At 39.5% G+C, this 144,179-nt stretch overlaps 3 protein-coding genes and 1 pseudogene across 4 annotated transcripts; 1 reads left to right on the top strand and 3 right to left on the bottom strand.

Annotated features, from left to right (window-relative positions):
• Window positions 1-56,229: 56,229 nt before the first annotated feature.
• LOC132267245 (short-chain dehydrogenase RED1-like) lies at window positions 56,230-105,607 on the top strand. The gene is made up of 3 exons (XM_059768348.1): window positions 56,230-56,710; window positions 62,878-63,037; window positions 104,166-105,607. The coding sequence occupies exons 1-3, from the start codon at window positions 56,374-56,376 to the stop codon at window positions 104,500-104,502; spliced, it is 834 nt and encodes a 277-aa protein (XP_059624331.1). The 5' UTR covers window positions 56,230-56,373; the 3' UTR covers window positions 104,503-105,607.
• Window positions 105,608-105,789: 182 nt separating this feature from the next.
• On the bottom strand, window positions 105,790-113,110 carry LOC132267244 (uncharacterized). Its single transcript, XM_059768347.1, has 7 exons — window positions 112,465-113,110; window positions 110,751-110,998; window positions 109,286-109,441; window positions 108,996-109,152; window positions 108,682-108,824; window positions 108,512-108,547; window positions 105,790-107,011 (listed from the first exon to the last, which is right to left on the bottom strand). The coding sequence occupies exons 1-7, from the start codon at window positions 112,538-112,540 to the stop codon at window positions 106,208-106,210; spliced, it is 1,620 nt and encodes a 539-aa protein (XP_059624330.1). The 5' UTR covers window positions 112,541-113,110; the 3' UTR covers window positions 105,790-106,207.
• A 2,238-nt stretch (window positions 113,111-115,348) lies between these two features.
• On the bottom strand, window positions 115,349-122,344 carry LOC132267243 (uncharacterized). Of its 2 annotated transcripts, none has more exons than XM_059768344.1 (5): window positions 121,852-122,344; window positions 118,397-119,998; window positions 116,705-116,902; window positions 116,453-116,604; window positions 115,349-116,272 (listed from the first exon to the last, which is right to left on the bottom strand). In XM_059768344.1, exons 2-5 carry the CDS (start codon window positions 119,979-119,981, stop codon window positions 115,805-115,807), a joined length of 2,403 nt encoding a protein of 800 aa, XP_059624327.1. In that variant the 5' UTR covers window positions 119,982-119,998; window positions 121,852-122,344; the 3' UTR covers window positions 115,349-115,804. The 2 variants fall into 2 exon arrangements, with proteins under 2 accessions (XP_059624327.1, XP_059624328.1); XM_059768345.1 differs by having other exon boundaries at window positions 118,397-119,982.
• Window positions 122,345-142,192: 19,848 nt separating this feature from the next.
• On the bottom strand, window positions 142,193-142,291 carry LOC132267765 (small nucleolar RNA R71; annotated as a pseudogene).
• Between the last annotated feature and the right edge of the window lie 1,888 nt (window positions 142,292-144,179).

The following is a 144,179-nucleotide window of genomic DNA, read 5'->3' as shown; positions in this document are numbered from 1 at the left end:
AACTGTAGACTACCTGCAACTCTCCTACTGTTCCAGTTCTGTTCCACCATCAACCTCTTCCTTCCTCTATGGTACACCTTCAGTCCATAGCTAGAAGCTTAATCGATTCTCCCAGTTTACTCCCAAAACCATTCCAGACTCTCTGTTTTCCCCTCTCCAGATAATACGTGAATAGGGTTTTCTCCAAAACCCTTGCAACATATGTCATTCTATATATATAGACTCCTCTGAAACCCTAATCCTAAGTCCAACCTAACTACAAGTTGGCTACCCTAATCATACAGAACAAACAAACCCTACGACACAAATAACTGTATAAGCTACCAAATACAAGCTACCAAAAACGTCAATTAAATAATTAATCTAAAAACAAATAAAATTTAAATTAAAACAATATCAATTAACAATTAAACTAAAACAATTTCTAATTACAATTAAGTTAAATACACCAAAATAGTCAATTAAGCAAATACACATACAATGTCACCATTCATCAATTAAGAGACTAAAACACAAAATTCACATTATTTAAATAAAAATTCCATAAAATCAAAATTAAATTCTTATTGTACCCTTTTGAAAACTAGGGGTATTACATTGCCCCCCGTTTCGGAGGATTGCTTGTCAAACCACCAGAACGTTAATTCCCAAATATTACATAATAACAGATAGTTAGAATTGTAGAACCGTTCACCCCGTATTTCTACAATAAATTGGTTTGATTATGAGGTAGTAGAGCCTTGTCCATTAACCTGACTTAAATTGCCACTTCGCGAATACAGTCGGTCAACTCACGGGGGTCTAGGGGGCAGCGCCCCCGGGAAATATATATATATATTTTTTTAGGACCGTAGTTGCCTTTGAAATATTTGTCGTAGTGCCATATTGGCAGGACCGTAGATGTCTTGGAAATATTTGTCGTAATGCCACATTGGCAGCTCGTATATATGGCAAGCTGCATACTGGTAGCCTACCTTTCGGCACATAAGTAACTCATGTGGGGCTACCAGTGTGGTTGTCCTATTCGAGGATTGACTCCTAATCCTATTCTACCTTGTAAAAGTAAATTCCTATGCAAAATAGCCCATTGGGAGCTGCTTGTCCCTCACGAAGCAGATTTCTGTTAGAATTCCACCATAATTATTTTCCATATCTGTTTACGTTCTTCTACTATAAATCGAGATGGTTTGAGTAGAATTCATTCAAATTACTTCCATCTTCCAGAAAGCCCAGTAGTACCAGTCGTAGTGATGTGGTAAGTTCCATGCCCTTGTTTTCTTCCTTCTTCTATTTAATTCTTTGTTACTTCTTCCTCCAACTCAGTATACCAAGACCAAAGTTAGAAAATTTTATAGGTCACTATGAAGTTAGGCTCTTACATATAGTAGTGTGTGTTACTGCCAGCATGTTTTGTGATACCCCTCGGATCCGAGACACGGGTTGATCAGGGCCAGGCCCAAACCCGAGGGATATCAAACAATTAAGGTATTTTAAATCAAACACGGAATACAAAGTGAAATACGAAATAATATAATAAGCTGAAAGAAACTAAAAGAAAATCCTTGTATCATAATTAATCAAATCCGATAATCCAAAACTCCATAAGTTTACAACTCGGGAATCCATCCATTGGACCCCTTATTAAAATTCTCAAACCAAAACTGAAATAATAGAAATAAAATCCAAAGCTAACATAGAGAAGATTCCTACATAATCGGAGGAATGAATATCTGTATCTGCTCTGCATGTCCAAGCTCTAACCCTGGAACTGACGAACACCTAAAAAATAAAGGAGTGGGTCAGGCCCACATACAAGTCCTGATCTACTACAATCCAAACAGTACTCTGATACGCAGATACATCCTAGGAAGACTCAACAATATCTAGAGTAGTCCATACATGTATATAGTGCACACTATAATACGCTCGCTAGTCCAGTAGGTCTGTCTCCGCCTGAATAGAAGGCAACATGCAAATACGCACCCTTAATAAGCGCCAAATATTACATATTCAAGCGCCCTTTCTTGCATTAGTTAAGTCCATTATTAGAGGATAATGTACAGTTTAATTCAGCTGTGTATTTCTTTCTGATTTCAGGTATTTTTCCCGAGAATGATCAAAGAAGCGGTTTTGACATCATTTGTGTTGAAACACGTGTGTCGTGCCAGGGAGTCATCTTTTCGACTGAACCTCTTATGTTGCAGTTTTTGTGAAGCCATGGCTTAGTGTTCGTTGTGCTTCTGAGATGGAAGCATGTCTAGGATCCGGTTTGATGAAGCTTGCAAGAAGCATGGTCAAAGCTGTAGTGGCAAGCTCCTGCGGGCGCCCGCCAAACCCCTCGACTCTCTGCCAGGTTTCGTGGGCCCTTGCTCAGCTCCTGCAGAAGCCCCCACGAGCCACTGTGGGCGCCTGCCGCGCCATCGCGAGCACCCGCCAAACACACCAGTATAGCCTTCGCGAAGCCAAGCCCCCGCCGACGCCTGCCGGAGCCTTGCGGGCGCCCGCGGAACTGCAGAAGGCAATTCAACGGCCCCTAATTTTCAGCTTTTTGGTCCCCTTATCTTTCTTTGTGTGGTCTAGCTTCATACAGAGGGGGGAGCTAGGGATAATGAGTATGGGGAGTAGGTTTTGGATAGATAAAAGGGGGAAGGTGATCTCATATGGGATATCTAACATTTTTGAGATCTAGAGAGGGAAAAGAAGTGTTCTTGGAGCAAAGGTGCAGAAATGGAGGGATATTCTTCTTCCTCTTCATTCCTTGTAGCATTAATGGGTAACTAAACCTCCATCTAGGGAGGTGATGAAACCATTCCTTGTAAGCATGTATAATTTTTTTTATTTATTTTGGGGAATGAAATGTATGTATGGCCAGGTTCCATAATCTAGAGCATATTACAATTTGTAATGAATGTTTTTAATTATAAATGATCATATTGAATCAAATATTCTTGTCTTAGATTATTTATTCTCATGGTTGTATGGCTAATATTTTCATAGTGACAATGGAAACAAGATTATGGAATGGTTCTAATGGCATGGTTTTTGAGAAACTTGTTAATCCATAACTTAAGACTTTCTTTTTATGGGTTAATCTTGCATCTTGATTCCATGTGCTTTCACCATTTAATTAAGGGTTTGATAATCTCTAGCTTAGCAAGCATGTCTAAGGTTACACCATAGTCTAGGTAGCTCAAGCATGTGAAGTTTTGATAGGTTATTCTTACCTTGTGATTAAATGAATTTCTTGAAGATATTGTAGTAACTATGTGTTGTTATGTATCATGGTCATGTATGTACATTAATTCCCCAAATTAATCATTTATTTAGCATGTGTAAAGGGTAGGAGTGGATTCACTTCCCTAGACCTCTCTATCTAGATTTCTTCTTTCTAAACTCATTGTAATTTACTATTTTATGCATTTCTTAATTCATAGCTTAAGTGACAAACCAACAAATCCTCATTACCCCTTCATCATTCTAAAAATGATTCTAGACACCTAAGTTGCCATAAACTAGCAGTCCCAGTGGTTCGACTTACCCAACCAATAGCCCTATTTTACAATAATTTGTGCTATTGCAAAAGGGTTGAATTATAATTGATAGTCCAGCCTTCGATCAATTTTTGGCGCCGTTGCCGGGGACGGCACACGGTTTAGCAACCGAAGTTCTAGGGTTAATTTTGGTTTGATTGTCAATATTGTGATTTGTGAATATTTCTTGTGCGGTTTTGACCATCTTGGTGTTGAAAGTTGTTTGTGAGACTTTAGGGACTTGATGCTCGCCGAGGGAACGCTAGCAAATTTGTAAGTCTAGAGGACTCCAGGTAAGTCTCTTGGCCTTCTAGTTTCGAAATTGTTAATACTGTGCATGTGTTAAATTTGGTAATAGTTAAGTTGTGAAGCCCTTGTCGAGGTTATTGTCTTGTTTATTTTCAATTGCAAAACATTGGTCCTTGTTGTGGCCATTTAATTTTTGTCTTGATAATTAAGGAGAAAGGGAACATCGTATGTGGAGTTGATGGTGATGAATTTTTGTATTAATTATGGGGTGTGTTGTTGATGTTTGGCCTTAGATCACTCTCCCTACCAACTCTAGAATCGCCAGTTGATATAAATTCTCTTGAAAGAACTCTTAGACGAACCCTTAGGGAATCTTCTCATATAAGAGAGCTTGAAACTGAATTTAACACAATGGATGAAAATGTAGGAAATGCCAAAAATGAGGGGATTAATAATGATAGGGTCGAAATTCCAAATGTGGTTCCCATGACTCTTAGGGACCACTTCATCCCTACCACTTATGCTTCTCCCTCTTGCATAGTGATGCCAAATATTGAGGCCGCTCAATATGAAATCAAATCTAGCACCATCCAAATGCTTCCATCTTTTCATCGCTTTAAAAATGAGTACCCTTATAAGCACCTTGATGAATTCCTTGAAATATGCTCTACCATCAAGCTGAGGGGCTTTCCTGATAATGCTCTCCAATTGCATCTCTTCCCATTCTCATTAAAAGAACGGGTAAAGTATTGGTTGAACTCCCTTACTGCAAATTCCATCACCACATGGGCTCAACTGCAGCAAGAATTCTTAAAGAAATATTATCCAGTGAGTAAAACCAATTTAATGAGGCGTTCCATTCTTAGCTTTTCACAAAGCGAGGGGGAACAACTCCATGAGACTTGGGAGAGATTTCAAGACCTCTTAAGGAAATGTCTACACCACTTAATTCCAAAATGGCAATTGGTGCAAGCCTTCTATGCTGGGTTAACCGACCCACATAGATTCATGGTTGACTCATCTTGTGGAGGGATGTGCATGTCTAAAAGTGCGGATGAGGCATGGACCTTACTTGAGAATTTGAGTGAAAACTTGTTGTAGCATAATTCTCGTAGTGGTCCAACCTTAACCAATACAATGAACAATAACCCTTGTTAACCAAAAACATTAAGGGAAGAATCCTCCCAGGTGGATGCCATAGCTCATAACTTCTATCAATTGATGGCACCACATCTCTCCCCCTCTTTGTCTCAAAATTCAGCAAGTGCGGTTTGTGCATCATGTACTAGTCCATTCCATCTCTCGGAAGATTGTCCTACACCAAAACAATTTTCTAATTCCAATCAAGAGCAAGCAAATGCAATGTTCTCAAGGCCCGGAAATAATCCATATTGTAATACTTACAATCCGGGATGGAGAGATCATCCGAATTTTTCGTAGAGGCAACAAGCCCCACAAAATTTGAGTTTTCAAAATCAAGGGCAACAAAATCAGCCCTCTTCTCAATTTCAAAATAGGCAATTTCAGGCCTCATCAAGCTACCGTCCTCCATATAATCCAAATGTCTCCAATCAACCCCATGTGTTCCTAACTGATGAAATCGTGGCTGCAAACAAGCAAATGATAGAATCATTGAATAAGCAAATGATGGATTCCAACAAGCAACTCTTGACATCTTTGTAACCCACTCTCCAAATGGTTCATTCTCATACTCAATCCATAGCTAAGCTTGAGAATCAAGTGGGTCAAATAGCTAACTCCATGAACCAATTGCTCCAAAAGGACAAGGGTAAGCTTCCCGCTCAACCATTTGAAAATCCTAGAGGGATGTATGTGATTGATGAAACCCCTCCTCCGAGTGGGCAAATCCATGAACAAGTCTAAGCAATCACCACCCTTAGGAGTGGTCGTGTTGTTGACAACAAGGTTGATGGAAACAAGGATGAGAAAAATTCTCCTTCAAAAAATCCAAATCCAAGTACCAGCTCTTCTAATCCAAATCCTACTCATGAAAATCCCAAGCTTGTCACCCTAAATGTGGAAACTTCTTATGAGCCTAAAGCTCCGTTTCCTCAACGTCTCCAAGAGTCGACACATATTAGGAACAAGAATTGCAAAATTCACGACATATGGGAAGTTTTCAAGCAAGTAAAGATCAACTTGCCTCTCTTGGATGCTATAAAGCAAATCCCTCCCTATGCAAAATTTCTCAAGGATTTGTGCACTCAAAAGCGCACTTCCAAAAATCATTTGCCAAAGAAGGTGAGATTAACTGAAAATGTGAGTGCAATCATTCAACACAGTGCTCCTCTAAAGTATAAGGATCCGGGCGCCGCAACTATCTCGTGTATCATTGGCGACAACAAGATAGAAAGGGCCCTCCTTGACTTAGGAGCTAGTGTAAATTTGATTCCATATTCAGTTTATGTACAGCTTGGGTTGGGAGATCTAAAGCCAACCTCCGTGGTCTTGCAGCTTGCCGATAGATCGATCAAGCACCCATGAGGCATTCTTGAGGATGTCATTATCAAAGTGGACAAATTCTACTTCCCGGTAGACTTTTTGGTTCTTGAGACGGAACCGGTTCATGACCCAAAGAAGCATATTTTTGTGATCCTCGGTAGGCCATATTTAGGTACGGCTAATGCTTCAATTAATTGCCGAACCGGGGTGATGGATATCGCCTTTAGAAAAATGCAAGTCAAACTCCACATCTTCCATACAACTCAACATCCTTTCGATGAGGATGATTGTTTCCTTATCGATATGGTAAATGAAGTGGTCGAAGAATCTCTCCCCTTCATTCTAAGCAAAGATCCTTTGGAAACTTGCATGTCTCATTTTGACTTCTCAAACTTTGATATTGACCAATCAATCCAAGAAGTAAACTCCTTGCTTGACATTAATGCTGTCATGGATACTCCTCCTTGGAAAATTCCAAAAGAACTGCTTCCTCAACTTTCTTCTACTCCTCCGGTCCCTTCCTTGAAGTCTCCTCCACAACTTGAGCTAAAGCCGCTCCCAGCTCACCTCAAGTATGTGTTTCTTGGTACAAATCAAACTCTTCCAGTCACCATTGCTTCTGACCTTTTAAAGGATCAAGAAACTAGCCTTTTAGCGGTGCTACAAGAGCATAAAGAAGCTATTGGCTAGACAGTGGCTGATTTGAAAGGAATCAACCCTTCTATTTGTATGCATCGCATCCATATGGAGGAGGACGATAAACCTTCTAGAGAGGTGCAGCGCCGGTTGAATCCCAACATGAAGGAAATGGTTATGAAAGAAGTGATCAAGCTATTGGATGCAGGAATCATCTACCCCATCTCCGATAGCAAGTGGGTGAGTCCCACTCAAGTTGTTCCTAAGAAATCCAGCCTCACCGTCGTTGAAAATTCCGCAGGAAAGCTCGTGCCACAACGCACCACCATCGGGTGGCGTGTGTGCATTGACTACCGGAAACTTAACTCTACCACTAGGAAAGATCATTTTCCACTCCCATTCATTGATCAAATCCTAGAGAGGTTAGCCGGCCAAAGCTTCTATTGCTTCCTTGATGGTTATTCCGGCTATAACCAAGTGGCAATTGATCCACAAGATCAAGAGAAAACCACATTCACATGCCCCTTCGGAACCTTTGCTTATAGATGCATGCCTTTTGGGCTATGCAATGCACCGGCCACGTTCCAAAGATGTATGATGTCCATATTTTCGGATATGGTTGAAAAATTCTTAGAGGTATTCATGGACGATTTTTCGGTCTTTGGATCCTCATTTGACTCATGTCTCCAAAATCTATCTCTTGTACTTCAAACATGCAAGGAAATAAATCCCATTCTAAGTTGGGAGAAAAGTCACTTTATGGTCCAATAAGGCATCGTTTTAGGACATGTCATTTCAAAAAGGGGAATTGAGGTTGACAAAGCCAAAGTGGAGTTAATCCCTAATCTCCCTCCTCCAAATTCGATCAATCAAATCCGTTCCTTCCTTGGACATGCCGGTTTCTATCGTCGCTTCATCAAAGATTTTAGCAAAATCTCTCGGCCCTTGTGTAATCTTCTTGCCAAGGACGCTCCATTCAATTTTGATGAAGCTTGTATGGAAGCTTTCATGAAACTACGCACTCTTCTCTTATCCGCCCCAATCATGAAATCGCCTAATTGGTCTCTTCCATTTGAGATCATGTGTGATGCATCCGATTATGCATTAGGTGCGGTTTTGGGCCAACGAGTGGAAAAACTTCCATACATCATCTATTATGCTAGCAAGACTCTCTCCGATGCTCAGTTAAATTATACCACCACTGAAAAAGAATTGCTAGCTGTGGTGTATGCCTTAGATAAATTCCATTTCTATCTTCTTGGATCCAAGGTCATTGTCTTCTCGGATCATGCCGCTCTTAGGCATTTGCTCGCTAAAAAAGAGACCAAACCTCGTCTAATTCGATGAATACTCCTACTTCAAGAGTTTAACATTGAAATCCGGGACAAAAAAGGGACCGACAATATTGTCGCAGACCATCTCTCTCGTTTACTCATTGAAAAATCTTCTGAATTTGCTGCAGTCCATGATTCCTTTCCGGATCAGCAACTTTTTTAGATTTCCCACTCCAGTCTCACTTGGTATACGGATATTGTCAATTACCTAGCGATAGGAAAAATTCCATCCAATTGGTCCAAACAAGAGAAAGACCGGTTCTTCTCCCAAGTTAAGCATTTCTTTTGGGAAGATCCGGAGTTGTTCAAATATTGCCCGGATCAAATCATCCGGAGATGCATTCCCGACAATAAAACCACAAGTGTCCTAAATTTCTGCTACACTCTTGCTTATGGGGGACACTTTAGTGCCAAAAAGAGCGCCGACAAAGTCTTTCAAAGCGGATTTTATTGGCCATCCTTGTTTCGGGATGCATACAATTTCTGTAAATCTTGTGAGCGATGTCAACAGCTCGGATCCATATCCCGGAGGGACATGATGCCCCTCACTCCCATCTTAATCATAGAAATTTTTTATGTGTGGGGGATCGACTTTGTGGGACCATTTTCATCTTTTTATAGCTATGAGTACATCCTTGTAGCGGTGGATTATGTTTCCAAGTGTGTTAAAGCCGAAGCTACCAAAACCAGTGATCATAAAGTAGTGATCAACTTCATTCAGTCCAACATTTTTAGTCGTTTTGGTACGCCCCGAGCAATCATTAGTGACGGTGGATCTCATTTCCGAAATCGTTACCTTAATTCCATCCTCTCTAAGTACTCCGTCCTTCACAAGGTTACCACACCTTACCATCCTTAAACGAGTGGTCAAGTGGAAGTATCTAATCGGGAGATTAAGCACATCTTGGAAAAAACTGTTCGACTGGACCGCAAAGATTGGTCATTAAGACTAAACGATGTGCTTTGGACTTACCGGATAGCTTATAAGACACCCATTGGCATGTCGCCATATCGACTTGTCTTTAGCAAGGCGTGTCATCTCCCTGTTGAACTAGAGCACTGTGCTTATTGGGCCATAAAAAGGCTCAACTTTGATCTCAAACAAGCCGGCTCTACTCATAAATTGTAACCCAATGAACTTGAGGAACTTCGAAATGATGCGTATGAAAGTGCCAAAATCTATAAGGCAAAGACTAAAGCTTTTCATGACAAGCACATTGTCAAAAAGTATTTTGCCCCTGGACAAAAAGTTTGGCTTTTCAATTCTAGATTGAGACTCTTTCCCGGTAAACTCCGTTCGCGGTGGGATGGTCCATATGTCATCACCGCCGTCTTTCCTCATGGTGCAGTCGAACTCCAAGATCCTACCAATAGATCTCTCTTCAAGGTTAATGGCCAACGGCTTAAGCCTTACATCGATGGCATAGTCCCTATTCGAAAAGTTGAAAAAGTCCTATTGACGGACCAAATTTACGAGGATTGATGCGCCATGCAACGCCCGGTTCGTCTAGCTATCAATATTAAATTTAACATTCATGGGAAGCAATTCTTCCATCTTCCGAGCTTCCTTCTTCCCAAATCCTAGTTCCATGAATTTTCTGGAAGATCATTAAGTTTGACCAAAAATGTGCATTATTCCGGACTTGTCTCATTGAGTATTCCGGCAGTTACATTTGGTTTAGTTCCTCATTTTCAGGTCCTTGTACCATTTCTAGAACAATTTAAGGTCAATTAAGCATTTGTTCTGCCTAATCCAAAGTTAATTTGACAAGCGGATTTCGTGCTTTTCTCTAGGGCCATTAAGTGCCAAAGTTTGATTTGTAGTCACAACCCCGGGCATTATAAGCTGAGTCTGGCTGCCAAGACAGCTTTGCAAGAGGTCCTGCGGGCGCCCGACGCGCCACCGTAGGCGCCTGCCAATCTGTCCAGTAGCCCTCGTTGCGCCACGAGCGCCCGTGGATGCCCTCCATTAGTTGTTTAATAGGCTTCCAAGCCCATTTCCCCCATTTTGTTTCACTTAAAAGCCTTTCTCTCCCTCTAATCTCTCAAACCCCTCCCCATCACCCTCCAACCTCTCTTTAACCTCCTCCTTCATTCCCCCTCCCCATCACCCTCCAACCTCTCTCTAACCTCCTCCTTCATTCCTCCTCACTCATCATCTTCCATCCTCACTCATCATCTTCCACCATCATCAAGCATAAAGCAACTTTGATTCTCCAACTTTGGGTAAGTTATTCTCCTTTCCATTTTCTTTTAATTTGTGCATCAAGGAGGATGGGATTGTTGTTGTTGAAGTTTGGTGATTGTTGGATGGTGATTTTCTGTTGATTGCAGGTTAGAATTTTGGGGTTTTCGCATTTCTAACCTTATTTTTGCTCTCTTCCCAATTCTGCTGCACACTAGGTGTTTGATAGAAGTCCTGAACCAAATTTCTTCCTTCCAATGGCTCCTAGGGTTGTTTCCAAGCGTGCTCGTTCATCTGAGGGCCCTTCTGATGTGCCTCCGACCCCAAATTGGGCTAAATGGCCAATTGAAACCGAAGCCAGATTCGACATTGCAAATACTTTCGAGAACAATTCAGAGACCGTATGGTCCGTCCGCGAATTGAGGGCCCGTGGCCTCACCTCTCTTTTCAAACTGCGCGCTCATTCTTACTACACGCGTGTGGTCCGTCTGTTCTACGCCAACATGTTCCACTCATGTGCGGAACCGGACAAATTCAAAACCACCATTGATGGCTATGATTATGAATTCGACCTGGATGACTTTGCTATGGCTATGGATTGCCCCTTGGTTTTGCCAGTGGATAAGGCGGGCCTCCCCCTTTATGTTGAAGGTCCTGATCAGCTTACCTTGGCGGACATTGTGGGAGAAATTTGTCATGGTCTATTCACCGACAACAGTATCACAAGCACCAATAAATCTTTCTTACCATACCGGCTGTGGTTTCTCGATTCGGTCTTGTCTAAAAACGTCCTACCCGTGCCAGGCCATTCTAAGCGTAAAGGGGATTTTCTGAAAACCCTCTACTATGCTGAAAAGGAGTGTTGGTTTTGTGTCCCATAGCTTATCTGGGACCAATTGCTAAAAATCTATAATGAATTAATCTTGGTTTAGTCGCACACCACTACCACCTGGGCATTCCCATTTCCATACCTTATTACAAGGTTGCTCAAAAATGCGGGGTTTCGAGCTCCCCTTAGTAAGCAGAAAGAGAAAGATGTGTTGAACTTCAACCTTGGGGTCTGGAAGTCCAGCACAGCTCAGCTTCAGACGTCCCGTCAGGCCCGCATTGGTGGCGAGTTGGATTGGGGTGCCTCGGCTCCCCCTGTGGCTTCTGCCCCTCCTGCTCATAATGCTCTCGCTGCTCCAACTACCCCTTTTGTACCACCGCCGGATGTCATGACTCACGCTGACTATCTTGCCTTGAATACTCGTCTCAATGCCTTTTCCTTGCGCCTTGACGCCATAGAGGGTGCCGTCCAAAAAACTCAGAAGAATCAAGAGATTCTGTAAGCTATGCTCCAGTCATTGATTGACCGTGCACCTGGCCCACCTGGTGCTTCCTCCTCTACTCCAATGGTGGAGTGATTTCATGTTTTTCGCTTTATTTCCCTTTTCAGTAGTACTTTTTAGACTTATTTTGGGCCGTGTTTGGCATTTTTCTTTTCAGTTTTTCTTTTGCACTTATAACTACATCACTTTTGCTACTTTGCATGGATTATAGTTTTTAATCAAATAAATTGCAGTTATTTTCATTGAATTTGGATTCATATGATTCTTGCTTTGTATAGATATCTTTTGACAGGTTGTTGAAACCAAGTTTGGGGGCATGCTCATGCAATTCACGAGCTGGCCTATTTTTGCACCGCCACTCCAATCCTCTCAACTTGGTACTATTGTTCCTTTCCCCCTTTGTTCATTCTCTTTTCTTGTCCCTTGTCTTCTCACACTGGGGACAATGTGACATTCAAGTTTGGGGGTGCATGTGTATGCTATTACATTTTTGGTGCATGTGCATGTTATTGCAGTTTTAATGATTTTTGCTCATTTTTTATGCTCGTAAGTTAATAAAATCATATTGTTTAAAGCAATGATAGTGTAATCGTGGAACTTTTTGAATGTTGAAGCATGTGCTTAATACTTTGTGTATAGAAGCCAAGACAATTTTTGAAAATAAAAAAACTTTTGAAATAAGCATGTGATTCATAATCGGTTTGTATAAAGACTTCAATTAAATTTTCGTCGGATTTCATACTCTGTTATGTTTCACATTGCACATTTGCACACCGGAAACCTAATTGTGAGGCATGCAACCCAAATTGACCTTGATCGGGACTCAGTGATCTAAATTAATGACCCTAATGAATGGATATCCTTGGCATTTGTTTCATAAAAATAAAAATAAAAAATAAAAATAAATAAATAAATCAAATCAATGACCAGTTGAAGTTCGTAGCCTTTCCAACTCGAGTTATTAAGCCCTAGGAGTGTTTCTACACTTAGCACCCTAAAGCCATCTGGCTTGGGAGTTATTGGCCTAACACTTGTTACATGGGTTGGTTAGAAAGCTTAAAGAACTTAGACATTGCACGGTTGTTCAAAAATAAATAAAGATGGTTCGTCGGAATTCATAGCCTTTCCAATTCGAGTTACTAAGCCCTAGGAGTATCTTTACACTTAGCGCCCTAAAGCCATCTGGCTTGGGAGTTGTTGGCCCAACACTTGCTACATAGGTTAATTAGAAAGCTTAATGGATTTCCGACATTGCACGTTATAGTAAGTGATCTTTTGCGTTAATCAATAAAATTGTCAATAAGCAACAAAAGTTGTTCAGTGAATAAAGTTATGCCTTGGAGACCTCATTCAGAAGGAGATTTAAGTATTTGAAAATGTGTTCTTGAGATTGGAAAAAAAGGGTAAAAGCCACATATTGGGAATCCAGCTCACTTTCACTGAAGTTAGAGTTCATGTTATTCAAGAGATGACAATTGAAGTGTTTATATAGACCTTGATGATTGATGCATTTAAGTTGAACTTGTTTTGCCATTTTCTGTGTTAAGGTTTCATATATACAAGGTAGTCTGCTCAATGTCTATCTTCGAATTTTCTGTGTTCCAAATCATAGTTGAGCTTCGTCGATACTTTTGTTTGATGATTGATGCATGTGTCAGCATTTCATTGGTCGTCAATTTCATTAAATTCTTTATCTTGTTTTGCTAAGGGACTAGCAAAATGTAAGTTTGGGGGTGTGATAAGCGCCGAATATTACATATTCAAGCGCCCTTTCTTGCATTAGTTAAGTCCATTATTAGAGGATAATGTAAAGTTTAATTCGGTTGTGTATTTCTTTCTGATTTCAGGTATTTTTCCTGAGAATGATCAAAGAAGCGGTTTTGACATCATTTGTGTTGAAACACGTGCGTCATGCCGGGGAGTCATCTTTTGGACCGAACCTCTTATGTTGCAGTTTTTGTGAAGCCATGGCTTAGTGTTCATTGTGCTTCTGAGATGGAAGCATGTCCACGATCCGGTTTGATGAAGCTTACAAGAAGCATGGTCAAAGCTGCAGTGGCAAGCTCCCGCAGGCGCTCGCCACGCCACTGCGGGCGCCCGCCAAACCCCTCTACTCTTTGCCAGGTTTCGCGGGCCCTTGCTCAGCTCCCGCAGAAGCCCCCGCGAGCCACCGCAGGCGCCCACCAAACACACCAGCATAGCCCTCGCGAAGCCAAGCCCCTGCGGGCGCCCGCGGAACTACAGAAGGCAGTTCAACTACCCCTGATTTTCAGCTTTTTGGTCCCCTTATCCTTCTTTTGTGTGGTCTAGCTTCATGCAGAGGGGGGAGCTCAGGATGGTGAGTATGAGGAGTAGGTTTTGGATGGATAAAAGGGGGGAAGGTGATCTCATATGGGATGTCTAACATTTTTGGGATCTAGAGAGGGAAAAGAAGTGTTCTTGGTGCAAGGGTGCAGAAATGGAGGGATATTCTTCTTCCTCTTCATTCCTTGTAGCATTAATGGGTAACTAAACGTCCATCTAGGGAGGTGATGAAACCCTTCCTTGTAAGCATGTTTAATTTTTGATTTATTTTGGGGAATGAAATGTATGTATGGCCAAGTTCCATAATCTAGAGCATATTACAATTTGTAATGAATGTTTTTAATTATAAATGATCATGTTGAATCAAATGTTCTTGTCTTAAATTATTTATTTTCATGATTGTATGGCTAGTATTTTCATAGTGACAATGGAAACAAGATTATGGAGTGGTTCTAATAGCATGGTTTTTGAGAAACTTGTTAATCCATAGCTTAAGACTTTCTTTTGATGGGTTAATCTTGCATCTTGATTCCATGTGCTTTCACCATTTAATTAAGGGTTTGATAATCTCTAGCTTAGCAAGCATGTCTAAGGTTACACCATAGTCTAGGTAGCTCAAGCATGTGAAGTTTTGATAGGTTATTCTTACTTTGTGATTAAATGAATTTCTTGAAGATATTGTAGTAACTATGTGTTGCTATGTATCATGGTCATGTATGTACATTAATTCCCCAAATCAATCATTTATTTAGCATGTGTAAAGGGTAGGAGTGGATTCACTTCCCTAAACTTCTCTATCTAGATTTCTTCTTTCTAAACTCCTTGCAATTTACTGTTTTATGCATTTCTTAATTCATAGCTTAAGTGATAAACCAACAAATCCTCATTACCCCTTCATCATTCTAAAAATGATTCTAGACACCTAAGTTGCCATAAACTAGCAGTCCCAGTGGTTCGACTTACCCGACCAATAGCCCTATTTTACAATTATTTGTGCTATTGCAAAAAGGTTGAGTTATAATTGATAGTCCAGCCTTCGATCAACCCTAAGGTGGGCATGAGTACCTAGACCTACCAGGGAACAACACCTATGTCCAATTATCCATCCTAGGCGATATACGCGCCCTAACCATGGTCTTGAGACTCAGGCTCATACTATGGCACATATAATATATATATAAAGTCTATACTCCTCCTAATACAAAATATCATCCAACTTTGTAGTGGTTTGATATAATGTATAACGCATCCATCCTGAAACCAAAAGTAGGTCACTCAATTCATAATTGATATGACACATGTAGGTGAAGGACTTAACCTTTATGATTAATCCATACCTTAATCCAAATTAGGTAGAACTTAGTGTTTTAACTAGTCCATACATAGTATGTCACTGTCCTATACCGGTACTTACAATCCAATCCATCCAACATAATTATTAAGATAATTACTATTATTTATCAACCATTATCCAAAATATGCATAAATACAATTTAATACATATCACATGACTTTAGGAAAATTATTACAGAACCTAAACATCACATTCCATTCATTAAAATTGCTAATATGAGTCATAGCATTCAAGTCCTCCATAAAATCCATAAATTGATAGAATTTACAAAATATACTTATCAATTTATTCCATATCAAGAATAGATGATTTCAAGTATTTACTATTCTTATACTTCTATTTAAATATAACCAAACAGTAATAAATTATATATGCTAGAAAAATTCCAAGTTCCAATACATGGTTTAAATGTTCAAAACAGTTAGCAACTCCCAATATTTCTTAAATTTAATTTGCTCCAATCCTTAACCCAATCATGGATTAATATTTTCCATTATATAACAGGTTTATTCCAGACCCATCAACAATTTAAAACAGCTTAAACAAAGTTCCAATACCCTATACAGACCAAACAGTGCACAAAACCCAAATTGAGTGCGTTCGTTTGAGAGCAGGCTCATTCAAAATAAAGAGCCTGCTCTTTTTTTCAAAAGAGCCTGCTCAATTGTCCTAGGAGCTGGCTCCTAGCATGCTAAAGCCGGCTCCACATTCCTTTGGAGCCGGCTCTAAGGTAGAAAGAGCTGGCTCCTCCTCTTTTTGGAGCCTGCTCTTCTCCCCTTAGTTGCCGTCGTCTGTTCTGCTGCATCTTCTTCGACTCTGGTGTTTTCCAAACCTCTGTAAGGTTCTTAATGGATGTTCTAGGGTTCAATCTTAGTTCTAGGGTATTCTTAACCCATTGTTAACCAATCCTAACTTGTGTAGAGCACAACCCTTTTTGAAGCAAACAATTACAGAATTCTTAGTTCTAAACTTATTCGATTCAAAACAGATTTCTTCGGTGAAATTTGAATACTGTTTTTACTACTTGATTCAGAGTTTAATCTTAGACCCAAATTAATTACCAGTCATCAATACATATTCATGATCTCAATTTAATCAAAACTTAACCATAAACACCGAGAAGAACAAATAACAGAAAACATCAAGGTTTATGCAAATCACTTATTTCAATGAGATCAATATAATTCATACATGCATACAAGACTTGATATTGTGTTTTTTTAATCCGTTTATTAGCCTTTAATTAATCCCTGGAGTCTAACCAGGCATGCACAGAACACGAATTAAAGGGAAAGAGAAGAACAAGACTTGCCTTTAAGTTTCAGAGTTGAAACACTAAATCCACGTCTTTGAGTTTTCCCTTGCTCTGCCTTCCAATGCCCCTACTCTCACGCTCTGTTTCTTAGCAGTCCCTTGTGATACAGACATAACTTATGGTTTATTTTTCTAAAACCCTAACCCCAGTAAGCTTATGTATATATAGGCTTCAATTTACCAAACCCTACTCCAACTCTAATTATAAGTCGGCCAACGTTAAATCCTAAAACCTTAAATTCAGATAAATAAAATAACTACACCGTGAATTAACTAAATAACCTAAGTAACCAATTAAGGTAACTAAAACAAATTACATATAATAAGCAATTAATTTAATTTAAATCAGTGAAAGAATTCAAATAAGTAATCACATCAAATAGAAACAATTAAACCCATCAATTAAATTCAAGTAACAGCACAATTAAACCAATTAAATAAATTAAATCAATTAAAACAAACCAATTAAATAATTAAATGCACTAAAACAATTTAAAACAATTAAATCACACCAAAGCAATAAACAAATGCAATTTAAACAACAAAATAAATACCAGGACTATCCTTTTGAAATTAGGGATATTACATGTTTCACCCAGAATCCAACACTATGTCAGACGAGGAACACCACTAGTCTGATTCGGCTTTGTCAGAGACACATCTGGTACAGGATATAGCAGGCTCCCTTACCTCACAGGATCTGGATCAGATCAGGCAAACTTATTCAATTCCAAACAGTGTTGCTCTCAGACTTCCTTCACTTGATGATAGAGCGTCCTCCTTTTACCCAACTCAGATTTATTTTTATGAGTCTGCTTTCATTGCCAGATTTCGTTTTCCAATCCCTCTTTTTATTAGGGAACTGTTGCGCCACCTTAATCTTGCTCCAACTCAACTCTTCCCGAATGCCTGGAGAACAATAATGGGTTGTTTAGTTCTGTGGCAAACTTGTTGTAATACCTCGCTCACTATCTAGGAGTTTTTTCATTGCTACATTCCCAAAAGGGGTGACTGGTTGTACTTCTCCCCACGGGATAGAATTCTTATCTCTGGAAATTTCCTTAAGCACAAACCATGAAAAAGCCGTTTCTTTTTTGTTTCTGGTGATGGCTGGGAGTTCTTTCCTGATGAAAGTGCTTTCCTACAAATAGGGACTTCCATTCCTCGTGCGTGGTGTAATCAGAATTCCACCAGTGAGTTGTCCATAATGATACCCTCTTATGTTTTAAAACTTAAAATAAATTTTGTTTGAGTTATTAACAGAGTTGTTGTCCTTTCAAGCGTTAAAGAGATTGTCATTTCATCTGATGATCTCCAGCGAATAAAGGAAGCCTTTAACCACTCAGTGAGGGACTGGTCTTCACTCGTGACACCTCAGACTTTGTTTACCCATGGGATTGGTCCTCAGCCAGTTGGCAAGTCCTCTGTAACTATATCCCAAAAACTTAATAAGAGGCTTCTAGCTCAGTTTAAAGTAGGCTCAAGTAACTTCCCACCTACTTCCCCCGCCAAGAAGAAAAAAGAGAAGCCTACTATTACAGCACAAAGAGTCTTACCTATTTCAGTTGTTTCTCCACATGTATCCGACTCGCAATTCCCTCATCAGTTTGTGGATGAGACCAGGCCATTCCTTACTGAAGCAGGGGTACTCCCCTCAGATCCCTACTCTTCAGTAGCATCTGTTCTAGGCAATGCTCAACTTGCTTTTAAGAAGATAGGCGAGTCTTTATTGAAGGAGGATATGATGTATCTGAATTCTCGCCCTCCAATTGAGATTGTAAACCGGCTCATGCATGATTTCGCACGGGTTAACTCTCACACCATCCTCTATTTTTATTTAACTTTTCTTTTCCTCTTCATTGTAACTTTTTGTTCCCACGTGCGTACAGGTGAATACACACGCGTATTACTTGTCGTGTCTAGCTGAAAAAGGAGGAGAGCATTACACCAATATGTTGGCTTCTACTCGCTCCTAACACTAAGCCGATTTACAATTGGAGCGTGATAAACATGAGGCCGCTCTATAAGCAATGCGTGCTGAGTTAGAAACAAAACGAGCTTGTCATGCATCTTATGTGCAAAAGCTTGACAAGGAGATGTCCTAGAAACTGATGGTGGAAAAATCCAATGCAGTGGACGAGTTTAAAGCCTCACCAACCTTCAAAGAGATTATGTCAAAGGCCTACTTTGATGGCTTCAAAGATTTTCGGAATCGTGCTGCTTCTGAATTTGCTGACCAAGACTTCTCTGTCATTCAACTGGATGAAGCAAATGACTTCGAATAGGTTAAATGTGTAGCCATTCATTTATTTGCTCCCATGTTTCTCTTTGTGCTTGAAACTTTTCTTTCTTTGCAATCAGTTTCCATTTATATTTGTAGGGTTGATAAGTAGGATAGACAGTTATGTTTTGCCATTGCGATTGTCGCATTATGTTATTTTTTGACATCTTTGGTTGGCTCATCTCTTTAATTAGGAAAGTAGATTAAGACGAGTTTTACTCAGCTCGTCTATGTAATAAGGTAAGTAGATGAATACGAGTTTCACTCAGCTCACCCTTTAACAGGGGAAGTAGATGAATACGAGCTTCACTCAGCTCACCCTTTAACAAGGGAAGTAGATTACTATGAGCTTCACTCAGCTCACCCTTTAACAAGGGAAGTATATTACTATGAGCTTCATCCAGCTCACCCTTTAACAAGGGAAGTAGATTACTATGAGCTTCACCCAGCTCACCCTTTAAAAAGGGAAGTAGATTACTATGAGCTTCACCCAGCTCACCCAATTGACATGAATATCTTAACATATCAAAATGATAATGACTTATTTGAAACAACTGATCCAAGTAGGGAATACTTTATTAAAGCTCAAGTTGATAACAAGGCTATTAAAGATATTCATTCGTAGAGAATGAAACAATTATTGAAACTAGAAGTATTAGTAAAAACAAATAATAAATTAAGATTAAACTGAAATTATTTACTGATAATATTTCTTTAGATGCTCAACATTCCATGGGGTGTGGTTTTCTTTTTAAGTCCTCCAACCAATATGTTCCTGGTCGCTGACATCGCGTAACTTTGTAAGGCCCTTCCTATTTGGGACCCAGTTTCCCTATGGTTGAATCCTTAGTTGCTTGAGTAACTTTGCGGAGTACTAAATCTCCTACTGAGAACCTCATAGGCTTGACCCGAGCATTGTAATACTTGGAAACCTTCTGTTGATAGGAAGGCATCCTAATCTGGGCTTGGTCTCTCCTTTCTGTGATTAGGTCCAAGCTTGCTTCCAACTCCTTTTTATTCTACTTGGGCTCGTAGTGCTCCCAATCTCTACAGGTACTACTACCTCACTTCCAAACGCTAAAAGAAAAGGGGTTTCCCTTGTAGGAGTCCTTGCAGTAGTACGATAAGCCCACAGTACACTCGGCAGTTGCTCAGGCCACAGTCCCTTTGCAGCGTCAAGTCGAGTCTTGATCATCTGAAGGATTGTTCTGTTAGTGACTTCGGCCTATCCATTTGCCTAGGGATGTCCTGGCGATGAGAAATGAATTTGAATCTTGAGCTCGGAACAAAAAAATTTGAAGTTAGAGTTATCGAATTATTTTGCATTGTCTATGATAATCACTCTAGGAATCCCAAATCTGCAAACTATTGATTTCCACACGAACTTCCTTATATTGTTCTCTGTGATCTTGGCCAAAGGCTTAGCTTCTACCCATTTAGTGAAATAATCAACCATAACAATGGCATACTTAGTCTGCCCTTTGCCCTTGATAAGAGGGCCAATCAAGTCCATTCCCCATTGAGCAAATGGCCATGGTCCTAACATGGGAGTCATCTCCTCTGACGGTTGTCTCGGGATATTGGCAAATCATTGACACTTATCACACTTTTTAACAAAGTCAAGTGCATCTTTCTGCATGGTGGGCCAATAGTATCCTTGTCAGATGGCCTTGTTAGCAAGTGACCTACCCCCAGCATGGTTTCCACAAACTCCTAGGTGGATCTCCCTCAAAATGTAGTCAGTTTCTTCGCTAGAAACGCATCGTAAATACGGCACAGAGAAGATTCTCTTATAGAGTGATAAGCGCCGAATATTGCATATTCAAGCGCCCCTTCTTGCATTAATTAAGTCCATTATTAGAGGATAATGTAAAGTTTTAATCCAATTATGTTTTTCTTTCGGATTTCAGGTTTTGTGCCCGAGAGTGATCAAAGAAACGGTTTTGACACCATTTGTGTTGAATTGCATGCACCGTGTCGGGAAATCATCTTTTTGATCAAGCCTCTTATATTACCATTTTTGTGGCAACATGGCTTAGTGTTTCATAAGGGACGTGTGTCATCATTCCAGCCCGAAGAAGATTGCAAAAAATTAAGAGTTGAAGTGCAGGTGCAGCCTCCGCGGGCTCCCGCGGAGCTCCCGCGATGCGCCCGCCAACCCCAAACTCTCTGGCCTCTTTCGCGGCACCTTGCATAGCAGCCGCAGGAGCCCCTGCGGCCTCCCGCGGGCGCCCGCCGCGCCACCACGAGTGCCCACCAAACACTCCAGAGACATCCTCGGGAGCCGCAGCATCCGCGGGCGCCGGCCGGCGCCTCGCGAGCGCCCACTAACCCTCTGCAGGCAGTTCACCTGCCTCTCTTTTTCAGCATTTTTGTTCCCTTATCTTCATTTTATGTGGTGGAGAATGAACCAGAGGGGGGAGGTCAAGATTTTCAGCATAGGGAGTAGGTTTTGAGTGTATATAGGAGGATATCTCATGATAGATTGGGATATATCTCATTTTGGAGGGTGTAAGGGAAAAAAAAAAGGGAGTTCTTGAGTTCTTGGCTTATGGGTATCCTATAGGTGCGAAAATGGAGGGGTTCTTCATCCCTTCTCCTTCTTCTCTTGTATCCATGAGCAACTAACTCCCTACCTAGGGAGGTGATGAAGCTCCATTTTGTAAGCATTACTTGTTTTGATTCATTTTTGGGGAGTAATGTATGTATGTAACTTTTTCATGAACTAGAGCACTTCATTTGATGTAATGAGCTTCAATATCTATACATGATCATTTTGAGTTAAATCTTTTGTCTTAGATTGTTTTTCTCTTATGATTATCTTGCTACATTTTCATAGTGACAATGGAGATGAGTTCATGGAAGTGTTGTCATTGGCATGATATTTAGGAGAATTGATAATCTATTGCTTAGGATCTCCCTTTGATAGATTATTCTTAGATTCTATTTCATGTGCTTACATTATGAGGTTAAGGGCTTGATAATCTTTGGTTTAGTAAGCATATCTAAGGTTGCATTCTAGTTTAGGTAACCCAAGCATGTAATGCTTTGATAGGTTATTCTTGCCTATTGACTTCATATATTTCTTGAGGGGAATGTAATAATTTTGTGTTGTTACATCCCATGGTTGTATATATAAGTTATTCCCCTAAGTAAATCATGTCCTAGCATGCTTATTGATGGTTGTGGAGTCACTTCCCTAGTCTCTTCTTTATTATCCCTATCTCTTTACTTTATTGTTTTATGCAATTCAAATTCATAGCTTAAGTGACAACCAACAAATCCTCTATGAACACCCCGTATCATTCTAAAAAGACTCTAGACACTTAGGTTGCTATAGATTAGCATAGTCCCAGTGGTTCGACTTACCCGACCAATAGTCCTATTTTACAATGATTCGTGCTATTACGAAGGTTGATTTATTATAGATCGAATTCTCAACCGATCAATTTTTGGCGCCGTTGCCGGGGACTATAAACGGTTTAGCAACCGAAGTGCTAGGGTTAATTTTGGTTTGATTGTCAATATTGTGAATTGTGAATATTTCTTGTGTAGTTTGACCATCTTGTGTTGTAAGTGAGATTCTAGGGACTCGAAACTCGCCGAGGGAAAGCTAGCTGATTTGTAAGTCTAGAGGACCCCAGGTAAATCTCTTGACTTTCTAGTTTCGACATTGTGAATATTGTGCATGTGTTAAACTTAGTGATAATTTAGTTTTAAAGCCCTTGTTGGGGCTATTATCTTGTTTAAATTTCGTGCACAAGCATCGGTCCTTGTCGTGGCCATTTAAATTCTGTCTTGATAATTGAAGAGAATGGAAACATCGTATGTGGAGTTGTGAATGATGAACAGTTGCGTAGATAGCATTATGTATTGTTGATGTTTGGCCGTAGATCACTCTCCCTACCAACTCTTGACTCGCCAGTTGACATAAATTCACTTGAAAGAACTCTTAGATGAAACCTTAGGGAATCTTCTAGCGTAAGAGAACTTGAAACTAAATTTAACACAATGGCTGAAAATGTAGGAGATGGCAGAAATGAGGGAATTAATAATGATAGGGCCGAAATTCCAAATGTAGAGCCAATGACTCTCAGGGACCATTTCATCCCTACTACCTATGTTTCACCTTCATGCATAGTGATGCTAAATATCGATGCGGCTCAATATGAGATCAAATCAAGTACCATTCAAATGCTTCCATCTTTCCATGGCCTTAATAATGAAGATCCGTATAAGCATCTTGATGAATTCCTTGAGATCTGTTCGACCATCCAGTTGAGAGGTTTCCCTGAGAATGCACTCCATCTACATCTTTTCCCATTTTCTTTAAAAGATAGGGCAAAGTATTGGTTGAACTCACTCACTCCAAATTCCATCACTTCTTGGGCTCAATTATAGCAAGAATTCCTTAAGAAGTATTATCCGGTGAGTAAAACCAACCAAATAAGGCGTTCCATTCTTAGCTTTTCTCAAACGGATGGAGAACAACTCTACGAGACTTGGGAAAGGCTACAAGATCTTCTTAGAAAATGTCCGCATCATTTGATTCCAAAATGACAATTAGTGCAAGCTTTCTATGCTGGCTTGACTGAACCCCATAGATTCATGGTTGACTCTTCTTGTGGTGGGATGTTCATGTCCAAGAATGCGGATGAGGCTTGGACCCTACTAGAGAATTTAAGCGAAAATTCACTTCAACATAATTCTCGTAGGGCTCCGACCTCAACCAATGCAAAGAACACCAACCCTTGTCAACCAAAATCAATAAGGAAGGAATCATCTCAAGTGGATACCATAGCTCATAAATTCTATTAATTGATAGCACCATATCTCTCTCCTTTATTATCTCAAAATTCGGCAAGTTCGGTATGCTCATCATGTACTAGTCCATTCCATCTCACGAAAGATTGCCCCACACCAGAGTAATTTTCCAATCTAAATCAAGAGCACGCTAATGCCATGTTCTCAAGATCCGGGAATAATCCCTATTCCAATACCTACAATCCGGGATGGCGCGATCACCCGAATTTCTCATGGAGGCAACAAGCCCCACAGAATTCGCAATTTCATAATCCGGGGCATCAAAATCAGCCCCCTCCTTAATTTCAAAATAGGCAATTTCCAGCCTTTTCAAGCTACCGTTCTCCGTACAATCTAAATGTCTCCAATCAACCTCCAGTGTACCCAACTGATGAAATTGTGGCTGCAAACAAGCAAATGATGGAATCATTAAACAAGCAAATTATGGATTCCAATAAGCAACTCTTGACATCTTTGCAGCCTACTCTTCAAATGGTTCACTCTCATACTCAATTTATAGCTAAGCTCGAAAATCAAGTGGGCCAAATAGCTAACTCTGTGAACCAATTGCTTCAAAAGGACAAAGGTAAGCTTCCCGCTCAACCATTTGAAAATCCTAGAGGGATGCATGCGATTGATGAAACCCCTCCATCGAATGGGCTGAGTCATGAGCATGTTCAAGTAATCACCACCCTTAGGAATGGTAGAATGGTTGACAACAAGGTTGATGGAGACAAAAATGAAAAAGAACCTCCTTTGAAAAATCAAATTTCAAGCTCTTCTCGTCCAAATACCATTCACGGAAATCCCACATATGTTAACCCAAATGTGGAAACTACTTATGAGCTAAAAGCTCCGTTTCCTCAACGTCTTCAAGAGTCAACACATATTGGGAACAAGAATTGTAAAATTCAAGACATATGGGAAGTTTTCAAGAAAGTGAAGATCAACTTGCCCCTCTTGGATGCTATCAAGCAAATCCCTCCCTATGCAAAATTTCTTAAAGACTTGTGCACTTAAAAGCGCACTTCTAAAAATCATTTGCCAAAGAAAGTGAGGTTAACTGAAAATGTTAATACTATCATTCAGCACAGCACTACTCCAAAGTATAAGGATCCGGGTGCCCCCACAATCTCTTATGTCATTGGTGACAACAAAATCGAGAGGGCCCTCATTGACTTAGGAGCTATTGTGAATTTAATTCCATACTCAGTTTACTTACAGCTTGGCCTGGGAGATTTAAAGCCGACTTCCGTGTTTTTGCAACTTGCCGATAGATCCGTCAAGCATCCACGAGGCATTCTTGAGGATGTTATCATCCAAGTGGACAAATTCTACTTCCCGGTAGACTTTGTGGTTCTTGACACGGAACCGGTCCACGATCCAAAAAAGCACATTCCTGTGATCCTTGGTAAGCCTGATGAGCGCCGAATAATGTATATTCAAGCGCCCTAAATTACATTAACAAAGTCCAGTTATTAATTATTTTATGTAGATTAACTCCAATTCTATGTTTTTATGCATTTTCAGGTTCATTGGCCAAAATGGAACAAGAATAAGGCCTTGTGGAGTCTTGAGCAACAAAAGGGTGCCAATGCTGAATTCTGGCAGCAGTAGAGCCTGGTCTTTGCTTGCCATTTTGACCTTCCAAAATCGAGAACTGGACTTCCCTCATAACATGAAAGATTTAGAGCTCTGAATCAGCTTTCCAAATCTTCAAGTGGTTCATCATTCGGAGTTCGGAGCAGAGAGTTATGATCTTCACAACAGAGGTGCGCAGAACTGCCTGGCAGCACTGATGTACTGCCTTTCTCCCCATTTTCGACCAACCAGACTTGAGATTTGGGTCTTCATCAAAACATGAAGTTTTTAAAGCACTGAATCAGCTCTCCAAAGCTTCAAACAGATCGTCATTCGGAGTTCGGGGCACAAAGTTATAGCAGTTTTCCCAAAATAGGTCAGCACTGAGCAAGAGGAGCATGTTACACATTGCACTAAGTTAGAGTGCTCGAAGTCACCAAGCGTGCGCTCGAAAATCAGGCAGAATGCCCTTCGGAAATGGCTCATTTCAGCCCACTTGCACATTGGATTCCTCAATGCCATCTTCCCTCTTTATGAAGTGGTTGGAGGTGTCCCTTGGAGGAGAGAGGGTATGGTTGGAGCATAAAAGGCTACCCAAAGGCCACATTTATCATTAAGCTTTATCTTGAGCAAGAGAAAGGAGAAAGAAGAGAGCAAGGAGAGGGTGTTCTTGAGTGCTACAGTAGGAGCTCGAAAATTGGAGATGAGGATGATGCTTCTTCCTTCTTCTAGCTCACCAATGGGTAACTAAACCTCATCTAGGGAGGTGATGAAACCCCTCCCTTGTAAGCATGTGTTAGTATAGTTTATTTTTGGGGATTACAATGTATTTTTGATAGTCTTTCCATGGTCAAGAGCCTCACTTTTGTTGTAATGAATGTTGAATGTTTTAAATGATTATTGTGAGTTACTCATCTTGTCTTGGATGGTTGCCTTTCTTAATCATATTGCTTGCACTTCCATGGTGACAATGGAAGTTAGATCATGGAATGGTTTTAATGGCATGGAGTTGGAGAACCTAGATAGTTCATGGCTTAGGGTTTCCCTTTGATGGGCTATACTTGATTCTTAGCTTTATGTGCATTCACCATTTAAATTAGGGCTTGATAATCCTTGGCTTAGTAAGCATGTTCTAAGCTACATTTTAGTTTAGGTAGTTGATCATGTGAACCTTTGATGGTTTATTCTTGCCTTTCTAATTAAATGAACTTCTTAAGGATATTATAGCAACCTAGTTTTGTTATGTATCATGACTATCATATATGTTGTTTTCCCCTTAAATTAATCTTAACCTAGCATGTGTATAGGGATGGAGGTGGATTCATTTCCCTAGCCTCCTTTTCTAGACTTCTTCATCTTAAATTCCTTACATTTATTTCTTTAAGCACATTTCAATTCTAGTGACTAAGTGACAAACCAACAAAACTCTATATACCCCCTCATCATTCTAAAAGTAATCTAGACTCTTAGGTTGTATTAGACTAGCGTAGTCCCTGTGGTTCGACTTACCCGACCAATAGCCCTATTTTACAATGATTCGTGCTATTGCGAAGGTTGATGTATGATTGACCAACCGATCAATTTTTGGCGCCGTTGCCGGGGACTGCAAACGGTTTAGCAACCAAAGTTTAGGGTTAAATTTAGTTTGATTGTGAATACTGTGTCTTGTGAATATTCCTTGTGTGTTTTGACCACCTTTGTGTTTTAAGTGTTGTAAGATTCTAGGGACTCGAAGCTCGCCATGGGAATGCTAGCAAATTGTAAGTCTAGAGGACCCCAGGTAAGTCTCGTGACTTCTAGTTTCGAGTTGTGAATATTGTGCATGTGTTAAATTTAGTTTTAGTTTAGTTGTGAAGCCCTTGTTGAGGCTCTTATCCTGTTTAAATTTTGTGTTAAAGCATCGGTCCTTGTCGTGGCCATTTACATTTTCCGTCTTGATAATTGAGGAGAAAGGGAACATCGTATGTGGAGTTGTGGTTGATGAATTGCTTTGATTGAGTATATGCTCTATTGTTGATGTTCGGTCGTAGGTCACTTTCCTTACCCACAATCGATTCGCCCATTGATATCAATTCTCTTGAAAGAACTCTTAGACGGAACCTTAGGGAACCCACTCTTACAAGGGACCTTGAAACTGAATTCAATATAATGGGGGATAACGTAGGAAATCCGGGGAATGAAAGGGCTGAAATTCCTAATATCGAGCCAATGACTCTTAGAGATCATTTCATCCCTACCACCTATGCTTCTCCATCTTGCATAGTGATACCAAACATCGATGCAGCTCAATATGAGATCAAGTCTAGTACCATTCAAATGCTTCCATCATTTCATGGCTTTGATAATGAAGATCCATACAAGCATCTTGATGAGTTCCTTGAAATCTGTTCAACCATCCGGTTGAGAGGTTTTCCGGACAATGCACTTCATCTCCATCTCTTCCCATTCTCCCTAAAAGATAGGGCAAAATATTGGTTGAACTCCCTCGCTCCCAACTCTATTACTTCTTGGGCTCAATTGCAACAAGAATTTCTTAAGAAGTATTATCCGGTGAGTAAAACCAACCAAATGAGGCGTTCCATTCTAAGCTTTTCTCAAGTTGATGGAGAACAACTCCACGAGACTTGGGAAAGGTTACAAGATCTTCTTCGGAAGTGTCCTCATCATTTGATCCCAAAATGGCAATTAGTGCAAGCTTTCTATGCCGGCTTGACCGAAACCCATAGATTCATGGTTGATTCTTCTTGTGGTGGGATGTTCATGTCCAAGAATGCGGATGAGGCTTGGACCTTACTTGAGAATTTGAGTGAAAATTCACTTCAACACAATTCTCGTAGGGCTCCGACCGCAATCACTCCAAGCAACACCAACCCTTGTCAACCAAAGTCAATAAGGGAGGAGTCATCTCAAGTGGATGCCATCGCTCATAAATTCTATCAATTGATGGCACCACATCTTCCTCCTTCATTGTCTCAAAATTCGGCAAGTTCAGTTTGTGCTTCATGTACTAGTCCATTCCATCTCTCGGAAGATTGCCCCACAACGGAGCAATTTCCTAGTCCCAACCAAGAGCAAGCTAATGCCATGTTCTCACGGCCCGGGAACAATCCATATTCCAACACCTACAATCCGGGTTGGCGTGATCATCCGAATTTCTCATGGCGGCAACAAGCCCCACAGAATTCCCAATTCCAAAACCAAGGGCGGCAAAATCAGCCCTCTTCTCAATATCAAGGTAGACCTTTCCAAGCCTCTTCAAGCTACCGTCCTCCTTACAATCCAAATGTCTCCAATCAACCTCCTGTGTGTCCAACTGACGAGATAGTAGCTGCAAACAAGCAAATGATGGAATCATTAAATAAGCAAATAATGGATGCCAACAAGCAACTCTTGACATCCTTGCAGCCTACTCTCCAAATGGTCCACTCTCATACTCAATCCATAGCTAATCTCGAAAATCAAGTGGGCCAAATAGCTAACTCGGTGAATCAATTGCTTCAAAAGGACAAGGGCAAGCTTCCCTCTCAACCTTTTGAAAATCCTAGAGGAATGCATGTGATTGACGAAACCCCTCCTCCGAGTGGGCCGACTCATGAACAAGTTCAAGCTATCACCACCCTTCGGAGTGGTAGAGTGGTGGACAACAAGGTCGATGGAGACAAAAGTGAAGAAGTTTCGCCGTTGAAAAATCCAAATTCAAGCTCTTCTAATCCAAATTCTTGTCCCAATACCATTCACGGATATCCCACACATGTCTCCCCAAATGTGGAAACTACTTATGAGCCAAAAGCTCCGTTTCCTCAACGTCTTCAAGAGTCGACACACTTTGGGAACAAGAATTGTAAAATTCAAGACATGTGGGAAGTCTTCAAGCAAGTGAAGATTAACTTGCCCCTGTTGGATGCTATCAAGCAAATCCCTCCCTATGCAAAATTTCTCAAAGATTTGTGCACTCAAAAGCGCACTTCTAAAAATCATTTGCCAAAAAAAGTGAGGTTGACTGAAAATGTTAGTGCTATTATTCAGCACAGCACTCCCCCGAAGTATAAGGATCCGGGTGCCCCCACAATCTCGTGCGTCATTGGTGACAGCAAAATCGAGAGGGCCCTCCTTGACTTAGGAGCTAGTGTGAATTTAATTCCATACTCGGTCTACCTACAACTTGGTCTGGGCGATCTTAAGCCGACTTCCGTGGTTTTGCAACTTGCCGATAGATCGGTCAAGCATCCACGAGGTATTCTTGAGGACGTCATCATCAAAGTGGACAAATTCTACTTCCCAGTAGATTTTGTGGTTCTTGATACGGAACCAGTCCATGACCCAAAAAAGCACATTCCCGTGATCCTTGGTAGACCATTTTTGGCTACGGCTAATGCATCAATTAATTGCAGAACCGGGGTGATGGACATTGCTTTTGGAAACATGCAAGTCAAACTCCACATCTTTCATGCAACTCAACATCCCTCCAATGAGGATGATTGTTTTCTTGTGGATGTCATTGATGAAGTGGTCGAAGAATCTCTCCCCTTCATCCTAAGCAAAGATCCCCTTGAAACTTGCATGTCTCATTTTGACTTCTCAAACTTTGATGTTGATCAAGCCATTCAAGAAGTCAATTCCTTGCTTGATATTAATGCTATCATGGATGTACCTCCTTGGAAAATTCCAAAAGAACCACTTCCCCAACTTTCCACCACTCCTCCGGTCCCATCATTGTTATCTCCGCCACAACTTGAGCTTAAGCCGCCCCCGGCCCATCTCAAGTATGTGTTCCTTGGTCCAAAGCAAACCCTTCCGGTCATTATTGCCTCGGACCTTCAAAAAGACCAAGAGACCAACCTTTTAGCAGTGCTCCAAGAGCATAAAGAAGCTATTGGTTGGACAGTGGCAGATTTGAAAGGAATTGACCCCTCCATTTGTATGCACCGCATTCATATGGAGGATGACGCAAAGCCTACTAGAGAGGTCCAGCGCCGGTTAAATCCAAACATGAAGGAAGTAGTCATGAAAGAGGTGATCAAATTGCTAGATGCGGGAATCATCTATCCTATCTCTGATAGCAAGTGGGTGAGCCCCACACAAGTTGTCCCCAAGAAATCCGGGCTCACCGTTGTTGAAAATTCAGCGGGCGAGCTCGTGCCACAACGAACCACCACCGGGTGGCGTGTGTGCATTGACTATCGTAAACTCAACTCATCAACTAGGAAGGATCATTTCCCGCTCCCATTTATTGATCAAATCCTAGAAAGGTTAGCCGGCCAAAGCTTCTATTGTTTTCTTGATGGTTATTCCGGCTATAACCAAGTGGCCATCGCCCCCCAAGATCAAGAGAAAACAACATTCACATGTCCCTTTGGTACTTTTGCCTATCGACGCATGCCTTTTGGTCTATGCAATGCACCGGCAACGTTCCAAAGGTGCATGATGTCCATATTCTCCGATATGGTTGAAAGGTTCTTGGAAGTTTTCATGGATGACTTTTCCGTATTTGGCTCCTCCTTTGACTCGTGTCTCAAAAATTTATCTCTTGTGCTCCAAAGATGCAAAGAGACGAATCTCATTCTAAGTTGGGAGAAAAGCCACTTTATGGTCCAAGAAGGCATTGTTTTAGGACATGTCATTTCTAAGCGGGGAATCGAGGTAGACAAGGCAAAAGTTGAGTTAATCTCTAATCTTCCTCCTCCGAATTCCGTCCGTCAAATCCGTTCTTTTCTTGGCCATGCCGGATTCTATCGTCGCTTCATCAAAGATTTTAGCAAAATCTCACGGCCCTTGTGTAATCTCTTAGCCAAGGATGTTCCGTTCAATTTTGATGACGCTTGCATGGAAGCTTTCATCAAACTTCGCATTCTCCTCTCCTCTGCCCCGATCATGAAACCCCCTAATTGGTCTCTTCCCTTTGAGATCATGTGTGATGCATCCGATTATGCATTAGGGGCGGTTTTGGGCCAACGTGTGGATAAACTTCCGCATGTCATTTATTATGCTAGCAAAACTCTCTGTGATGCCCAATTGAACTACACCACCACTGAAAAAGAATTGCTAGCTGTGGTGTACGCCTTGGATAAATTTCGCTCCTATCTTCTTGGCTCCAAGGTCATCGTCTTTTCAGATCATGCCGCCCTTAGGCATTTGTTAGCGAAAAAAGAGACAAAACCCCGCTTAATTCGATGGATCCTCTTACTTCAAGAGTTTGACATTGACATCCGGGACAAAAAAGGGACCGACAATGTTGTCGCCGATCATCTCTCTCGCTTACTTATTGAGAAATCTTCGGAATTTGCAGCCATCCGTGATTCCTTTCCGGATGAGCAACTTCTTCAAGTTTCACATTCTACTCTTCCGTGGTTTGCGGATATTATCAATTATCTTGCGGTTGGCAAAATTCCAGCTCATTGGTCCAAACAAGAGAGGGACCGGTTTTTCTCCCAAGTCAAGCATTTCTTTTGGGAAGATCCGGAATTATTCAAGTATTGCCCGGACCAAATCATCCGGCGATGTATTCCTGAAACCGAGGCCACAAGCATTTTAAATTTTTGCCATACTCTTGCTTGTGGAGGCCATTTCAGTGCCAAAAAGACCGCTAACAAAATCCTTCAAAGCGGATTCTTTTGGCCTACCTTGTTCCGGGATGCATACAATTTTTGCAAATCGTGTGAACGATGTCAAAAACTTGGATCCATGTCCCGAAGAGACATGATGCCCCTCACCAACATTTTAATTGTTGAAATTTTTGATGTGTGGGGGATTGACTTCATGGGACCATTTCCATCTTCTTATGGCTATGAGTACATCCTTGTAGCGGTGGATTATGTGTCTAAATGGGTTGAAGCCGTGGCTACCAAAACCGATGATCATAAAGTCGTGATCCATTTCATTCAATCTCACATCTTTAGTCGTTTTGGTACACCCCGAGCAATCATTAGTGATGGCGGATCTCATTTCCGAAATCGTTATCTCAAATCCGTCCTTGCTAAGTATTCAGTCATTCATAAGGTTGCTACACCTTACCACCCTCAAACGAGTGGTCAAGTAGAGATTTCTAACCGGGAGATTAAGCACATTCTAGAAAAAACGGTTAGACCGGATCGCAAAGATTGGTCATTACGGCTAAACGATGCACTTTGGGCTTACCGGACAGCTTATAAGACACCCATTGGCATGTCACCATATCGACTTGTCTTTGGCAAAGCATGTCATCTCCCGGTAGAATTAGAGCACCGTGCTTATTGGGCCGTAAAAAGGTTCAATTTTGATCTCAAACAAGCCGGCTCTAATCGTGCGTTGCAATTGAATGAACTTGAGGAATTGCGTAATGACGCGTATGAAAATGCAAAAATTTACAAGGCAAAGACTAAAGCTTTCCATGACAAGCACATCGTCAAAAAGTCTTTTGCCCCGGGACAAAAGGTCTGGCTTTTCAATTCCCGCTTGAAACTCTTTCCCGGTAAACTCCGGTCAAGATGGGATGGTCCATACATTGTCACTACCGTCTTTCCTCATGGAGCAATCGAACTTCATGATCCTGCAAGTGGATCACTCTTCAAGGTAAATGGCCAAAGGCTTAAGCCTTGCATTGACAGCACAATTCTAACCCGAAAAGTTGAGGAAGTCCCCTTGACGGATCCCATTTATGAGGAATAGTGCCTGCTCTAGCTTGGTCTAGCTATCGACATTAAATTTAGCAAAGCAAGGGAAGAAATTCTTTCGATGTTCCAAGCTTCCCTACCTTCTTAAATTGCTCGTGCCTTGAAATTTTCTGGGAAATGGTTTCGATAAGCCAAAAATTTGATTTTTCTAAAATGGTCTTCAGTTGTGTTTCGCAATTTTAGACTGGCCTCTTAGACCTTCTTAGCTCTAATTTTCATTCCCGGAAATTTCTATCGCTTTTGAACAATTTCATAGGACCTATGGCATGCAACTCATGTGCACAACCTCTCCTTTTCAATGCATTGTTGAATCATGGTTCCTCAAAAATTTTCATGCATTAGAGAGAAGCTGCAAGGCTTGAAAATTTTCTCAAAACTTTCCAGGCATTGGAGATGAAATGCAAAGTTTGAAAAATTTTCATCCAGGCATTAGAAATGTTGAGCAATTTGACAATTTTTCCAAAAATTTTCTATTCATGCATTGGAGAGGTGTTACATTTTGAAAAAATTTCCAATTTGATCCATGCATTAGAAAGAAGTTGAAAAGTTTTCCAATTTTCTCTAAAAATCCATCCACGCATTGGATTGGCATAATGTGTCAAGTTTCAAATTTTCCATGCATGCCTTGAATTTAGGACTAACATGCAAATTTTCAAAAATTCTCTATGCTTAAAATTTTTATTTTTGAGAATTCTTTCCCTTTTGCATCATGTTGCCAAAAGCTTGAAAATTTTCTTAAACTCATCCATGCATTGTGTGCAGTGCAAAGTTAAAAAAAAAAAAAAAAAATTATTTTTTTCCATCCATGCAAGCTCATGCATGGCCATGCAACAGCATTCAAGCTCCATTCAAGGTTCAAGCACCAACAATCATGAGCCTGCTGCCTTCATTTAGAGCTTTCTAGCTCCCAGTTGGAGTGCTCTAAGCTTTTTAGCCCATCTTCCGCAGCTGCATGCTACTGCCTCAGAATCGAGCACTCGTAGCCCAAGCTTCGAGTGCTCGAAGCTTCACCATTTGCTTGGCCAACTCACTGCTCTCATTTCGAGCACTCGAGCTTCCTCTTCCGAGTGCTCGAACTCCCTATGCAACCCACTCGAGCCTGCTGTCTCCATGCAGAGCACTCGCCCTCCCCCTTGCGAGTGCTCGAAGACTCCATCCCACTCAGCAAACCTCTCAACCTCCACCACCCTGCCTGCATGCATGCACGCCCCTGCGTGCATGCCACCCCTCTCACCTCATCACCCCTCCCACAACCACCCTTCCCACCCTAACCAACATCATCCCACCTCTCTGCAACCCATAGAACCATGCACAACACCTTGCACCACCTCACCACCTCGCACACATAGAACCATGCAAGCATCAACTCCAACCTCAACTCCTATCTCTCTCCTCAACCCAACGCACCCAACCAACCTTCCAACCTTCTCTCTTTCTCGGCTTCTACAAACCCACCATCTCTCTCTAAACCATACCTCACCACCCTGCATGCATGCACGTCCATGCATGCATGCCACCTCTCAAACCCACATTCTCTCTCTCGGCAACTTCAAGCTCCCTCAACTCACCACCATTCAAAACCCACCAACCATGTTCAGCTTTCAGCTCACTCAATCCCAAGCCCTCGCAGCCATCCCATGCAAACCACACCCTGCATGCAAACCCTCAACTCTATCTCACACCATGCACACCAACCTTCCCCTCTCTCGCTCTTCCCAAACCAAACCATACATCCCCACCATGCATGCATGCATGCACGTCCATGCATGCATGCCACCTCTCAAACCCACATTCTCTCTCTCTCAACAACACACCCTCCAACACCCTGCACCACTACCACCTCTCGGCCTCCACCCCTCACCACCCTCCTACCAACCATCCCAACCAACCTTCACAACCAACCTCAACCCCTCACACTGCTCAAACTTCGAGCACTCGAAGACCCAACCTCGAGTGCTCGAACTCCCCTTCACACACCCGAGCCCCTCACCCAACTCTCTGCCCCCATTTCGAGCACTCGAAGTGGGCCTTCGAGTGCTCGAACCAAGCTCTCACTCTCCCTCTTTTAAACCCCGAAGCTACCCCCTCACTTTCCTCCCCCTCTCTTGGCTCCAACTTCCTCACCTCTCAAACCCACATCCTCTCTCTCTCTCTACCTTCCCCAACCACCTGCTCGACCCTCTCACACACCACACCAGCTTTTCTCTCCCTCCCACTCACAACCAAGTGCACAACCACCAGCATGCAACACACCTTGCTTGCATGAACATCCAACACCCATCATCCTCGCAGCCAACTCCTCCACCCACCACCTTCAGCATCCACTTGCATAACCAACCCACCTCCATACCTCACCACCCCATCCTCTCACCTCCCTCTTCCTGCCTTCCTTCTTGCTCTCGGATACCCTGACATTCAGGTTTGTGTCCTCTTCCTTAGTTTTTCTTTTCCTTTGTTCATTCATGGTGTTTTACACGGAGGATGGGCTAGTAATGTTGGAGTTTGGTTTTGTTGATGATTTGTTGTTGCTTTGTCAATGCTAGTGCTTGTTTCCTTGTTAAAAATTTTGGGTTTGCTCCTCCATCCCACTCACTTTCCTCTTCTCCTTTTTGTGGTGCACGCCAGGTGTTCGCTGAAATTCCTCAACCAAGTCCACCTCTCTAAATGTCTCGTGCCGGTCCTTCTCGCCCTCCTCGACCCTCTTCAGGTGCCCGTGCTGTCACTCGTGAGCGACCACGTGATCCTTGGGATCGCAAACAACTCAACTACGAACTCTCATTTCCGCTCACGGATGCCTTTGACATTCTACCCACAACTTCGTGGGCTGTCGCCGAATTGACTAACCGGCGTCTGCAGCACATTTGCGCACCCCTTGCCAGGGTTGCCTACCCCCGTGTAGTGCGCCTCTTCTACCAGAATCTCCAGTGCCCTGAAGAGCCACCCATTTCTCTCACTACATCCATTGACGGCACCGCCTATGCTTTCACTATGACCGACATCATTCAGGTTTCTGGTTGCCCCATTGAGTGCCCCGATGACATTGTCAATCGTGAGAATCTCCCTTTATATGAGGAGCCGGATACATTAACTGTGGCGCAGATTGCCGCTGCCATTTGCCCTATTGACGATCCTACTCGGCACCGGTCTTTTATCCGCAAAACCAATCTTCCGGAACGCCTATGGTTCATTGACACTGTCTTCAAGCACAATGTTTGCCCTTTGGTGCACAGCACCGAGCGTCGGGGCCTCTTTCTGCAAGCCTTATATGCCATGGACCAAGGCCAATGGTTCTCCATCCCAGAGCTCATTTGGTCCACCTTTATGAAGTTTTGGCATGATGCTCATAATGCACGGGCTCCGCGAGTTGAAAATCGGAAATTGCCTTTGCCGTTTTTCATCACTCGACTCCTTCAGCACAAGGGTTTCGTTGTTCCTCCCCACGAACCAAGAGGCGACAAAATCAAAATTTTTTACCCAGCGCCGGTGGATCAATGTTCTGAGCCATTCTAGTACCCCTCCGCCTCCTGCCCCCCTGTTCATCCACGCTCCACCTCCTCCTCCTTCTGAGGCAGTTTCCACCGCCGCAGCCACTGCGAGGATAGAGCCTTCGGTCGACTCTCACCAGGACCAGGCTTTCATCCGAGCTTCCATTGCCGGTATTCATGCGCGACTAGATCGTTTTGAGCATTCTTTGTCCGCGTGCACTCAGGCTCTGTGTGAGTCTTCTTCACGTGCTGAGGAAGATCGTCGTCTTGCTGCTGAAGACCGCCGTGTCGCCGCTGAGGACCGTTGTTTGGCTTCCGCTGAACGGCGTAAGACTCAATCTCTCCTCCATTCCATCCTCGCCCGTTTACCTTCTGGCCAGTAGATTGTTGCGCGTGTGGACCTTCTCTTTTGTTTCATCTGTACCTATTTCTCTTGTATATTTTGTTTTCCTTTTAAACTGTAAGAATTTGCTATGTATATGTTACTCTGGTCGACATGATCCCTGTACAGTTCTTTTTGTCATCATGTAAACTCTTTATGCAATGCAAGTTCTTTATGTTCTGTTAACTTTCGATACATTCGTTTTCTGTCTTTATGCTTGTGCTATTAATATGTTTGTGGTTGTTTCTTTTGGTTCTTCATATTGTTTTCCAGGTTGCGCAGTCCGGTTCAAGTTTGGGGGTTTTTGTCTCCAAATGCCATTCCCTCCCCCGGGTATTGTTGTTCCTTTTGTACTCGTTGTCATTTTTGTCTCTCACTTGCATCCATGTCCACATTGAGGACACTGTGTCGTTTAAGTTTGGGGGTGCATCAAGCATTCTTGGCATATTTTTGGTTCCATAATTTTTGCTAAGCAATGATAGTATAACTTGACACTTGTCGGAGATGAAACATATGTTTAATACCTTGTGTATAGAAGCAATTGAAAAATTTTGAAAATAAAGAAAAATTTGAGTTGAAATGATCATGTAAATACAATGTAGTCTGTATAAATGCCTCAATTAGATTCTTGCTGGATTTACACTCTTATAAGCTTCACAATGCACAGATGCACATTGGAAACTTAACTGTGAGGCATGCAACTTGATTGACCTTGACCTTGGCCTAGTTAATCTGATTTGATGAACCTGATAGATGGATACCTTTGGCATGTTTTTTCAAAAAAATAAAAAATAAAAAAATAAAAAAAATAAAATAAAATAAAAAAAAAATAAAATTAATAATAATAATAATGACCAGTTGACGTTCGTAGCCTTTCCAGCTCGAGCTATTAAGCCCTAGGAGTGTCTCTACACTTAGCACCCTAAAGCCATCTGGTTTGGGAGTTGTTGGCCTAACGCTTGCTACAAGGGTTGGTTAGAAAGCTTAAGGGACTTAAACATTGCACGGTCATTCAAAAAAAAATTAAACTAGTAATAAACATGGTTCGTTGGAGTTCGTAGCCTTTCCAGCTCGAGCTATTAAGCCCTAGGAGTGTCTCTACACTTAGCACCCTAAAGCCATCTGGTTTGGGAGTTGTTGGCCTAACGCTTGCTACAAGGGTTGGTTAGAAAGCTTAAGGGACTTCAGCATTGCACAACCATTCTATGTTTCGCTTATGTGTTGAAATAAATTGTTAACAAGCAACAAAAGTTGTCTTGAAAATAAAATCATGCCTTAGGGACTTCATGTAAAAGGGAATTCATTGACTTGAAAACTTGTACCTTGGAATTGGAAAAGAAAGTAAAAGCCGCATGTTGAGAATCCAATTCACTTTCACTGAAGCTAGAGTTGATTTCCATTCAAGAGATGATAATTGAGTTATTTATATAGACTTTGATGTTGATGCATGTATGTGGAAATGTATTTAGCCAATTTTTGTATCAATGCTTCATATATGCAAGGTAGTTTTCCCAATGACCCCATCTCTAGTTTTTGTCTGTTTCAAGTTGTATTTGAGCTAAGTATCTATCTCATTTTACCATGGAGGATATTCTTTGTAGTAGCATGCCCATGGTTGTCTTTTCTTTATGTTTTTCATTGTAGTTTTTGCTAAGGGACTAGCAAAATGTAAGTTTGGGGGTGTGATGAGCGCCGAATAATGTATATTCAAGCGCCCTAAATTACATTAACAAAGTCCAGTTATTAATTATTTTATGTAGATTAACTCCAATTCTATGTTTTTATGCATTTTCAGGTTCATTGGCCAAAATGGAACAAGAATAAGGCCTTGTGGAGTCTTGAGCAACAAAAGGGTGCCAATGCTGAATTCTGGCAGCAGTAGAGCCTGGACTTTGCTTGCCATTTTGACCTTCCAAACTCGAGAACTGGACTTCCCTCATAACATGAAAGATTTAGAGCTCTGAATCAGTTTTCCAAATCTTCAAGTGGTTCATCATTCGGAGTTCGGAGCAGAGAGTTATGATCTTCACAACAGAGGTGCGCAGAACTGCCTGGCAGCACTGATGTACTGCCTTTCTCCCCATTTTCGACCAACCAGACTTGAGATTTGGGTCTTCATCAAAACATGAAGTTTTTAAAGCACTGAATCAGCTCTCCAAAGCTTCAAACAGATCGTCATTCGGAGTTCGGGGCACAAAGTTATAGCAGTTTTCCCAAAATAGGTCAGCACTGAGCAAGAGGAGCATGTTACACATTGCACTAAGTTAGAGTGCTCGAAGTCACCAAGCGTGCGCTCGAAAATCAGGCAGAATGCCCTTCGGAAATGGCTCATTTCAGCCCACTTGCACATTGGATTCCTCAATGCCATCTTCCCTCTTTATGAAGTGGTTGGAGGTGTCCCTTGGAGGAGAGAGGGTATGGTTGGAGCATAAAAGGCTACCCAAAGGCCACATTTATCATTAAGCTTTATCTTGAGCAAGAGAAAGGAGAGAGAAGAGAGCAAGGAGAGGGTGTTCTTGAGTGCTACAGTAGGAGCTCGAAAATTGGAGATGAGGATGATGCTTCTTCCTTCTTCTAGCTCACCAATGGGTAACTAAACCTCATCTAGGGAGGTGATGAAACCCCTCCCTTGTAAGCATGTGTTAGTATAGTTTATTTTTGGGGATTACAATGTATTTTTGATAGTCTTTCCATGGTCAAGAGCCTCACTTTTGTTGTAATGAATGTTGAATGTTTTAAATGATTATTGTGAGTTACTCATCTTGTCTTGGATGGTTGCCTTTCTTAATCATATTGCTTGCACTTCCATGGTGACAATGGAAGTTAGATCATGGAATGGTTTTAATGGCATGGAGTTGGAGAACCTAGATAGTTCATGGCTTAGGGTTTCCCTTTGATGGGCTATACTTGATTCTTAGCTTTATGTGCATTCACCATTTAAATTAGGGCTTGATAATCCTTGGCTTAGTAAGCATGTTCTAAGCTACATTTTAGTTTAGGTAGTTGATCATGTGAACCTTTGATGGTTTATTCTTGCCTTTCTAATTAAATGAACTTCTTAAGGATATTATAGCAACCTAGTTTTGTTATGTATCATGACTATCATATATGTTGTTTTCCCCTTAAATTAATCTTAACCTAGCATGTGTATAGGGATGGAGGTGGATTCATTTCCCTAGCCTCCTTTTCTAGACTTCTTCATCTTAAATTCCTTACATTTATTTCTTTAAGCACATTTCAATTCTAGTGACTAAGTGACAAACCAACAAAACTCTATATACCCCCTCATCATTCTAAAAGTAATCTAGACTCTTAGGTTGTATTAGACTAGCGTAGTCCCTGTGGTTCGACTTACCCGACCAATAGCCCTATTTTACAATGATTCGTGCTATTGCGAAGGTTGATGTATGATTGACCAACCGATCAAAGCCATTCTTAGCTATGGCTAATGCATCAATTAATTGCCGAACCGAGGTGATGGACATTGCTTTTAGAAATATGCAAGTCAAACTCCATATCTTTTATGCAACTCAACATCCTTCCAATGAGGATGATTGTTTCCTTGTTGATGTCATTGATGAAGTGGTCGAAGAATCTCTCCCCTTCATTCTAAGCAATGATCCCCTTGAAACTTGCATGTCTCATTTCGACTTCTCAAACTTTGACATTGATCAATCTATCCAAGAAGTTAATTCTTTGCTTGATGTTGCTGCTATCATGGACATTCCCCCTTGGAAAATTCCAAAAGAGCCGCTTCCTCAGCTCTCCACCACTCCTCCGGTTCCATCTCTGAAATCTCCACCACAACTTGAGCTTAAGCCACTCCCAGCCCATCTCAAGTATGTATTCCTTGGTTCAAATCAAACTCTCCCAGTCATCATTGCATCGGACCTTCTAAAGGACCAAGAAACCAACCTTTTAGCGGTGCTACAAGAGCACAAAGAAGCTATTGGTTGGGCAGTGGCTGACTTGAAAGGAATTGACCCCTCCATTTGTATGCACCGCATTCATATGGAGGAGGACGCAAAGCCTACTAGAGAGGTTCAGCACCGGTTAAATCCTAACATGAAGGAAGTGGTAATGAAGGAAGTGATAAAATTGCTAGATGCGGGAATCATCTACCCCATCTCTGATAGGAAGTGGGTAAGCCCCACACAAGTTGTTCCCAAGAAATCCGGTCTCACCGTTGTTGAAAATTCAGTGGGTGAGCTCGTGCCGCAACGAACCACCACCGGGTGGCGTGTGTGCATTGACTACCGGAAGCTCAATTCGTCAACTAGGAAAGATCATTTTCCACCCCCATTTATTGATCAAATCCTAGAAAGGCTAGCCAGCCAAAGCTACTATTGTTTTCTTGACGGTTATTCCGGCTATAACCAAGTGGCAATTGCCCCCCAAGATCAAGAGAAAACAACATTCATATGTCCCTTTAGAACCTTTACATATCATCGCATGCCTTTTGGGCTATGCAATGCTCTGGCAACGTTTCAAAGGTGCATGATGTCCACATTTTCCGATATGGTTGAAAAATTCTTGGAAGTTTTCATAGACGATTTTTTCGTCTTTGGCTCCTCCTTTGATTCTTGTCTCCAAAATTTATTTCTTGTGCTCCAAAAGTGTAAGGAGACAAATCTCATTCTAAGTTGGGAGAAAAGCCACTTCATGGTCCAATAAGGCATTGTTCTAGGACATGTCATTTCGAAACGGGGAATTGAGGTGGACAAAGCAAAAGTTGAGTTAATCTCTAATCTTCCTCCTCCGAATTCCGTCCATCAAATCCGTTCCTTTCTTGGCCATGCCGGATTTTATCGTCGTTTCATCAAGGACTTTAGTAAAATTTCTCTGCCCTTCTGTAATCTCTTAGCCAAGGATGTTCCATTCAATTTTGATGAAGCGCGCATGGAAGCTTTCATTAAACTTCGCACTCTCCTCTCATCTACCCCAATAATGAAACCGCCTAATTGGTCTCTCCCTTTTAAGATCATGTGTGATGCATCCGACTATGCATTAGGCGCGGTTTTAGGCTAACGTGTGGACAAGCTCCCATACGTCATTTATTATGCTAGTCAAACTCTTTTTGATGCTCAATTAAATTACACCACTACTGAAAAAGAATTGCTAGCTGTAGTTTATGCCTTGGATAAATTCCGCTACTATCTTCTAGGTTCCAAGGTCATAGTCTTCTCGGATCATGCCGCCCTTCAGCACTTATTAGCCAAGAAAGAGACCAAACCTCGCTTGAATCGATGGATACTCTTACTTCAAGAGTTTGACATTGAAATCAAGGACAAAAAAAGGGCAGACAATGTTGTCGCCGATCATCTCTCTCGCTTACTCATTGAAAAAATCTTCAGATTTCGCCGTCGTCCGTGATTCCTTTCCGGATGAGCAACTCCTCCAGATTTCTCATGCAAATCTTCCATGGTTTGCAGATATTGTCAACTACCTTGCGGTAGGTAAAATTCCAACTCATTGGTCCAAATAAGAGAACGACCGGTTCATCTCCCAAATCAAGCATTTCTTTTGGGAAGATCCAGAACTATTCAAGTATTGCCTGGACCAAATCATCCGGCAATGCATTCCTGAAACTGAGACCACAAGCATCCTTAATTTTTGTCATACTCTTGCTTGTAGAGGCCATTTCAGTGCCAAAAAGACCGCTCACAAAGTTCTTCAAAGCAGATTCTATTGGCCCTCCCTGTTTCGAGATGCATATAATTTCTGTAAATCATGTGAAAGATGCCAAAGGCTCAGATCCATGTCCCGAAGAGACATGATGCCCCTCACTCCCATCTTAATAATTAAAATTTTTGATGTGTGGGGAATCGACACCATGGAACCATTTCTACCTTTTCATGGCTACGAGTACATCCTTGTGGCGGTGGATTATGTTTCCAAATGGGTGGAAGCCGCAGCTACCAAAACCAGTGATCATAAAGTCATGATTGAGTTCATTCAATCTAACATCTTTAGTCATTTTGGTACGCCCCGAGCAATCATCAGCGACGGCGGATCACATTTCAGAAATCGTTATCTTAAATCCGTCCTTTCTAAGTATTCCGTCATTCATAAGGTTGCTACACCCTACCATCCTCAAACGAGTGGTCAAGTGGAAGTATCTAATCAGGAGATTAAGCACATCTTGGAAAAAATGGTTCGACCGAACCGCAAAGATTGGTCATTGAGACTAAACGATGCGTTTTGGGCTTACCGGACAACTTATAAGACGCCCATTGGCATGTCACCATATCGGCTTGTCTTTGGAAAAGCTTGTCATCTCCCGGTAAAATTAGAGCACCGTGCTTTTTGGGCCATAAAAAGGCTCAACTTTGATCTCAAACAGGCCGGCTCTAATCGTGCTTTGCCATTAAATGAACTCGAGGAAATGCGTAATAATGCGTATGAAAGTGCCAAATTTTATAAGGCAAAGGCCAAAGCATTCCATGACAAGCACATTGTCAATAAGTCTTTTGACCCGGGACAAAAAGTTTGGCTTTTCAATTCCCGCTTGAAACTCTTTCCCGGTAAACTCCGGTCAAGGTGGGATGGTCCATACCTCATCAATTCTGTCTTTCCTCATGGAGCGGTTGAGCTTCAAGATCCTGCTAATGGATCTCTTTTCAAGGTTAACGGCCAACGCCGTAAGCCTTATGTTGAGGGCATAATCCCTATTCGAAAAGTTGAGAAAGTCCAATTGACGGACCCAATTTATGAGGACTAGTGCGCCATGCTAAGCCTGGTTCGTCTAGCTATCGACATTAAATTTAGCATTCATGAGAAGCAATTCTTCCGAATTCTTAGCTTCCATCTTCTTCATGCCCCGTGACTAGACTTCCCCGGGAAGTGGTGAAGTCGACCAAGAATGTGCATGTTTCCTGAATTGGTTCATCGGGCATTCCGGTAATTCCATTTAGTTTTATTCATTATATCCAAATCTTCGTTCCACTTCGGGAAATATTCGAAGTCATTGAGCGTGTTCTCCGTTTCATTCAGAGCTTTTATTGTATCTGCATCTCTTGGCCATAGCTTGTGAATTCATCGGTCCATGTCGCTTTATGCGGTGATTCAGATCTCCGTCATACCCCAATTCATGTTAAGAGCTCACCTGATTCACTTACGGCCTTCAGAAGTTGTGTTTGATGCCCAAGGCATCAATTCAAGAGCTCCCGCGGGCGCCCGCAAATCAGGCCAGTTCACTCAGCACAACCGCGGGGCCCCGCCGAGCCTCCGCGGGCCCCCGCGAAACATTGCAGGCACATTCGTCGCACCGCGGGCGCCCGCGGTTTCCCTCCGTTGGCAATAGAATGGGCTTGAAAGCCCATTTTGGTTCTTCTAAACTTTTCACCCCCCCTCTACTCTCGCCCTATACCCCTCAAACCCTACAACCATCTGTCTCTCTCTCCCAATATTCATCTTCCCATCTCCAATCTCCATCATCATCATCCAATAGCAAAATTCCATCCTCCTCATCCATCATTCAAGCTTGCAATGCCTTGGTTCCTCCACATTGGGTGAGTCTCTCTTTTTCTTTTACTTCTTTCATTTTATGATCAATGGAGGATGGGATTGATGTGGTGAAGGTTGGTGAATTTGTTGGAGTTGTGCATGGTTGATTTTAGGTACAAAATTTTTGGGTTTTTCAGTTCTAACCAACATTTTGCTCTCTTCCCAACTGTGCTGCACACCAAGTGTTCGCTAAAAGTCCTAAACCAAATTTCTTCATTCCCATGGCTCCTAGGGTTATTTCCAAGCGTGCTCGGTCATCCGAAGGCCCTTCTAATGCTCCTCCGCCCCTAAATTGGGCTGAATGGCCAATTGAAACCGAAGCTCGTTTTGACATTACACCTACTTTCGAGAGCAATGTGGAGACCGCATGGTCCGTCCATGAATTGAGGGCTCGTGGCCTATCCTCTATTTTCAAACCGCGCGCTAATTCGTACTTCTCGTGTGTGGTCCGGCTGTTCTATGCCAACATGGTCCACTCATGTGAGGAACCGGACAAAATCAAAACCACCATTGATGACTATAATTATGAATTTGAACTTGATGACCTTGCTATGGCTATAGATTGCCCCTTGATTTCGCCAGTGGATGAGGCAGGCCTCCCCCTTTATGTTGAAGGTCCCGATCAGCCTACCTTAGCGGACATCGTGGGAGAAATTTGTCATGGTCAATTCACCGGAAGCAGAACCACCAGCACCAATAAATCTTTCTTACCTTGCTGGCTATGGTTTCTCGATTCGGTCCTGGCCAAGAACGTCCTACCCGTGCCAGGCCATTCCGAGCGGAATGGGGGGAATTTTTGAAAACCCTCTACTATGCTGAAAAAGAGTGTTGGTTTTGTGTCCCACAACTTGTTTGGGACCAATTGCTTAAAATCTACAGGGAATTAATTTTGGTTCAGTCACACACCACCACAACCTGGGCCTTCCCATTTCCATACCTTATTACAAGGTTGCTCAAAAATATAGGGTTCTGAGCTCCCCGTGGTGAACTGAAAGAGACAAATGTGTTACACTTCAACCTTGGGGTCTGGAAGTCCAGCACAGCTCAACTTCAAACATCCCGTCAGGCCCGCATTGGTGACGCACTGGATTGGGGTGCTTCGGCCCCCCCTGTAGCTTCTGCTCCTCCTTCTCCTGATGCCCCTGCTTCTCCAGCTGCCACTTTTGTCCAGCCGCCGGATGTCATGACTCGAGCTGACTATCTCGCCATGAATGCTCGATTTGATGCATTTGATTTACGCTTTGACACCATTGAGGGCGCCGTCCAGAAGACCCAGGAGATTCAAGAGATTTTGCAGGCTATGCTCCAGTCATTGATTGACCGGGCACCAGGTGCACCTGGTGCTTCTTCCTCCGCGCCAATGGAGGATTGATTTCCTATTTCTCATTTCATTTTCCTTTTTACAGTAGTACTACTTTTAGACTTCTTTTGAGCCGCATTTGGCATTTCTTTTCCAGTTCTTTTCAACTTTTAACTGCATCTCTTTTGTTCGTTTGCATGGATTTTAGCTTTGAAATAAATTGCAGTTATCGTTAGTAATTTTTGGATTCATTTGATTCTTACTCTGTATAGATGCTTCTGACAGGTTTTGATTTCAAGTTTGGGGGTATGCTCTTGGAATTCACAAAGTGGCGTATTTTTGCACCGCCACTCTATTCCTCCTCAACTTGGTACTATTGTTCTTTGCACTCTCCAGTTTTCTTTTTAATTCTCTTATCCTTTGTCTTCTCACATTAAGGACAATGTGACATTCAAGCTTGGGGGGTGCATGTGCTTTCATTCGTATGATTTTTGCTTTTTCTTTTTATGCTCATAAGTTAATAAAATTATGTTGTTGAAAGCAATGATAGTGTAACAATGGAACTTGTTGAAGGTTGAAGCATGTACTTAATACCTTGTGTATAGAAGCCAAGATAATTTTTGAAAATAAGGAAACTTTTTAAATAAGCATGTTGATTCATAGTTGGTTTGTATAAAAACTTCAATTAAATTCTTGTCGGATTTCATACTCTTTTTTGCTTCACATTGCACATTTGCACACCGGAAACCTAATCGTGAGGCATGCAACCCAAATTGACTTTGATCGGGACTCAGTGATCTGAATTAATGACCCTAATGAATGGATACACTTGCCATTTAAAAAAAAAAAAAAAAAAAAAAAAAAAAAAAAAAAAGAAAAAGAAAAAGCAATCATTGACCAGTCGAAGTTCGTAGCCTTTCCAGCTCGAGTTATTAAGCCCTAGGAGTGTTTCTACACTTAGCACCCTAAAACCATCTGGTTTGGGAGTTGTTGGCCTAACGCTTGTTATATGGATTGGTTAGAAAGCTTAAAAAACCTAGACATTGCACGGTTATTCAAAATTAAATAAATTTGGTTCGTCGAAGTTCGTAGCCTTTCCAGCCCGAGTTATTAAGCCCTATGAGTGTTTCTACACTTAGCACCCTAAAGCCATCTGGTTTGGGAGTTATTGGCCTAACGCTTGCTACATGGGTTGGTTAGAAAGCTTAAGGGATTTTGGCATTGCACAATCATTTGTATGCTTTCTTTTGTGTTGATCAATAGAGTTCTCAATAAGCAACAAAAATTACATTATGAATAAACTATGTCATGGGGACCTCATTTTGAAGGAGATTTAAGGATGTGAAAATGTGTTCTTGGGATTGGAAAAAGAGGGTTAAAGCCGCATATTGAGAATTTGGCCCACCATCATTGAAGTTGGAGTCCATGTTATTCAAGAGATGATAATTGAAGTTTTTATATAGAGCTTAATGATTGATGCATTTATGATTGAACTCATTTTTGCCATTTTGATTATTAAGGCTTCATATATGCAAGGTAGTCTGTTTAATAGAACTTCCTCCAATTTTTTTTGTCATTCCATGTTACATTTGAGCTTCATAGATAAATTTCTTGCTTAATGATTGATGCATGTTGTCATTTTTATTTGATTCTTTTTTTTGTGTTTTGCTAAGGGACTAGCAAAATGTAAGTTTGGGAGTGTGATAAGCGTCGAATATTGCATATTCAAGCACCCCTTCTTGCATTAATTAATGTAATACCCCTAATTTTAAAAAGGAGAGTCCTGGCATTTATTTTTAATTATGTATGTGTGTTTTTACTAAATTTATTGTTTATATTGTATTTTGTTTGTTTAAATAGATTATTTACTGGATTAATTGCATTACTTGAATTAAATTGTTTTGAATATTTGGTTAATAAATTATTTACTTGATTATTTGCATTTCGTGAATTAATTGTTTAAATAAAACTGTTTTAGGTTAATTGGTTATTTAATTATGTTTCTTAAGTTTTCTTAATTACGTGCTTATGTAAAAATTAACTGTTTTAAAATTAAGGGTTTAGTTTATTTAGCCGACTCAGGTTTTAATTATGCTTTATGGGCCGGTTAGGATTTAGTTAGGGCTTGAATTAATTTAGGGTTTGGTATAACTATATAAATATATGGGTATACGTCTGCCTAGGGTTTTTGGTAAACCCTACTCACCACCTTCAATAACAGAGTCACGTAACAGAATCATACAGAGAGTTGTGAGGGCAGAGAAATAGAGAGGGAGCTTGTGTGGTTTACAGAGAGAAACTTTAGAAGATTAAGGGAGGGATTCAAGGAGGAGTTCTGGTCTTAACTAGGAGTGGCAGAGGTTGATAACAACAAGTTGATGTTGCTGGAATTTATAGAGACGACAGTAGAGTTTTTGATTCAAACTCTCAGAGGCAAGTCTTGTTCTTCTCTATCTCTTTAATCTGTGTTCTATGCGTGTTTAGGAAGACTCCAGGGATTAAACTAATGCTTAAACAATCTATTTTTCATGCTTAAACTGATAATTAACTTCGTTGAATGGAACTGTTATACCAAAATTCTTTAGGTTTCTGGTAGTTGGTTTCTCCTGTGACATGTTTATTTTTCTTGTTCAATTGAGATCAACGATTTATATGGTTGCCTAGTAATTAATCTAGGACTAAGTTTGAACTCTAGAACAGGTGCTTAGAACAGTATTTAATTGCATTAAATTAATCTGAATTAAATCTGTCGCAGCTTGTTTAAAATTGGTTAATAGAGGTGTTGTGATTGTTGCTTTAAAACTTGTGTTCCTACACATGTTAGTATTGGATCTCAGTGGTTTAAACTTATTTAGGACTAATATTAAACCTAAAATAAGAATTAGAACACACCACAGAGACTCTGTAATCACTGGAGTCGGAGAAGATGAAGCTGGAACGGGCAACAGGCTACTAAAGGGGATGGAGCAGGCTCCAAAACACAAAGGAGCCGGCTCAAAGGCAAAGGAGCCGGCTCTATTAGAGTTTGGAGCCAGCTCAATGCTGAAGGAGCCGGCTCTAACCTAAAAATGGAGCAGGCTCAATGTTTTAATTGAGCCTGCTCTTTCTTGAAATGCACTAAAATGAGTTTTAAGGGCTGTTTGGGCTGCACAGTGTTTTCTAAGGTTGTTTAAAAGCTACTGGGAGATGTAATTAAATGTTAGGGACTTAAATAAATATTGAAAACATTTAATACAATAATGGTTTAGGGAAAGGAGCAATGAACAACTCAAATAATGGCTATACGTTGCACTGTTTTTGCTAGGTTTATATAACTGGAACTTGGCAAAGTTTTTATATATAATTCAATTATATATAATCCTATATTTTTATAATGTTATAAGTATGGTGAATTAATTATATTTAACTATACTTAATTTGGATTTAATTAATATTTAATTTGTTTAATTTGTATCAATTTATCGGTTGTTTTGGAGGATTTAAACGCTATGATTTATTTTAGCAGTTTAAATGATTGAAGCATGATATTTAGGTTTTTTTTAATGAATACCTAATATTGATATATGTATGAATTTATACAAATGCATATTCTGGAGTATGATTGTTGATTATATAGTGTTGTTTTAATAACTATGCTATATGGAGGATTTGTATGTACCGGTATGGGACGGTGACATACTAGGTATGGATTAGTCAAATACTAAATTCTACCTAATTTGGATAAAGGTATGGATTAACTCTATGAGTTAAGTCCATCACCTACTTATGTCATGTCAACAAATTAGTTGAATGACTTGATATGGTTTCAAGACGGATGGATATACATATACCAGATCACTACACAGATGGATGGTATTTTATACTAGGAGGGGTATGGACTTTATATATTTATTTTATGTGCCATGGTATGAGCTTGAGTCTTAGGACCATGGTTAGGGTGAATATATCACCTAGGATGGATAGCTGGACAGAGGTATTGTTCCCTGGTAGGTCTAGATACATATGACCACAGTATGTGCGATTTGCATAGTATCTCTATTCAGGCTGAGACAAACCTTTTTGGACTAGTGAGCATCCTATAGTGTGTACTAAATACATATATGGACTACTCTAGATATTATTGAGTCTTCCTAGGATGTATCTACGTATCGGATTACTGTTTGGATTGTAGTAGATCAGGACTTGCATGTGGGCCTGACCCACTTCTTTATTTTTCAGGTGCTCATCAGTTCCAGGTTTAGAGTTTGGACGTGCAGAGCAGATACAGCTATTTATTCCTCCAATTATGTAGGAATCTTCTCTATGTTAGCTTTGCATTTTATTTTTATTATTTCAGTATCTTTTGGAGAATTTTAATAAGGGGTCCAATGGATGGATTCCCGAGTTGTAAACTTATGGAGTTTTGAATTATCAGGTTTTAAGTATTTAATATTTCTAGATTCTTTCAGCTTATTATTTTTATTTCTTATTATCTCTTGTTTTTTGTGTTCGGTTACATATTAATTGTTTGATATCCCTCAGGTTTGGGCCTGGGCCTGATTAACCCATGTTTCAGAGCCGAGGGGTATCACAGTTGGTATCAGAGCACTCCAGGTTCAAGTGTCTCTAGGATTCTATCGTATAAGACTTCTGCGTAGCGTTTTCTCTTGATTAGAGCTTAAGTATTAAGATTCATTGTATTCTTTACGGTTCGGTTTGGTCGTGCTGATGTCTGTCTTTTTGTGTTGACAGAATGGCTAACGCAAGAACCAGACGAAACAATCTGCAACGAAGGGAAGCGGCCCGTAGGCAGCGTCAGGAGGATGAAGGTCAGTTCTACGAGGAGCAGGAGGAAGTTCAGCGGACTTGGGATCAAGGAGAAGATCCAGAGTTTCCCCCTTACCTCAATGACCTTATTGCTCGGGCTATAGAAGCAGGGGTAACGGCTGCTCTTCGGAATCAGCCTCAGATACAGCCGGCACCATTACCAGCACCGGTTGTTCAGACTAATACGTGGGAGAAGGCAAGAAGTTTTTTCACAAAGGGGAGCCCACCTGAGTTTACAGGCTCCACCGATGCGAGAGCAGCTCACCAGTGGAAACAGGACATTGAGCAACATCTTCGCTTGGTTCAGTGCACGGAGGTTTAGAAGCAGATGCTTGCTACCTTCAAGTTAGTTGGGGATGTACTACAGTGGTGGGAGTCAGTTACCACTATAGAGGAGAGGATGGCTTTGACTTATGATGAGTTCAGTGCATGCTTTGAAGAAAAGTATTTTCCTTATGCAGTTAGGGCAGCCATGAAGACTGAGTTTCTCAATCTGTAACAGGAAAACATGACAGTGGCAGAGTATGAGCAGCAGTTCACACGCTTATCTCTCTTTGCACCGGAGGAGGTGGATACAGAAGAGAAGAAGCACAATAGTTTCGTTAAGGGACTGATGTGGTCTATCAAGAGAGCTATTACAGGTAGTTTAGCTTATACTACCTATGCTCAGGTGGTAGATGCCGCTCTACAGCAGTACCAGTTAACAGTGGACATCCGACAGGCCAAGGGTGAGAAGCGGGGTGATAGAGACTCTGCTAACCAGTCAGCTGAAAAAAGGAATGGGAATGGACACCGACAGAATGACAAGGGCAGATTCCAGGGACAACAGCCTTGGAAGAAGCACAAGGGGGGTTCAGATGCTCCCAGGGATGTGGCACCTGTTCAGCGACAACAGAATGGGGGACCACAGGTAGGACAGGGTCAGCCACAGGCTAACCGATAGAGGAGGCCATTCGGTAGTTTCCAAGGTAGTTGTTACACTTATGGGGAGTATGGTCACACTTCTAGGCAGTGTCTTACAGTCAGACAGGGATAAGGACAGCATGTACAGCAAGGACAGAGGGCGTCAGTGCCTTTACCAGCTCCACAGGTTCCTCGGATTCAGGGACAGACTTATCCGGCAATACCAGCTCCGCCACAGCCTCAGGGACAGGCACCGCAGCAATTACATTATGGCAGGGTGTATAACCCTAAGCCACAGGATATGCAGGCACCTCAGGCTGCCGTGGGTAAGTTTCCTATACATGGTTTTCATGGATGTGTTTTATTTGATACGGGTGCTACACACTCATTTGTAGCTAGGACTTTTGTTGTTTTATTGGGGATGCGGAAGAGGGTATGTACTAGACCTCAGGGTATTTCTACACCATTGGGCGATACGGCCTTTACACATGAGAGTGATGGGCTTGTGACACTAAATATTGGTAGACTCAGGTTTCTAGCCAACCTATTGGTCCTGGACATGCACACTTATGATGTGATACTTGGGATGGATTGGTTGTCTCACTACTATGCCCAAGTTGATTATTTTGGTAGATCTATTATATTTACCATACCTGGTCAGGATATGTATGTAGTAGCTATGCCACGTTCTAAAGGAGGCGGTAGCACCTATTTATTCTATGTGAAGGAGGAAACGGATGAGGGGACTACTGTATTGTTGGATGACATACCGATTATACAGGATTTCCCGGATGTATTTCAGGAGATTCCAGGGTTGCCACCTAGTCGCGAGATCGATTTTGTGATAGACTTAGCTCCAGGCACTACGCCTATTGCTAGGGCACCCTATAGGATGGCACCGATGGAGAGAGAAAGCCGAGGGATCAGATTCAACAATTACTCAGCCAGGGTTTTATTCGTAGGAGTACATCACCTTGGGGAGCACCGATGTTATTTGTGAAAAAAAAGGATGGTTCGCTTCGCTGTGTATAGATTATAGGGAGTTGAACAAGGTTACGATTCATAACAAGTATCCTTTGCCCAAGATTGATGACTTGTTTGATCAGTTAAGGGGAGCCACATATTTCTCCAAAATTGATCTGCGTTCTGGATATCATCAGTTGAGGGTTAGGGAGCAGGATGTGCCTAAGACTGCATTTCTTACAAGATATGGATCTTATGAGTTCCGTGTCATGCCATTTGGGACGACTAACGTACCAGCAGTGTTCATGGACTTAATGAACAGAGTCTTCCGGGCTTATTTGGATCAGTTTGTAATTGTCTTTATTGATGACATCTTGATCTATTCTTGATCGGAGGACGATCATGTGAGACATCTTCGGATGGTGTTGCAGATGCTTCGTGAGCACCAGCTGTATACCAAATTCGAGAAGTGTGAATTTTGACAGTGGGAAGTGAAGTTTCTAGGTCACGTGGTGTCAGAAAAGGGGATAGCAGTAGATCCAGCCAAGGTTTCAGCTGTGGTTGAGTGGGGACAACCTACTTCACCTATCGAGATTCGGAGTTTTCTCGGATTAGCAGGATACTATCGGAGGTTCATTCAGGGGTTCTCTAAGATTGCGGGGCCACTCATTCATCTGACTAAGAAGGGTGTACAGTTCGTGTGGGATGGGCACTGTCAGCGAGCTTTTGATGAGCTGAAAAGGAAGTTGACTTCTGCACCAGTTCTGGCTACTCCTCAGAGCAGGATCGAATATCTTGTTTACACAAATGCTTCGTTGCAGGGTCTTGGATGTGTTTTGATGTAGAAGGAGCGACCGATTTCTTATAGATCTCAGAAGCTTAAGCCTCATGAGCTTAATTATCCAACACATGATTTGGAGTTGGCAACTGTGACCTTTGCTTTACGTATATGGAGGCATTATCTGTTAGGTGAGTCCTTCAGATTATTCAGCGATCACAAGAGTCTGCAGTATTTGTTCACTCAGCGGGAGCTGAATATGAGACAACGCAGGTGGTTGGAATTCGTGAAAGACTATCACTTCTCGATACAGTATCACCCAGGGAAAGCGAATATGGTAGCAGATGCACTCAGTCGTCAACCTGTTGGTAGTCTTTTTGCCTTATTCACCACTGAGTGGAATGCTTTGAAGAATGTAGATGAGTTATCAGACGCTTTTATGGCTTGCATGGTGGTTACACCTTCCATTATTCGCAAGGTTTTACAAGCACAACTCACCGATCAGTAGTGTATCGACAAAGTTGCAGAGATAACTTCCGGAGAGGTTCCATTCTACCATGTTGGGGCTGATGGAGGTTTACGGTACAAGGGTCTGTTAATGGTACCTTCTGCTGATGATTTGAGGAAAAATGTGATGACTGAGACTCACCACTCTGAGTTCTCTGTTCATCCAGGAGGCGATAAGATGTATCAAGCTTCTCTCGGCCGATTTTTAATTTATCGTACACCCCAATAAATAGTATGTCAACCGAGCTACCATTGTCTATCAGTATTCGTCGAATAGTGAAATTAGCGACGACCATGGAAACTACCAGAGGGTCATCATGGGGTTGGTGAATGCCCTTGTCATCTTCTTCAGAAAAGGTTATGACTGGCTCCTTAACTCGCGGTAATTTTGTTGGCGGACTTGTCACTCTAACTTCATTCACCTCTGAAAAACTCCGAATTCTCCTGGCATGAGCCCTCCGAGCCGAACTCATCTCCCCACTACCAACGAAGCCACCTGATATAACTCTAATCTCACCCATTGGTTGGTGTTGAGGAGGGCGATCATCTTGGCCCTCTCGGGCTGGGTTGGAGCCTCATTTTTCATTCCCAGTCGTAAATTTGCGTAAATGACCCTTACAAACAAGGTTCTCGATCTGGTTTTTAAGGTCGAAACAATCTTCTGTGTTATGTCCATGGTCCCGGTAGAACCTACAGTATTTATCTCGAGACCTCTTTGTTGGATCAGCTTTTAGCTTTGGCAGCCATTTCAATGATGCGTCATCTTGAATTTGCAGAAAGACCTGCTCTACAGATGTATTTAGGGGGGTGTAGTTATTATACATGCCTGGGCTCACTGAACGGTGGATGATCTGTTAGCTTGGCTGTTTGAGAATTTCTTGTACTTCGATTCCCTTTCCTCCCTAGTGCTAGGTGCTGGCCTCTTTTTATCCGACCTCTTATCTTCACCATCTTTGTTTTTTCGTGCATTCATAGCATCTTCAGCGTTCATGTGCTTCTACACTCTAACCATTAACTCTGTCATGCTCGTAGGGGCTTCCTTTGACAAGGAAAATAGGAACTTAGAGGTTTGTAGTCCTCCCATAAAAGCTGTTAGGGCAACCTTGTCGTCCACCTCTTCTACCTGCAGCATTTCAGTGTTAAAATGACTTATGTAATCATGGAGAGGCTCTCTCTTCTGCTGCTTCACATTCAGTAAATGTGTTGCTGGCCTCCTATGCCTCTGCCCAGCGATGAAGTGTCCTATGAATTATTTGCTCAACTCTTCAAAGTTTTCAATGAAGCCTAGTTTTAATTTATTGAACTAGAGATGAGCCCAACCCTTTAGTGTGGTAGGGAAAGCCCTGCACATAATCTCGTTTGGTATGGCTTGTAAATACATAAGAGTTTTGTAGGTCTCCAAATGGTCGAGAGGGTCCCGCGTCCCATCGAAGCTCTTAAGAGTTGACATCTTGAATTTTCTAGGTAGAGGACAACTCATAACAGCTTAGCTAAAAGCTAGGTTGGTTTTCTACACCATATCGTTCACTGCAGCCTGGCCCTTCCCTTTCATCGCTTGTATGACATCGTCAACTCTAGCTTTCATATCCTGAATCTCTAGATCGAAATGAGTGGCGTCCTCAGTCTTACCACCAACATAACTAGAAGTATCTCCACGGAGCCTAGTGGTATTCTGTTTAGGGGACCGATGGTGATGGCTCCTCTGTTGACCCCCTATTTGACTAAGCTCAACATCGTTGTTAACCCTACGGGAGTCATTGTTAGGTACTTCACTGTTTCTCTCCTCATTGGGGGCGGCTAAGCGTTGCAAATCATCACATGTTGTTGGACTAAGGTTTGAACCTGTTGTTCTAACGCTGTGACACGTTCCTGATCGTTTGGGACGACGGGGGGTTGCCCCGTCGAGTCCCCTTTATTAGAAGCCTGCAACGCTTCATCCTCGCCAGCAGCCAGACCAGATCGCAATCGAACCATGCTTTGTGTAGAGAACAAAAATATTTTAATACAGACGGCGCCAACTGTTGATGATGGATTCTGCGCAACCCGGATCTGATCTGACTTCCTGAATATAGAGAAGAAAAGATGATCCTATAACCACCGGTGTGTTACCGGTGGAGTAGGCTCCGACGAACAAGTCAGTGTGAGAAGTAATCTCTCTAGAAAAATCAAGAAATTGAATTAAGATTTATTGTGTACCTCAAAACGTCGATTAACCCCCTCTATTAGGGCTTAGGTCAGGATGTTAGGTAGAATTCCTGTCGTCTTAATCCTTATCATAATCTGTAGGGTCAATCCTTATCGGAATCTGTAATCTTTTCTGTAATTCTTATCGGAATCTGTAATCCTTATCTTAGTCTGTAATCTTTATCGTACTGATAAAATCTTACCTATTGACACAAATTTAAATTATACATCCATCGATATATATATTTATTATACTGATAGTTAATTGAAACATAGGGAGATATCAGTGGGCTACCGTGACCCGTCCTTGATGGGTCCCTATAATATTGACAAATCTTATCGGTGAGTGCAAGACTGCATTTGTCCCACACCAGCAGATTTTCAAGTTGCTGTCTCTTTTATAGGACGACAACAACAAAACACTAACATATTCCAACATATTCCTATATATATATATATATATATCTATTTAAAATCGAACACCCACACATACTTTATATATGAACTTTGAATCACATTCCAAACAATAAGCTCTCAATCCCCCCATGGACTCCCACAACGGACAGGTGGTTCTGATCACGGGCTGCACCACCGGAGGGATTGGCCACGCGCTCGCACGCGCCTTCGCGGCCGAGAAATGCCTGGTGGTGGCCACAAGTCGGTCGCGGTCGTCCATGGCCGACCTGGACCATGACCAGAGATTCTTTCTCCAAGAACTGGATGTGCTGTCCGATCAAAGTGTCCACAACGTTGTCTCCACCGTGCTCGAACACTTCGGCCACATTGATATCGTCGTCAACAATGCCGGTGTCCATTGCATCGGCCCTCTGGCTGAAATACCTCACTCTGCAATTGAACACACTTTCAACACAAATGTTTTTGGTACAATTCACATCCAATTCTATATATTAGTTTTTGATCATGTGATATTGTCCTTTTTGTGCTAATGTCTTTTTAAATTTTTTATTTTTTATTTTATTTTTTTATTATTTTTTTTTTGAACTCCCCTACACTCAATGGACTCCCACTAAACTACGTTCTTAATCGGGTGGTTTGTGGATTTGGATTATGAACACACACAACAACATAACACATGGTTCACCCAAAATTTGTAGGATTTCACTGTAATGATAAAAAAAGGGACAACAATACAGAGATTTTTGAATGGCAAAATACCCGGCACTTAGACAACATAATAAGTGTAAAAATTATCAAAATACCCTCCAGAAAATTCCTTAGAGTTAGGCTTTGGTGGATAGCATTTATCAGCTCCACAGGCATTCCCCAGATAAAAATTGTCATGTCATCACTCGTGTAACTACTCACTATGTTATGATTTTATATATTACTTAATCCCAACAGAAATGCTTACTAGCGTGGTGTTTTTCTAATGGTTAGATTTAGGATTGGAGACGATTGGTGAGAAAAAGTATTGGAGATGATCCATGTCCGTGTTTCAGTTGGGTGGGAGAGAAAGTTTAAGAGAGAGATGGGAATGAGAAAGAAGAGAAGGGAGAGGAGAAAGAACAAAGAGATGGAGAAGAATGGAGAGGAAAGGAGTGGTTTGAGGGCAATATAATCTTTATACCTTAGATGTTCATTTTTGCTTTTTCTCATTAGGGAAGTAGTAAAGTAAGTTGAGGGTAGTATAATTGTTCTGCAGTCCTATTTAGGACCGTTTAGCCTACAAATTCTGACAGGGAAGGTCACTAAAATAAACACGGATTCTTCATAGCCCTAATTAGGTCAAACCACAGGAAGGTCAGTATGATTTACCCTATAATGTGCAACAATTGGCTTGCCATATGGGTGCACTGACATGCGCACAGTGCTTTTTTACTCGTTTATGTAGGTATGTCAACGAAGTCTTGAAAAATTTTGCAGTCAGATTTATCGGCATTCGTTGTGTTGAAACTTAATCACCATGTAAGAAATTTGGTTTATTGTGCATAAGCTCAATAAGGGTGCTCCAAAGAGTGACTTACAGCTGCATGACACAGCCACATTTGGCTTTTCAGTTTTCCACTTATCCCACTCAGTTGGACTGCTTGGCTAACTCTTGTAGTTTTTTTTATTCATCTCGCTTAGGTACCTGAATTTATGAGGGAGCACTACCAATTCCTAAAATAAACCATGCTTTATTTTCCACTTTTAGATGGAATGTCACCATAAAACAGGGCACATGAGCTGTCTGTGTTTCTTTCAGGGTAATGCTCTCTATTGGAAAAAAAAAAAAAATGCCTATTATTTTCTACCAATCTTTTCTAAGAATGTTTGCACACCAAACTTTTTATCTTCCATGTTCAGTTTCTATTGTTATACATCTCTTGCATGATCTTTCTGTATCTATGTTCTAAGGCTATAGTTATAAATTGTAAAAGCTTAAAGAATGAACATTACATGTATACATGGTGCTTGAAACAAAAAGCCAAATTAAGGTGTGTAAACTATATTCTGCTTTGCTTAGAGTTTTTTCTTTAAAAAAGAAAAGAAAAGATATTTCCAAAAAAGGGGTGGCAAAAGTGACGAATGATAAAGGTGTTACCATACTGATAGTAACAGTAACTTACAGTCACGCTGCCTATTATTGTGAGTGATCAGTGTTTGTTGCATTACTTGGTCTGACTTTGTAACATTGGATCTATCTGTGCAAAAGCATGCACTTGTTTTGACAGCAGTTTTACGTAGTACATCATGTTTATGATGTAGGATAAGGGAGAAGCCTTAAATAGTTAAGAACTAAAGAATTCAGATGCTGAAAGTTCAAAGAACTAGAGCTGAAGTTTGGAGGTTCGATGGTAGAAATGTAGAAAAACAAAGGAGAAGTGGCAGGAAATTCAAATAAATAGAGCTATGGTTAAAGATATTATTAGTAGAGAGAGAGGATTGAAAACAACAGAAACCTATTGGAATCACACCAATAGGGCTTAGGCATCACACCTAGAGAAAGCCTCACACCCTCAGAATTTGTGAATCACTCACAAAGAAATCTCAAAGATATTTTTATTCATTCATTGACTGATTAATCAGAATTACATAATATCCTTTTTATAACAACTGGTGACCCTTGGATTACCATACAATGGAGGTAATCAAAAGTTGACTCTAGCATAATAAAGTAACAAATAACTTAATTGGTGCAATTTAATCTAATTGATGCAATTTACCAAAACAATGCATTTTCACCATAATTGATGCAATTTACAAAAATTATGGAATTTGACCAAACCCCCTAATTATGCAAGACTCCAAGTGGACCCCCATCGTCTAGCATGTGCCAAATTAAGGTTTGAACCTTAAAACCCTAGCATGTGCCAAATTAAGGTTTGAGCCTTTGAACCCTCCTTGCCACACCTTTTATATACTTTTAAAGGCTGCTGCCACTGTCCTCTACTTGCTGCCACTGTTCTCTACCAATTCTCTCCGGCTTGGAAAAACTCGGCTCCAACGAAGGGATGAAATTGCTCATAAGTGTGAAAAGAGCAAGAAAATTTCAGCCTTGTATTCAGCAATTTCCATAATTTGCACCAAAAACAAAGCATAAACTTCAGAGCTCAATCAGAAACAATAGTGTTGTGCAACCCATGAAGTCGGACAACATCTTGAAAAAAAGGTTTGGCATTGTGGACAGCATTGGAGGTCTTAGAACATAGAAGGAAATGCGCCTTTTTCGAAAAACGATCCAGAACAATGATTACAGCATCATGTCCTCGACTAGTTCTAGGCAACCCCAAAACAAAATCAGCATCCGACCCATCACCTCTGATACCAAATCCATGTCCAGTACCCTGTCGAAAATCAAGGCTATCCTTCCACGAATGTATTCGAGCAAGAACATAAAGAGCAACCCTGTTGGTTCCATCTGGGTACTGTGCTCCCGAATTGAATAGACAAATGCTGTTTGGATCAAGTCCTAAACATGTTTTCTGCTCTAGTTTATAATGCATAATTGCTGCAATAGGACCAACTGAGGAAATAGTAGGAAAACTTAAACCCTTTAAAATGCTCTTTTGATGCGCGAGACCCCTCTAGCTTATCCCTCACAAGATTAGTTCGGTTTTTCCAGACCTCATCTACCTAGTTGGTGGATGTTTGAACCGGCTTCTGTTGCTTCTTGGCACAAACATGCTGCTCCCATTTCTTTGAAGTGCCCACTAATATACACCAAGTATCTACTCCGATAGTTGCATCTTTTGGCAGATTCAAAGTACAAGTACTATCTATCCAAGCCACTTTGAATGGTTGTGGACATGGTTGGATCAAAGGCTTGAGGCACTCAACTGTGGCTGTGGACACAACATTCATGCAAGTTCTGCCATTTCCACGACGAACTTGCATGTGAAATTAGATGTCTTCTGCCCATCTTTGCCACCAACTTTAGGGTCTTCAAGGATGCGCGTCACAATGGAGATGGAGGAAACATTCTCTCCAACTTCTTTCAGATGATCAGTGTTGCAAGTCTCATCATCAAGCAGGTTATCACGATCCTTGCTAGCCATCGTATCTTTCCTTCAGAATGAGCCATGTTATAGAAAGATGCATTTGGTCCGCCATTTGGCAGCATTGTTGTTGGCGGTGTGCTGCACGTTCCATCACTTGACTTCTTTGGAATATCTCCAGCGGCATCATGTGGTCCATGATGATTCACTTCTAATGGATTTCTTGGAAACTCCAACATGGGAGGTAGTGGTGGATCTGCCTTCAACTACACCATTGCTGAGGGTTTATAGGCTGTTGTTGCTCCTGCTTTCTGCCATCATTAGCGCTGAATGCAGTTTCTTGTTCAAGGGCTACCAATTTGTTAAAAGGCTGCCAAATTCGAGCTCCTATCTCACTGCATCGAGTATTCAGCCCTTTAAGTTGTTCCAAAATCTGTGACAGCAACTCAATCTCTTGATGATTATCCAATCTTTTGTTTCCGGATCGTGTAAACGTAATGTCTACTTACGCTTTTATATACTTTAAAAGGCTACTGTCACTGTCCTCTGCTTGCTGCCACTGTTCTGAGTTCTCTACCAGTTTGTCTATAATCTATATACCCATCTTAATATTGTATGGTAAATGAAATGAATGTAGTTTATTGTTCTAACTAAGTTTGAGCATTAATTAATGATATTTACTGCTGTCTGGCCAATATCTTCTTAATCTATAGCACTACTCTTAAGTGTAAATAAGATATCACTTGTAAAGATCTAAATTGAAAATCAAATAAACTCATCAAATATATATATATATATATATATATATTTATTTAATGCTGTTTGTTGAAGGTTTAATCTGAATTAAATTTTGTTTGCACTCAGATTAGTTTACTTTTAGTTTTGAATGTGCATCTTGAATAGAATTTGTCACTAGTCTTATTTATGAAAAGGCAGGCTGTTAAAAATCGACAGCTAAAATGGCTGCTGCTGCAGACTCCTTTCATGTTGGTGGATTCCACCAATGTAAATGGATTAGAGGAGGCTGCAGAAATAGCACTTTCCTTCATGAAATCCTTTCGGACTTTGGGTCTATTTTCTGACAGTTACTGGCAGAATAAATTATGGAATGAGGCGATGGTCTCATCCTAGACTTGTTGCATATCCTTAAACTGGAATTTGTAGGATGAATATCATTGGTAGTTTGACCCTATTTCCATTTCTAATTTAGGTCATAGAATTGATTTATGGCGTCACAGAACAATGCGTCATGAGTCCATCAGGAAAATCAATGTATGCCATATACCAACAACTGTTCTATTTTCTTCATGTTTTAACGTCGTCTGATAGTCCAAGTAGTGCATCATCTACTTTGATGGTACTGAGACTCTCAACTAGACATACTACATCTTGCTGACAGTATTATGTGAAAATCAAACATCATAACCTTCTCTACTTTCTGCTAGATTACACTACTCAAAATGCCTCCTCTCATGCGCAGTCTCAATGAGTATGTCTCCATGCTAGGGAAGATCCTGAAAACAGCAGTGCCACCAGAACAGCAACTAATTGTCCTGAGCGCCAATGCTGATTCTACATGACTTACACCTCACAACACATATTGATTCTTTAATGAGACCCTCTTAGACTTGTATGTCGGTTTCAATTTCACCATCTCTGAATCTGGGTGACTTCTAAATATTGAAGTTCTTTTTTGAGCACAATTCTGACAATAGTCAGTGTGAGCAAAATGAACTTACCAAGAACTAAGTCACACCAGAAGCTCAAGGAATGGCGTGATTGCTAAGCGGAAACTAGGAAGTGTTGGGGAATGCCTTGGCAGAAAAGCATTGGCATTGAACTGATCGCTGATCGTTTAACCTGCCTTTGGCTACAGGAATTTTTCAGCACTTAAGCTGGGCATGCCGTGTGTTTACAGTGGTTCAAATCTACCTCTAGATGATTGTCAGTAACTAATGCAGTTAGCTAAGCACTATCTATAGACAAAATCATCTATTCCTTCAAATTGCTTTAGTAGAGTTCTCTTGAATTGCTGATCACTCTAACTTCTTGCTATATTACCTGCTAATTTATCGCATTTTAACTAATGGATATTCCCACTCCAAAAGAGAGTCCATCATTCCACTCCCTGTTCTAAGTTATCTATTATTGTAACATATTTTGGAGTGCCGGACACTTCTATTGGAGTGTGAATTTCACCTTTCTAACTAAACTGTATTGATTCTATGGACACTTACTGTGTTTCCTGCAGCTTTTCATTATAACTGCACAGCATGCTCTCTTCCATGCGCTTAATTCTAAATATGGAGATCAAATGTAGTTTCATCTCATGTTTGTCAGCATGACATGTCCGCATGGAAATAGGCCATACAACATTCTGTAATGGCAAGATAGTAGCATCACAAGATCAATATTCATGCCTTTAACCTTCTCCTCTTGTTTTAAGCTACACACACACACATTTATATATATAATACACAGTCATTTTGTTCCCCAAGTTTTGTCTACTTTTGAGAGTATATAACTGGCTGTATGATACTAGTTTGCTTTTATGCTTATGACATGGTTATTTTCCTTCTCATATCTTTATTGTTTTTTTATGCGATATAGGTCCCATGAGGTTGATTCAAGCTGTGGTTCCTCACATGGTACTCCGGAAGAGGGGGAAGATTGTAAATGTTGGAAGTGTTATTGCATTGTGCCCTGCACCATGGGCAGGCGCTTACGGTGCATCTAAAGCTGCTCTACATTCCCTCACTGATACCTTGAGGTTTGTGTGATATTGTTGCTCATGTTATTATTAATTGGTAATATTTCTTATTTTTAGGTTCCCTTCACCCCATCCTCAGATGCACCAAATATTTTTGGAAAAATTACGCACACTGCCTCATGAACTCATAAATTACAGTGTTCCCTTGCGTTTCCAAAAATTAACACACCACCCCCTAATGTTTATGTTTTCATGACACTAAAACCCCTGCCATGACGGTCAAGCTGGTTGACCGTTAAAAATTGCTGACATCAGCATTTTAACAAAACAAAATGTCTATTTTTCGCTTCAAACGAGTAAAAAGACATAAGAACCATGAACCATTCTACTATAGGACAAACCCTCCATCCTTCCATTTCAAAGATTACTTTGCCCCTTTCTCTCTTTATATGAACATACACATAACTAGAACATTGTTTGACTAATTAATCGGCTAGGTCAACCAATTTATGTGCAGCTGATTGCAAGAGTGCCAGAGCCTATGTCCTAGACTCAAGGATATGGATATTGTTCGAATGTTTTATTCCTTAGATGTGAAACTTAATCAGGTAATTGTCAAGGAGAGGGTATACAAACTCCTCTTAGGAGTTAGGATTCAACTTGTCTCGATGAAGAGGACTTCCAAAAGAAGTGCAATCAAAACGAAATTGCGTTTGAAGGAAAATGCATTAATTTAAATAATAAGGAAAGGAAATTGCGTGAAAAGTAAAGACATTGTATTAAAATAGGTAATTGAAATGCAATGTGGTGTTGGTCGAGGACCCTTGTGAAGTCCTTTACTTCTCTTATTTATAGACTTCTAAAAATATCAAAATACCTAAAACTAAGTAATCAGATTCCCTTGATCTCAATCCAAGCTTCATACGATAATCCCATGTATACCCAAAGAAGCCATGCGCCTTCTTCTCCTTTACTCAAGCATGCTTATCATCTATGTTATAATATTATTTCCTTGTATGTATATATATAAATCTCCTTTATAGCTTCTATAAGACCTATCACCTAAACATAGGTCAATCTATTACTTTTTCCATATCCCAATAAAAAGATTATCTGTCTTTATCTATTAGTAGAAATATAAAAAGAAGAGAAAGGAGAGAATTGTGTAAAGGCTTGAATAATATCAATTACTCATTCACAGCTCTAGTATTTATAGATAAAATGAGCACATGCTCATATTACAAGAAAGGAAACTAAATCAAATCACAACTTATTCTAAAGCATATTCTATGTCATATTCTATAACATAGTCAAATCTCTGCTATTATGGTAAGTCATTCCATAAATAGTGGTTATCATATATGCTAACATATGCATGGTCAAATCTCTGCTATTATGGTAAGTCATTCCATAAATAGTGGTTATCATATATGCTAACATATGCATAGTCAAATCTCTGCTATTATGGTAAGTCATACCATAAATCGTGGTATGCTAATACTCCCCCTCAAGTTGGTGTGTGGATATTTCTCAAACACAATCTTGCTAACGCCCTTTGTAAGAATGTCTGCAAGCTGCTGAGAGCTTGTGACAAATGGAGTACAAATTTGACCAAAGATGATCTTCTCTAGAATGAAGTGACGGTCCACCTTTATATGCTTAGTCCTGTCATGCTGAACGGGATTTGCTGTTATGCTAATGGCAGACTTGTTGTCGCAGTAAAGTGAGAATGGAAGCGACACTGGAAGGCATAATTCTGTCATCAAGGTTTTCAGTCATAGCAACTCACCTACCCCAAGAGCCATAGCCCCATACTCTGCCTCTGCACTAGATCGAGAGACAACATCCTGCTTCTTACTGCGCCAAGTAACCAAGTTACCACCAATAGTGGTACAATAACCCGAAGTTGAACTCCTATCTGAAATTGATCCTACATAATCAGCATATGTCCAAGCCTCAACACGTAAGTGACCATGATTGGCAAACAAAATACCACGGCTTGGACACCCTTTTAAGTAGCGAAGGATCCGAATAGCTGCATCAAGGTGAGGGGCACGAGGAGAGTGCATGAATTGACTCACGACACTCACGGCATTAGCAATGTCAGGTCGAGTCATGGATAAATAGATAAGCTTCCCCACAATTCGTTGATACTGACCAACATCTGACAACAACTCCCCTTCAGAATCAGCCAACCGATGATTCTGCTCAATCGGAGTATCAGCAGGATGAGCGCTAAGCTGACCAGAAGCAGAAAGTAAGTCAAGAACATACTAACGTTGAGAGATGAAAATGCTAGTCTTGGAGCGAGCCACCTCAATGCCCAAGAAGTACCGTAGGGGACTAAGATCCTTAATCTCAAACTGACAACCAAGATAGCTCTTAACCTCATCAATTCCGGTAGTATCATCACCGGTAAGAACAATATCATCGACATACACAATGAGAACAACTGTCTTACCGCCTGAATGATGTAAAAACAAGGTGTGATGAACTGCACTTTGATGGAAACCAAACTTGAGCATAGCAGTGCCAAAGCGATCAGACCAAGCTCGAGGAGACTGCTTGAGGCCATACAGAGAACGATGAAGACGACATACCATACTAGAATGAGCAGGCGAACGAAAACCCGGAGGAGGAACCATGTACACCTCCTCCTGCAAATAACCATTGAGAAAGGCACTCTTGACATCTAACTGAAATAGAGGCCAAGATCGAATTGCAACAACGGAAATAATACACGGATGGTATTTATCTTGGCAACTGGGGCAAAAGTCTCCTGATAATCTATGCCACAAGTCTGAGCATAACCCTTGGCAACCAATTGGGCCTTGTAACGAGCAACTGACCCATCTGGATTATGCTTAACTGTAAACACCCAACGACAACCCACAGCCTTTCGTCCAATAGGAAGCGAAACCATGTCCCAAGTCTGATTTTTCTCAAGTGCTTGTAGTTCTTCTGTCATAGCATCACGCCGTTGAGGTTGTGCTAGTGCATCTGCAACACTACAAGGAACAGGACCCGAGGCAACAGAAACAAGAAAACTCTGATAAGAGGGTGAGAGAGCATACTCAGAAACAAAATTAGAAATAGGGTATGTACAAGAACGTTTACCCTTTCGAAGAGCAATGGGGTGATCATCAAGCGAAACAATAGCTTGAGAAGGCGGAGCTGGTGCTGAAGGAACAGGGTAGTCGATCGTGGGAGTAGAAGCTTGTACCTGTTGTCTCCGACTATAAACCTGCAAAAAGGAACAATTCCCCCTGTTGGAAGGGTGTCACGAGGAGGAATCATAGAAGACAAAACAGGTAACGGTAGAGGAGTTAAAGACGGAAGAAGGTGATCATCCATTATATTCAATGGTAACCACTCACTCTGGGAACTAACTGAACCACTATAGTATGGTGTATGCTCAAAGAAAGAAACATCCATGGATATAAACTGCCGACAACTGGGTGGATGGTAACACCTATAACCTTTTTGAGAGTGAGAATAGCCCAAAAACACACACCTCAAAGCCTTGGGGTCAAGCTTTGTACGAGTCTGCCCCAACTGTTAAACAAAGCACACACACTCGAAGACTCGCGGAGGAATAAAAAAAAAAAAAGAGAGAGATGAATTGGGATGTAAGATTGAAAGTGGGGCTGCAAAGTTAAGAATCCTAGAAGGAGTTCTATTAATGATGTAAACAGCGATAAGAACTGCATCTCCCCAAAATGACTGGGGAACATCCGTGCCAATGCAGATTGCTCTGGCTAAGTCAAGGATGTGGCGATTCTTTCTCTCAGAACGACCATTTTGTTGAGGAGTTTTAACATTAGCCATCTGATGCTCAATCCCAAATTTTATCAAAAACCGTTGTACCTCCCCATAAGTGTACTCTGCACCCTGGTCAGATCTGAATTTTTTAATGGTATAACCATATTGAGTCTGAACCATTGTCATAAAATTTTTAAAAATGGTGTATACCTCATTTTTGGTTTTCATAAGATAAACCCAAGTGACACGACTATGATCATCAATGAACAACACGAAATATCGAAATCCAAGACTAGAAGTAACTGGGCAAGGACCCCACATAGCTGAATGAACAAGATCAAAAGGTGTTAAAGCAGATTTATTACTACTAGCAGGATAATTGGAACGAATATGTTTAGCTATATGACATGTCTCACAGGATAAATCTGACACTGCCACGTTACAAAATAAGGAAAGAAATAAATGTTTCAAATAACCGAAAGAAATATGTCCTAAACGCATGTGCCAACGCATAAGTTGGGCTTTATTAGATGAAACAATATTAGAAAATGAAGTTGAATGTGCTTGAGGTGACAAAGGAGCATCCAACAGGTATAAACCGTCCACTTCACGCCCACTGCTAATCGTCTGTTTCGACGCCAGATCCTGAAAAATACAATGAGAGAGAAAGAACGTTACACTACAATTTAATTATTTGGTAACGCTAATAACAGAAATAAGATTTGTAGTCAGCTTTGGAACATGAAGTGTATTTGACAAAGTTAATGAAGGAGTAACTGATATGTGACCCTTCCCAGCAATGGAAGATGGAGAGCCATCCGCAAGGCGGACCTTGTGTTGGCCAGAGCAAATACTATAAGATTGGAAGAGTGAGGACATACCAGTCATATTGTCTGAAGCACCAGAATCAATGATCCATGGTGTCGAAGATTTAGATACGCTATGTGTAGATGCAATAGTACCTGAGTGGGCAGAAGTGGAGGTTGGATGAGATGATGCCTCCATTTGGTTGAAGAATTGCTTAAACTTGTCCAAATCAGCTTGAGTCAAGGTAATTGTGGCAGAAAATGTAGAGGCAGGGTTGTCAGGAGTTGATAATGAGACTGGTTGTGTAACACAATGTGCAAAGGATCGAGGCTGTTGTTTCTGTTGCAGTGGGCGTCCATGTAGAGCATAACAACGAGATTTGATGTGACCAATTTTTCCGCAATGGTCACACCGTCCACATCGTCGTCCCAGAGGAGGACCGGTGGTAGTGCTATGAACTGACTGGAATGGTGAAGTTCCTGAAAGGTTAGGAACTCGAACTACCATAGCAGAACGATCAACAGAAGCAATAGCTAATGGATGAGTCCGGCGGCTCTCATCTGACAACACATAGGAGTATGCATCCTCAAGAGTAGAGAATGAAGATAAGCCCAATCAATGAACATGAGCATACTTAAACTCGTCATTCAACCAGGCAAGAAACTGAAGCACTCGATTCTTCTCCACAATTCCTGTATATAAAACTGCATCATCTGGATCCTTCCAAGAGTGAAGGAATCATAATATGACATCTCCTCCCAAATAGCATGAAGCTTGGCAATGTAACCTGAAACTGTCAAGTCACCCTGAGAAATCTTGGTGATATCTCGCCCCAGCTGGAAAATTCGTGCATTATTCTACCTCTGAGAATAAGTGCGTTGAACTGAATCCCAAATCTGCTTAGCAGTCTTCAAAAATATTTAGCCAACAGCTATGTTTGGTTGCATCGAATTGATTAACCAAGACATAACCATAGCATTATCTGCAAACCACTGTGGATATGCCTTCTCTGACTCAGCTGGCTCTTTCTCAGAACCAGTAATATTGCCAATCTTGGTAATTTGAAATCCTGGATTTTCTGATGAGTTGTTGGGAAAAATGGCACCACCACCCACAGAACTTGAGCCAAGAGAATTAATAGTCGAGGACCCTGAATCTGCCATAATCTGTCACACGATAATAAAAAACTCCAAAAACACCACAAATTTTGTTAATAAATCAAAGGGTCTCCTCAGACCATAAACAATAACAATGTCTCCTTAGACCATTCCCGAAAAATCCAAATACATACCTTTTTTTAAAGAGCACTGTCTGCTTACATATAACTAGACAGCCTCCTTTTTAATATCCGGAACCTCTTTGTAGACTATTTTTTTTTTACCCAAGCCCTTCTAGGTGTTGGAAACCAACCATCCCAATTTACCCAACCCTAGAAGAGTAAAAAAGAAATTGTAAAACTTAAAAATACCTATTTTCGATCACAAAACAGCAACACAGAAAAACATGTGTAGGCAACGTCACACGATGTCACAAACAGCCTAAGGTAGCTGTCGCACAAGTAGCAAGGCTGCTGAAAGGTGTGGAAAGGTGTTGGCTCTAATACCAAGTAGAAATATAAAAAGAAGAGAAAGGAGAGAATTGCGTAAAGGCTTGAATGATATCAATTACTCATTCACAGCTTTAGTATTTATAGATAAAATGAGCACATGCTCATAATACAAAAAAGGAAACTAAATCAAATCACAACTTATTCTAAAGCATATTATATGGCATATTCTATAGCATAACCAAATCTCTGCTATTATGGTAAGTCATTCCATAAATAGTGGCTATCATATATGCTAACATATGCATAGTCAAATCTCTGTTATTATGATAAGTCATACCATAAATCGTGGTATGCTAACACTATTGAACCTTCCTCCCTTTGTCTTGGTATACGTGTCTGTTAGAATGTTATATATATATATATATATATATATATAAGTGTTGGGCCATTATGTAATTATAGAATGTTGATAGGGGCCCTTGTGTAGTTAAGTAAGACTTGTACTCTTTATATAAGCCTTGTACACTTTATTAGGTTTTTCATGTATATGAATATAGACAAGTCTGAAACTTCTCTCTCCCTCTCATATATATAACTGTGAACATGGTATCAGAGCGTACGATCATAGGTGTGAGAATCTGTAATTGGGTTCTTCTTGTCTAAGATTCAAATTGCAGTTGTGGTGTTGGTGATCTCTACCATCGGTTCATCAGTTCCTTGTTTGTCGTCATCAGCAGCGGCTTGTTCATCGTCGTCAGATCTGCGGCGTCGTCAGATCTGGGAGTTGCTCGTCGTCGTCTCTGCCGTGTTCGTCGTCGCCGGCCGCTTCTCTTTGGTTGCCAGCGAGCTCATCGACCTCTGCAATCTTGATTCACAGAGGTGAGGTTCATCTCTGTTGGCCGGAAGTTGCAGCGATCTGCTTATTGGTTCGGCCGTTCCTTGTGATTGGGTTGCCGTCGTTGCCGCCGCGTTATTCCCCGGCGTCCGTGAAGGTGTAAAGAAGAAGACCTCTGTTTGGCTACATGGTTATGGCTACTTCAACCCTGGTTTGCTAAACCTGGATAGCCCAATTCAGTCCAACCCGTTTGACCAGGTCCGTTGACCAGATCCGACCCGGTTCCAGATTCGACTCGGTTTAAATTCCGACCCGGTTTCAGATCCGACCCGGTTTCCCAGGTTCGGCCAGAATACAGAATCTGTGTTTTTTTTTCTCTCCCGCGTTTTTTTCTTCTCTGTTTTTGCTGGACTCAACATGGCATCTAGTTCAGATTTACTGTCATCCACGAACAGTCTTCATTCTCCCATGACTTAAGTTAAATTGAATGGGAAGAATTACATATTGCTGGCTAAATCTGTTGCCATTTTCCTCAAAGGCAGAGGTCTTGGTTCACATTTGACTAAAGAGAAACCCAAGGCAGCTGATGCCTCCTTTGATGCATGGGAAAAGGAAGATGCTCATATCATCTCTATGATGATAAACAGTATTGAACCCCAAATTAGTTCAACTCTACTTTATTTGGATACTGTTAAGGAGATATGGGACAGGTCTGTAAGCAGTACTTCAATCTTGAACAAGGTACTCAAAGTATAGAAGAGTATTATTCTAAAGTTATGGGAGTCTGTGAAGAGCTGAATATGTATCAGCCCATTACAGGTGATGTTCGCAGTATGCAACAACAGCGTGCAGACTTTAATGTTGTCCGTTTTCTTACTGGTTTATCATCAGCATATGAGCCTTTTCGTGCACAGATTATGAACAGTCCAACACTTCCATCTCTTGCTGAGGTGTTTTCTAGACTTCAGCGTGCTACACTTGCAAGTGATACCTCAAATTTGACTACTGGACAGAGTGGTGAGTGTTCAGCATTAGTGGTCTCAAAGGGTGAACATAATACTTACCGTGGAGGTCGTGGGGGACGCTCCACCCGTGGTGGTCGTGATCCACGTGGAGGACGTGGCCGTGGCCGTGGCAGGGAATTCAGAAAGTGTACCCATTGTGGTCTTTCTAATCATACTGTGAACTTTTGTTGGGATCTTCATGGGAAACCATCTAATTATGCCAATCAAGTTTCCTCTTCTCCGAATGATGTTGCTTCTGGATCACATAACGTAGTTGAATCAGATACAGTTCCTGTTCCACGGGATGAGTATACCCAGTTTTTGTCTTATAAGCAATCATCTAATTCATCTTCCACGGCTACTTTTGCCCAGTCAGGTATTGCACACACGTCTATTGTCTTCCACTCGCAGTCCTTGGATCATAGACACTGGAGCATTTGATCATATGACCGGATGTTCTTCTCTTCTATCTGATTTTCATTCTGTACATCCTTCTCAAAGTGTTACTCTTGCTAATGGTTCATCCACTCAGGTTTCAGGTTTGGGGACAACTCCACTTAGTGATTCATTGTCTCTCTCGTCTGTTTTACATGTTCCGCAGTTTCCCTTTAATTTAATGTCTATCAGTAAGCTTACTAAATCTCTCCAGTGCTCTGTTACATTTGATCCTACTTCTTGTGTGTTTCAGGATCTCAAGACGAAGAAGACGATTAGTACGGGTCATGAAGCTGGTGGCTTATATTATTTTGATTTCGAATCTTCTCCTGTGGCTCTTCAGTCTTCTCTGTCTCCATTCCAGTGGCACTGTTGCCTTGGTCACCCGTCACTTCAAGTTTTGAAGCGTCAAGTTCCTAGTCTTAGTCATTTGAAATTCTTGTCATGTGAAGTTTGTTAACTTAGTAAGCACCATCGTGTGTCTTTCAAGTCTAGGGTTAATAATCGTGTCTCTAGTCCTTTTCATTTGGTTCATTCAGATGTATGGGGTCCAATAAAACATTCTTCAATCAATAAATTTCATTATTTTGTGACATTTGTGGATGATTATTCTCGCCTGACTTGGTTGTTTTTAATGAAAGATCGTTCTGAGTTATTTTTAATTTTTCAAAAATTTCGCAAAGAAATCAAAACTCAGTTTGGATGTCCAATTCGTATTCTACGTTCTGATAATGCTAAGGAATATTCTTCAACTCCATTTGATACATATCTTAGTGATAAAGGAATTATTCATCAAAATTCATGTGTTTATACTCCACAACAAAATGGTGTTGCAGAATGTAAGAATCGACATCTTTTAGAAGTAAATCGTGCTCTTTTGTTTCATATGCGTATGCTTAAACGGTTTTGGGGTGATGCTGTTCTTACTGCCTGTCATCTTATTAACCGTCTGCCATCATCTGTCTTAGATGGCAAATCTCCACATTCTATTTTATTTCCTGATTCTTTTTTGTTTTCTCTTCCTCCTAGGGTTTTTAGATGTGTATGTTATGTCCACAATCTTGGTCCTGGTTTTGATAAATTAGACCCACGTGCCACCAAGTGTGTATTTCTTGGCTACTCTCGCTCTCATAAAGGTTATCGCTGCTATAGTCCTGTTTCTCAACGGTACTTTATTAGCGCAGATATAACGTTTTCTGAGTCCATCCCATATTTTTCAGATACTGATTCACTTCTTGATATTACTCTTGAATCGCCTCCTTCTGCCGTTCCTCTTCCATCACTCTCTCTTCAACCTCAATCTCTTGTTCCTTCATGTGCCCCGTTACAGGTGTACACTCGAAGATTAAAGCCATCGGTTGTCGTGCCTCCTCCATCCTCTTCAGAGTCCTTGGATCCGGCGCCTTCCACTGTGGCTGATTCCTTGCCTATTGCACTTCGTAAAGCTCCTCGCTCATGTGTTACTAACCATCCCATTGCTCATTATGTCTCTTATAATTCCTTATCGCCATCATTCTCATGTTTTTCCTCTCAGTTGTCTACTACATTCGTTCCTAAGACTGTGCAGGATGCGTTATCTGATTTGGGCTGGAGGAAAGCAATGGAAGATGAAATGGATGCTTTGCATAAGAATGGCACGTGGGATCTTGTTCCATTACCAACGGATGTCAAACCTGTTGGTTGTCGCTGGGTATATACTGTGAAGTATCTTCCAGATGGGTCTGTTGAGCGTTTAAAAGCCCGTTTTGTTGCCAAAGGTTATACCCAAACTTATGGTATTGACTATGACGAGACATTTTCTCCCGTTGCTAAGATTTCTTCTATTCGTGTTTTGATTTCTCTTGCTGCTAATAGACATTGGCCTCTGTTTCAATTAGACGTTAAAAATGCCTTTTTGCATGGTGACTTAGCAGAAGAAGTTTATATGGAGCAACCACCTGGGTTTGTTGCTCAGGGGGAGTATCTTCACACTGTTTGTCGCCTTAAAAAGGCTCTGTATGGATTGAAACAATCTCCACGGGCTTGGTTTGGAAAATTCTCTGAGGTGGCGTTAAAATTTGGTCGTAAGAGATGTCAAACAGACCATTCGGTGTTTCACCAGCGCACTAAAGCTGGCTTCATATTTCTTGTGATGTATGTAGATGATATTGTGATCACAGGTGATGATTCTGAAGGCATTGCTAAGTTGAAGTTGTTTCTGCAATATCAATTCCACACTAAAGACTTGGGTAAACTTAGGTATTTCTTGGCCATTGAAGTTGCTAGATCCAAGAAAGGGATAAGTTTATCCCAACGCAAATATGTGTTGGATTTATTAGAAGAAACAGGTATGTTGGGTGGTCGTCCGGTTGATACTCCTATGGATTCAAATACAAAACTTGTATCTGATGAGGGTGATCTATTTAATGACCCGGGCAGGTTTCGTCGCCTTGTTGGGAAATTAATTTATCTCACTATCACTCGACCTGATATTTCATATGCAGTCAGTGTTGTAAGTCAGTTCATGGGAGTTCCTAGAATGCCACATTGGATTGCTATTCTTCGGATTATACGATATCTCAAGAAAGCTCCAGGTTTAGGGTTACTATATAAATCAAATGGTCATCTCAGGGTGGAAGGTTTTACAGATGCTGACTGGGCTGGTTCTCCTTCAGATAGGAGATCTACTACAGGATACTGCACATTTGTTGGAGGAAATCTTGTTACATGGCGAAGTAAAAAGCAGACAGTGGTAGCTCGATCTAGTGCTGAAGCTGAATATAGGGCAATGGCCCATACCACTAGTGAGTTGACATGGATACAACATTTTCTAAAAGAACTTGGGTTGATAGTTGAGGATCCTACTCCATTGTTCTGTGATAATCAAGCAGCAGTTCACATTGCATCAAATCCTGTGTTTCATGAGAGAACCAAACATATTGAAGTTGATTGTCACTTCATTCGAGAAAAAATATTAAGTGGGAGCATCTCTACTCCATTTGTGAAGTCTGAAGATCAATTAGCTGATATGTTTACCAAAGCATTGGGTCATAACCGGTTAAGAACTATCTGTTCCAAGCTGGGATTATTTGATATATATTCTCCAGCTTGAGGGGGAGTGTTAGAATGTTATATATATATATATATATGTAAGTGTTGGGCCATTATGTAATTACAGAATGTTGATAAGGGCCCTTGTGTAGTTAAGTAAGACTTGTACTCTTTATATAAGTCTTGTACACTTTATTAGGTTTTTCATGTATATGAATATAGACAAGTCTGAAACTTCTCTCTCCCTCTCATATATATAACTGTGAACAGTGTCGATGTCCCAAACTCACCAAAACTTATTGCTTTAGTCCTCCACGTAACCACATAGAACAATGCTCATGTGTCGGCGTGTTGCCCAATTGTCTATCCATATCAACACTTAGGTGTCCGCCACATGGTGGCCACTTTAGGATGTCAACAAATATATATCTATATAGAGAGAGTGTATGTCAGATATACATACAACAGAGTGAGCTATTTGGGTGTAAGCATGAAATTCTAGGTTCGGCGAGGTTAAACTTTCTGGAGAGTTCAAGAGGTATATGTAATATATCACACGCATGCATATACATGTACTTATATGTACATGTACATTGGTGGAAATTGATTCCTTCCCTATATGTACTTTTATGTACATGTACATTGGTGGAAATTGATTCATTCCCTATCTAATTAAAAATTAATGATGAAAATAAAGCTTTAAAGTGAAATAACAATAGTATTATCAGTGTGTGAAATCGTTTGAGTGAGTGAGAATCGAACCTTAGAGAGATTGAGAAATATGAGAACGATGGTTTTGATGGTGTGGAATCGAATTGGGGATGTGTCTTTTAGAGCTAAAAGATCGGCGCAATTGGTCCAATATGTCTTAGGAAAAAGCAATGGTGGGGAACCCTAATTTTATAGCAATAAGTTTGTTGCAATTGCAGAGATCCTATCCGTTTTACCATTTCTCTGCATCCAAAGAGAGGAAGAAAGATGACGAAAAAAAGCTATTAAGTATTAGCAGCTGTCAGTGCCAACATTATAGGGAAGAAACTATAGATAGTATTTATCTACGTATTGGAGGGTTTGCCGTCAAGGTGGTGGTGAAGGACAATGGGGTTGCGGTCAAGGTGGAGCACAAATGGACGACCCTGAAAGCGGCTCTGTCTACTCGATCTCTACCTTTAGTTTAGTAATGAAGAAGCAGACTTGGTTGATGTAAGTGAGGGAAGAAGGAGATGAGAGGAGGGGGACTGAAGGAAGGAAAGAGGTGACTTTTTAGAGGGGGGAAAGAGGATAAGTGGCTGCCATAGAAGCGGTTGCGGTTAAAGTGGACGGTGGTTTTTTTGGCAGCAGCGATGATCAATTCCGTCAAGCCAGCGCCCACAACGATGAGGTTGAAATTGGTGGGTATGGTGAATCCTACCCGAATCCTGCAAAAGAAATTGACGGGCAAAAGTGTCATTTTGCATCTTGTGATTAGACAACATAAATAATGTAATTTAAATGTAAGGGTTGCAAAGTAATAACAATTTTTCCGTTAGTGGGGTTATCTGACATTATTTGACATGGGTGTAGTATAATTTTTTAAAACACAAGGGAACACGGTGTAATTTATGCATTTTTGAGGGGCTGTGAGTGTAATTGTTCCAATATTTTTTTCAATTATAGTTTCCAACCCCTCAACCCTCTCTCTCCCGAAAAGTAAATAAATAAATAAAGAAACAAAATAAAAATTGTTAAGAAAAATAAAATTGAAGAAAGAAATTAAGTATGAACAAGAATATGATGTGATTTGGCCACTACTGTCTACTACATCCATGGCACACAAATCCCAAAGGACTACATCTGTTTCATTATATTCTATCTTAATTTTAGCCCAAAGGACTAAATCTCTTTCATTATATTCTATCTTAATTTTGTTTACAATGACTGAAAGAATAGAACCATGTAATAAATATGAAAAATATATTGATGAAGGATCCCTAAAATCAATCCCATGAATTACTCATATCAAATATTCTACCAAGGGCTTATATAGCTCCTATAATGACATCCTCTAACACTCCCCTCAAGTTGGTACACAGATTTTAACTCAAGTGTCCAAATTGAAATTAAGTACGAAGTTGTCGAGGCAAATTGTTGTTGAATGAACCATAAGAGTGAAGAACATGATCTCAAACACTTGATCAGAAAATGTGACATATTTCCAACAATACGCGTTTAAACATTACCAAAAATAACTATGCAGTGATAAAAAGATGAGAACAGATGATGAGATTTGGTGTAGAGTCTCCCACTGAAAAGACTTTCCTTTGATGTGACCAAAATTCTCTGCCATGAGTGAGGTTTACGAGAAAAAAAAAAATATGCACGGAATGATGTCAACGTGCAAAATGATGGCAAAAAAAAGAAAAAACCAGGAGTTCTTTGCTTAACAATTTGAAAGTGAAGGGGAAAGAAATTGAAATGAAATAAGTAGAATGATTAATCTCTGATACAACCATCATCGTCATCATCATCATCCTTGCCTTTATCCGATATGGATGGGGTTGGCCACATCAATTCTCTTTTTTCATTCTTTCCTACCATACACCATGTTTTCTCTTAAATTTTAGTTTTTTAAGTTGTTTTTATTTATTTCATCCCATATAAGCTTTGGTCGGCCTCTTTGTTGCTTACCTTCTAAGAAAATAACTCTTCCTCTTTTAACAGGTGCATCATCGAGTGTACGTTGAATATAACCATACCACCTGAGCCTACTTTTATCATTATGGGCGATATACTTAATGTTCATCTCATCTCACACGTTCATTATTTATCTTATCTCTTGTAGTGATTCATATCATCCAATGCAGCGTCCTCATTTCTGCTACATAAATGCATTGTATTTGTGTCTTTTTTTAATGCCCAACACTCTGTTCCATACAATATTGTTGGCTAAGTAACCGTTCTATAGAATTTTCCTTTTAAGTTATTTGGTATTAGTTTGTCAAAAGGATACCTCTAGTTTGCCTCCATTTTGTCCACCCGGCTCTAATCGTATTTACTACATGGTGTGCGTCGTAGGCAACAAGTTGAAATGTGTTAAAGAGTGGCCAAGTTTGAATTTGTAAAGTGCCACTACTACCTCTAACTACTAATATAGCTAGGGTGAGTAGGGATCGTCCCAAGGGATTGGGGGCAATGTTAATGTGTTGTGACTAGAGAGAGAGAGAGAGAGAGAGAGAGAACACGGTGGATACATAATGTGTATTTCATACATATCAAACCCTAAGCCTACTACAGTGGCTTATATAGAGTACAGGTCTCAGCTAATTACACAATGACCCTACCAACTATATGTAATTACATAATGACCCAAAATATTCTAACACTCCCCCTCAAGCTGGAGAGTATATATCAAATAATCCTAGCTTGGAACACATAGTCCTTAACCGATTATGACCTAATGCTTTGGTAAACATATTAGCTAACTGATCTTCAGACTTCACAAATGGAGTAGAGTTGCTCCCACTTAATATTTTTCCTCGAATGAAGTGACAATCAACTTCAATATGTTTGGTTCTCTCATGAAACACAGGATTTGATGCAATGTGAACAGTTGCTTGATTATCACAAAACAATGGAGTAGGAGTTTCAACTGTCAACCCAAGTTCTTTTAGAAAATGTTGTATCCAAGTCAACTCACTAGTTGTATGGGCCATTGCCCTGTACTCAGCTTCAGCACTAGATCGAGCTACCACCGTTTGCTTTTTACTTTTCCATGTAACAAGATTTCCTCCTACAAATGTGCAGTAGCCTGTAGTAGATCGCCTGTCTGACGGAGAACCAACCCAGTCAGCATCTGAAAAACCTTCCACCCTGAGATGACCATTTGATTTATATAGTAACCCAAAACCTGGAGCTTGCTTGACATATCGGATAATCCGAAGAACAGCAACCCAATGTGGCATTCTAAGAGCTCCTATGAACTGACTTACAACACTAAGTGCATATGAAATATCAAGTCGAGTGATAGTGAGATAAATTAATTTCCCAAGAAGGCGACGAAATCTGCTCGGGTCATTAAATAGATCACCCTCATCAGACACAAGTTTTGTATTTGAATCCATAGGAGCATCAACTGGACGACCACCCAACATACCTGTTTCTTCTAACAAGTCCAACACATATTTGCGTTGAGATAAACTAATACCCTTCTTGGATCTAGCAACTTCAATAACCAAGAAATACCTAAGTTTACCCAAGTTTTTAGTATGGAATCGATTTTGCAGAAACAACTTCAACTTATCAGTGCCTCCAGAATCATCACCCGTGATCACAATATCATCTACATACACCACAAGAAAAATGAAGCCAGCTTTAGTGCGCTGGTGAAATACCGAATGATCGGTCTGGCATCTGTTAAGACCAAATTCTAATACCGCCTCAGAGAATTTTCCAAACCAAACCCGTGGAGATTGTTTCAATTCATATAGGGCCTTTTTAAGGCGACAAACAGTGTGACGATACTCCCCCTGAGCAACAAACCCAGGTGGTTGCTCCATATAAACTTCTTCAACTAAGTCACCATGCAAGAATGCATTCTTGACATCCAATTGAAACAAAGGCCAGTGACAATTGGCAGCAATGGAAATAAGTACCCGAATAGAAGAAATCTTAGCAACAGGAGAAAAGGTCTCATCGTAGTCAATACCATAAGTCTAAGTGTACCCTTTTGCCACCAGACGAGCCTTCAACCGCTCAATAGACCCGTCGTGAAGGTATTTAACAGTATAGACCCACTTACAACCAACCGTTTTGGAGCCCGGAGGTAAGGGAACAAGATCCCAAGTCCGATTACGGTGCAGGGCATCCATTTCATCTACCATGGCGTTACGCCAATCCGAATTAGAAAGAGCATCCTGCAAAGTCTTGGGAACAAACGTAGCAGACATTTTGGATAAAAAACAAGATAAAGAGGAGGAAATATTATGGTAGGAGACAAAGTTAGAAATGGGATGTGCAGTAACACACGACCGAATACCTTTACGGAGAGCAATGGGCAAATCATCAGGTAAAGGCGTCGGATCCGAAGACTCTGAAGGAGATGGGGGGAGCGAAGTAAGCAGTCGAGGTCGTCGAGTATAAACCTGCAAGGGGACAATAGAGCGAGGAGTGGGGAAGCAGGAAGCAGAGAGGAAACAGTTGGCATAGGTAGCGCTAGAGTAATATCGAGAGGGGTAGTAGAATAAAAAAAAAATGGGAGAGACTCAGAAAATGAGACATCAGCACTAGTGAAATAGCTCTGAAAATGAGGACTGTAGCAACGATAACCCTTCTGAGTGCGAGAATACCCAAGAAAAACACACTTAGTGGCACAAGGGTCGAGTTTGTCAAGACCGGGCCCAAGGTTATGGACATAACACACACATCCATAGACCCAAGGAGTAAGATTAAACGATGCGGAGTCGGGAAATAGAACAGAATGAGGAGACTTCCCTTTTAACACTGACAAAGGCATCCGATTAATAAGATGACAGACTGTAAGAACAGCATCACTCCAAAAACGTTTAGGAACATGCATATGGAATAAAAGGGCACGACATACTTCGAGGAGATGACAATTTTTACGTTCAGCTACTCCATTTTGTTGAGGAGTATAAGTACAAGATGATTGATAAATGATGCCTTTAGCATGAAAATAAGTCTCAAACGGGTCCGAGAAATATTCTTTAGCATTGTCAGAACGTAAAACTTTAATGAAACATCCAAATTGAGTTTTGATTTCTTTGCGAAATATTTGAAAAATAGAGAATAACTCAGAACGATTTTTCATTGAAAACAACCAAGTGATACGAGAATGATCATACACAAAAGTCACAAAATAACGAAATCCATTAAGAGAAATATGTTTTATTGGGCCCCATACATCTGAATGAATTAACTGAAAAGAACTAGCAACACGATTGGTAGCTCTCGGTTCGAAAGATACATGACAATGCTTACTAAACTGACATGCTTCACAAGGCATGGACTCAACACGACTAAGACTAAGACTGGGGACTTGACGCTGCAAAAATGATAAGGATGGCTAGCCGAGACGACAGTGCCACTGGAAAGGAGACAAAGATGATTGAAGAGCCGTGGGAGTTGGCCCATATCAAAGTAATACAAGCCACCTACTTCATGTCCCGTACCAATCTTCTTCATCGTCTTGAGATCCTGAAAAATACAACACGAGGGATAAAATGTAACGGAGCAATTAAGAGATTTAGTAATTTGACTAATGGACATCAAATTAAAAGGGAATTGAGGAATAAATAATACAGAGGAAAGGGACATAAAGGACATGAGTTGGGTGGTTCCCACACCCAAAACTTTAGTGGAGGAGCCATTAGCAAAAGTAACACTTAAAAATGAAGAAACAGACTGAAAATCAGATAAGAGATGAGAACTACCAGTCATGTGATCGGATGCGCCAGAGTCAAGAATCCAGGGACTCTGACGAGAGGATAAGAGACATGCAGGTGCACTACCTGATTGGGCAAAGGAAACCATGGAAGATGAGGTGGAAGGCCGTTGTTGAGACATAAACTGAGCATACTCATCGCGGGAAATTGTCATGGTGACCATAGCAGGCTCAACAGCCACTTGTGGAGCAGCCACTTGTGAAGCATTTGGTGTGGCAGAGAAAAAAGAGGTTACTTGATGTGCATAGGAAGAAGGTGCTGGTTTCCCATGAAGATTCCAACAGTAATTGACAGTGTGATTAGTAAGACCACAGTGAGTGCAGAGTTTTGAGTCTCTGCCTTTACCTTTGCCACGACCACGAGTAAACCGACCGCCACCGCCTTGAGAAGGCTGATAACCACCTTGATTCACAACTAATGCAGAACGTTCACTGCTAGGAGGAGCAGTGACACCACTTGAAGCACTCCCAGAAGCGCTACTAGATAGAGTAGCACGCTGGAGTCTGGAGAACATATCAGGAAGAGAGGGAAGTGTAGGGCTACCCAAAATCTGTGCACGAACTGATTCATATTCAAGTGACAACCCTGTGAGAAACCGAACAGCATTAAAATCCTCACGTTGTTGTTGCATGCTCTTTACATCAGAGGTGATAGGCTGATACAAGTTCATTTCTTCACAAATTCCCATTGACTGGGAGAAGTATTCTGCAAGACTATGAGCACCTTGCCGGAGGTCAAAGAATTGTCTGCACACCTCATAAATTCTGGTGATATTACCGGTACCTGAATATAGCTGTTGGAGGCGATTCCATATCTCCTTGGCAGTATCCAAATACAACAGGTGGGAGCTGATATCTTGTTCAATACAATTCAGCATTAAGGAAATGATCTGAGCATCCCTTTGGTCCCATGAACTGAAATCTGCATCACTTTCTTTAGGCTTATCCTTAACCAAATGAGAGCCAAAGCCTTTGGCTTTCAGAAAAATAGCTATGGACTTGGCCCATAAAATATGGTTCTTGCCATTGAGCTTCACAGAAGTCATGGGAGGATTGAAAGAAGTAGAAGAAAACAGGTCGGAACCGGCAGCAGCCATGGAGAAGGACAAACAGAGAAGAAAACCAAACCTGGGGAAAAAAAAACTGAATCCGGATTTGGGTAGGCGGGCCGGATCTGGGCAAACGGGCCAGATCTAGGCAATTGGGTTTGGATCTGGACAAACGGGCCAAATCAAAACCAGTTCTCTGCTATTTCAGTTTTAGTAATCCAAGGTTGGAATAACTTCACGCCTACAGCCAAACACCACTCTTCTCCTTCACAATCAACGCCGGCAAGAACCAGATCTATGCCACCGACCATAAACTCCAATCACCCAAGGTTCGCAATGAAGAATCAAGGCTAGTACACACCCTAGCCCTTGCAGCGGTGACGACGGCAACCCAACACAAGCGGCGATTTAACAACCAAGCACAGAGGGTTCGCGATAATGCAACCTCTGCAACTTGCGACAACCAAGGCAGCCTCGGCCTACAAAACGAAGGGCTTCAGATTTGAGATCAAACCTCCGACAGCTTCAAACCTCCGGCTCGAACAGAACGACGGCCAAACCTGTCGCGAAGAACAGAATCAACTTTGATCTCAATTCTGATTTGTAGAAGAACACCACAGATGCAATCACAACCATAATCTTAGTTTTCCCATTGTTTCGTACCGCTCTGATACCATGTTGTGACTAGAGAGAGAGAGAGAGAGAGAGAGAACACAGTGGATACATAATGTGTATTTCATACATATCAAACCCCAAGCCTACTACAGTGGCTTATATAGAGTACAGGTCTCAGCTAATTACACAATGACCCTACCAACTATATGTAATTACATAATGACTCAAAATATTCTAACAATATGGAAACAAGGTCGGACTAGTAGGTCGAGTGATCAAAAGGCGGTTTGATTGGTTAATTAAACTACAATGTAACTAAATTCAATGCAAAGCAATTAAAGTAAGTAAAGAGTAGAGAATAAGAGAGAGAGGTCTTGGGATTTAGAGGTCACCACTAAACATCACCTTTCTAGATACTCAATGTGTAATGAATGAGGGGAAATATATGTTGCAACACCAATATGTGTGATTGATTGAATCAACAAGCATAGATGACTAATTAAGCATACATTGTCTAGACAACCTAATTAACAACACAATATATTAAACTAAGCCATTATTCCTTCCTTTAAGCTCACAATTAAACACTTCAACAAGCTAGAGAATTATACTACTTGCATTTATAAGTATGGAACATCAAACAACAAGCATAGATTGTCCTCTTATCTAAGAAAATAAGGCAACTACACTGCACTAAACTAAGGGCATGCAAATTAAACTAATTAAACTAAGGTAGAGGCACAATCCATAAAGAAATGAGTATGAACCATCAAATAAGCTACAAGAGTATTCCATTAAAGCACTATACCTTGACAATCTCTAGATTCATAGCATCACCAAACATAGACATGTATCAATATCACAAAACCAAGAGATAAATACATGAACATCTATTCTAGCATACATAGACATATGAATAGAATGAAATGATCAATTGGAAGTATTAAACAACACAAATCATTGTAGAAACAAGATTTATATATAAATCAAATGTCAAGACAAGAATTACAACTTAAATCACCTCAAAATACAAAACGTCAAGATCTAGAAGGCATGCTTAGGGCTAACTCTAGCCCCAAGAAGATGTTTAGCCACTCATTGATGTAGTCATCCAACCCTCAAGGGCCATCTCCATGGTAGGATTAATCTTCTTCTCCTTGATGGAAACCCTAGATGAATGGAAGAACTCCCAAATGGTGTGTGTATCTCTCTAATCTCTAGCCTCCTCTCCAAGATTGTGTAAATGTTTAAGATTGTATATGTGTAAAATGGCTCAAAATCCTTATATAGGTAGCTCAAGTGTCACACCCAATAGTTAGCTCTCGTGCACTAGGGCCCTTTCAATGATTGCACCACGAGCCATCTTTTAATGAGCTGGACTCTGTTTTATTTTGAGCTTGAGGAGATTCGATCGATCGAATCCTGATGAGATCGATCAAAGAATGTTCAAATCGATCAAAGTGTGGCCAGATCGATCAAACCTTGGCGGCACCTTTTTGGAATAGGACAAGCCTGAGATATTTTTGGGATATTTTGGGAAAAAGACAAAAGTGGTAGGTGGGGATAAGATCAAAGAAGTTCGATCGATCGAAATAAAAGTTGGATCGATCGAAGATGGAAATTCTTGAGGATAAGGACAAGGGGTTTAATCCATCTTGGTTAGGCTAGATCGATCACTGTGAGATTGATCGAAGATTGGTCTGATCGATTGAAACTTTCTGTTTTCCACCACTTTGCTCCTTTTTGCTCCTTTCTTCCATTCAGCTTGAGATTGCTTCTTTTATGCTCTAATTTGGCTGAATTGACTTATTTTGGGGATAAGCGCCTGAAAAGGGCAATAACATGAAATTAGTTTAAAACGGAAAAATAAGATAGATAAAGGTCCTAGAATACTTGAGCTTAAGGGGTTTAAATGCGCACTTTTCAGCGCTCATCACACTCCCAAACTTAAATATTGCTAGTCCCTAGCAATGAACTACGAAGTAAAGGAATGAAATGAACAAATATACAACTATAAATCTAGAAAGCAATAAATGGATAACGCCACTTTCGTAGGGAACACGATTGCATTTAGCACATGCAACAAGCCTTTTAAACCCTTAGGTTACCCCTAGTGGACGAGTGAAGTCTCGTAAGGGTTCCAGAAATGATACCCACAAACATTAAGCTCATTCTCACAAAAGAGGCACCAATATTGCAAACAAGCATTGGGAGAAAACTACCTCAAGTATGTAACTTTTCAACCATTTCTACCCAATCTCCCAAAATTTTAACACCAAGCAAACAAGTATGGTCCTCCACACATCAAGAAAATGATCATGCAAATCAAAACAACTCTAGAATCCTTTTTTAGTGGACTGGCATCAAGTATGTTGCTATCTTAGCCAACTAAAGAAATGATCACATCCTTACCCTCAAACTAGCACACAAATCTAGTCCCGATCATCAAAACAAAGAGTGGACCTTTTATTAAAGCTTTATTGATCTAGGTGCACTTATTTTTTTCACTCGTTTTTTTTTTTTTTTTTACTATCCTAAGGATCAAAGATAGAAGCATGGTGCAATGTGTGGATCTATTAACCTTTTTAGCGATCCATGAAGTCGAGCGTTAGGTCAATGACTCCCAAAACAGACGGCTTTAGGGCATTAGGTGTTTAAACACCCCTAAGGATTACAAGCTCAAATCAATTAGGTTACAAATCAAAACAACTTCCATCTAATTATTTCCCATTTCTCACCTTTTGGGAGAAATCCTCACTTTTTTTTTTGTAAGTTATTAACCTAGAATTTGGGCCCTCCACCTTTGTCGCGAAAAATTCAGTGCTTGATGAGGTTAGAATCTCGGCTACTTAATGAAAAGGGGTTGTTATCCACCTTTATCAAGAATGAAAGCTTTCAATGCACTACTAGTCCAATTGGGATATAACCAATTCAATAGTCAACAAAGTATGTACCCCACAAATGAATGCTAGTGTGCGCCTGTGCTAGTGTAGAATCCTAGAGTGAATTTCAAAACAATCACAAAATCAGGATGATGTGGACCACAAGTGCAAGCAAGATATCAATCTTTCAAAAAATTTACTCTTAAATGGCATCCACAAGGCATACAAGGAGTATTGGACCCTCAAGTCAAGCAATTTTTAAATTCTAAGCAATATAGTCCTCAAAAGATTAAAATCATAGTTAGCCATGGACCAATTATAGAAAATCCCTCAAATACATAAGTCATGCTGAAAATTTTGAATTGAAAACAAATACTATAATTAACACCCATTACCCCCAAACTTAAATGGCACAGTGTCCTCAATGTGCAAAGAGAACAATAGGAAAGAGTATACCAGTGCAGTTAAGGCAAAGAATGGCCAGGACACAAATATCCGAAGTGGGTGGTATAACCCCCCCAAACTTGGAATTGACTGTGGTCCTGAAAAGATGGCACTAGAAGAAAAGCTGATCAGATAACAAAGGGGAAAATAACAGTGCACAGTGACATGCAAGTGTAAGTGGGATAATAAATGAACTAAGGAGAGAGGAATAAGGATGGTCCTGAAAAATTTTGGGCAGCACTCTCTCACTGAAGTCACTGAGATGTACCTGATAATGGAGTCAATCACAGCTAAATATATCAATATAATAACCTAACATCCAAAAATATCATGCATATAATAGAGAAAATTAAAGCAGTGCAAGGTACAACACAGTATTTGGGCCCACAGACTGGCTGCAAAAATATAGCAATAGTATCAAAATGACAGTCAAAAATCACAGATATATGAATAATAAAGAGGGAGAGAGAGAATGATCAGACAGATGAAATCGGTCTGGCAGGGCGTGATCCTCGGATATCTCTGGATAAGTCCTGCAGCGCGGCCAAGACGTCCGCACGGAGAGTGGTCACGTCAGTGCTAAGGGAGACCACATCTGACCGAAGAGAGACTATTGCGTCTTCCAAGGTCTGGATACGCTCTCCTAGGTCGGGTGTCTAAACTGGAGCGTCAGGGATGACTAGGTCAGGAGACTGATGCTCATCCTGACTTTGCTCCTGAGAATGTACTGGCGACCCTGCCGGAGAGTGATGTGGTGACTCCGCTGGAGGCTCCTGCTCCAAGTCGATCTCCATATGTGCGTCCACAGCCACCTGTGGGTCTGCTAGATCGTGCTATGCTGCTGCCTCTGCCTCCATCTTCGCCTCCTCCACCTCCTCAACTGCCAAGGTTGCCTCATTCTCAAGGCTCCGAATAAAAGCATTGTAGCTCTTGTCCCAGTCCTTCTTGCCATAGCGGCAAGCACCTGACTCAATATGCTCTGCCGGATGGAAAGGGTAGTGCTGATCTCTGAGGATCTGAGTGATCAGGTGGGCAAATGGAAGGATGGTGGCGCGCCTGGGCTTGGCCTTGCTAATGTGGCTGGAGTAAAGTCTCATTATAACACTCCAGTAGAGTGCAGGAACGGAAAACCAATGGCCCGTATAGAAGGCGTAGAAGGCGGCAAGAAAATCTGAACGCCGCTGGATCTTATGGCCCGCCATAAATACATTTCAGTATAGTACCGAATCAAAGAACCATAGATCATCGGGCAAATAAGTCCGGGTGGCGAATGTCTCGCCATCACTGTAAGGGCCAGTCAGGGTAACTACCATAGTTGTTAAAGGCTCAAGGCGCACAAAAGCGCAAATGCCTCCTGGAGCCTGAGGCGCAAGGTGCAAGGCGAGGCGCGCGCCCGACTGAAGCAAGGCGCACGTTGGAAAAAAAAAAAAAAAAACAAAACCCACCTAATGAAGTATTAAAGATGCAGTAGTATATAAAAAGATGCAAAAGTCAACTAAATAAATTACTTAAGTTCAATATTCAACATAAAGATGTCAAAGCCAACTAAAAAATACAGAGCTTCAAAGCAATATTAACATTTCAATTTAAAAAGGCAAAAAGCAGAATATTATTTCATGCAAAAAACACATGGATTCAGACTATTCAGTGTTAAGTTTGATGTTAATTTGACTTCAATTTGGTGTTACAATTTGATGTTAAAAATGCATTTCCTCAAACAGTCAAACCAATAACATTCTAAGAATGGAACAAATACAGGCATACAATTTGGTTGCATGATTTCATGAGATCCGAAAAAATTTGACTAATACAAAAAATTTCACCATTTGCACCATCGTATATGGGTGTTGTCATGAGACATTTGAGGGAAAAATTAATTATTGAAATTTAAAGCATATTAGTAGTAAAACTGAAACACTACACAATAGTAGAAACCAAAGACTATGCAAACCAGTTTAATTAATTCTTGGACAAAGACTAGGACAAATAAGTACTTATAGCTCTAATCTTGATCAATCTAGCAATTTAAGCAAATGTATGGTATTGTATAAAATATATATATAAAAGTAAAAAGTAAATGCATCCATTTGGATAACTTTATGTATTTGGTTCATTATAAAATAAAAAATAAAAAATAAATAGCTACTGTTATTTTAAGATTAATAAAAAGAAGAAGAAAAATAAAAAAATAAAAATTCTGCCAAACTCGACTGGGCCGAGAGAAGAAAAGAAGAAGAAAAGAAGAAAGAAGAAAAGAAGAAGAATAGAGGGAAAAAAAAAAACTGAAGACGAAAAAAAATAAAAATAAAAAAAGGAGAAGAAAAAAAATAAATAAATAAAAATAAAAAAAATTCTGCCAAACTCGACTGGGCCGAGAGAAGAAAAGAAGAAGAATAGAGGGGAAATAAAAAAAAAAAAAAAAAAAAAAAAAAAAAAAAAAAAAAAAAACCTGAAAACTGAGTCGCCGACGAATAGAAGAGAAAGAAGACTGGAAGAGAGAAGAAGAAAAGGAGGAGGAGGAGAAGTTGGAGAACTTACCGGCGACGCAGATCTAGCAAATCCAACGTAGATCCGAGACCAAGTCATCCTCGTCAGTCGTCGCTCTCGCTGCCTGCTTCTGTCTTTGCTTTACTTTACTTTTTTGTTATCTTTTTTTCTTTTTTTTATGTTGTAAGTTGTAACATTTTAACTAATAAAATAATAATATAATAAAAATAATAACAATATAAGAAATAAACAAAGAATAAACAATTAAAAATCCAGCATATTGTGGAGAAAGACTTAATAAACAATCAAGCGCGCCTTTAAAGAGCCTTTCGCCTTGCACCTGTGCAGAAAAGGCGCGCGCCTTATATAACACCTGCGCCTTAAGTCCCTAAAGGCGATGCGATGGCGCCTGGAGTCGCCTGGCGCCTCCGGCGCCTTTGACAACTATGGTAACTACCATGTCTGCGTCAGATGGCCTCCTCAGAATAGGATACTGAAGGTCGAGAGGGCAGACGTGTGGGCACTGAGAAGATATGGCCAATGTCTCGACTGTGATGCAGATGAGATGGCCATCAACAGTAGTCCGCAACTCCGATAGGTTACTCGGGGCCGGCCGGAGGTTCTGGTAGAACAACCGGACGAGCCTCGAGTAAACAGGGTTGGCGACTGGGGCAAGAATGGCTGAAATGCCGCGCCGCTCTATCTCATCAAAGGCCGTCCTGGTCAAGACTGATCGAGAAAAGAAGGCAGTGTCAAAGACAGACTCATGCGCCACTGTAAGGCGTGAATATCTCCGGATAGGTCTGTCTCGAACCTGGCCGAGCTGTGCCGGTGGTGGTGAAAGAGGTGGAATATGCTTAGTCTCATCCGCCAATGGAGAAGATGAAGAGGCGGAGCGCTCGAACTGAGCTGGAGCTGGCTCCTTATGCTCCTCTACTCGCTGTCTCGCTCTACGCTGATACTACCAGTTGGCAACAGTCTTGACTCGAGCCATAGCCTGCAAAAGAAAGAAAACACAATTGGAGTCGGTAACAGGTATAGCATATGAAATATAGAATTAAAACGCACAAATAGAAACATGTTTGTCAAGTTAAGCTAGACAACTCAAAATAAATCACATGAATTTGTGCAAGTGATAATGCAGCCAGGTATAAACAGTGAATGTTCAAATAGAGTGAAACATGCTGAACATGATAAGTATGGAATGCATCCAATGTGGAAAACACAGGCATTGGACATAAATTGGATAGTATGAAACACAAAAGATGATATGCAATACAGAAAAGTTCGATCGATCATGAAAAAGATGAGATCGATCCAAGTTGGATCGATCAGGATATAGATAAGATCGATCGAGGCTCGATCGATCAGAGAAAAAGTGTGATCGATCGAACTCTGCAAAAAACACAAACAGTCACAGATCTGTGATGTGGACAACACAGGGGGCACCCGAGCAAGCTCGTGGGTCCCTCTACACCTCAACAAGTCAATATTGGTCACTTAAATAGGCACGTGACCCCCTATATCGAAATCGGACAAAATATATACAAAAATATATACATATATATATACATATATATACACATGCTCAACGACTCAAAAATGGAAACAAGTAAACATGGAGGTTGTAGATTTAACATGGTAACATGTAAAGCATGAGATTGAAGCTCAAAATGGAAAAACAAAACCCAAAACTTACCAAATGGAGAGGAGAGAAGTGAAGACCGAGAGAGAAAGAAGATCGGGATCGAGTTTGGAGTTTCGAAGCTTCGGAGATGACACCGGAGGTTCGCCGGAGGTAGGGAAGAAGGTGAGCAGCTCCGGGAGAGAAAAAGGGTCCGAGATCGATGATGAAATCAATCCAAATGACCCTTTGGGTCATATTTTTAAAAACGATCTCTGACGAGTTCGATCAATCACTTGGAAATCAGATCAATCGAACTCAGATTGATCATAAAGGAACTCAGATCGATCGAACTTACAAAACGATACAGTATTTTTGAAATTTTTTGAAATTTTGAAAATTAAAACAAATTATTATTATTATTATTATTTATTTTGTTTTTTTTTTTAATTTTAAAATAAATAAATATATATATAAAATAAAGTTCAACAAGAATTTAAAGGTCAATAGGGGCACCTAGATCGATCGAACATAGATCGATCGATCCAACAGGTGAAAAACCTGCAGACATGTTCGAACGATCACATAGAGGTGATTTTCAATGGGTTAAAAAAAATTTCTAAGTATAGAATGAAGATCGATCCAAGGGAAAACTGGATCGAAATTGGAATTTTGGATTGATCGAGAATGAGGTTCGCACGATGCATAGAGAACTGAAATATGCAGGAAATTTACGCATGATGGAACAGAGAAATGATTCGATGCAGATATGATGTTTGATCAATCGAACCTCTTTTGAGATCGATTGAACAAGCACAAAATGCTTACTTCAAAAATGATAGTGCATGCATTCTCAATCAAAGTCCCTACCAATGTGTATGAACCCAGAATATATCTAGACTTCATAAGAAATGAAAGGTAAAATAGAAATGAGGGAGGAATAGGGTTGTAAATCCTACGAAACACTAATGTTTAACATCTCTAGCAAGATGTTGGGCTCTTTTAGCCCGGATCAAAGATCTTACTGTGCATCCCCTCCTTGACGGGGTGAAAGGCACTTTGAATCCCACCCAACAAAATGTTCCCTAAAGAACTTGTTGGATTTGACTCAAAGGAGATTGATGGTCCTTTGTCAATGCAATTCTTGGGCTTCCATGCCCTTTCAACACTTGTTTTCAAAACCACATTCTTTAAAATCATTTTGGAAGATGGACCTTTGGAAATACGATTTTCAAGCAACGATTCAACTTTATCAAATTCATTTTCAAGACATTTTTCCACAACACACACTTCTTCATGTTTGTCCATTGAACTCGGGGTTGGATTAAAGATGTTCAACTTCACTTTCATGTGGCCAAATGAGATTTTCATTATTCCCGTCCTACAATTGATGTTAGCATTTGTGGTTGCCAAGAAAGGACGGCCAAGGATAACGGGAATTTGGCTCTTGGGATTCGGAACCAATTCCGTGTCAATGACAACGAAATCAACCTGGAAGAAGAACTTATCAATCTTAATCAATACATCCTCAATAATACCGCGGGACTTTTTGATGGATTGGTCGGCAAGTTGCAAAACTACCGACGTCAACTTCAAGTCTCCTAAGCCCAATTTAACATATACCGAGTATGGAAGAAGGTTAACACTTGCTCCTAAGTCAAGAAGAGCCCAATTAATAACATGGTCACCAATGACACAAGAAGTAGTAGGCGAACCGAGGTCCTTAAATTTTGGGAGTGTGTTATGTTGTAAAATGGAGCTTACTTGCTCGGTCAATACCACTTTCTTTGGTGCTTGGCTTTTATTATTCCTCTTTTGGGTGTAAAGATCTTTCAAGAATTTGGTATAAGCCGGAATTTGTTTGATTGCATCCAAAAGCGGAAGATTAATCTTCACTTGCCTAAACACTTCAATGATTTCATTCACTTTGGTCTTTTGCTTCTCAATAGAAATGGATCCTTTCAAGGCATCCGGAAATGGAGCCTTTGGCTCAAAAGCTTTTCCAAAATCTTTCTTTGAATTACTTTCAACACAAGAAGTTTTCAAGTCATTTTTCATCACTTTCTCAACAAAATGATCATGCACATGCAATGAAGGAGGAATAGAATGTGAAACGAGACAGGTGTCAACTTTTGGTTGCACCGGTTCACTCTCTTCATTGGAAACTCCAACTTGATTGTCAACAATTTTCCCACTTCTCAAGGTCGTCACCGCATTAATATGTTCAATTGTGTGACTTTCATTGGTTTCCACAACAAATTATTGCTTTAGTGAGGCATTTAGAGGTATCTTCCCTCTCTCTAGCATTCAAAGTACTAGCTATTTGCCCAACTTGGGTTTCTAGCTTAGCAATGGATTGAGAATGGGAATGAAGTAATTGAGTGTTTGCCTCTAGAGTACCTAAAGCGGTCAACACTTTCTCCTCAAAAGCTGGACTCCTAGAATTTCCTTGAGAATAAGATGATTGATTAGGAAAATGAGAGTTAGAAAATTGGTTTCCATGTGATGATTGAAAAGAAGATCTATAACCTTGGGAACCTTGGCCTTGCATTGGAGATGGAACATACTTTCCTTGAAAACCACCTTGGGGAGGGTTTGAGCCTTCCCCTTGGCTTTTCCAAGAGAAGTTTGGATGGTTCCTCCATCTTGCATTATAGTGTGTGCCATAGGGATTATTCCCTTGGTTGACAAATGTGACATTAACTTGTTCATGATGCTCATTTTGCACATGTCCATGTGGACAATTGGAAGTAGAATGTAATACACTAGAACAAGTCATGCATGTTTCATTAGATGGATGATGAACATGATTAGGGGAGGAAGACACTTGATTCACCGAATTTTGGTTGATAAAAAATTGATCAAACCTTTGAGATAAAGACTTGACTTCGGCAGCTATGTCATTGGAATTGTCAACTTAATACAAGCCGACATTCTTCCTTCCACCTAGAATTCTACCATTTTTAGAGGACAAAGATCAATGCATGGAATTTTCACTCATACTTTCATACAATTGCCAACATCATTTTCATGTTTATCAAGATAAGAACCATAGATGCATCTACCATTCCTTTTTGATTATCCGGTAAACTTTCAAAGAAGTATTGGACTAATTGCCACTTAGGAATGTCATGATGTGGACACTTCCTAAGCAAATCATTAAATCTTTCCCATACCTCATGAAACAATTCCCCATCCCCTTAAGAAAATTCACGAATGGAAGTTCTCATAGCATTGGTCTTTGATACCGGGTAGTACTTCTTCAAGAACTCTTGCTGCATTTCTGCCCAAGAAGTTATCGAAAAAAACCTAAGATTGTTGATACAATATTTTGCTTTGTCTTAAGGGTAAAAGGAAAAAGTTTGAGTCTCAAAACCTCTTCCGGCATGTCCGTTTATTTCACGGTGGAGCATACTTCAAGAAATTCATCCAAATGCTTGTACGGTTCTTCACTTGGAAGTCCATGATAGTTAGGAAGCATTTGAATAGTTTGCGGTTTAATCTCATAGTGATGTGCTCTAAATGGGGGCAATTGAATGCAAGTGGGTGCATTGTATTCATTTGGAACATAATGATCACACAAAGCAATGGGAGGATTCCCAACCGGTGGGGCTATACGAAAACCTTGATGGCCTTGCATAATGGGAGGTTTTGGAGCAAAAATTGGCCGAGGCATTCCCAATGGAATTTAGCCTTCTTGTTGTGGTGGAATGAATGGTCTTGGCATGCCTAATGGGACTTAAATATTTTCATGATGCACATTAGGGTGGAGGATGCCTTGTTGGTCTATGTGACCAAGGTCCTCCATATGGTCGTCATTTTGCTCCTCCATTGAAGAAATGGAGTGATGAGAACTACCTCTTCCCCTAGGATTACGAACAACCGATTCAAGATGGAAATCAAGTGGGACAAGAGTAGGATTTAATGATCTACGACCATGCATGCACAAACAAAATAAAAACACTCAAAAAGCAAGAAGCAATTACTTCACCTCCACAACAAATCAATCAACAAACATCCTCCACATTCATTGATCCTATACTCCCACGCTTGAACAATATGCAAGAAAAAAAATTAAATTGCTTGCACGCGGGCTCACGATCTATCTATAAGAATTTAAGAACTTGCCACCACGCGGGCCGACGATTTAACTAGAGATTGAGTTAAGAAAAGCTCACAAAGGGTCCTTAACCAACTTCAATTTAGTTTTCAAGTTTTGCTATGCTTGCAATTTTTTAGAATTTTGCCCTTTTTATGCTTAGCTTAGCTCCTTGATTTTCCAATTCTCCTTTGCTTCACTTCCTTTCTCAATGCACCTAGCCAATCAAGAACAAACACAATAAGTAATCAAAATTGTCAATTTTATAGATTAGAGAGAGAGAGAGAGGATGGCTGAGAGAGAGAGAGAAAGGTGAAAGAGGCGCAGCCCTCACTGTTTTTCTCATTTTCATACATCTCAAACCCTCACACATAGTACAGCATATATATATACAATACAAGAAAGGCCTATTTACATAATGGCCACAAATCCTATGTCTAATTACAATATGATCCCAACATAAATACCTATTTACATATAACTATTCTAACACTCCTCCTTAAGCTGGAGAATATATATCATATAATCCCAGCTTGGAACAAATTGCTTTTAACCGATTATGACTAAGAGCCTTAGTAAACATATCAGCTAATTGATCTTCAGACTTCACAAATGGTGTAGAGATGTTCCCGCTCAATATTTTTTCGCGGGTGAAGTGACAGTCAACTTCAATATGCTTGGTTCTTTCATGAAATACTGGATTGGATACAATATGAACAGCTGCTTGGTTATCACAGAACAATGGAATAGGAGTCTTGACTATTAACTCAAGTTCCTCAAGAAAGTGTTGTATCCACATTAACTCACTAGAGGTATGAGCCATCAACCTGTACTCTGCTTCAGTGCTAGACCGTGCTACCACTGTTTGCTTTTTACTTTTCCATGTAACAAGATTTCCACCAACAAATGTGCAGTAGCCTGTAGTAAATCTCCTATTTGAGGGAGAACCAGCCCAGTCAGCATCAGTGAAACCTTCTACCCTAAGATGTCCATTTGGTTTATATAGCAACCCAGAGCCAGGAGCTTGCTTGAGGTATCTGATAATCCGAAGAACTGCATTCCAATGTGACATCCTAGGCGATCCCATGAATTGACTTACAACACTAACTGCATATGAGATATCCGGTCGAGTGATAGTGAGATAAATTAATTTCCCAACAAGCCGTCGATATCTGCCAGGATCATCAAATAGATCACCCTCATCTGACAAGAGTTTTGTATTTGGATCCATAGGAGTATCAATCGGACGACCACCCAACCTACCTGTTTCTTCTAATAAATCTAACACATATTTCCTTTGAGATAAACTTATACCTTCCTTGGATCTAGCAACTTCAATACCCAAGAAATATCTGAGTTGACCCAGGTCTTTAGTGTGAAACTGATTTTGTAGAAACAACTTCAATTTAACAATACCTTCAGAATCATCACCTGTGATCACAATGTCATCCACATATACCACAAGGAAAATGAAACCAGCTTTAGCGTGCTGGTGAAACACCGAATGGTCTATCTGACATCTCTTAAGACCAAATGCTAATGCTGCCGCAGAGAACTTTCCAAACCAAGCCCTTGGAGATTGGTTCAATCCATACAAGGCCTTCCGAAGGCGACAAACGGTATGACGATACTCCCCCTGAGCAACAAACCCAAGTGGTTGCTCCATATAAACCTCTTCAACTAAGTCACCATGTAAGAAAGCATTTTTCACATCTAATTGAAACAACGGCCAGTTACGATTGGCAGCAATGGAAATAAGGACCCATATAGAAGAGATCTTTGCAACAGGGGAAAAAGTTTCATCATAATCAACACCAGAAGTCTGGGTGTACCCCTTTGCAACAAGACGAGCTTTCAAACACTCAATAGAACCATCATGGAGATATTTGACAGTGTAGACCCACTTACAACCAACCGGTTTGGAACCAGGAGGTAAGGGAACAAGATCCCATGTCCCATTATGATGAAGAGCATCCATTTCATCGATCATGGCTTGTCGCCAACCAGGATGAGAAAGAGCATCTTGCAAAGTCTTGGGAGCAAGTGTAGCAGACAGTGTGGATAAAAAACAAGAGAAAGTGGGTGAAACATGATTATATGAGACAAAGTTAGAAATAGGATGTGCGGTAACACAAGATCGAATACCTTTGCATAAGGCAATAGGAAGATCATCAGTAGCAACAGGAGCCTCAATAGAAGTAGACAATTGGGGGGGTGCTACCTTTGATCGTCGAGTATACACTTGAAGTGGCGGTGGCACTTGAGGTGGTGGAACATCAACAGATGAGGGTGACACAACAAGCAACGGAAGCAACAACTCGGTATCTAAGAACGAACCAGTTGAAGAAAAATAAGGAGTGTCCTCAAAGAAGGTAACGTCCATGCACACAAAAACACGACGAGTGCTAGGATCCCAACATTTATAACCCTTTTGAGTCTGAGAGTACCCAATAAAGACACACTTAATGGCACGAGGAGACAATTTATCAGTGCCAGGGCATAATACGTGAGCAAAGCACACATACCCAAAAACACGAGGCGGTAATGCGAATAACGGCCGGGTAGGGAAAACAAGGGAATAAGGACATTTCCAATTAAGAACAGAAGATGGCATACGATTAATTAAATAACAAGCAGTTAAAACAACATCTCCCCAAAATGCCTTTGGAAGATGCATATGAATCATCAATGTCCGAGCTATTTCAATTAAATGCCTATTTTTCCGTTCGGCTACACCATTTTGTTGGGGAGTATAAGAACAAGAAGTTTGGTGCAAGATGCCACGAGAGTCACAAAAGGTAGAAATTGCACCTTTGACATATTCCATAGCATTATCAGATTGTAGAGTTCGTATAACACAACCAAATTGAACTTCAATTTCTTTTAAAAATAATTGAAATATGGAAAAAAAGTTCAGAACGGTCTTTTATTAAAAACAACCAAGTCATCCTTGAATAGTCATCAACAAAGGTAACAAAATAAGAAAAACCTGATTGACTAGGTTGACGAGTAGGACCCCAAATGTCCGTATGCACCAATTCAAATAAAGAAGACCGACGATTAACAATACGAGGAGGAAAAGACACTCTATGGTGCTTCCCCAACTGACACGACTCATAATTTAAAGTAGACACCAACTCAAGGAAAGGTAATACAGACTTCAAGTATCGCAACGAGGGATGACCTAACCGATAATGCCACTGGTATACAGACATCTGGGAATGTAAAGCAACAGCACTAGTGGAAGGTGTGCAATCCAGATAGTATAAGCCATTTCTGTTAGTGCCCCCACCAATCGTCTTCTTCTTGTTGAGGTCCTGAAAGACACAAAACGAAGGATAAAATGTGACAAAACAATTGAGTGCCTGAGTCAGTTTACTGACAGATAATAAATTAAAAGGAAATTTTGGGACCAATTGCACAGAAGATAAAGAAATGGATGGGGTTAGTTTGATTGTTCCCTGGCCAATAATGGAACATGTTCTACCATCAGCCAAAGTAACAAAAGAGGGGAAATGAGACTTCTGAAAGGTAGAAAATAGAGATTCATCACCTGTGAGATGGGTAGACGCCCCAGAGTCAATCACCCAAGGGGAGGCTGAAGTCTGTAAATCGGACAAGCATGCGATATTACCTAATTGCGCAAAGTTAACCATATCAGTAGAGTGGGGATGTGTCCAGTTAATCAAGGCACTGAACTCAGCTCGGGAGAGTATCACACTGTCACTAGTAGGTGCAGATGATGGCAATACAGAGTTTGGAGCAGATGGGTGGTGGTGGTCAGGAGGGGGATGAGACCTAGCACTATCAGAAGAAGCCACTACTTGATTTTCCCATGCTGGTTTCCCATGGAGAGCCCAACAATGCTCAACAGAGTGGTTAGTACCCCTACAGTGGCTACAGTAGCGAGTATCAGTACGTCCACGACCACGGCGACTGCGACCTCTATCACGGCCACCACCACCACCACGAGAACCACTCGAAGTTCCTCCATACCCTCTGTTGTTATTGGGAGCATCATGGCCTTTAGAGGACTGTGGAGAGATAGAATGAACCATCATAGCTGAATTTTCTTTCACTGTGGACGTCCCATGTGATTGTTCTGAAACACGAAGCAATCTGGCATAAATGTTACCCAGAGATGGGAGTCCTCCATCACCAGCAAGGATGTGATCCCGAATATTTTGAAGGCTAGGGTGCAAACTAGTAAGAAAAATAGAAACTGAAAATTCCTCACGTTGTCTCTTGAGAACGTCAAGATCAGTAGTTAAGGGATGGTACTGATTCACCTCATCTAGCAAGTTTTTGAAAGTACTGTAATACTCACTGATACTTTGAGCAGAGGGATCAGATTGACGAGAATGGTCTTCTCATATAGGCAGTATATGCAAGAGACATTTGTGTCCATAGAGTAGGTTTCTTTAACTGCATCCCATATTCCCTTTGCAGTGGTGAGAAACATAAAAGTAGATGCAATAGTAGGTTCCATACTATTCCACAACCAAGACATAACCATATAGTTATCAACTTCCCAATCATCATATGTTGTGGATGTTTGAGGTGGAGGAGCTTGTGTAATAAACTTCAGCTGTCGTCGGGCGCCTAAATATGTCTTCACTGCTTGAGCCCAAAGTAAGTAATTTGAATTACTCAGTTTCATAGTTGTAATTTGCAGCCCGACATGATCAACATGTGTTGCTGGAGTTTTATTAATTTTATAGATTAGAGAGAGAGAGAGAGGATGGCTAAGAGAGAGAGAGAGGATGAAAGAGGCGCAGCCCTCACTGTTTTTCTCATTTTCATATATCTCAAACCCTTACACATAGTACAGCATCTATATATACAATACAAGAAAGGCCTATTTACATAATGGCCACAAATCCTATGTCTAATTACAATATGATCCCAACATAAATACCTATTTACATATAACTATTCTAACAAAAATAAAATAAAGTAAAGACACGATCAAAAGAGTACTAATTCCTAATTGTTTCCAAAACACGGCGTTGCCAATTCAATCCCCGGCAACGGCGCCAAAACTTGGTGTGCGTCGTAGGCAACAAGTTGAAATGTGTTAAAGAGTGGCCAAGTTTGAATTTGTAAAGTGCCACTACTACCTCTAACTACTAATATAGCTAGGGTGGTAGGGATCATCCCAAGGGATTGGGGGCAATGTTAATATGGAAACAAGGTCGGACTAGTAGGTCGAGTGATCAAAAGGTGGTTTGATTGGTTAATTATACTACAATGTAAATAAATTTAATGCAAAGCAATTAAAGTAAGTAAAGAGTAGAGAACAAGAGAGAGAGGTCTTGGGATTTAGAGGTCACCACTAAACATCACCTTTCTAGATACTCAATGTGTAATGAATGAGGGGAAATATATGTTGCAACACCAATATGTGTGATTGATTGAATCAACAAGCATGGATGACTAATTAAGCATACATTGTCTTGACAACCTAATGAATAGCATAATATATCAAACTAAGCCATTATTCCTTCCTTTAAGCTCACAATCAAACACTTTAACAAGCTAGAGAATTATACTACTTGCATTCATAAGTATGGAACATCAAACAACAAGTATGGATTGCCCTCCTATCTAAGAAAATAAGGCAACTACACTACACTAAACTAAGGACATGCAAATTAAACTAATTACACTAAGGTATAGGCACAATCCATCAAGAAATGAGTATGAACCATCAAACAAGTTACAAGAGTATTCCATTAAAGCACCATGCCTTGACAATCTCTAGATTCATAGCATCAACACACATAGACATGCATCAATATCACAAAACCAAGAGATAAATACATGAACATCATTCTAGCATACATAGACATATGAATAGAATGAAATAATCAATTGGAAGTATTAAACAACACAAATCATTATAGAAACAAGATTTATATATAAATCAAATGTCAAGACAAGAATTACAACATAAATTCTCTCAAAATACAAAACATCAAGATCTAGAAGGCGTGCTTAGGGCTAACTCTAGCCCCAAGAAAATGTTTAGCCACTTATTGATGTAGTCATCCAACCCTCAAGGGCCATCCTCATGGTAGGATTAATCTTCTTCTCCTTGATGGAAACCCTAGATGAATGGAAGAACTCTCAAATGGTGTGTGTATCTCTCTAATCTCTAGCCTCCTCTCCAAGATTATGTAAATGTCTAAGGTTGTATATGTGTAAACTGGCTCAAAATCCTTATATAGGTAGCTCAAGTGTCACACCCAATGGTCAGGTCTCGTGCACTAGGGCCCTTTCAATGATTGTACCACGAGCCATCTTTTAATGAGCTGGACTCTATTTTATTTCGAGCTTGAGGAGATTTGATCAATCGAATCCTGATGAGATCGATCAAAGAATGTTCAGATCGATCAAACCTTGGCGGCGCCTTTTTGGAATAGGACAAGCCTGAGATATTTTTGGGATATTTTGGGAAAAAGACAAAAGTGGTAGGTGGGGATAAGATCAAAGAAGTTCAATCGATCGAAATAAAAGTTGGATCGATCGAAGATGGAAATTCTTGAGGATAAGGACAAGGGGTTTGATCCATCTTGGTGAGGCTAGATCGATCACTGTGAGATTGATCGAAGATTGGTCTGATCGATTGAAACTTGCTGTTTTCCACCACTTCGCTCCTTTTTGCTCCTTTCTTCCATTCAGCTTGAGATTGCTTTTTTTATGCTCTAATTTGGCTGAATTGACTTATTTTGGGGATAAGTGCCTGAAAAGGGCAATAACATGAAATTAGTCTAAAACGGGAAAATAAGATAGATAAAGGTCCTAGAATACTTAAGCTTAAGGGGTTTAAATGCGCACTTTTCAGCGCTCATCACTACATCACTATCTATTTCCCCATCTTTTTTTAATATTGACCCTAGGCAATGGAAATAGTTCCTTTGAGTAACTCTTTGGTTTTGAAGTGTAATATTTATATTGTCATCGTTTTCTACATTTGCATATTTACATTTTATATATTCCGTTTAGTGTTACTAATTCTTAGGCCCCTTGATTCTAATGCCTTTTTCTATATTTCTAATTTTGTTGCTAAAGCTTCTTTAGAAGTATCTATTAATACTATGTCATTTGCAAATAACTTACACCATGGGATTTTCTCTTCAATAACTTATGTTATTTCATCTAATATTATCACAAATAGGTATGGACTTAACACCAATCCTTGGTGTAGTCCCACTTTTATAGGGAAGTCGCTAGTTTTCCCACTTGTAATGTTAATTCTGGTCAAGAAAAATAAAATTGAAGAGAGAAATTAAGCATGAAAAACACAATAATGTAACGTAGTTCATCCATTTTGGCCTACATCCATGGCACACAAGGCCCAAAGAGCTACATCTCTTTCATTATGTTGTCTCTTAATTTTGTTTATAATGAGACCACCTCTATTAATTGGTGAAAGAATACAAACATGTGATAAATATGAAGAATATATTGATAGAAGATTCCTCAAATCAATTCCATAAATCACTCATTTCAATATTCTATCGGGCTCCTATAATGATAGTCTTTAACACCCCCCCTCTAACAAAAATCTATGAATACACTTGTGTACTAAATGATGCCTTGTGTTTGAACAATGTAGTTGCCCCTGTTTCTATAACTTAAAGTCCGTCTCTTATCAACATAATATTTATAAAAAAATAAGAAATAAAAAAAACAAAAAACAAAAAAAAATTAAAAAAAAAAAAAAAAAAAAATTCCACTTATCTGATTAGAGATTGCATAAGAAACTGCCTTGCCTTATAGAGTTCCACCAAGCTCTTCTATGTCTTGACTTCATTGGATCACTGTTTTTCTTAGATATAATTATTTGTAGTGCTCTCAGTTGTGTTGTGAATGATCATTCCTTGGATCATTCCTGCTTCCTACTATTCTTCAAGTTATATTTTGACATTGTTAGGTCAACAGGACTTATGTTGGCATATTTCGTGAATTAGAACTAGAGTCTATAATTTTATTTTTATTTTTAGTTTAGTTAGAATTTTTGAAAGTTAGTGTCTAGAAGCTACCTCTTGGTCGTGGTTGATGATGGAATTCAAGCTACATTCAAGGACAAAAGCGTAATATTCTACACCAAGGGCCTCATGGCTGCAATGGTTTCCATGTTCAGGTTATGTGAGTAGTCTAACACACGCATGGATTCTTTTAGTTTAATTGCGTACATATGTTGGAATCTTTGGAAAAGTCGAAACAAATTGTTGTTTGAAGGCACCATCATGTCCGAACAAGCCATTGTGACAACAGCTTTGAGCCAATGGACAGAATTTTCTGATGCAGCTTCGAATATCCATCACTCTATCCCATCTGGTTCTTTTGAGTTGATTTCTTGATGGGTTCCCCCAGAGGAAGCGTGAAAGTTGATTTTGATACCGCACTAAGGCTCCATTTGTTTCGACATAAAATATCTTCTTCGGAAAATATTTTCTATGTAAAACTTTTTTAAGTAAAATATTTATTTTTTATTTTTATTTTTCGGGGTGTGGCAAAGATCTAAAAAAAAATCCAGAACAAAAGCACAAGTTATTTTTGTTATGTTTTGATAAAATATTTTACTTAAATTTTGGACAACCAAACACCAAAAAATAAAAATAAAAATTTCTAAAAAATTTTTTACATCCAAACAAACAAAACCTAATGGAAAATCCGGTAAGGCCCGCGGGGGGTGTATGGTGAGAGACCACCTTTGCTGGCTATGACAAGGAAAATATGGTTTTCTTGGGTCAGTGAGTTTCCTGTTTCAGTTGAAAATTTGGCCCTCCAAGATTGTAACTGTGTTTGATACTTTAATGATAACCTCTTTGCTGGTTCTTGAAAAATAAAAATAAAAATTAATTAATTAATTAGGGGTCATGCATTCATACATAAGGATTTTTACTTTATATGCTTTGACTTGGAAAATCCTAATTGAATTGCATATAAAGAGTTTTGAAAACTACCCTTTTCTGAAAGTTTTCAAAAGTATAGAACTGCAGGGAACTTCGATCGATTGAGAGTCAGTGGAGTCACGTCGATCGATCGGCGTGTCTTTTGATCAATCAAGCAGTGCAAAGAAGCATTTTCCTTTTCTTCTTAAAACCTTATTCTCTCTTAAACACTATTTTCCTATAAATACAGTATTCAAGAGTAAATCATATATACAGAGAGTATCGTCTGAGAGTTTTTGAGGGCATATTTTTCTTTTATCGTTCATCATCTGCATTAGTTGGTTAGTGTTATTTAAGTACGTTGACAACAACCGTTGAAGAGTTAATACAAGCTAGATCAACACCAACTTCTACTCGACCAAACCGAGATTGATTTTTCACTACTGGTCTTTGGAAATCGTATCACTGGTTGTAGAAGTGGATTGTGGATCTGTTGACGACGAGTAGACTCTGTGTCTGGAGACTCGAGTGGAGAGTTTGGCGGATCAGTCTGTGTCAAGCGATAACTTGATGTTCTTGGGTTGGGGAATTGTTAACCTATTTGAAATACCTTCTCATAAGGGATTTGGTTTGCTTGGATTAGGTCCCATGGTCTTTTTCATTTGAGTTTCTCATGTAAAAACCGTAGTGTCCTTATTCATATTAATACTGCTTCAATTTATTATTGATTGATTGGTATGTTAATTAGCATAATAGATTAAATAAGCTTTAATATTTAGTTTTAATTTGAATTTAAAATTATGGTAATTTTAGTTCAGATTCAAAAAGTTTTTCAAATCAGTTAAAAGTCTCAAGCAAGTCTTATTCACCATCCTCTAGGTCTAGATCACGAATCTTGTGCAACTCTGTATCGGTGTCTAGGGTTCCGGTCCTTACCTCGTTAGACATGATTAAATATTATCCGTTTGGAACACAACAAAAACGAATGAACAAAAAGTTGTATGTCATTTTGTTATGTAAAATCTGATGACTGTTCTGTTTAATAATTCTGATGATTATCATTTCAAAGTTGAATATACCCTAACATCTGGCCCAAACACTCAAATGACTGGGACAGGCCTACGATTACAAATTTCGAAACCTTTGGTATTCGTGGATCTTAAATTTTTTTGCAGAATGGTTTTCTGATTTATGATCTTTTGTACCATCCATCTCTTTATACAGATTGGAACTTAAACCTTTGGGGATAGATGTTATTAATATTGTACCTGGAGCTATTAAGTCAAACATAGGAAATTCTGCTTTAGCTGGCTTTAATCGGATGCCTGAATGGAAGTTATACAAGCAATTTGAAGCAGTGATCCGAGAGAGAGCCCAGTTGTCGCATAGCTCAAAGTCGACCCCTGCAGAAGAGCTTGCAAAGAAGACCGTAGCAGTGGTGCTGAAGAAGAATCCACCATCTTGGTTCTCTTACGGCCGTTACTCCACCGTATCAGCAATAATATACCATCTGCCACTATTTGTTAGAGATTTTATTTTCAGGAAAGTGATGAAATGTTGAGGTTTTACATTTCATATTGGGTTTTCAAGTGTAAGTTGTTTCCATGTAAATGTACCCTCAAAGGATGTTTTAGTTTATCGGTGAGGGAGTTACTTTTCTCTTGCGTGAGAATAATCTGTGTTCTGTGTGTATCTGTGAATAATTTAAAGAATTGCTAATTTGCATGAGAATAATATGTGTTTTGTAAAGTCTAGATTCTTTGTTGTAGCGTGTCGCTGCTGTACCTGTGTTGTAGAGATTTTCAAAACATTTAATCTGGTTTCAACACATTACTTCAAGGTAGGAATAATGCGTTGAAACAAGGTGTAATTGTGTTGAAATCTCTTTTTGACACTATTATTTTTACCTTAAAGTAATCAGTTTAAACTAGAAACTATATTTAATGTGTTGAATTTTTTTTTTTTTTTTTTCCTAGTTGGTACTCACACACACATGCCTCCACTGAGGCTTAAACCCCTAACCTTTCTTTGAGAAGTAAGAGCTTGGTACCGCTAGGCCATTGGTACAACTGTGATGTGCTACAGCAGACATGTGTTCTGTATATGTTGAAAGAATCCAAACTTATTCAAGAATTTTATGAAATGCAAACATATATTCTGTATGAATGTTGAAAGAATCCAAACTTATTCAAGAATTCTATGAAATGCATAGAATTCATGATCCAGTTTGATGAATAATACCAGGTGAAGCTCATCTTCTATATAAATTTGCATGGTTTTACTCAAATCAGCAAAAAAAATTTGAATGGTAAAGAAACCATGCAATGGGAATGGCTTTTGTCCTACACTTCTCATGGGGACTAAATACAAATTACTAAAATGTTCAACATACAAAAAAATAACTTTGGCAATGTGCCTCATAAAGTATCCAGTATAAAGTTCAATTCCTACTGAGTGCAAACAATTCTTTGGGCTACGCCTCTATTAAGATTTTCACAATTATTTGATTGCGGAGAATCCATGGTATCAAAAAAATGAAAAAAACAAAAAAAATTGCCGTGGCTGCTACACAAACTGTTTTACACGCATAACCACACATTGGTCAAGATGTCTAAATTCTGATCCCCAGAAGACAAACAAAAAAAAAAAAAAAAAAAAACACCAAAGAGGCCGTAGTCATGACATGGGCACCGTCATGTGTATAAAACACCTATTGGTTTGTTTATTGACAAAAAAAAAAAAAAAAAAAAAAAAAAACAGGGAGGACAATGAGGTCATTGTGCTTCAAATCACCACACATTCAAGGCAATAGCTTTAGTGAACTTCAAACCACAGCAGAACAGGTCCATTCCACAAATCACAAGAAATTAATTATCCAATGAGAAAGGCAATGCTTTATCAGGTTTGACTTGCCAATACAAAATTGTCAGCTGCCTCTGGAACAACATTTTACAAGTATAATTTATGAGGAGAAAAAGGAAATAATAGCAAAGACAAATGAAAGACAACAACAGATGGTGGACACAGAGATTGTCCATTGACCCTAAATCTGACTTGGCCTGACAATGGAAATATCATTTCTATTCTTCACCTGCACTGTCAGTTGCTCTATGGATGCATAAACCTATTTAATTATTGTCAAGACCTCTCTATATCTAGTATCTCAACTCAACCAATTTGCACAAACAAATGTCCAAAAATTCTCCACAAAAAAAACACTGCCTAAACATGTCAATTGATTGGACTATTTACTTGAAGACCTTTTCTCACTGAGAATGATAAGGGTGAGCATAGTACATCATACTAGGTGGCTGGAGAGGTCCAAGAGGTTGAAAATTAAGAGGCCCCGGTAGTTGCTGAGGTGAAGGTATCGGTTGCTGCTGAGTTAATGCAGATGACTGGTGGGGTAATGTTAGTGGTTGCTGTTGAGATATCTGCAATGGTTGCTGGGTAAATGGCACCATCGGACTCATCATGTGTGGAGTGGGTGGGAACGGCCCTGATGTCAAGGGTGGAATGCTACTGTAATTATATGAACTCACAATCCCTCCTGATGGTTGCAAATAATGTTGGGAAGGTGGGTTAGAAAGTATATGGTATTGGGCTTGGGAGATGGGGGTGCGACTCTGCATGGTTGGTTGAGGTAGCAAAACTGATTGATAAGGATTGTTTGGTGGAGCAGTGAACGGCTGTCCTTGCATAAAGACATTGGGATCTGAAACAGGAATGGATTGTTCTGCTTTTGGCGTTGAATAGGTAGCTGAATTGATGGGAGATGTGAAAGAATTGGACAGTGTGGAAGCCTTGGTCAGTCCTGTGTTTTTTGCCTCTTCAGCTGCAAATGTAGAGAGAACAGAAGTCATGATATATTGAGAGGAGCTAGAAGCTGCAAGCTTGTCAGCAACCTCAGCTGCAATGGCAGCAGCTGTCTTCTTTGGTGCTTGTCCCGCTTTAGCATTTGCATCTGTTGATGTTGGGTTTGTGGTTGATGGTTTTGAAACAGCAACATAATTTTCATCATCAAGCCGCTTCCGCATGTTGCCGGCTTCCTCTGCCTGCACCTCTGCTACCTGAAAAGGGATTAAAAGTGATACATTAACATCTGGTTGGCATATATTATTTGGCAGAGGTCCTAATTTTATTAACACCCTTTCTCTAGATACCTATGCCAACTGGTGAGACTCGATAGGAAGTACAAGGCACTGTTTTCATCTTACAAATAATTTGAAACTCAAACAGGTTTCATTTCCATTCACAAATACTAGATTTCTTAGTTACTGAGGATGTTCAAATTCTAAAAAATTAAAAGCCAGGGAAAAAAAATATCAAGGTTTATTCAAGTGGAATAAGTTCCTTTCGGAATATATATATGTAACGAAGTACAGTTGGCGCAATGCGTTTTCGTCTTCTTTTTCTTTTCTTTCTTCTTTTTTTGTTTTAGTCAAGAGTCAGAATTGATAAGATTGGACCTGAATATGAATGCACAGTTCAACTATGGGCACAAAACTCCAAAATGGTCATAATCGTTTAGAGGAGATTGAAGTCACAAGGACATAAATACCTTTCCTGTTCTGGTTCAGAATGACAGGTGCTATGGTTCAGGATGATAGTTCTAATCAATATTATCTAAGGCCTTAAATTTAGGGTTCAGCTGCTTCAGCACCACTCAGTACTAGAGTTGTTTAGGACCCTCTTGATTTCAGCCACATCCGTATCTGGCCCAACAGGTGGTGGGTCCCACTGGAAGTCTCTAATCAGGTTGCTATTGGACCACTTCAGTACATGAGTGGAGCCCGGAGCCCGGAGCCCGGAGCCCAGCCTGACGTCTAAAATCAGGTTGCTATTAAACCACTCCGGTACAGAAGCAGAGTGGCCAGGAGCTCAACCCCTAAAATAACAGCTAATTGAATGACAAAAGAGTAATAACATTGAATTATCAAACCGTCCCCTACTAAACTAGCCTGCCAGTTGTACATCAGTCTTTCATAATTTCAATCTACTTGCACAGGTTTGACAATGGTCTATCAATGATAAATATTTGCTAGACTATATATATGTATATATATATATATATTTAAATTTGGAAAAAACATGTGTCTAGCAATGATCTGTTTGCATGATGTTTATGATAATACATTCCATAAATTGAATACAATGTTAGAAGTTGGAACAGATATTTTGATTGAAACTCGACACCATTACAACAGAATTTTATATGCATAGACAATGTCAATAACGTCCCAGACAAATTCTCTATTCAAAGATAATAATTCCGTTCTTAGCATTTCACTTGATCTTCGTTACTTTTCCCCAAACTTTCATTAATTTATTCCACTTCTTGTTTGACAAAATACAGAACCTGAACCTGTCTCAACAAAGGTTTTGACAGTTTTTAGCAGCCTAGTAAGTACTATCAAGAAGAGACAAGGCATATAGAAACTATAGTGCAGTGGACAAGCAAAATCATACTAAACACACGCCCCATCTTTATCAAACCAAAAGAAAGCAATAAACAAGTGAACTAGGAAACAAGAAATAATTAATTAAGGGCAAATTCATCAGATACATACCTGCATCTGAGTGCGAACATTCTCTAATTCCGACTCCTGAAAATTTTCAAAATTAAAGCACATTGAATTGCACAGCGTTTACTGTCCAAAATGCATACATCACTGAACAAGTTAACACTTTTTACACATAAATGAAGTAGAAACTTATAATTAGTTAAGGAACCAAGTACCTGTTCATGCAGAGCTTGCTGTAACTGAGATACAAGGGCCACTCTATTTGATTCAACTATCTTCAATTTGACAATACACTGTTTCAAAAGAGTCTCTTCCTCCTCTAGATCTTTGGACAAAGTTTTTCGCTTTGGATCCTTTGCTGAGTGACAAAAATACCAAGCTTTAGATGCCCAGATGTGGAAAGCATCAGAGTATGAGCATTTAAGCACCCTTAGAGGAAAAGAATAAAAACAAGAATGCCAAATTTTAGGGATCCATTTCAGTACATCCTACATGCCAGACATTAACTGCAAAATCATTATCAGCCTACCTTTGCTACAGGCAAGGTCAACATCTTTCTCCATTTTCCTAACACGATGGGCAGCAGACTTGCATTTACTCATCTCTTCATCTTCACTAGGATGTTCACTGAGAACCAAGTGAAATGCTGACACTATCCTTTCTGCTGAGCCTCCAATGGTTAATTTCTATTGAGCAAGGCAATGATTTAGATGGAAGCAATATAGTTAGACGATAATAAGCAGATGAACAGAAATAAATGCCTGAAATTAGACAAATTTGATGAAGGAAGGAGGGTAGAGGAAGTGTCTTGGTTCTGACCGTTTTTATTGAGCGTGAATCCCTTTTTACAATTCTCACAGAACGAGAACGCTTTTTTCTGAACTCCAAGGGTGGGGACAATTCTTCTCCAAGCATTACATTTTTAAGGCTCCGTGATCGGGATCCAAATACTCTCCTTTCTTCCCATATAGAAACCTATCAATTATCTAAGCATTAGTTTATTAGATCAGATCACATCACTACCATTATTAAAGTAAATGATGCAACCTAGTGGGCTTACAGACAACACTATGGTATCTCAATGATCTCATATATTAATACTTCATGAATAACTTAAATTGAAGACCGGAAAGAGATATGGAAAAGATAACAAATACAGAAAAGGACATGAAAATACTCTACGGGTCAGTTTGCTTTGAGAGTTTTGTACTCACTCCCCTTTTGAGCGCTTCTAATGAAATCTTACTTATCCAAAAAAAACAATTAAAGGTTTGCTTTGAGAGAAATGGAGGGATGGGATATGAAAGGATATGAGAGGAAACCATATCTTGTGCTTGTTACAAAATCACAAGGAAATGGAGGGGTTTACTAGCCCCCCAACTGTGGTTTTGCTATCCTCCAAAATAAATGGGGGGAAATGGAAGGAAAGGATAACAAGTTCAATGACACTTTTATGACACCGCTTTTACCCTTAAATTTATGGACAAAAACAAAATACCTTCACTCCATTAAATATAAAGGGTTTACTAGCCCTCCAACAGTGGTTTTGCTATCCTTCAAAAAAATGGGGGGAAATGGAAGGAAAGGATAACAAGTTCAATGACACTTTTATGACACCGCTTTTACCCTTAAATTTATGGACAAAAACAAAATTCCCTTCAGTCCTTTAAATATAAAAGGGTATAGTTGTAAATTCAAAAAAAAAATGGTTCCCTTCATTATCCCAAACATTTTTTAGGTGTTAACACTATTTCTTCAATATTTACTGGGAAAAAACACAAAATTTTCCTTACTTTTCCATCATTAATCAACCAAACACGGTGAGAGGTTAACACTATCCTCTCCATTCTTTTCTTTTCTCTCATAACTAAATTTTTTCTTTTTCTTTCCCCCTCCTGCTACACCAAATACTGCCTAAATGTAAGAGGTCGTACCCAGTGCACGAGCCTGCCACATTAAGGAGGGTCCAGGAAAGGTAGATGGTAGGCAGCCTTACCCCTATTTCTAGAGAGGATGATTCCAAGACTTGAAACCCGCCCCACTGCAGATTTCATTAGAGATGAGCACTTGACCATTATTAAGTGCTGTGACCTACCTCAAACACTGCTAAAACGTTAACAGATAAAGATAATAGTGCTTTGATCGCTGGAAATTGTCATATGAACAATCTTCCAAAAATCAGAAAGGAAATAAATATTCCAAAATTACAAGAATAATAGGGGAGGTGAGATTTAATGAGCTAACTTTTCTCCTATCTCCTAAGCAAAACATGAAAGGGGCATACCAATCTGGACACCACATTCTTTCCGTGATCATCACCTTTCTCTAATAAATCTTTGACTGCTGCAGGAAGAACCTTCCAAAATTCATTAACAAATTCATTTCCTTTACGCTTGCTATTCTGCAGGATGTCATTTGCAAGATACAGAAGGGGAACTTTTTGAACCATCTGCGAACTATGGAACTGCTTATCCCATGTTGCAACAACCAGCTCTGCCTTGCTCCGGTGAAAAATACACCAATGTGACAATGCTATGTAGGAAAGTCAAAATAACAAACAGCAACACAAAGAATATAAGAGAAAATGCCAACACGAAAGATAGCAATAAATTAATTTGATTCCCTCTTTAATTGGATCATCATAGAAAATCACAAGAAATTATGAGAAGTGTAGGATAACAATACCAACCAAAGTTGGCTTCAATCAATATTATCATATAGTTTAAAATATAAAAATAAAATAAAAAATTTTGAAAAATGAATATGGCATTATGCTGATTCTAGATCATTTTATAATATTGGCATGTCCAGACCTGTTAGAGCAATGTTTATCAGTGTCCAAGAAGTGCCAGAGTATAAAACATATCCTACAATAGTTGGATACAACTCCTGTACAGAAGTATTCATGCGACCTAAATTACTTTTGAAAAGGAAAACAAAAAAAGTTACGTTTCCTGTCACTTTTTCCATTTGTAACTTTTGCAAGGCAAAGTACTAAAAAAACATACTTGAACATGTTAAAACCTCAAATCTCTTTATTCTCACTGTCCATTTGAAATGAACTGGAAACACTTGATAATGGCCCATCTACTAATCCTTTTACTATCAACAACTTCCACTGGAAACACATCATGAAATTGTACAAATTTTACATATAGTTATACTTATTTATATATCAGTCTCTGCTTGTACAAATTAAAAGGATAGCCCCTCTTGCATTTCAAAACAAAATTGTCACTATCAAACCTTATATCCTAATTCCTAAACAAGCCAACTTCCAAATGAAAAAACTGAAAGTACTGTACCTCATTCATTTCCTGTCCATCTTTCATTTCTTAGGTAAATTCAAATTCTATCCCAGTCAAAAATGGAAAAATAAATGAAAAATAACTACAGATTAAAACATATAAAGTTTTCTGTTATTTTCAAATTGTAAATAAAAATTGTGAGATGGATTAATAACGAGAATGAAAATAAAGGATTGTGATTAAAAGAGACCTAATCTTATTAATGAACATTTGAACAGGGAGAAAAGGGTAGGAAAGAAACCATTATTTTCCAATTATCCACTCTTAACTGAGCTACAAAAATTTAAAAGAGGTTGTACTTTTCGGCTTTAAGCCTTAGCACTTTGGGTAAAAATGGATAATTGAACATCTTAGCCCCCATGCAATGAGTCTTACCCACATCAGGTAAAGTATCAACCACTATAAAAATGAAAGACATTCCCCATTTGGGTAGAATCAATTTCTACAAAAACAACAGCAAGTCACCATCAGGGATAATCAAATTCGGCAAAAAAAAGAGCATCAGTCACTACATATTTATCTTCCTTGAACCATTCAGGAAGAATGAATAAAGGTGAAAAATATAGGCAAGAAATCTTATTCCAATCAATCAAAAGAACAATTCCAAAGCATGCATAATTATTAAATAACAAATGGGTAGAAATCTTAACAATAAATTTTTTATAAAAAAAAAATATATAGGGAGGATACTTTCAATACACTGTTGAGTGCTGTTGAGCTTGGAGAACTTGTCTGCAAGTATCTGTTCACTGAAGAGACTATTCATTCCACCTGATAATGCCTCACCACCCACACCCCCAAACAGAAAAGGAAAAAAGAAGCACTGGAACTCCAAACTGAAAAAAATTCAGATCTTTAAACCCTAAAAATCAGTATAGGGACTAAGTTCAATTCTGACAGAACAAATTGAACATTAGGTATCTATCGAATTTGGCAAATGCAGGAAGAGGCACGAAATGAGATATAGAAATAATTGAGGAATTGCATGGTGACAGTAGAAACTCCCAGGACCAATTCTTGAAAACAGCGGCGAATCAAACCAGTACCAATGACAAATCACAGGGAATGAGGTTACAAAGAGAGAGAGAGAGAGAAAGGGGGAGGATTGAAGAGGTCACGAGGGTTTCGATTAGCTTCTGACACGAATGAGAAGGGTCGAGAGATTCTATAAAACCTAGAACCAGAAACGTTCTCTGGTTTTACACATACAGCAGAAATGTATGTGTCAAATAAAAGCAAAGTGGAGAGAGAAAGAACAGAGAGAGAGTGAGTTGCAATAGTCGCAGTGAGAGTTTTTGTAGCTCTTCTCCGTCTAGAAGGAAAGCAAAATGGGGCCTAATGTCACAAATCTTGGTTTTGGCGACTCATATACACGGAGTACTTGATACGAGTACTTTGCTAGCTGAGTGTCAAATTCCTATTGACGTGGCATGTCAAGACATTATAAATGAGCTGACGGATCAAACACATTTAATTATTTTTAATACAAATACGAAATTTTTATTTAACACAATTAGGAAAACCGGCTATATCTAATAAGCTGACACGTTTAGTTAATTCGCTGTAAATGAATTCATGGATCGAACATATTTAATTATTGTGTCAATCGAATCAATATAATCAAATCAAACTCAAACTCACTTTATCTTAATATCATGTTTAAGTCGTGTTAACGCGTCATGTCAATTATTATCACCCTTAAATACCACATGAATTATTAAAAAAAACTCACTGCACACATGTTTTCCATTTAAAGGGGGGCTAACTGCACACATGTTAGCTGTGTTACATGGACTCGACAGTGTTAGAATCCGGTGTGTGCTATGAATGGTCTAATGCAATACGTACTGTAGAGGATCCGTTCAAATTTTGGTTTTCGCAGACTCATATACTTATTAGTTATGTTAAATGGACTCAGGCGTGTTAGGATCCGGTGTGTGTTATGAATAGTTTAATGCAATACGTATTGTAAAGGATCACTTCTCGAGTTGGGTACCTGTGTCAAGTACATGTATGTATTCACGGTCGGATGTGTCAAATCCCTAAAAATAAGAACACACATGAACATTGCTAAATAAATATTTATTTAATTTGTTCATTATATAATATATTATTCATTGGATATGCTTTTTATATGCATGTCCAATTAAGAGTGTCGATAGTAATGTATGTCCAAAATATTAAATTTTATAACTTTTGAAGATTCTATTAGGGGTGCACACGGTTCGGTTCCTTACGGTTCCGGTTGGAACCAGAACCGTTTCACAATGGTTCCTAAAAAACGGAACCGGAACCGAAACCGAAACCGGAACCGTATAGATTAGAACCGAACCGTAAAACCGGTTCGGTTCCATGAGAACCGTTAACCATGAGTTGAGAGACAGCGGCTGAAGCTTGCGAACCCGAACTGGAACAGCGGACGATGGAAACTGAAAGATATGGGTTTTGATTTTTTTAACAATCTGAAATGATATGCCGAATTGCCTATATGTGTTTTGAACTTTTGATTCTTGCAGACAGATCTAAAATATATGGGTTTTGAACTTCTAATTCTTGTAGATTTTGTAGTTTACAGTTGCAGAGAGAGAGGGGGGGGCGGGGGGGGCGGGGGCAAGTTTAGAAGTTGCACGAGAGAGAGGGGCGAACTTGAGAATTGAGAGACAGAGGCTGAAGCTTGCGAACCCGAACTAGAACAACGGGCGATGGAAACTGAAAGATATGGGTTTTGATATTTTGAACAATCTGAAATGATATGCCGATATGGGTTTTGAAATTTTGATTCTTGCAGACATATCTGAATATTTATGGGTTTTGAACTTCTGATTCTTGTAGATTTTGTAGTTTACAGTTGGAGAGAGAGAGGGCAAGTTCAGAGTAACTCTGTTTAGATGAGAGATTGAGAAGAGGCGAGGACTGATAGAGTGAGAGATCTAACATTTAGGGCAAAAAACTAAAAAACATCTCTCCCTTCAGCGTATTCCACAATAAAATAGTGGTAAAGTCTCCGCATGAAAAAGAGTGTTTCTTTGTTTAAAAAATAAATAAATAATTGGATCCGCATGTATGTGTTATATATTTGTGTTTGGCCAACGGGCTACATCCATGTCACTTACTTTAAAACCGTCAATTTGTGCCCTACTCAATTCTTAAATGGAGTTGAACCAGAAGGTTTTGGCACTTCGGTGAAATTAAATATTCCAAATCCGAAGACAATGCTAGATTTATTTACAAAAGAACATATACTTGGAGGGCCATAATATAAATTTAATTAAAATAATAAAGGAACCAAATTTTGAATGAAAAACCTCAACCCAACTTAGATTTGCGGTAATGGTGATTCTAAAATTATCATATAGAATCCACAAATAAAAAAAGCTTCTTTTCCTTGGGATGATCATTACCATCATCCACTCAAACCCAAATCAGCCTGCAATCAACAAAAGTCCGGAAATCGGCTTCACAATTCTAGAAATGCCCCATATAGGAATCGGCTAAAAAAAAAAAAAAACACACACACGGGGTATATTTCACATACAGGAGAGCATATACACGAGAACGATGACACTCCTGCATATAGCCATGAAGCTTCCAAACAATATTAGATACCACCAATATGTAGCTTCTACATTTTTCACCGATTATAAAGTTTGAATCTATTAAGATTCATACTACAATATCATCCATTAGAAAGTAAGATGCTAATTAAAAGTTCAATGAAGTTGAATCTCTTGCTCAATAGAAAACAAGAACAGACCGAAAGTCGAGTTGATTCACTCACAAAGAGACGTCCCAATTCGTGGGTTCTTAGACTAACCTAAACTCAGGCTCAACCAAAACAAGTCCCGGAAAAATCAAGTGCACCAACAAACCTGCTCCTTCCATACCTCGCCTGGAAAGCCTGTTCCCACAAGTCACACACCCTGCAGACCTGCATAAGTACAATTGTATGACACTTTTCGTACCATTGTTTTACACTGACCAATTCATTAGGAATCCAAATAGAAGCTGGTTTGGGTATACTCTAATGCCTCTACTTCTCGACATTTTTCCCCTGTGCCTTCAGCTTTACTTGTTCGTCTGTCAACGGTAAGTAGTAAATACGAGGCATCGCTTTGGTTTTCCTAAAGAGATCATCTAAAGTGACAATCGGAGGGTCAACTTTCTCAGGAAGTGGAGGCGGGGGTGGAAGAGGAAGCCGTTCCCTTGGTGTGAGAGGGTTAGACAAAGGTGGTGGTGGTGGAAGAGGGGGTGGAGGAAGAAGCTGCTGCCTCTGGACTTGATGACGTGGAGAAGGTTGAGGTGGCAAGGAGGGTGAAGCAGAAGGTATGGGAGTGCCACTACATACAGGTGTGGAAGCAGACTGTGGAGGAGTCTCCACCCTTGACTTGACTTCCTCGGGAACAACAAACTCGGCCATCAAAAGGCGTCCTCCATTAGGAGGCCATTGTAAGTTGTGCACAGCATTTCGAGTCTCTATGGCTTCTTCCACTGATGAATACTGCATCAACAGGGTAAATACCAAAAAACATGTATATTTCAATCAGTCTGAAGATACGAAGAACATGACTTGTGCATAGAAAAATAGAAATCCTATATACATCACAAATTATCATGAATATAGTATCATCACGCATGCATCCGTAAGACACACACACACACACAGATTATTAAGACTTACAGTGACGTAGCAGTGGGTTTTGATATGGTCCATCCAGAAACTGGTGACAGTACCAGTTTTTCCCAGAAATTCTTGCACAGCCTTTAGTGTAAAAGGGCGCAGAAAATGATCAATTCTGAGAGAATTAGTAGGAGGTTTTGGTGATGGTGGAACTGTCAAAAGAAAAGAATAAACCACACAATTCAGATTCTGAAGTACTCATTGCAGATGCAGTGAATTTAAATTCTAAATACAAGAATCATGGCAACTAACCAACACGTTTATCTGGTTCATTCTCACTAACTGTGGAGTCAGATCTAGAGAAGTTGCCTTTCAAAGTAGTAGACGGCAATTTGTCCTTGGGTGTACTAGAAGAGGCAAGGTTAATGCTTTGCGGCTCAAGAACTTTAAGACTTTCAGAGTTCCATCTGCGCCTCTTTGGAGTCTCGTTGTTACCAACTGCTGCTTGGTCTGAGAATACAGCTCATTAAAATAAATATGAATATGGCCAAAAGAAACTAATTTTTAGTAAGCAAAAGAACTGGTGAAAATGGAAACTGCAAGACTATTTCATATTTCAATGTATTATGAAACAACTTCAATGGTCAGCATGAACTGCCGAAGGAGGAAGCATTACAATGAAGAATGACTATCGGACAACCAAAAGTTTCAGCTGCCTTTTCATGTCTAAACTGATTCACAATGGTAGCTAGAGGGGCTCCTAGGCCATTAAAGGCTAGGCATTCCCTCGATGCTCAGGCGCCTCTTACGTATCACTTTTCTACAAAGTGGTTGCCACATGTTCCTTAGTTATTAAGATTGACTTGCATATAAACTTCAAGAGTCAACCAAATCAAACAAGCACCAACTACTCAGCTAATGAAATAAATTAAATAGAACTGTTATATCATACAAGAACAACACAAAGATGAACAATACTAATTAACATCATTATTTAAGTTAAACAAACGTCTATGGATCAGATAGCCAACCAGCACTATCTCATTGATGGGGTATGGTTAAGTCAATCCAAAATCAACTGCAGACACCTTTCTCAGAAGTTAATTCCCCAGCCTGTAATGTATCTTCCAGGGCTCCAAGAGAAACTCCGGTCGTGCTATATTGTCTCAAACTTCTATTTCTTCTGCAACCTCAATTACTAAGAATTCATTATCTGCTTATCTGGATTTTATTTCAGAAACGTTCTCATTTCTCAAGTATAGTTCTATTATCTAAAAAACTAAAGACGGCAAAGGTTATTATAGAACACTTAAATTGCAATTGTTTGACAAGAAAGCAGATGTTTTAGGGACTGTTAGATATCATGTTTAAAAAATATTTTCCTGTTCTTAAAAAAATAAAGACATGACACAACGAAGTTCACTAGCGGAGCACATTATGAAACCTTTTTTTTACCCAAACAGCCCATTGTCTGGAAGCTACCAGTTGGTGTTGGCTACATGATTCATGTTTCACCATTCAATCCATCAAGCCAAAATCTCAATTAAACCATGATTATGTAATAATATCCTTCCTGAATATCATATCCTCAATTAACCCATGTCAGTTCTGATCTTCCCCTTTTCCTAGTATTACCCTCAATTAACGCTTGCTAATGAATATGACAAAACATACAAGTATGGCATTGCCAATGCGGTTTACATTATAATAACTGTCACCTAATTTCATTCTCTCACTTTGTAAACAGCAAAGCCTGTGGAATTATTCTTAACCAGGATTCATCATATAATAGCTGTCACCTAACTTTATACAGATACATTGATGCATTGGTTGAAATGAATCAACGGACAATAATGACACAGTTCACACCTCCGGATACAACCTTTAACTAACAAAGAACTATATAGAATTATATAAGTAAATGAAAAGATTATGCAAAAGCATGCAGACAATACTGTGGACAAAAATGCAACAGATGGAAAAGACTTCAGAAGCAAGGCTTACCATGAAGCTTTCTTTTCACAGTGGGTGCAGCAGCAAGAGCTTTCTTATTTTCACCATGACTGTCTTTCTTGTCCGCAGGTATATCAACCCGCATAACATTAGCAAGACCATCCTCCTTCACCACATGTACTTCAGTTTTCTCACTCCTATCTCCAACTTCATCAGTATTGTATTTAGAATCAATTTGCTTACTCTCCAATGCATCCTCCTCCATGGAATCCTCACCAGAACTTCGGTCTAGATTTAATTTTTCAGAAGAACCCACATCAGCACTATCATTTTTCTTGCTCATCTCTCTATTTGCAGCATTGTTGTCATCCCTCTCCTCAACAGATACTTTGCTTTCACGTGGTTCTTCAACATCCATTGGATGTAGTTTGCCACCATCTGCGACAACATTGCTGAATGATGGCTGCACCATTTCAGGCCTAACATCTAGTTCTAATTTGACATTATCAGCAATTATATTATCCTTTAGTTCATTCTTTTCATTAATTGAGACACAATCAGAAGAAACAGAATCAGATTTTACTTGAAACCCTAAAACAGGGCTGACCTCAGATACCTGGTTGTTTGGATCAGAAGAGTTGAGCTTGACATCCTCTTGAGGAGGCTTTGGATCCTTGTTCTCTAGCTGGGGCCCCAAATCCCTACTGCCATTCTGGATTTCATTGTTTTGAGACTCTTGAACGCTTGATTCCATCTCAGGCACCACACTCTCAGTAACAGTAACAGTGGTTTCCACAGAAGCTGCATGAACAATCAGCCCTTCATTCCTAGCGGAATCAGTACCACCCATTTCATGAGGTGGCTTTTGATCCTTGTTCTCGAGCTGGGGCTTCAAATCCCCACTGTCATTTTGGATTTCATTGTTTTGAGACTCTTGGACGCTTGATTCAATCACAGGCACCACACTCTCAGTGACAGTAACCGTGGTTTCCAAAGAAGCTGCATGAACTATCAGCTCTTCATTCCTAGAAGAATCAGTACCACCCATTTCAAGAGGAGGCTTTTGATCCTTGTTCTCAATCTGGGGCTTCAAATCCCCACTGTCATTCTGGATTTCATTGTTTTGAGACTCTTGAACACTTGATTCTATCTCAGGTACCACACTCTCAGTAACTGTAACTGTGGTTTCCTCAGAAGCTGCATGAACTATCAGCTCTTCATTCCTAGCAGAATCAGTACCACCCATTATTTCCTCTTGAACTTCTCCTTCACCCAATGATGCCACATTATCACCCATGTGAACCTGAAACATTCCACCATCAATCTCCTTTCTGTTATTACCGTGATCTATTGTGTCCCTGGCCCTTTCATCACTAAATGGCACCATATCTGCATCTTTTGACACCACCTCATGTTGGGAAACAGTATCAAACCCATTATCAATGTTTTCCTTAGCAATTTCACAATCATTGCGAATCGCCTCATCCAATCGTTTTACCAAATCTTCTTTCAACCCCCTTGTCGTCAATTTCCGTCTCTTAAGCTCTTCTTTTAGCTCTGTTACCTTCCACTGATCAATTGGTCGGTTGTCAAGAACTGGATATGATGACGACATCTTATGTGCCAACTTTTCCATTCTGGCAAAAACCCAACCTGATTAGACCATTGAATTTGTTACACAATTAGCAACTCAAACAATTCACATAAACAAACAAAGGTTAGTCCAACATGGAAAAACTGAAAGGACTGCTGAGCTGGATATAAACAGCTTTTAGATTAAGGTAAAATAAGAGAGAGAGAGAGAGAGAGAGGAAAAAAAAAAAAAAAACTCATGCAAATAAGCCACTTGTTTCAGCAAAGGGAATCATAGACTAGTAATTTATTACAAATTTTTATAATAAAAATAAAAATAAATAAATAAAACTATTGAATATCATCAAATAACTTTGGTCCCATCAGCAACACTGCTAACCGAACATTTCCCCCAGTGACACACCCCACCCCCACCCCAGTGTTATTAAAGGCCCAAGGGCTAGAGGTCTTTTGGAGCCTAGGCGCGAGGCGCGCGCCTCAAGTGAAGTGAGACGCACAATTGAAAATGTAAACTGCCATAAAACATTCATATCTCATAAGTCATATCAATATTCTAAAACTTATTATCAAATATAAAAAAGCAAATACATCAACTAAACAAGTATCCAACAACCATAAAATAGAGCACAAATTTGTTTTCTTGAAAGGCAACGCATAATTTGTTTTTTTGAATGGCAAAATAGCGCACAAAAAGAAATAAATCTGCCAAAAAAAAAAAAAAAAATCTGCTAACAAGAAAAAGGCGCAGAGACGGAAGAAGTAGATGAAGAGAGAGAAGTAGATGAGAAGAGAGAGAAAGTGTTAAAGAAAAAAAGGAGAAAAAAACGAGCCCCACCAAAAAAAAGAGACTAGGATAGAAGAGAACTAGACGAAGATAGAGATGTAAACAAATATAAGAAGGGAGGAGTAGAGGAGAGGACAAGAGAGAGAAGTAGAGGAGAAGAAGAAGAAAGAACTAACGTGGCTTCGTCGTTCATCTCTGCAACTAGGGCTTCGTCTCACTCCTCACTCTTTCTCTGTTCGGTTGACACTACTCTTGGGCTTTCTTATTTGTTTATCCTTTTGAAAAAAAGTTTCTTTTCTTGAAAGCTTGGGCTTTCTTATTTGTTTATTTGTTTATTAAGTTGCAAAAAGGGTCCCTTTTTGGCTTAAAAAAAAAAAAGAATAATCATAGTTTTTTTTAAAAAAACAATCAGCTAAACACGACGAGGCGCAACCGAGGCGCGCGCAACATCAGTGAGCCTGGGATGACAACAGGCGTGCCTAGGCCTTTAACAACACTGCCCCACCCTAGATATCCTACATGTTAAAGAACTGCCCAGCAAAACCTATTCTAATACAGTAATTTAAATGAAAATAGATTTAAAAAAATAATAATTAAAACGGAAACCACCTTATCACTATTTCTAGTACCATCACAGCAATTGTTAATAGCCATCGCCCCATCATCAACACACTAAAAGCCAACCATCATCAACACCGTCCCTGTATGTCCAAACGACACAAAACCACAACCACCACCTCACATCCTATGGCCACTGCCTCTCATCACATTCCACTAATTACCTCAAAAAAGATATATTTGACCTATTTTATAGGCATAGTTGAAACAAATGGTACATATTACTGGACATTATCTCAATGAACACTTATCCTGATGCTAGCAACCGATGAAATTAGTTTCACCTTGGAGAATATTTTCTATTGAAACAAACAAATGCCTAAAAGAGGGAGTTGTTCATACAATCCAATTTTCTTAAGAAACAAACAGATCTCTCAAAAGAAAGAGAAACCTTGATAGTGCCCAATTATCAACCCTTCAAATGATTCAAGACCCAAGACATGCAGACACTAAAATCCAAATAAAAACAAACAATAAAGCGAAAAAACGTAAGGATTGCAAAAGTACTCACAGTGATGGACGATTCACGAACTCCAAACGCTGAAAAAGATCCACACTTCCTTACGAGAAAGGTGTGGAGGTACGAAACCCTAATTTAATCAGAACAAAAAACCAACCATTAGAAAGAACACATATACATACATATGTATATATATCGAAGTAACCCACAAACAAAAAAAAAAAAAAAACGAAAAGTGGGGGGGAAAAAAAAAAAATTAGAGCGTTCACAAATCTCGATCCTGTTTATGAAAAAAAAAAAAATGAAATCTTTCCTGAAATCAACGAAAACACAAAAGCGAAAAAAAAAAAAGAAATTTTCTAAAACAGAGAAAATATGAGAAAAAAAATTATAGGAGAGAGAGAACAGAAGACGATTTATTGTGAAGAGTTTTGGAATTATGGGGAAGTTAAAGAGTGGGACTTTTTAGGGTTTTTGGTTCTTTTTAGTTTTCGACGATGAAAGAGGGCGATGAGAGGAAAAGAGTATTGATATAACTGCTCCTGAGTTGGGCTGCGTGGTGTTGAATCATCAAGCCTACTACTTTTTATGGGCTTTGTGTGGATTGGAGTCATTGGGCCTAGTAAAGTAGTGCAGTGATAGCATATATATATATATATATATATATATATATCAATATCTATCTATTATTAAAAGTACAAATGCAGTATTATATTATTAAAAGTACAAATGTTGTATTTAGTGTGCAGGAATAGAATAAAATGAAATACTTATTCCAATCATTCATTTGTTTGGTATGTAATTTAAAGTGGGAATGGTCATTCAATTAGAATGAAAATTCATTCCACAACTAAACCTATGGAATATTAGAATGGTCATTCTATTCCTAAGTAATTTTTTTTAAAAAAATCAACTCTCCAAAACACCTTCATGTTCTAAGTCCAAAAACAACCATTACCTTCCACTACAACCACCTTTGTTTTTCACCACCACCACCACTACCATCGCCTTCCACCACGGCCACTGCCACTGACTTTCACCATTGCCTACTGTTTTCCACCACCACCACTGCCTTTCACCACCGACACCGCCTTCTTTTGCCGCAACCACCACCACCGCTACCACCATATTTCACCACAACTACCACCGCCACTGCCACCACCGTTATCGCCATCCACCGCCACCACCTTCCACCGCCATTGCTTTTCACCACCACCACCGCCTTTCACCACCGTCACCGCCTTCTATCGCCATTGCCTTCTACCGCCACCACCATTATTGTGATACCCCTCGATTCTAGAGCCACGGGTGATCAATTCCGAGCACAGATCCGAGGGATACCAAACAAGTAAGTATATAAACAAGCATTGAGTACAAAAGAAAGAAATAATAAATAAGCTGAAAGAAATCTAAATAATAATCCTTAAAATTTTAATTAAATAATCCAATATTTCTAAAACCTCCAATATTATTACAACTCGAGAATCCATCTAGTGGACCCCTAATAATATTCCAAAATAAAATAACTAAACTGAAAGAAAAATTCAAAACTAAAACATGAAGAATAGTCCTACGTAGTCGGAAGAGTGAGTAACTATCTCTGCTCGGCACAAACAAGCTCTAACACTGGAACTGTCGAACACCTGAACCCACGAACAAATTCTACTCTACTACAATCCAAACAGAGACCCGATACACATATACATCCTAGACAACTCAACAATAGCTAAATAGTCCATATATATATAAATACACACTAAGGACGCTCACTGGATTATAGGTCTGTCTCAACCTAAATAGAAGGTAACATGTAAATCGCACATAAAATGGGCATGTATACCTAGACATACCAGGGCACCCATATGTCAACTATATTCAGTTATCCATCCTGGGCAATATACGCACTCTAATCATGATCCTAAGACTCAAGCTCATATCATGGCACCATAATCATATATATATAAAGTCTGTAGAAGCCTAACACAAAAAATGCCATCCATCTGATATAGTGGCCTAACGTAAATAAGTAGGACTTAACTCTATGGTTAATCAATTCCCTTAGAGCATCTCCAATACAATGCTATATTGCATGCTATTTCTAATATAATGCTATATTGCATGCTATTTCTAATATATATTTTAAAAAGATCATAAAAAATTTCACCAAATAGGATTTAGTTTCCAAAACAAGAATTACAGACCTTGATCATAAAAATAGAATTACAGAAAAAAAAAAAAAAAATTAAAACAAAACCCATACATACAAGTTGGCAGTTGCAGAGTGAGAGGGGGGCAAGCTTGAGAGTTGAGAGACAGTGGCTAAAGCTTGCGAAGGGTGGGCCCGAACTAGAATAGCGGGCGATGGAAACTGAAAGATATGGGTTTTGATTTTTTGAACAATCTGAAATGATATGGCCGAGAAAGGGGGCAAGTTTAGTGAGAACGAGAATAGAGATGGATGCGTTTGGGGAGGCTGAAATGATTTGCCTTAAATATATACTATATTTTTCCTTGGGTCATGGGCCTATAAATTATATAGTTAAATATATATAAATTATATAGTTAATTACATGGGTGATGGGCTCTCTTTTTTTCTTTTGTTTTTTTTTTTTTTGGTCATTTTTTGATTAGATATTTTAGATTTTTGCTTCTTTTTAATTAGGTTTAATTTTAGTTTCCTTCTAATGTCTACAACTTGACTTGGAATGTGCCTAATATTAATATTTCTGATGCAAATATGAATTGTGGGAATGGTAGTTGAAAAAGAATGGTGGTTGTATCAAAAAATAGCATTTTGCATAAAATGCACCATTGAAGCAGAATTGATAAAATGTAGCATTTTGACACTGTAGTATCTGTCAAAATATAGATTTGGCATGTGAAAATGACTTTTAGCATTGGAGATGGTCTTATATAGCCAAGTAGGTAGGACTTAACTTTTTATTAGTTAATCCATCCATAAGATGCCACTATCCCATACTGGTGCATCACATCTATGTAGTCCAATAATTGATGAAATAAATAAATAATACATCAATTAATCCAGAGATAATATGATACACATCATACAAATAAATATTGCAATTATTTAGGCAATACAATAGTTTAAATAGCATGTAGCTAACTTATCTTCCAAGTAACTAGCCTACACCTCAGATAAACCATATAAAGTTTCATAAATATTGTTTAAAACCGTTTAAACATTAATTTCAATTGTTAAAGCAATTAAATTAATCATTTCATCCAATCTAAACAACATATAGGTTATTTAATTTCCAAACTATCCACCTCCTTAGCATAAATATGTATATTATGCATTCTGGGATCTTCCCATGTCCATTAAACCCATCTGTAAGGATTAAATCCAGTTTAAAATGATTCTGGTCCTTAAAACTCAAAAACCCAAGTCACAACCCAACTGAGGAGGCTCGGTTGCCAACTGAGTCAGCTCGGTTGTCAACCGAGTTGGCTCGATTACCAATCGAGTCGGCTCAGTTGGAACTAAAAGTGTCTTCTTCGCCAGTTCAGCCCCTGTAAACCCTAAAACTCCATAGTTAAAAGTCCTAAGCTCCAATCTAAGTCCCATACGTCCACACTAAATTATTTTAAGTGTTTTTGTATGCAAAGATTCAACTTAAACAACAGTTCATGCATCAACAATCTAAGAATAAAGAAATCAAGAACATGAAACTAAAAACATACAATCCTCTGTTTTAGTTCAATTAAGCATGCATAATAATTCAGTTTAATTGTTTAAGTCTCCTGGAATATCCTAGGCATGTATAGAAACACAAATCAAAGGGAGAGAGTAAGAGAAGAACTTGCCTCTAAGGTTTTTGGATCAAAACCTTAACTCTTTCTTCTCTGATTTTCTGGCGACTTACGCTGCCGTCAAACCTCTCTGCTATTCCATGCTAGCCCAGACACAGACCCTCATTTCTTCCCCTTGGGTTCGGCTTTGAACTCCCTTGGCCGAATCTCCTTCTTCCTCTCAAAACTCTCGGCTCTTTATATTCTCACGTCCTCTCTCTATATCTGCTTAATGGTTTGTAACAACCCTATGCAGACTTATAATATGTATATAAATAGGCATAAAATAAAACCCTAATCCCAATCCCATTACAACTCCTAAAACTGGCGTGAAAGATAAGTAAAAGGAAAAAAAAAAAAAAATAAAACTAATATAGTTACTTTATATATTAACTATATATATATATCTATATATATATATATATATATATATATATATATTCATTTATATATATACATATATACTCTGTCTGCCTCAACGTGATAATATTACATACATGGTGTCGTCTTGAACCAACAAGTTAAAACGTGTTAAAAAGTGGCCAAGTTTGAATTTATAAAGTGCCACTACTACCTCTAACTACTAATATAGCCAGGGTGAGTAGGGATCGTCCCAAGGGAAAGGAAGCAATATTGATATGGAAACAACGTTGGACTAGTAGGTCGAGTGATCAAAGATATTTTGATTGGTTAATTAAACTACAATGTTAAATAAATTTAATATAAAGCAATTAAAGTAAATAAAGGGTAGAGAATAAGAGAGAGGGATCTTAGAACTTAAATGTCAACACTAAACATCACCTTTCTAGACACTCAATGTGTAATGAATGAGGGGAAATATATGTTGTAATACTAATATGTGTGATTGATTGAATCAACAGGTATTGATGACTAATTAAGTATACATTATCTAGATAACCTAATGAATAACACAATATATCAAACTAAGCCATGATTCTTTCCTTTAAGCTCACAACCAAAATACATTAACAAGCTAGAGAATTATACTACTTGCATTCATAAGCATGGAATATCAAACAACAAGCATGGATTGTCCTCCCATCTAAGAGAGTAAGGCAACTATACTACAACTAAGCTAGTGACATGAAAATTAAACTAATTAAACTAAGGTAGAGGAACAATTCATCAAGAAATGGGTATGAACCATCAAACAAACCACAAGAGTATTCCATTAAAGTACCATACCTTGACAATCTTTAGATTCATAGCATCAACACACATAGACATGCATCAATAACACAAAACCTAGAGATAAACATATGAACATCTATTCTAGCATACATAGACATATGAGTAGAATGAAATGATCAATTGGAAGTATTAAACAACACAAATCATTACAGAAACAAGATTCATAGATAAATCAAATGTCAAGACAAGAATTACAACACAAATCCCCTCAAAATACAAAACATCAAGATCTAGAATGCATGCTTAGGGCTAACTCTAGCCCCAAGAAGATGTTTAGCCACTCAATGATGTAGTCATCCAACCCTCAAGGGCCATCTCCATGGTAGGAATGATCTTCTTCTTGATGGAAACCCTAGATGAATGGAAGAACTCCCAAATAGTGTGTATCTCTCTAATCTCTAGACTCCTCTAACCTCTCTCTCCAAGCTTGTATATCTAAGATTGTATATCTCCTCCCCTTTTATAAAAATGGCTCAAAATCCTAATATAGGTAACTCAAGTGTCACACCCAATGGTCAAGCCTCGTGCACTAGAGCCCCTTAAATGATTGCACCACGAGCCATCTTTTAATGAGTTGGACTCTGGCTTTTTTTCGAACTTGAAAGGGTTCGATCGATCGAAGTTTGGTGAGATTGATCGAACCATGGTGGCGCCTTTTGGAATACTAACAGATCTGAGATATTTTCAGGATATTTTAGGAAAAAGATAAATGTGGTAGGTGGGGATAAGATCAAAGAAGTTAGATCGATCGAAAGGATGTTGAATCGATCGAAGATGAAAATTCTTGGGGATAAGGACAAGAGGCTCGATCCATCTTGATAAGGCTGGATCGATGACTGTGAGATCGATCGAAGATTTGTCTGATCGATCGAAACTTGCTGTTTTCCACCACTTTGCTTCCAGTTTGCTCTTTTCTTCCATTTAGCTTGAGATTATTTCTTTTATGCTCTAATTTGGCTGGATTGACTTATTTTGGGGATAAATGCCTAAAAAGGTAATAACACGAAATTAGTTTAAAATAGAAAAATACGATAGATAAAGGTCCTAGAATACTCGAACTTAAAGGGTTTAAATACGCACTTTTCAGGGCTCATCAATATAATATAATATATATAACTTATAATTACATATAATATATTAATTATATAACTATTAATCAGTAATTAATAATAATAGTTACAATTATAATAATATCCTTATATGCATATATGCCCATATATATATGTATAACATCCATGGGTTTAAACCTATCCAAGTAGTCTATACGACCCATGGGTTTGGTCCATCACTACTAACCATAATCCTTAAAATAAAATAAAATAAATCAAATAAAACAAATAAGATAACATTTAAACCATTTAATTCTTAGCAAATAATCACAAGTAAGCACCTAACAATTAAACAACAAATATACATCATTTAACACCCAATTTAAAATAAATAAGTATTTCAAGTAAACACATAATCAATTAATTCAAATAAACAATTAAACAAATAGCCAAGAAATCAAATAAATAATTAAAAATATAATTAAAACAATTAATAAAATACCGAGACTATCCTTTTAAAATTAGGGGTATTACATTTTTCCCCCTAACAAAAGGAATTCCGTTCTCGGAATTCGCTCTTACCTTATTCCATAATTTCTGGAAACTGTGAGCGAATGACATCCTCCCGTTCCCAAGTGAACTCAGCGTCATTATGATGGCTCCACTGGACACGCACTAATGGTCTGACCTTATTGCGAAGAATTTGATTCCGACGGTCTACAATACGACACGGTGGTTCCACATATGTTGCATCCGGTTGCAACTCAATCTCACCAACATCGATATGCTGATAACGATCCTCATTTCGCAGAAATTTTCGCAACATGGAAACATGGAACACATTGTGGACATGATGTAAATGATCCGGAAGTGCTAACCGATAAGCCACAACTCCAACTCGATCCGTAATCATGAATGGACCGACAAATCGCAGTGATGACTTTCTTTTCCTCCCAAAGTGCATTACTCCCTTCATATGAGACGTCTTGAGTAAAACCTGATCGCCAACCTGAAATTCTAATGTACGAGTATGACGATCTGCATAACTCTTCTGCCTACTCTGGGTAGTGCGCATATGATCCCAAATAAGAGCAACTTTTTCCAAGGTATCCTTAATAAATTTAGGACTCAAAAATCTGCTCTCTCCAACCTCTATCCAACAAACAAGAGATCTACATGGTCGACCGTATAATGCCTCAAACGGTGCCATACCAATAGTCTTCTGAATATAAACAAACTCCACAAGTGGCAAATAGTCTTCCAGTGACCCTTTGGTGTGGGCCGTCGTCAGACCTAAGAGTTTATGCAATGTAGCCAAGTTTTACATTTAGAAATTACCACTACTACCTTTCATTAAAAATATAGCTAGGGTGAGTAGGGATCGTCCTAAGGGATTAAGTGTCGTACTAGGTTGAGGAATCAAAATTAGGGTTAGTAGGTCGAGTGATCAAAATAGTGGTTGGCTGGTTGGATTAAACTAGGTGCAATTTAAACTAAGATAAACAATAATGCAATAGAGAGAATAAAAGAGAGAGAGATCTTGGGATTTAGATATCACCACTAAGCATAGCTTTTCTACACCTTTAATGAATGATTAATGAGCGGAAGAACATGTATTGTAACAAAGTGTGTGTGTATGGTTGTTTCAACAAGCATGGATGACAAATTAAGCATATATTGTCTAAACAACATGGTGGATAGCACAACATATCAAATTAAGTCATTAATCATTTCTTTAAGCTCACAATCCAAACACATCACAAGGTTAGAGGTACATGTTACTTGCTTTTCATAAGTTTAGAACATCAACAACAAGCATGGATTGCCTTCTCATTTAACAACTACACTACAACTGAGCTAATGGCATAAAATTAAGCTAATTAAACTAAGGGAGAGGTACAATCCATCAAGAAATGAGTATGAACCATCAAATAAATCACAAGAACATGACATTAAGCACTATGTCTTGACAATCTCTAGATCTATAGTATCAACACACATAGACATGCATCAATAACATAAGAAATAGAGACAAACACATGAACATCTATTCTAGCATACATAGACATATGGATAGAATGAAATAATCAATTGAAAGTATTAAACCACATAAATCATTGAAGAAACAAGATCTATATATATAAAAGTGTCAAGACATGAATCACAATACAAATCCCCTCAAAAATACATAAATCAAGAAGTAGAAAGCATGATTAGGGCTAACTTTAGCTCTAAGAGGATGTCTAGCCACTCATAGATGATGTCCTCCAACCCTCAAGGGCAAGCTTCATGGAAGAAATCTGCTCCTTGGTTGATGAAGAGTCTCCAATGGTATCTCTAGCCTCCTCCTCTTCTTTGCTTCCTCCCTAAGAGTTCTACAAGGTATGATATGATATGATGCAAAAAGTAATCCTTATCCTTATATAGGTAGGTCAAATGACACCCAAAATGAGCTGGGGTCGTACAACAAATATTCCCGAATTATTGGATAAAGGACAACTTTTTGTGAGTTGGAAATTTAATTTTTTTGCACTGGAGGAAGTTCGATCGATCGAACATGGTTGAGATCTATCGAACTTAAGTTGGATCGATCCTCAATGGTGGCGCCTTTTTTGATAAAAACAAATCTGAGATATTTTGAAGATATTTTTGGGAAAAGGACAAAAGTGGTTGGTAGGGTGGTACAAGATCAATCATTTGGAGAAGGACAAGAATGTTCGATCGATCAGAGAAGGAAGTTGAATTGATCAAACTTTTGAGATCTTTGAATAGGGACAAACATGGCTCAGATCCATCTTGAAGTGCTGAGATCGATGAAAGTTGTATCGATCGAATTTTTCTTGAAATCGATTGAAGTTGCTGAAAATCCACCCTTTGCTTCCTTTTGTTTTACTTTGCTCCTTTCTTTGATTCATCCCAGAATTGCTTCAATTATGCTCTTATTTGGCTGAGTTAGCTTATTTTGGGGATAAATACCTGAAAATGGAAATAACACGAAATCAATACAAAATGGTAAAATAAGATAGATAAAGGTCCTAGAATACCTAAGCTTAAGGGGTTTAAATACGCACTTTTCAGCGCTCATCACCCTTAAAGTCAAGGACACAAGAACGAAGCATATCCTCCATGATCTGATTAACCCTCTCGGTCTGTCCATCTGTTTGAGGATGACAAGAAGTACTAAGATGCAACTCTGTACCCAAAGCCTGCTGAAAACTCTTCCAGAATCTTGACACAAAGCTCGAATCCCTGTCCGATATAATAGATAACGGAATGCCATGTAACTTCACAATCTCAGTAATGTAAAGTCCCGCTAACTGTTCCGAAGTGAAATCAGTGCGAATAGGCAAAAAATAAGCTGATTTGGTTAACCTATTAACAATGACCCAAATGGAATTATGATCCTTAAATGAATTAGGCAATCCCTCCACAAAATCCATAGAAATGCTCTCCCACTTCCACTCCGGTATAGGTAGTGGTTGTAGAGATCCTGGCGGTCTCTGATGATCAATCTTGACCATCAGATAAGTACTACACTGAGAGACAAAGATAACAATGTCCTTCTTCATACCTGCCCACTAAAACTGCCGCTTTATATCCTGATACATTTTGTCTTCTCCTGGATAAACAGAAAACTCAGAACGGTGAGTCTTAGTCATCACATCCTTCTTTAATTCATCAGTAGAGGGTACTAATAATCGCCCCTTGTATCATAAGCCTCCATCAGTCCCAACATAATAGGATGGAACATCTCTAGAAACTATGTCTGCAACTTTGTCGATACACTACTGATCCGTGAGTTATGCCTTCAAGACCTTGTGAATGATAGAAGGTGTAACTACCATGCAAGCCATAAAAGTATCAGACAACTCATCAATGGTCTTCAAAGCATTCTCCTCAGTGGTGAATAAAGTAGAAAGACTCGCATAGGGCCGGTGACTGAATGCATCTGCCACCACATTCACTTTTCCTGGATGGTACTGTATAGAGAAATGATAGTCTTTCATAAACTCTGACCATCTGCGTTGTCTCATATTCAGCTCCCGTTGAGTAAACAAATACTGCAAACTCTTGTGATCACTAAATAATCTGAAGGACTTTCCTAACAGATAATGCCTCTAAATACGTAAGGCAAATACCACAGCTGCCAACTCCAAATTGTGCATCAGATAATTAAGCTTATGAGGCTTAAGCTTACGAGATCCATACAAAATTGGTCTCTTTTCTTGCATAAAATACACCCAAGACCTTGCAAAGAAGCATCTGTGTAGACTAGATAATCTATCCCACTCTGTGGCTTAGATAGAACTGGTGCAGAAGTCAACTTACATTTTAGCTCATCAAAAGCTTTCTAACAGTGTTCATCCCATACGAACCGTACACCCTTCTTAGTTAGATGAGTGAGTGGTCCTGTTATTTTCGAGAACCCATGTATGAACCTACGATAGTATCTTGCCAATCCGAGGAAACTCCGAATCTCTGTAGGTGAAGTAGGCTGTCCCCACTTTACCACTGCAGAAACCTTGGCTGGATCTACCGTTATTCCTCTTTTTAACACCACGTAACCCATAAACTTCACTTCTCACTGCCAAAATTCATACTTCTCAAACTTGGCATATAACTGGTGTTCACGAAGCATCTGCAATGCTGTGCGAAGATGTCTAACATGATCATCCTCTGTCTTAGAATAGATCAAAATATCATCTATAAAGACGATGACAAATTAATCTAAGTAAGCCCTGAAGACTCTGTTTATTAAATTCATGAAGACTGCTGCTGTGTTAGTCAATTCGAAAGGCATGATGCGAAACTTATAAGAACCGTATCTAGTGAGAAATGCTGTCCTAGGAACATCCTGCTCCCTAACCCGAAGTTGATGATATCCAGAACATAAATCAATCTTAGAGAAATAAGTAGCTCCCTTCAATTAATAAAAAAGATCATCAATTCTGGGCAAAGGGTACTTGTTCTGAATAATAACCTTATTTAACTCCCTGCAATCTATACACAGGTGAAGTGAACCATCATTCTTCTTCACAAACAAAACTGGTGCTCTCCAGGGTGAAGTACTCCTACGAATAAAACCCTGACTGAGCAACTGTTGAATCTGATCCCTCAGCTCTCGTATCTCCACTGGTGCCATCCTGTATGGTGCTATAACAATAAGCATAGTACGTGGAGCTAAGTCAATCATGAAGTCTATCTCCCGACTAGGTCACAACTTTAGAGTCTCTTGAAAAACATCCAGAAATTCTTGTACAACTAGTATGCTATCAAGTGACACAGTAATCTCCTCCTCAGTCTCCTCCTCTATATAGAACAAATAGGTGCTAGAAACCCCGTTAGAATGTGGCATAGTGACGACGTACATATCCTGACTAGGTATAGTGAAAACAATAGACCTATCATAACAATTAACTTGGGTATGGTAGTGAGATAACTAATCCATTCCAAATATCACATCATAAGTGTGCATGTCCAGGACCAATTGATTGGCTAGAAATCTAAGTCTACTAATATCTAGTGTCACAGGCCCATCACTCTCATGTAAAATGGCAGTATCGCCTAAAGGTGTAGAAATACCATGAGGTCTATCGCATACTCGCGTCGTCATCCCAGATAATACAATAGATGATTTAGACATGAATGAATGTGTAGTACTCGTATCAAATAAAATACGGCTATGTGTATCATGAATAGGAAACATACCCTCAATAGTCTAAGGTGTCTGAACATCCTGTGGCATGGGGTTGTACACCCTGCCATAATACAACTATTGCGGTGCCTGTTCCTGAGGCTGTGGCGGTGCTGGTAAAGCTGGATATGTCTGTCCCTGAATCCGTTAAATCTGTGGAGTGGGTAAAGATAATGGTGCCCTCTGTCCCTACTGCACATGTTATCCCTGTCCTTATCCTGCCTTAGGACACTGCCTGGAAGTGTGATTAAACTCTCCACAAGTGTAGCAACTACCCTGGAAAGTGCCAAACGGCCTCCTTTGTCAGTTAGCCTGTGGCTGGCCCTGTCCTACCTATGGTCCCCCATCCTGTTGCCTCTGAATAGGTGCCCCATTCCTGTGAGTATCTGAACCACCTTTTTGCTTCTTCCAAGACTGCTGTCTTAGAATTTTCCCTTATCATTGTTTTGGTGTCCATTGCCACCCCTTTCTCAGCTGACTGGTTAGCAAAGTCTTTGTCACCCCGCTTCTCACCCTTAGCCTATCTGAAGTCCATGATTAACTGATACTATTGTAGAGCGGCATCTACCACCTGAGCATAAGTAGTGTAGGCTGGACTACCTGTAATAGATCGCTTAATAGACCACATAAGTCCCTTAATGAAACTATTAGGTTTCTTCTCCTCGGTATCCACCTCCTCTAGAGCAAAAAGAGATAAGCGTGTGAACTGTTGCTCATACTCTGCCACTGTCATGTTCCCCTGCTCTAGATTAAGGAACTCTATCTTTATAACTGTCCTGACTGCACATGGAAAGTACTTCTCATTGAAGCAAGCAATGAACTGATCATAGGTCAATGAAGTCCTCTTCTCTGCGGTGGTAACTGACTCCCACCACTGTAGTGTATCCCCGACAAGCTTGAAGGTAGCATGTATCTGCTTCTAAACCTCTGTGCACTTAACCATGCGAAGCTGTCACTCGATGTCCTTCTTCCACTGGTGAGCTGCTTTCGTATCGGTGGAGCCTAAGAATTCAGGTGGGCTCCCCTTTATGAAAGAACTCCTAGCCTTTTTCTAAGGATCAGTTTAAACCACTGGTGCGGATATAGGTGCCTACTGTACCTGTGGCTAATTCCGAAGTGTAGCTGTTACACCTATTTCTGTAGCTCAAGCAATGAGGTCATTGAGTTGAGGAGGATACTCTGGATCTCTTCCCTGATCCCGAGTCTGCTGAACTTCCTCCTGCTCTACATGCAACTGACCACCATTGTCCTGAAACCTAGGCAATTACTGCTCTTCCTTCATTAGCTGATGCTGTAGGAGATCTTGCTGCCTACATGCCGCTTCCCTTCACTGCCTATTTCTCTGATTGTTCCATCTGCTTCTAGTGTTAACCATTCTGTTAACATAGAAAGACATATATCAATACGATTTTAAATGAACCATAAAGAAATACAACGAATCCTAAACTTAAGCTCTAAACCAGAGAATACGCTGCGTGGAAGTCTTATTATGAAATAACATGCGATAACCCTGTGGGCGGGTGTGCCATAGGCGGGTGCGAGACACTGATAGGCTACCACACTGGTGAGCTTCGAGTGCACAGTCCCTCATCGCCTGGGTAAAGGAAAGGTGAAGTGCTTATATGTAAGTATGTCATCTTCAATTGGTATGAGACCTTTTGGGGTGAAGCCCAAGAGCAAAACCGTGTGGGCTCAGGCCCAAAGCGGACAATATCATACCATGTGGTAGAGTGGGTCGTTATAAATGTTATCAGAGCCTGACCTAGCCGAAAGTGTGTCGATGAGGACGTCGGGCCTCCAAGGGAGGTGGATTGTGATGACCCTGTGGGTGGGTGTGCCGTGGGCGAGTGTGAGACAATGACAGGCTACCATACTGGCGAGCTACGGGTGCACAATCCCACATCACTTGGGTAAAGGAAAGGTGAAGTGCTTCTATGTAAGTGTGTAATCTCCAATGGGTATGAGGCCTTTTAGGGTGAAGCCCAAGAGTAAAACCGTGCGGGCTCAGGCTCAAAGCGGATAATATCATACCATATGGTGGAGTGGGTCGTTACATAACCCTAGAGACACTAAACCTGTAGTACTTTGATACCAACTGTGATACCCTTCAATTCTAGAGCCACGGGTGATCAATTCCGAGCACATATCCGAGGGATGCCAAACAAGTAAGTATATAAACAAGCAATGAGTACAAAAGAAACAAAGAATAAAATAATAAATAAGCTGAAAGAAATCTAAAAAATAATCCTTAAAATTTTAATTAAATAATGCAATATTTCCAAAACCTTCAATATTATTACAACTCGGGAATCCATCTAGTGGACTCCTAATAATATCCCAACTGGAAATAAAATAACTGAACTAAAAGAAAAATTCAAAACTAAAACATGAAGAATAGTCCTACGTAGTCGGAAGAGTGAGTAACTGTCTCTGCTCGGCACGAACAAGCTCTAACACTGGAACTGTAGAATACCTGAAAAATAATAGTGGGTCAGGCCCACGAACAAATTCTACTCTATTACAATCCAAACAGAGACCCGATACACATATACATCCTAGACAACTCAACAATAGCTAAATAGTCCATATATATATAAATACACACTAAAGACGCTCATTGGACTATAGGTCTGTCTCAACCTGAATAAAAGGTGATATGCAAATCGCACATAAAGTGGGCATGTGTACCTAGACCTACCAGGGCACCCAGACATCTACTATATCCAGTTATCCATCCTAGGCAATATACACACCCTAACAATAATCCTGAGACTCAAGCTCATATCATGGCACCACAATCATATATATATAAAGTCCGTATAAGCCAAACACAAAAAATGTCATCCATCTGATACAGTGGCCTGATGCAAATATGTAAGACTTAACTCTATGGTTAATCCATTCCCTTATATATCCAAGTAGGTAGGACTTAACTTTTTATTAGTTAATCCATCCCTAAGATGCCACTATCCCATATTGGTGCATCACATCCATATAGTCCAATAATTGATAAAATAAATAAATGATACATCAATTAATCTAGAGATAATATAATACACATCATACAGATAAATATTGCATTTATTTAGGCAATACAATAGTTTAAATAGCATATAGCTAACTTATCTTCCAAGTAACTAACCTACACCCCAGCTAAACCATATAAAGTTTCATAAACAATGTTTAAAACCGTTTAAACATTAATTTCAATTGTTGAAGCAATTAAATTAATCCTTTCATCAAATCTAAATAACATATAGGTTATTTAATTTCCAAACTATCCACCTTCTTAGCATATATAGGTATATTATGCATTCTGGGATCTTCCTATGTCCATTAAACCCATCTGTAAGGATTAAATCCAGTTTAAAACGATTATGGTCCTTAAAACTCAAAAACCCAAGTCGCAGCCCAACAGAGCAGGCTCGGTTGCCAACTGAGTCAGCTCGGTTGTCAACCGAGTCGGCTTGATTACCAATCGAGTCGGCTCAGTTCCAACTGAGTCGGCTCAATTGGTGTTAAAAATGTCTTCTTCGCCGGTTTAGCCCTTGTAAACCCTAAAACTCCATAGTTAAGAGTCTTAAACTCTAATCTAAGTCCCATATGTCCATACTAAATTATTTTAAGTGTTTTAGTATGCAAAGATTCAACTTAAACAACAGTTCATGCATCAACAATCTAAGAATAAAGAAATCAAGAACATAAAACTAAAAACATACAATCCTCTGTCTAGTTCAATTAAGCATGCATAATAATTCAGTTTAATTGTTTAAGTCTCCTGGAATATCCTAGGCATGTATAGAAACATAGATCAAAGGGAGAAAGTAACAGAAGAACTTGCCTATAAGGTTTTTGGATCAAAACCTTAATTCTTTCTTCTCTGATTTTCCGGCGACTTACGTTGCCGTCAAACCTCTTTGCTATTCCGTGCTAGCCCACGCACGGACCCTCCTTTCTTCCCCTTGGGTTCAGCCTTGAACTCCCTTGGCCGAATCTCCTTCTTCCTCTTAAAACTCTCGGCTCTCTCTATTCTCACGTCCTCTCTCTATATCTGCTTAATGGTTTGTAACAACCTTATGCAGACTTATAATATGTATATAAATAGGCATAAAATAAAACCCTAATCCCAATCCCATTACAACTCCTAAAACTGGCGTGAAAGATAAGTAAAAGGGAAAAAAAAAAAAAAAAAACTAATATGGTTACTCTATATATTAACTATATATATATATATATATATATATATATATTCATTTATCTATAGACATATATACTCTGTCTGCCTTAACGTGATAATATTACATATAATATAATATATATAACTTATAATTACATATAATATATTAATTATATAACTATTAATCAGTAATTAATAATAATAGCTACAATTATAATAATATCCTTATATACATATATACCCATATATATATTTATAACCATCCATAGGTCGTATCCATACCCATTTAAACCTATCCAAGTAATCTATGCGATCCGTGGGTTTGGTCCATTACTACTAACTATAATCCTTAAAATAAAATAAAATAATCAAATAAAACAAAGAAGATAACATTTCAACCATTTAATTCTTAGCAAATAATTACAAGTAAACACCTAACAGTTAAACAACAAATACACATCATTTAGCACCCAATTTAAAATAAACAAATATTTCAAGTAAACACATAATCGATTAATTCAAATAAACAATTAAACAAACAGTCAAGAAATCAAATAAATAATTAAAAATATAATTAAAACAATTAATAAAATACCGAGACTATCTTTTTAAAATTAGGGGTACAAAAACTATCTTCCACCACCACCACCGTCGCCACCACCACTGCCGTCATTGCCTTCCACCACCACCACCGCCACCGCCATCGCTTTTCACTACCTTCCACCACCACCACTACCATCGCCACTGCCTTCCACCGCCACCGCCACCGCCACCGCCACCGCCACTGACTTCCACCACCACCACCATTACCATTGCCTTCCACCACCTTTCATCACCACCACTGCCACCAGCTTCCTGATGTGCCGTTGACAGTGTTAATAATAAAATACCACTCACAATAGAATGAATCATTTATAGGATAGGGCTACTTAGAGGGGGTCGAACCTCAGGGACTATGGTGGATTGTCAAGTCTTCAATTAATACTATTCTAACTTAAAAGAAAGATTTGTTTGATGTGTTGTGATCAAATATTATAAATAAAATTAAACTAAATAAAGATTGAGATCAGAGAAAGAAGATCTTAGGGATTGACTTCACCATGAAATAACATTCATTTAATTCAATTTAAAGAAAAATGTTTCATGAGTTTTAATTAATAGTAACCTATCTTCGGTTGGCACGGATTATCTACCTTCTTATTTCTAACTAATGTTGTAGAATAACTCGTCTTCCCTAGGCATAGACTATGAAAACATTCATTCAAGAAAAACGTTTGAACACCATTGATGAGGGCTGAAAAGTGCGTATTTCAACCCCTTAAGCGTAGACATTCTAGTACCTTTATCTATCTTACTTTATCATTTTAGATTGATTTCGTATTATTTTCATTTTCAGGCACTTATCCCGAAAATAAGCTAACTCAGGCAAATAAGAGCAGAAATGAAGCAATTCTGGGATAAATCAAAGAAAGGAGCCAAGTGGAAGCAAAAGGAAGAAAAAGGTGGAAATCAACATTTTCGATCGATCTCAGATCAAGGTTCGATCGATCCAACATCTTCGATCGATCTCAGATCAAAGTTCGATCGATCCAACATGATCAATCTCAGCACTTCAAGATGGATTAGAGCCATGATGACATTTTCACAGATCTCAAAAGTTCGATCGATCCAACATCATTCTTCGAGCGATTGAACTGCTCTTTCCTTATCAAAATGATTGATCTTATCTAGTTGTACCACCCTACCAACCACTTTTGTCCTTTTCCCAAAAATATCCTCAAAATATTTCAGATTTGTCTTTATCCAAAAAGTGCCACCAATGAAGATCGATCCAGCCTAAGTTCGATGGATCTCAGCTATGTTCGATCGATCCAAGTCCAAGGTTCGATCGATCGAACTTCATCCAGTGCGAAAAAGTTAAATTTCCAGCTCATTGAAAGTTGTCCTTTATCCAATCATTGGGGAATATTGTGTGCATGACCCCAGCTCATTTTGGGTGTCATTTGACCTACCTATATAAGGATAAGGATTGCTTTTTACAAAGGGGAGCTAATATCACATCATACCATATCATATCATCTCTTGGAGAGCAAGCTTAGAGGAGTAGGAGGCTAGAGACACCATTGGAGACTCTTCATCAACCAAGGAGCAAATCTCTACCATGGAGTTAGCCCTTGAGGGTTGGAGAAGCACTACCATGAGTGTCTAGACATCCTCTTGGGGCTAGAGTTAGCCCCAAACATGCTTTCTACATCTTGATTTTGTGTATTATTGAGGGATTAGTGTTGTAATACATGTTTTGGCACTTATATATATATAGATCTTGTTTATTCAATGATTTATGTGGTTTAATGCTTCCAATTGATCATTTCATTCTATCCATATGTCTATGTATGTTAGAATAGATGTTCATATGTTTGTCTCTATTTCTTGTGTTATTGATGCATGTCTATGTGTATTAATGTTATAGATCTAGAGATTGTCAAAACATTGTGCTTAAAAGAATGCTCTTGTGATTTTCTAGATGGTCCATGCTCATTTCTTGATGAATTGTGCCTCTCCCTTAGCTTAATTAGTTTAATTTCATGTCATTAGCTTAATTGTAGTGTAATGGTAGCATAGTTGTTAGATGGGAGGACAATCCATGCTTGTTGTTTGATGTTCCATACTTTTGAATGCAAGTAGCATATGTCTCTAACCTGTGGTGTATTTGGCTTGTGACCTTAATGAAATGATTAATGACTTGCTAGATATGTTGTGCTTTTCACATGCTATTTAGACAATATATACTTAATTGCTAGATATATTGTGCTTTTCACATGTTGATCAGACAATGTATGCTTAATTGGTCACCCTTGCTAATTGAATCAACCAAACACACACACACACATCAATATTGCAACACACATTTCCCTCATTAGTCACTAGTTAAGGGTGTAGAAAAACATTACTTGGTGGTGACCTCTACACCCCAAGATTTCCCTCTCTCTTTCTTACTCTTTATTGTATTCAATTATTTAGTTTAATTTGCTCTCTAGTTTAATCAACCAACCAATCATTTGTTTGATCACTCGACCTACTAACCCTAATAGCGATTCCACAACCAAGTATGACTCCAATCCCTTGGGACGATCCCTACTCACCCTAGCTATATTTTTAGTGAAGGTTGTAGTTGCTTTTATAAATGTAAAACTTGGCCCTCGTCTTAATTGGACACTCTTAAGCTTGTGGTGCGGCAACACACCATAGTTTTTGGCGCCGTTGCTAGGGATTAGGTAACGTCGTATTTGTGGAATTCATTAGGAATTAGTACTCTTTTGATCGTGTCTTTACTTTGTTTTTATTTTTCTTTAGATTACTTATTGTGTTTGTTCATCTTAGTGAAGGAGCATTGAGCTAGGAACCAATCAAAGGAGCATCCAAGCAAATGAGCTAAGCAAGCAAGGAAAAATGCTAAAAATTTTAAAAAAATTTGCTAAGCTAAGCTTTATATTTGGAATTGAAGTGCTAAAGGACCTTTGTGAGCTTTTTCTTACTCAATCCCTTAGTTAAATCGTGAGCCCGCGTGGAGGCAATCTTAATTGTTCTTTGCATCATTGTTGTTAAAGCATAGGAGTATGGGTTAAGTATTTGTGGAGGAAGTTTCATTGAAATTGTTGTGAAGTTGAAGTGTTTGATCATTCATTGTGTTTATGTGTTTTTACATTGTGCATGCATGGTCGTAGATCACTAAGACCAACTCTTGTTCCTCTTGATTTGCATCTTGAATCCGTAGTTAGAAATCTTAGAGGAAGAGGAAGTTCTAGTTCTACCCAATCCATTACATCAATGGAAGGCCATAATGAAGAGAATGTAGAGGACCTTGGTCACATAGACCAACAAGGTATCCTTCATCCAAATTGTGCATTATGAGAACATTTAAGCACCATTAGGCATCCCTAGGCCATTCATTCACCAACCATAACAACAAGAAGGCCAAGTTCCATTTGAAATGCCAAGGCCAATGTATAATCCACAACCTCCCATCATTCAAGGAAATCAAAATCAAGGTGCCCATGTTGCACCTCAAATTGCTAATCCTCCACTTGCTTTAAGAGATCACTATGTGCCTAATGAATATAATGCACCCACATGCATTCAATTGCCACCATTTAGAGCACATCACTATGAAATTAAGTCACAAACCATTCAAATGCTTCCTAACAATCATGGACTTCCAAGTGAAGAACCGTACAAACATTTGGATGAGTTTCTAAAAGTATGTTCCACCGTAAAATATACGAACATGCCGGAAGAGGTTTTAAGACTCAAACTTTTTCCATTCACCTTAAAAGATAAGGCAAAGTATTGGTTTAACAATCTTAGGCCTTTTTCAATCACTTCTTGGGCATAAATGCAACAAGAGTTCTTGAAGAAGTATTATCCGGTTTCTAAGACTAACGCCATGAGAACCTCAATTCGAGAATTTTCACATAGGGATGGAGAAACGTTTCATGAGGCATGGGAACGCTTTAATGAATTGCTTAGGAAATGTCCACATCATGACATGCCCAAATGGCAATTAGTTCAATATTTCTTTGAGAGCTTATCGGACAATTACAAAGGCATGGTTGATGCTTCTATGGGTGGCTCATACATTGATAGGCATGAGGATGACGTGTGGCGTCTTTATGAGAGCATGAGCGAAAATTCTTTGCATAGAACATTATCATCCAAGAATGGTAGAAATTCATAAGGTAGAAAGAGTGTGGGCTTACATCAAGTCGACCACTCAACTGAAATAGCCGCCGAAATGAAGTCCTTATCTCAAAGGTTTGATCAATCTTGATTAACCAAAATTCGGCGAACCAAGTATCTTCCTTCCCTAACCATTCTCATCATGAAACATGTATGACTTGTTTTAGTGTCCTTCATTCTACTTCTCATTGTCCTCACGGACAAGTGCAAAATGAACCTAATGAACAAGTCAATGCAGCTTTTGTGAACCAAGGGAACAATCCTTATGGTACTCACTATAATCTAAGTTGGAGGAATCATCCGAATTTCTCTTGGAAAAACCAAGGAGAGGGCTCAAACCCTTCCCAAGGCGGTTTTCAACGGAAGTACATTCCACCTCCACTTCAAAACCAAGGATCCCAAGGTTGTAGACCTTATCAATCACAAGCGAATCAATTTGCTAATTCTTATTTTCCCAACCAATCTTATTCCCAAGGAAATACTAGAAGTCCCGCCTTTGAAGAAAAAGTTTTGAATGCTTTGGGCACTCCTGAGGCAAACACACAATTGCTTTATTCTCACTCTCAATCTATTGCGAAGCTAGAAACCCAAGTAGGGCAAATAGCAAGCACTCTTAATGCAAGAGAGAAGGGAAATATGCATATTAATGTTCCACCTAAGCAACAATGTGTTGTGGAAATCCATTCCTCATCGGAAGGCCACACTATTGAGCATGTTAATGCGGTGACTACCTTGCGGAGTGGTAGGATTGTGGACAATCAAGTTGAAATTTCCAATAAAGAGAGTGAACCGGTGCAACCTCAAGTTGTCACCCATCCCGTTTTACATCCCATTCCTCCTTCATTGCATATACATGATCTTGTGAATGAGAAAACTTCAAAATATGATTTGAAGAATGATTTTGAAAATGATTTGAAGAAAGATTTGCAAAAAAATGAATTTGAAAAGGTGTTGTTGAACAATGATTTGAAACAAAGTGATTTGAAAACTTCTTCTAATGAAGATACTTCAAAGAAAAATTCTGAAAAAGTGTTTGAACCAAAAGTTCCATTTCCGGATGCCTTAAAAGGATCCATTTCAAAAGATAAGCAAAAGGCAAAAACCAATGAAATCATGGAAATGTTTAGGCAAGTAAAAGTCAATCTTCCACTTCTGGATGCAATCAAGCAAATTCTGGCTTGTGCCAAATTCTTGAAAGACTTGTGCACCCAAAAACGGAAGAATAAGAGCCAAACACCAAGAAAAGTGGTTTTGACCTAGCAAGTAAGCTCAATTTTGCAACATAACACTTTGCCAAAGTTTAAGGACCCCGATTCACCTACCGCTTCATGCATTATTGGTGATCATATCATTAATCGGGCACTTCTTGACTTAAGAGCAAATGTTAACCTTCTTTCATACTCGGTTTATGTCAAATTGGGCCTAGGTGAATTGAAACCGACGTCGGTAGTTTTACAACTTGCCGACCGATCCATTAAGAAGCCTACGGGTATAATTGAGGATGTTTTGATAAAGATTGACAAATTCTTCTTTCCCGTTAATTTCGTTGTCATTGACACGGAACCGGTCCCCAATCCTAAGAGCCAAATTTTCGTTATCCTTAGCCGTCCTTTCTTGGCAACCGCTAATGCCAACATCAATTGTAGGACGGGGATAATGAAGATCTCATTTGGCCACATGAAGGTGAAGTTGAATCCCA

This window comes from Cornus florida, unplaced genomic scaffold (assembly GCF_030987335.1).
Source record: "Cornus florida cultivar Cherokee Brave unplaced genomic scaffold, ASM3098733v1 CherokeeBrave_3.0.0_Hap2_Chr07, whole genome shotgun sequence".
Taxonomy (NCBI): domain Eukaryota; kingdom Viridiplantae; phylum Streptophyta; class Magnoliopsida; order Cornales; family Cornaceae; genus Cornus; species Cornus florida.
The sequence above is the reverse complement of the archived record's forward strand: the minus strand, read 5'-3'. Positions and strand labels throughout refer to the sequence as shown.

Bases quoted from the DNA above. Each gene is read 5' to 3' on its own strand.
- LOC132267245 (XM_059768348.1), top strand. From the start codon at position 56,374: ATGGACTCCCACAACGGACAGGTGGTTCTGATCACGGGCTGCACCACC. The intron at 56,711-62,877 runs GTACAATTCACA...TATGCGATATAG, and splicing joins TTTCAACACAAATGTTTTTG to GTCCCATGAGGTTGATTCAA. The intron at 63,038-104,165 runs GTTTGTGTGATA...CTCTTTATACAG, and splicing joins TCCCTCACTGATACCTTGAG to ATTGGAACTTAAACCTTTGG.
- LOC132267244 (XM_059768347.1), bottom strand. From the start codon at position 112,540: ATGAATAGTCTCTTCAGTGAACAGATACTTGCAGACAAGTTCTCCAAG. The intron at 110,999-112,464 runs GTATCCTCCCTA...TTTCCTACATAG, and splicing joins CACTCAACAGTGTATTGAAA to CATTGTCACATTGGTGTATT. The intron at 107,012-108,511 runs GTATGTATCTGA...ATCCCTTTTCAG, and splicing joins ATGTTCGCACTCAGATGCAG to GTAGCAGAGGTGCAGGCAGA.
- LOC132267243 (XM_059768344.1), bottom strand. From the start codon at position 119,981: ATGGAAAAGTTGGCACATAAGATGTCGTCATCATATCCAGTTCTTGAC. The intron at 116,903-118,396 runs GTAAGCCTTGCT...CTGTATTCTCAG, and splicing joins TGTGAAAAGAAAGCTTCATG to ACCAAGCAGCAGTTGGTAAC. The intron at 116,605-116,704 runs GTTAGTTGCCAT...TTCTTTTGACAG, and splicing joins TGAACCAGATAAACGTGTTG to TTCCACCATCACCAAAACCT.